Source organism: Macrosteles quadrilineatus, unplaced genomic scaffold (genome assembly GCF_028750875.1).
Source record: "Macrosteles quadrilineatus isolate MER2022 unplaced genomic scaffold, UCM_ALF_1.0 Scaffold_4__1_contigs__length_99947679, whole genome shotgun sequence".
NCBI classification, from domain to species: Eukaryota; Metazoa; Arthropoda; class Insecta; order Hemiptera; family Cicadellidae; genus Macrosteles; species Macrosteles quadrilineatus.
Genome location: NW_026542597.1, coordinates 35,026,987 through 35,171,165, shown reverse-complemented (window position 1 = coordinate 35,171,165; position 144,179 = coordinate 35,026,987). Strand labels below are relative to the sequence as shown.

The 144,179-nt window shown below is 36.7% G+C and overlaps 4 protein-coding genes across 7 annotated transcripts in view; 2 read left to right on the top strand and 2 right to left on the bottom strand.

The window, feature by feature from the left end:
- The window catches only part of LOC128993367 (uncharacterized), a 52,989-nt gene extending 6,903 nt beyond the window's left edge, over positions 1-46,086 (bottom strand). The window contains exons 1-9 of one of the 2 annotated variants that reach the window (XM_054417224.1): positions 45,997-46,086; positions 10,656-10,737; positions 4,613-4,745; positions 3,658-3,794; positions 3,142-3,263; positions 2,431-2,575; positions 2,067-2,179; positions 1,506-1,731; positions 1,091-1,207 (exon numbers count right to left, since the gene is read on the bottom strand). In XM_054417224.1, coding sequence (XP_054273199.1) covers positions 1,091-1,207; positions 1,506-1,731; positions 2,067-2,179; positions 2,431-2,575; positions 3,142-3,263; positions 3,658-3,794; positions 4,613-4,745; positions 10,656-10,737 — 1,075 coding nt within the window. In that variant the 5' untranslated portion in view covers positions 45,997-46,086. Of the gene's footprint in view, positions 1-1,090; positions 1,208-1,505; positions 1,732-2,066; positions 2,180-2,430; positions 2,576-3,141; positions 3,264-3,657; positions 3,795-4,612; positions 4,746-10,655; positions 10,738-13,843; positions 13,910-45,996 lie in introns of those variants that run through there. The other variant, XM_054417225.1, reaches the window with a different exon arrangement.
- A 35,268-nt stretch (positions 46,087-81,354) lies between these two features.
- Positions 81,355-103,958, top strand: LOC128991986 (myotubularin-related protein 2). Of its 3 annotated transcripts, none has more exons than XM_054415310.1 (15): positions 81,355-81,459; positions 83,049-83,204; positions 85,131-85,229; positions 86,813-86,878; positions 88,012-88,155; positions 88,928-89,035; positions 89,582-89,734; positions 93,618-93,734; positions 94,076-94,275; positions 95,059-95,189; positions 95,392-95,567; positions 97,704-97,811; positions 98,477-98,661; positions 99,709-99,904; positions 100,602-103,958. In XM_054415310.1, exons 2-15 carry the CDS (start codon positions 83,079-83,081, stop codon positions 100,746-100,748), a joined length of 1,956 nt encoding a protein of 651 aa, XP_054271285.1. In that variant the 5' UTR covers positions 81,355-81,459; positions 83,049-83,078; the 3' UTR covers positions 100,749-103,958. The 3 variants fall into 3 exon arrangements, with proteins under 3 accessions (XP_054271285.1, XP_054271284.1, XP_054271286.1); XM_054415309.1 differs by having other exon boundaries at positions 81,367-81,454; XM_054415311.1 differs by lacking the exon at positions 85,131-85,229 and having other exon boundaries at positions 81,367-81,454.
- Positions 103,959-106,974: 3,016 nt separating this feature from the next.
- Positions 106,975-128,642, top strand: LOC128992710 (sarcosine dehydrogenase, mitochondrial). The gene is made up of 17 exons (XM_054416430.1): positions 106,975-107,070; positions 109,903-109,943; positions 112,417-112,561; positions 114,487-114,740; positions 115,720-115,809; positions 118,120-118,242; positions 119,189-119,315; positions 120,489-120,694; positions 121,531-121,693; positions 121,974-122,118; positions 122,242-122,383; positions 122,655-123,101; positions 124,738-124,886; positions 125,858-126,114; positions 126,798-126,960; positions 127,479-127,586; positions 128,406-128,642. The coding sequence occupies exons 2-17, from the start codon at positions 109,920-109,922 to the stop codon at positions 128,581-128,583; spliced, it is 2,721 nt and encodes a 906-aa protein (XP_054272405.1). The 5' UTR covers positions 106,975-107,070; positions 109,903-109,919; the 3' UTR covers positions 128,584-128,642.
- A 746-nt stretch (positions 128,643-129,388) lies between these two features.
- On the bottom strand, positions 129,389-143,786 carry LOC128993474 (peptidyl-prolyl cis-trans isomerase-like 3). Its single transcript, XM_054417386.1, has 5 exons — positions 143,589-143,786; positions 142,273-142,347; positions 135,081-135,242; positions 131,597-131,715; positions 129,389-129,718 (listed from the first exon to the last, which is right to left on the bottom strand). Exons 1-5 carry the CDS (start codon positions 143,589-143,591, stop codon positions 129,592-129,594), a joined length of 486 nt encoding a protein of 161 aa, XP_054273361.1. The 5' UTR covers positions 143,592-143,786; the 3' UTR covers positions 129,389-129,591.
- Positions 143,787-144,179: the final 393 nt, after the last annotated feature.

Genomic DNA, 144,179 nt, shown 5'->3' with positions numbered 1-144,179 from the left:
TTTTAAACAAGAACACAGAGGAAGGATTTTCATCCTGCTGCCATAAAGGAAAAGTGAATCTACCACCATACCGAGAAGGCTATTATATACAGAGCCTACTTAATGGAGCAAATAATTTGAGCAGAAACTACAAAGAGGACATTAGATCGTACAACTCTGCGCTCACAATGGTCAGCACTCGAGCTAAAATTTAAGAACATAACGGTGGAGGGCCTTTCATGTATAAGGTGCACGACACAATTTATCACTCAATTGGCACCTTTCAACCGTCAAAAGGGTAGCATCCCACATATGCCCAAATTTATATCTATGACGTCGAAACTGATGTTCAAGAAAGAATGCTAAACAAAGCTGATGGCTCTTGCAGCACTGAACTCATTCACATTTTGACTCAACATTTGGTTGATATTAATCCATACGTGCAAGTTTTCAGCATGATCAGCTCCGTCCTGAAAAATACTCCTACTGAACAGCAAAAAGAACTTAGAATGCATATAGCCAACTATCGAGCTCAAGACCAACGTCGATACAACGACGCAACTTCTAACGACGCTGCTATAATATCCTAATTTATTATTCGTGCGAATTCGCACGGGTTCACCTAGTTGTTGTTAAACTGGGTACATATCAAAGTACAAAAGTCATACACATAGTGTAGCAAGGAAAAACGTGATAGAAATGTCCATGACATATCATTTAGTCCTTGCATAGAAGAAGCAGTGTGTATAAAAGTTGTGTGATATGTGGGTTATGTAGATGGCCGTTCGAACATTCCAGAGTCTGAACTAAACAGATCTAAATGAGATTATGTCTACTTAATAAACTCTTCAGGCTAGAAAATGTTCTACAGTAGAACCTTGATGGTAGGTTTCTTATGATGATTATCAATGAAACTTGTCATCAAGGTGGACTTCTTAATGAGGTTTGGAATAACATGGAGATAAAGGTAATACAAAATCCAGGGTATTTGAAAATGTCACTGGTTATCGAAAGTGACATGCTATTGAGGATCTTCTCATTGAAGTTTCACTGTATACATGAACGAATCTTATTAGAAGTAACTTAAACCAAATATAAATATTTTGTTTACCATCATAGCAAGTTCCAGTCTTGTCACAGTTGATATCAGTCCGGGTCAGGTTGCTGATGTTGTTGTCATCCGTTGTTTCAAACACCACTGGGAGCTGCTCGTGAGTGTTGAGTGACTCTAAAAAATCAGATGATAACTTTAATCATCAAAGAATGTTTAGCTGTTTAAAGTGTTTATTTTTATTACATTGCATATGGGTGATAATTGTATTGAAATATTTGTGTTTTTGACAGTGATCTAGCCTGAATATAGTTTCAGCGGAGACTCATCACCAAGAATTTGGGAGTTGTAGGCAGTCAGAAGTGTTGGTGCCCTTATAAAAAAAGTTTTAAAATTCCAAAACACAGCTTGTCCATATAAATAGAATTTGTACTTCACTTCAGTACCCAAATATCAGCGGTATAACCCAACTCACTTTCACAGTAGTTCTCGTAGTAGGTGCCGACACGCTGTCCGTCGTCGATCAACGGCCGTTCAGCGTTTAGGTACGTGCTGGGTCCATCAGGCAGTGTCTTGTGGTCCAGATGGAACAGCTGACAGTTGTAAGACGAGCCTACCGGAGGCCCCTTGTACAGGAACGAACGGCACAAGAACTCGTTCTCAATCTCACAAGCAAGTCGGCACGCTGACTCAGTTTTCACCTAGAATTTGCAAGAGTTGAATGTCATGAATCTGTTTAAACTCGTGTTTCTCTTATATTCATCTCGTATGTTACCACATGTGTGATGTTCTCTCAATGAAGTTATTGAATTAGCACTGAAGTATTGAAACAGTTCTCATCAATCTACTCTCCTTATAATTCCTTTATTGGGACAAAACTTGTGATTTGTCGCTAGTTTAGATCATATATCAAATTAAGTTGAAACCCCATATCGTTTGTATTAATCTCTTTTAAACTACAGTACTGTCCAAATACATGACTTTATTTTTTTCAACTTTTAACTTAACCTTAAGTTTCAGATTCAAAATTATTTACCTGCAACTCTTTATCCACGTAGTAGTGAAGACTTGCATACTGCGCAACTTTGTCGTCTGCAACTCCTATTCTTGGAATTTGATAGACTCGGTTGCCTTTACAAGCCTGGTTGCCTGCAAATATAACAACATTTTCATGATTCAATAGTTGCCAAGATGAATAATCATATTGTAAACTACTTATCTTCAACTACTTTTACCATAGAGTTAGTTTTTAACCATAGATACACTACCAGAATGTAGATACGAGTTATAGAATTCAAAATTTCCATTGAATGTGCTTGTTTCTTAACTTTCTTATATTATGGACACACTTCTCCCTTGTACTTAACTAATCGTTCTCTAGTAAACATTGATCACCTTACCTTTAAGACAGAGGTTCTCGAAGTAATCGACTCCCTGGGCGTCCACAAACTGTACATACTGCCCCGTCGTGCGGCGGTCCGAGTCACTTAGATGGCATTGCAGAGTCACGTAGTTGTACTCGACGGAACGACAAGTGAAGCGATACTAGAACATGTGATGTTATAACTATGGAGACTACTTCATACTGCATTTTAATTATTTAAACTAAAGAGATGATGGGGAAATGAAAATGAAAATAAACATAAAATACGTTTGATGTAAATATTACTGTTATACATTTATTTGGGTTCTAATTTTTAATATTTCAAGTTCAAGGGTTTTTTCTTTTTTTTTTATGAAATAATGGTCCTAATCTGGTATTATTACCATCCAACATCTACATTTTTATAAGACAGCATCATTAAGTGACAGCCCAATATCAATAAATGTCATCCAAATCCATAATTGACCACGCTTGGAATAAAAATCCAACGGACTTTACATAAGGCAAACATTCTAGGTAATTGGGTATGACAATAATCATGAGAAATTGTTGTACATTTTATGATGTTCCCCATGTGGAATTTTACCAGTAAAATTCAAAATTAAACCATATAGTGTGTAAGGTAACAGTTATAAGCTTTAAAAATCATTATAAAAATAGTGAAAATACACAGTTTTTATTTTTTTACAATCTATGAAAGTAATTTCCAACCCAAAGACTAGCTTACCTCATTTAGACACGCAGCGAGGCAGGCTTCTTTGGTTGAAGTGTAGATCAAAGCGTTGTCTAATCCTCGAATCATCTTGTTAGGAACTCTCTCGAAAGACCAAGGTCGCAAACATACATTGTCTGTAAAGAACCAAAAGGTTTACTCGTGCAAGATGTTTTTTTTTTTTTTTTTGTATTTTTAATAACTTAATCATTCAATTTCTTGGTGTTCTCAAGACATTTATAATTATCGATTCTAAGAGATAAATGAAAACAATGAAGACCCAATTGAAGGAGATCTTTATTGTTAAGGTTCGTTAATTAAAGGTGAAGAATATAGTTTTTTTTGCTCAATGTTTTATCATTCCTTTTCAAATAATATATTTGAAAATTGCTGATTAGAAGTTCATCAACTAAACCTTCTAACAAAGACTTTTAGAAGCACTTACAGTAACTTTACCTCGTGTGTGCAGGTTAAAGTTATAATAAAATGATCCAATCTAATTTGAAGTGTAACAATCAATTGGAAGTATACCTGATCTAATCTGCAGTTTGACCATGTAGTAGAGATTGACTGATCGCTGAGGGACCGCAGCTGGATTGTTGGCTGAAGTTTCGTTTTGCAGCTGGCACAATGTCTCTTGGACTGGCGTCAGCGGATTTAATACAAAACTGTAAATCATAATGCGCTTTTAATAATTAATTTCAGAGTCTAATATGTTTTAACTAGGTTAATAGATAAACCTACTGTCCAACAAACCTTTCCATTGAATATCAAATTTGTTGTCAAAACAGCTTAGTTGAATTGCGCAAAAACAAAGTGTGTTGTGGGAAAGATACAACTTGTTTGTTTTGTACGCCAGGACATTGATTGCAAACTTTAGCAATTTTTATGTTTATGTCAAACATTCAAAGTATTTTACAAACTGAAAGAGAAATTACTTTTCAACGAAAGCCCACTCCACGAGTCTAACTCAAGTATGGTCTTTTTGAGTACAAAAACTGGTTAGCTGGTCTATGTAGATGAGAAAGTGTGCTTCAGTATTCAAAAGTCAATTGTACACGTAAATATTACTAGTACCTACTAAATGGCATCATTATCTGTGCAATCGCTGTTTTAAAATCATAGACACATGTGACTATAGAGTGAATCCACGGAACAACTAAAATAGCATTTCAATCTATCTAATTTACTTAATTACTTTGCCTGTAGCAATCTGAAATTTTTGGATCTCAAATGGAAATTTCATCATTTTTGTACAGTGCATTAAGTGAGTTTGCAATATATTGCATTTGTCTGTGAAATCATTGTTTCAGACAGAACATTAGGAAACTCTAAAAATCAATTGAATAACTTCTACCATAGATAACAAAAAAAAATAGAGCAAACTTTTGATCAGCTAATATTTTTTCGTATTTTTTTGCAAGAACGCCAAATCTTTTTGCACAATATACTTGGATCATCGTCTTTAAATAGGCAAAGGTGTTACCTAAAACAGGCCGCTTGACAGTCTGGCTCCTCCCGACACCATCCCTGGCACTCATAGAGAGAAAGGTTCTTTACTGTGTAGTAAGTGTTGCCTCTGTAATCCAGCTCTGTCAGCTTTTCAAATGCTACACGACCTGCAACCAAAAACAAGTTGAAGTTAAATTATGTGGAAGATGAGAATTGTCATTATTGTAATTTTGTTTAAAGATTCGATAATGGAAACATATGCCTAATTAGTTAGATTAGTGGAGCTGAGTTACTCCACTGCTGTAGGAAAATGAATAATTTTAGCTCAGCTAAAAATAGATTTTTAGCTGATTTTTTCAGCTTAGCTAAAGAGATTTTTAGGTAAAAATCACCCAACAGCTCAAGACATCCTGAAATTGCTCAGTTCTTAACTTTTGCAGCAAAGAATAACGTCAGATAAGCAACACAAACGTAAATTCCACTTTTGTTTCAACGGTAAATTCATTCCACAGCTCAAAACAAGCCACAACTAGTTGAGCCATAGCGTTATCTTTACTTCATCTTCAAATGCAAGCCAACCTAATGACGCTGCATCCCGCAGTTCTACACGTTCTTCACTTGACGTGCATAGTGCACATAACCCGGTAATCGGCATTGCACTTGCCAGGAACACCTTTACCATTCCAGTTGCTCACGACACCACTCCATAACTCTTCCACAAGTGGGAAGTAATGAATATCAAGATCTCGTACGCACGACTGCAATCCAATCCTCATCCGCAGTATCAGTTGCGAAGTGTTGTTACAGGTTGGACGTTGCTGGCTTGTTGCTCGTCTAGACGCAATAAACAACAATATGCAGCATTCCGCCGTCGAGCCATGCATATTCAGCGGTATGTATTGTGCTTGGTGTACGGTACCGTACAGCCACATCAGACGACGTGCCGCGCCGTAACTGGCCATGTCGGCTCGCTAAATTTGAAAAAGATACGTTGAGTGAAAGTGGTTGGAGGAATAAAAAAAACTTGGTGCTGTTGTTAGTGTTGTTTTGAATTGATCATCTACATATAAAGGTGGATGGGTTGCAAATTATATGTGAGGAAATCACAATCAGTATGCCTAAACAAAGCCTTAAAATTTAAATTCATCCATTTTGATGTCTAAAAATGCCACAGTGGACAGAATTATTAATAAAATTTATGTTCACTGATTTTCAGCCAACTCTGCAGCAAGAGCCTTCATTGTAACGGCCACGGTGATACCCTCCTTGTTACTGTCGCCACTGTACTTACAAACCTAATTTCTTTATGAGACAAAATTTAATATTTATATGATGAGTTGAACTAGTTAAAAAGCGTTTCTAACTAACTATCCAGTTACGGTTAGCAAGGAAATCCAATCGTTCGAAAAGCCAGTTGATCGACATCGCCAAATCTAACTGCATTGTTGTGAATGTGTCGACCAATAAGGTGTCCGAGTGTAGGCGGCGATGTAGGCGATAAGGAGAACTACAAGCAAGTAGTCCGCCACAACCGCGGTAGCCTATATAGCTCGGGCGTCTCCGGAGTCTGGACTCGCTCTCTTGCCTCCTGGGTGATGAGTCATTACCTCACAAAGCCTCGTCCTCGTCGTGGTCAATAGGTCAAACGCATCTCAGTCCTGTAGCCTCTAGCATCAAGCTCAAGGTCAAGCTTGAACAATAGCAGGTCAACGAGTGTAATCGAAACACACCCTTTCAGACTTGAGGCGGTTAACTAATTTGGAACTACGATAGTTGGGTGCCTCGTTAGTATAGGTATAAACAGATGCGAAAAGAAAGAATTAGCATTTGTTCTGCCATTGTGGATGCGCATTCCTCTCTTGCAGGTGTTAGAAAGGTTTAGCTAAATTTTACCATTGTAAATATCCATCCAGCTTTTGAGGGAGAAATTTATGCAAAAGTGTCACTGAACTTGCAAATTGGAAACATGACTTAAAAACCTCATACAATGACCTTAAAATAAAACATTAAAATCAAGCGATCGAACACAAATAGTCGTAACTTTTTTCATTACTTATTTGCCATTTCCAAATCGTCTGTTAAATAATTCTACGTCTGTTAATTGAAGAACGCTACAAACGTTCGCGCTGTACGTTAAAAACAGCTACAATATCCTCGACACTTTTCCTCCACGCTTAAACCATTTATCTCCTACTCGTTTAAAGCAATTTCTCAACGATTATCACTATGAGTGATGAGAATCAATTCCACCAGTCGCCGCGTGATTGCTCTATTCTCTCAAGTGGGTTAGTGGCAGAACAATGCCGTACTGGCACTCCGTTATACTTCCTGTGGTTTAGGCTGAGGCTGTCTACACTTATAAGTAGACAGCCTCATTTTAAAATGGTGTACCGCTAGTTGTTTTACTTTTCAAAAAGGTTTCGTAATACAAATTTTAATTAATTAGGCACAAATTTCTTCCTGATTCGCATAGGCACTTTGAGAGTGATAAAAGTACTGTAGTTGAAAATCACTGAGGCCTCCCGGTAACGTCCAGGACTGTTGGAATCACTTAAGGTTCCAAATTAATCTCCATGCTATGGAAATCACCCCAACATCCCGATAAACCTCCTCACTCTTGAAAATCACTGAAGCCTTCCGAAAACCACCAGACTCTTGAAAATCAATTAAAATTTCCAGGACTGTTTAAAATCACTGAAGACTCCCGATAAACCAATCAGGGCTCTTGAAAATCAGTTAAGACTCCCGATAAACCTCCGGGACTCTTGATAATCACTAAAGCCGGAGTAGACCTCCGTAATCTTTTTTTTAAACCTTCTCTAGAAAATTAGATTCCACATTCCATCTCAATATTCGATAATTGAATCAAGATATTGTAAAGTGTTCACCATTGGATCTCAAACTCAAAGCGAAAAACTAAAAAAGAGGAACACATTAAAGACAATAAGTAGTTAAATATTGTTTACTTATTTTATTTGAAAATAGCTGCGGGATATAATTTACCAGTCAGACTATAATTTTGTAATTCTGATGCCTTGTTTCCTAGAATGACGTTGAATAAAGAGTATATAAAGTGCCGCGCTCAAGTATAAAACAAAAACCTCTGATTGGATAATTGTACGTTAGTGACACGGTCTACCTGTTCTGTCTACTAACTTGTGCAAGCTCATCTATCAAAAACATTTTTTTAGCTACACAGAATTCAAAAACACTAATATATTATTAATGTTCAGTTTCGAGGACAGCCATTAGTTTAATTCATTAACTAAACGTAGGTTATTAGCAGTAATCCTTAATCAATATTAATTTAGGCATTTAAAGACGGTTCTATGGCTACATCAGGTAATGGAGCACTTTATTTTATTCAACTTATAACGTGTGTATGTTGTGTTTTTTTTAATTTGAACTTATATTTGTACTCTCTGTTGTTATTTCTGTAGGTTTATTTTGTTAATTTATTTTGTTGGAGTAATAAATGTAACAAAAAAATTTCGCACTAGTTTGCCAACTAAAGACACGGTCAAGGTCACCTATCTATGTATCAAGTGTCAGGGACTCAACTCTGAAATTTAATTTGTAAGTTGAATTTTTTTGCCTAGTTGCTTGAATTATTTTGGTTTTGTAAACAAATTATTTAGAAAATATAATGTCAGTAGTTTTTCCCTCCAAGTGAAACCCGGATTCACAAAATTAACTTCACAGTACAACAATACGTTTTATCCTTACGCAGGCAAAACCTTTAGTTAAAATTTCGATCTACTGTATTTAATATTCCTCACATTTTCCTCGTTTGCAAATGTTTACCCTAGCACAGCCAAGCCTCCGCCGAGAGAATTGGTTGGATCATTGGACTGATAACCAGCTCAATATTAAATTGTTCTATCATAGGATGGCAACAAATTCGTTTTCTCTTTGCGGTAGGCAAACCTTTAGCCTTGATCCAATACTCTGAACCTTTTTATTCCTCACATTTTCCTCGTTTGCACATGTTTACCCTAGCACAGCCAAGCCTCGGCCTAGCCTGGCCCCATTCCTCTGTTCCTCGTCACCGTCCAGCGAACGCCGGTCCCGTTATCACCATTCGACCACGGCCGGTCCACGTCCCATCGTACCGCCGCGCCGCGCCACAGCCGACACCATCAACATGTGATTTGCCGTAATGTCACAGCCCGAATTAATGTCCGTTTCCTCTGTTTCACGACGATCTTCTATTGCCAGACGGAACAAAGGTACACTTTCCTCACAGTCTCCTTCCGCTTCTCGAAAGTGACGAGCCCGCTGGAGATTAAGCCGTTGATTTTATATGTATTTTAGTAATAGGATTGCGGGATTATGTTTTTAACCTCGAGTCAACTATCAACCATATAGAATACTGTACAACAGTTTGATGGTAGCCTTGCTTGGCTGACGAGATTCTTGGTGTATTGGGCGTTTTCTCTGTGGCGTTCCTGGTTCGGGATCTATCTTTTCAGTAACCACATATTTACCCATGCGACTAGGACAGTTCCATTGGAATACCGGTAATTTGTGGTCTACTTGATCATTACAAAGATCATTGATCTATAGTGATAAAAAATTGAGATAAAGAAATATTAAAAACGGTATAACGGTAACAACTTTCTTAAAGAAGAAGGGGTTGGGTACCTGTTACCACAGATTAAACATACTCCTGTGTTGGTTTGTTTATGCAACTACCTATACGACATTCTTCTAGTTTGCTATGATATTGGTATATTGATGGTACAGCCCAATACGACAGAGTACGCAGTATAAGGAGAAAACTAATGAGGAATATATTTACAAAAGAAATGCTTGAAAGCTTATAGTTACTGAATATGATCAACCGATCTTTGGCGTAGCATGTCACATAACACCATTTACCAGCCAAACGATCAAGGATAACTGGTTAAATTTCAGAAGGAAAACATCATCGAACCACCAATCAATACTTTACAAAGCGGCATTTTCCCAGTTTCACTATCGTACATCTGTAGAGTGTAATCACAAAACTAGCTTGCCATCCTAAGTTAAAATTCCATCAACTTGTTCAGTGTCCATAAGTCTCCAGAGTGTCCCAGAACTCTGAAAAAAAACTCTTCCATAATGTCTTCCTCAACGACACGTCTCGCCAAAGGTGGGCTACAACGACATTAGTAGTAGGTTAAAGACGAGTCAATTGTGAAAACGTGAGTGGTCGGCGTGAGACAGCGAGGTGGACCTGATACTATAATTGTGTGAAACTGATGTCCCAGGGCACTCAGGGCTGCGATGTGGGCCAAGCTACAAACACAACCATCATCTGGTGACAGTGCTCTTGACTTACTTGGCCAAACACTAGAACTTCCGGCCCTCCCACAATCACAGGGTGCTCTGTAATCGGAGCAATTCAGCACTTCCGGCGGATTTGTAGGGATGTGTGAAAGTTTGTCTTTGAAATCATGGGTGTAGAGCGCCAGCTGAGGTTATAATGATGATGGCCGCTTAACAGTGAAACGTTTGAAGTGCTTTGTCAAGGTATGGAACTGGTCTAAGGTGTTGTTGATGGTTTGGATTTGCAGTTTGTAGTTGAAGAACATGGAAGCCAGCTGTCATATCATCTTCACGATACTCCCAATTCTTTCATCTGAGCTTGGTCTTATAGGCAGCAAGAAATATATTACCATCTCATACATTATAGCGCTGACTTTGGAAACTTCGGGCGCTATTTATGCATTTGAATATGAAATTTTAAAGATTCTATTCTGGCATAATTTTGATTTTATCATTCTTTATACTCAGTTGGACAGCTGAAATCTTGTTTTCTCTTTTCTCTTCCTTTCAGTCATCTTCGATTTAGACTACACATCATGATGACAATGTGGAGGTAAACTTGACGTTGTTTTCAAGAATGTGCATGTTATTTGGGATGTCACTCTGCATCCATACACAGTCCATCCCAAAACAAAAAGAAACAGCTTCCTAAAAAATAGCTTTTCTAATACAAGATAATTACGGTATTTAATCAAGCTCAAAGACCAAGGACAATTGCATAGGTATCATATCTAAAATCAAGCACATCCAGTGATGATTCTTCTTACCTAAACTGAGCGCGGAGTTGATGAGGACTAGAACTAAGGACCACCTCCACCTCGCCGCCATCGTCCGTGTCCTGTGCTCCATCTGAAACATACAATAGAATAAGTTGCATTGCAGAGTGAATACGAAAACAGTGACTCATAATTAAACATAGTATCCTGTACAGTTTAAACACCCTAGATTGAACTATTTGGCCATTTTCAATACAAAGATCATTTGGCGCAACAGTTTATCACAGTAGTCTACATACTGGCAGCATCTTTGGGTCTTTGGGGCGTGACATCCTTTGAACTGAAAACAGTGTTTGATACTGCTCTTGGAAAATTGATGTTTTTCCTAATGATTATATGCCGGGCCAACACAAGCTTTACAATGCTTTAAAAATAGAAGCTTGATAACTTCGCGGATGGAAATCTTTTCCTTGGGCACGAAGGCCAGATTCTCTTTCAAAGTTAGCTTGAGCGTCTTGGGGAACTTTTAACAAAATCGTCGGAAAATGTACCTCCACAACAAGATGGCTTTAAGTGTTCGGTCAACTGCAGCGTAGAAAATTAACCTTGCGATCCAGACAATAGAATTGTTTCAATTCTGACACCCGGAGACAGTGCAGTTCCCATTGATTCATTTACCAGCTGGTGAATACATTACAAACAATTACGGTAATTACACAAGAGTATCCGGTCCTGGCGGTGGCGGCGACTTCCGGCGCCCTAGGTACCGTTAGCAGTTCTACCAACAACACCGCCAGGACACGGTCAGGCTGGCCACCTTTAAGGCACTAATTGCATTCATTCGCGCATTACGACTGTGATTATCTGTAATGATACCGACAATCAAATGATTACCAAGTGCCATTACGTCTGTAAACAAATAAACACCGCGGTCGAGCGTGCACTACGCTCTTGGAATACGTGTGCTAATTCAATCTTATAATGACCACTATTGGTGATTCATTCCTCAAATTAAATGAGGATGTTAATAGAGTGTGGCCAGAGCATTCCATATTTTTGTTGGGTGACACAACGTACACGCAAAAGGGCTGTTAGACGTGTCTCTGATAAAACGTAGGCAAAGGAAGTTATACTGCTGCACTTGAACATCTTTATGCTAACCACCGTTAAAACAATGCAATAAAAAGGGACTTCCTAGCGTGGTTGACTTTTCACAAATAAAAATATCAGCCCAATCGATGACCATTTCAATGACAGTTGTGAGTTGAGGGACTAAAGGGTCGGAGGTTAAAGAGGATCATTGTAGTCAGATCTGATAATATCTCTCCCCTTTTACTAAACTGACTGAGAGTAATTTTGTAATTTTTAAGTAAATTTGTAACCCCAATCTCGGTAATGGTAAATAACAGTTTTTATTGCTTGAGCGTAGGCTACTAAATCAATCCTCACAACCTGTTCCTAGGATCTGGTTCTTAGTTTATCCGTCCGGATCTTGGGATTGCATTCCTCCTCGTATACAGAACCCATCCAGTTACTCCGATCCATGAATCCAGGGACTTAGACCCACCTGTTTCTACACTTAACACTTGTACATATTAACAAGATGAAGCTTAATTTTTAAAACTGTTTGCTGAGTTAAAAAAAATTGTTATTTGAATTTTTATGAGAGGGGGGTTATTAATTAACAGAGGTAAATTTCGTTTCCTACAAATCTACAGCTTTACGTGGACAAATAATCATCGGGTCTCAACATTATCACTTAGCTTAAAACTTATTGGCGTTTGACGGAATTTGAACCTAGCCAGTAATATTGCTCTCCAATGACTGTGTAGAGCAGCTGAGTTTTCCGAATAATCCCTGAAGTACGCAGAAACACACTCAATTTCCACGTACAAAAACCGACATGCTTTAAAAACAAGCAGAATCATGTTGAACTAATAAATCAAACATGACAGACAGAATTCCGAATATGCGGATGGAAGCAACAACCGCAGCCATAGAGCATCCGAGCTGGTTTTTGCCGGGAGTCTCGTCTTCACTTCCTGAATCGTCACGCTGGTCAGATTCCCTTAGAAAAAAGTGCAACATTAATAAAAAAACGTGGCGTGGCGCAAATCGAGGAGTGGAGAGCTTTGTATTGGACAATGGCTGGGTTCAGTGGCAGATAACATGGTGTGGAGTTCTCACATCCCACCGAGCGTCTTCATTACGCCATTCCGTTCGCGGCATTGCTGCCAACCTTGACGACAGAGACTTTCTTTGTTTGTACTATAAAAAGTGTTTGTTCTTATCACGCCCACTATATACACAGATTAATCACCATTCATCAATACAGTCATTGTGATTTGGAGTGAGGACAGTTTACTAAACAATTCCGTTCGTGACACTGCTGCCAACCTTTGGTGAAAGTAATACGTTTTTGTTTATACAGTACTGTAAAAAGTGTTTGTTCTTCATACTTAAAAAACGATTTCAAAGATACTATCACAGTCGCATATATCCTAATTTGGTTTTAGGAAGAGTCCAAATTAAGTCACTACGCTCGAAACTTTAGCAAAAGAGGTACTTCTTTTTTATATATAAAAAAAATTATTCTTCACGTTTTAGCGATTTCCAAAGATTCATGTGCATACATATTGGATTGTTCCAGTTCTTGGTTTTGATCCTCAATTCGCGAAGTAAAATCTTTCCACCGGTTAGACCTCACAAAATGAGAGGGGCTCAGAAACTTTCCGAAAAGTTCGAGTCTCTCCCCAAATAGAAAGTATGCCTTTGTAGTTCATGTCAAGGGCTCTGTAAAAATCTGGTGTAGAAGTTGAAGAATGCATATTATGCACTTGGGAGGGTCAATGCGCCTTACTCGTGATCATCAGCTGTGGGGGGCGACATTCTGCTGGGTAATCACTGCATATGCTAATAGTCACGAGTTCTCTAGAGGTAAACAGTGCAATTACAAAGATGTGTTGGTTTTTGTAACAACTTCTTCTTGAGTGATGCTCTTGCATTGTTATGTAAGCTGGCATTGTCGAGGAATTTTGATTGTGGACTCGAGTTGGCGTTTAAATCAATTATGAGAGTGAAGAAAGAATAATTAAGATGTTTTGGGGTAATATGGGGGCTTAGTTGTGTTTTCTTGCTTGAAATGTTTATCTTCTTGAAATTACATGAACTGTTTAAACGTGTAAATAATAACAATAACATAGATAACTAAGTATTATATAAACAATTAATTTATTTACCTTAGTAAGTTGTCTTACAAAATGTCCACTGTTTTACATTCCCAAAAACTAATGTTTATGTGTACCCTCTTTTGTTTAATTTCAGCTGATTGTAGTGGAAATGTGTAGCAGAAATACGTATCAAAGGAAAACAAAGAGTAAAACACACATTGTACTATTAGACAGGCAAAAATTAGCCTATATAAATAGATTAATCAATTATTTAGAGTATTGGTTATGTTGCTGTTAATATTATTTCATTTATGACAATGATTGTTGCCGTCGTAGGAGTAAATTTAGTTTTCAAATTTCTTCAGAAATATTCAAGATACAATCAAAGAAGGTGACTAACAACTACATAGAAAGTCTTGTGCGCGACCCGAAGACTTGTGGGAACTTGATAAATATTTGAATCGATGTTCTCCAATGGGGCGGGACGTCATGCACGGGCCTCCGATTTCCCGATTTGGGAGAAATCCCCCCAAAACAGGCCACGATCTCAACGATCCCATGAGCTGACATCCCGGAACATAGAAAGGAACAGGTGCTGGCAAACAATGGGTAAAACAAAGTAAGGATAAACTGATTCATAATTTTTTATACGTTTGACGGTGAAAAATGATGTCAAGGTTTGGGGACATTGGGATTTTTGTGATTGGTGCAAACTTTTTTTTCTCTTTGTTTAAAGTTTGCTGTTAGTAAGGGTAGGTTTGTAATGATGTAGTTAGGTGGTTTGAGTCTAGTATGAATATAAAATTAGTGTATGATGTGTATGATGAGTTCTATAGATATGTTACTGAGGCTCAAGACAGGCTGATTATTTTAGCAAATGCAATTTGTTAGACTCATTACGATCAAAGACATCTGGGCCCAGTATAAAACCATCAATGAGATGCAAAATATCTTTAGAATAGAACCGTGTCGAGTGATTAGTATTAGGGCTATAACCACTTGGTTACCCATAAACGCCTCAGATAATATTTAGTGTCAAAGAAAAAAAAAACGATTATCATGAAAGGTGTATTTAGTGACACAGCATTTAGTGATAACACTTTCATTTTTTCTAGGAGGGAGCTAGTCCTCCACCACATGGAACATTGTGCTCTTTTAAGAAACTTATTATTTTCTGTTCCTAAAAAGGTTGAACTCTTGGTGGGCTCAGAACCACAGCGTTTGAAATATAAAACGTAGCCCAGAAGTCATCTGTGACTGGTGGCGATTTGAACACCACTTCTAGGACAGAATGCCCACAATATAAACACTAGACCAGACGCACTCTTTTAAAAACTACTATATACCTTGGGTACCCTGAAAAGGCATTTGCAAAATCAAGGAGTTGAAGGGCCTAAAGTTTAACGTTTATATATATCAGTACAGTATAAGCTTTGACTATAGTCAATGGTATAAGACAAAAGAGAAGAGACCTGACGTTATCGCGAGGATCATGAAAGTAAAAGGTTTTCGGACACGTATCGTGGGCTAGGCTACAAGAGTACCTAACCTAACCTTAGCAATCAAATCAGCTAACCTCCTTATCAGCATGAAGGTTTCTCACACTCCACAATATCATTTCTTGAGGGACTATAACCCTTGAATAAGTTAAGATCCAAAACCCTCCCTAGCAACAAACCCTTGTAAAAACTATCGTCCACGTCCCAATAACTATGTACTCCATACACCGTTGGCCCAGTCACCTCCCGCCGGACATATGGCATGTGGCATGTGCTGTACCGCTGCGGTTATACAACAGATAATGGACTGTGCCAAGATGTGTGCCAGCAGAACGATGATTATGGACCAAAGCTATTGTCTTTACTCGAGTATAAGAGTCACGATTGTGGTCATATCGCAAATCGTAGTCACGGCCCGGGTACCGTTCCGTCGCACACCACACAGCATACGACAGAAACATCTGTGATATGTAGTTGGTGGAGCGTCGTAAATAATACGCTTTCATATTTATGAGAAGGTTTTGTATTCCCTTAAATAATGTTGGCATAGTTTTACACGTGCGAGCAGGAATTTTACGATTTGCAAATTTGCCTTGTCGACAAAGTTGTAAAATAGCTTTTATAGTATTTTTTTATGAAAAACAAAGTACATGCTTTTTTAGCATGGGTCGGTTATCCAAACAAATATCCAAAGAATTTTAAATATTATTAGAATAAAATACTATGGTGAAGAAGCAATAACGATTTAGCTCAGAGAAGGTTCAGAGTGAAAAACATAAAGAAAGGAGCCAATTTTCCGACTGCGATATTTTATTTGGCGCATCATTCTGTCCTTCAAGCTTTCATTTAATTTTCCCACATGGTTGTTTTCTAGGTAAACCGTATTTTGACAACTACTTTAGACACTTATGATACATTCATATTTGATAAACTAACACATAAAACATAAGCAAGTTTAAGAAAAACATAATCAATGAATCAGTATTTATGAACTAAATGTCTTTCTCGGAATGTAAGGAGTCACGTGGGTCAAGTCTCTCTAAAGCTCTTCGCAAAATTAAAGTGTTTTTTTTTTTATAGAAATTTTAACAATAACAAATAGAAAATTCCGTCAGCACATCGTATAGTGGATAAACGTTTCTGTAAATATTGAAAACAGCATGGGATCCATTCATGAAGTTTGAAGCACTCAAAATACAGTGTGTTTCCAAATTGTATGCATATATTTTGTGTAATGTTTTTTGGGCTCAGATAAACATAAAATGCCATATAAGTATGGTATGAGTCTAAAATGCCTAGATGTGTCTGTCATTATGTTTGTGATTTTTAAAATTTATTTTATATCTTGGCCATTTTTCAAGAAAGAGATTTAAAATTGGCATAAACGTGTAGTTTTTAAGGTAAAAAGAGCTTATAACATATCGTTCCAATATCTCAAACCGTTTCAGTATGGCGGCCAATTAAAATATTTAATTCCCAATTTAATGAAACCCGCCAATGTTAAGAAAATTGCTATTAAAAAGATAGAGAATTTAAATACATATAAAATGAGACCTTGTTTGTTCAAATCGGATCATGAACAACCTAGTTGTTTTTTATCCTACATTCGGTTACGAAATTTAATAAGACTACCATATACTGATCTTGTTACGATTATTCTTTGGAATGTAGAACAACTGATATCTCGGTTGTTTGTCATCCGAGTTCACAAACAAGGGCTCATTTTATTTTGATTTAAATTGTATATAATTTTACTAATGAAAACAGTTGTCTTAATATTTAAGACTTTAATGAAAGTTGGCATTACAGATTTTAAATTACCGCCATTGAAACAGCTTGAGATATTAGAACGAATGTTTTTTTAAAACTAATTTTACCTTCTAAACTACACTTTTATACAAATTTTCTAGTTTCTATCTAAAAAAAAGTTGCCAAGACATAAAATTATTTTTTTTTTTTATAAAAACAACTACAGACAGGAATCTAGGCATTTTAGACCCATACTTACATGGCATTTTATGTTTGTCCCAAGGAACAAGTCCACAAAATGTGTCCAGACAATTTTGAAAATACCCTGTAGACAGTGTTTGATTTAAAATACAATACTGTCATTGGAATTGTCATATGGTGTTCTTGTTCAATTCTTCAATTGTGCAAATCCTTGTTCAAAGTAAAGAAAGTATGCAACCCAAATTTACCAATGATATATTTTTGGTTTTCCCCACATATTGTACATTGTAGCCTAATGAACCCTTAGACTAGGCAACTGTTGACACAAGATTAAACTGTTTTTTTGTTGTTTTTTTTTACGAGAAACATATAACATCATCACGCAATACATCACATATAACGTAAACAGATTTTGGAATCGCACCATACCGAATATGTCCATAAACTTTTTGGTTAATTATAAAGTTCATTTTGGGTGATGAGTTTACGTTATCTGAGAAATCATTCCAAAACGTACGTAAACGTGCGTAATAATATCGTTAGACGTTAATAACGAATTAACGAAAATATTTAATGATAACTATTTTCATACACTAATATTCTTATGTTAGGGTCCTCTTGATTGTATATTTTATTCGTTATTGTATATTCTAACGAGAGTGGAATATTTTAACTCCTAACTCAAGCATTTTGCAGATATGTACCATGGCTTACCGTTTAAAAAACACTTGTCAAATTGCTGTTTATCGAATTCAGAATGAAAAACCAATTAGATGGCGCAAATTACACCAATTACACTACAACCTCGTTAATTTTAGACATAGTTGACATGCAAAATGGTGTAATAATTAAACATTAAACCTACTTTTACACCTTTGTAAAAACCGTTTCAATATCAGTACGATCGTTGCCAGTGTTTCAGTTTCAAACTTATGTTAGCCGCAAGTAAGTTTTCAGTTGTTTTCGGACCTTTTTATTAATTTTATTATGGAAAAATACAGTTCCATGCTGAGCGTCCTCCTGTTAGCAATCGTGGTTCCGACGGTCACCGCAGTTGTAATTGAATCGGAGGCGCCAAAACTGAAACCTTTCCTGGACGTGAAATACTACTACTCAGGGCTCGTCAAGGAATACGAAACTGTCATGTCGATGAACGGATTCTACGAAAGGTGGAGCCTGCAGAAATACATGACGAGGACGAAGATATTATGGCTGTCAAACAGGGATGGAAATCTCTGGATCAACTTTTACTACTGCGTCACAGGACCTTTTTGCAGATTTTTGAAGACTTCAACTGACAAAACCCGTCTGCCTCCCCTAGGCACAAAAGAGCTGCCTCTTGAAATAACTACTCATCTTGAAGTAAACGAAAACGTGCTGGTCTCTCGTTTGAAGTTTCCGAGTGGGTCGAAATGGGAGGCAAGATTCGATTTTGGAGAGAATGAGCTAACGCTCACATTGATAGTTGGCAAAAACGACAAAGTTCTGAAATTCAAAAAGGTCACCAAAGAAGGGTACTGAGGTTAGTGTTGTATTAGGTTTTCCTTCATGAAATAAATTATTTTGTTAAAAACCCTGCAGTAGTAATCTTTACCATCCAACTAATTTAACTAAGTTGTCTATTTTAAAACGTTTTTATTAGCTCGCTTTCTTGACTGTACGGTACAAATTTGGCAATCGATTTTAAACTAACTTCCCGATGAGCTAGAGACTTTAAACTTGAAACATAACTCAAAAATGGATGACAAGGCAACATTAAATAATTTCATCTTCATATTTCCCTTGGGCTACGCCCTATGGGCTTCTAAAATTTTAATGTTTACATCTTGGAAGAATGTAAATATATCAATTAATCAATTGAAGTTAAGTTTTAAAAACAATCGTAACTGCTGTTGTTGGGAGCAGTGTTCTAAACCTATTAAGCACTTTTAATTTTCCAACAACACGTTTGCTTGTATGTTTTACATGGCTAGAGAAATTGTCACACCAAGAATGTAATGTTCTTAATGCTTTTGGAAGTTAAAAGCTCTGAGTTATTAACTGTGACTTTGATGCTATTTTTCCAGCTGCTCATAGATTGCTGTATTGGCAAAATGTATGGCGGACCTTTTTTCAGGATTTAGCTTTAATCCATGATCCTTAGACCATTCACAAACCTTTGAAAGGTCACTATTCATAAGCAAGGAGCATAGCATACGAGGTTGTATAAAAAGTGTACCTTTAATATTTTCAGAGACGAATGTGAAAATAAAGGCATAAATTATTTTAGTAAATTCAAAAACATTTAACACTACCGTATCACAATTCTTCTGGATACAACACTGTTCTGGCATTCTCCTCCGCAAAAACGTGTAGATACCTAGATTACATAAGCCTCATCTAGCTAACTAGCACTTTAATGACTATTCCGCTAATTTTTCCGAGAGTAAACCATTCTAGTTATAAAAGTGGACAATTTCCGGTCCTGCAACTCACTGCAACTGTCCAAGCACCGTTGCCTTACCGTTCACGCGACAGATGTTCTACAGACAAGTTTCTGAACCGCAGCCACTCCACAGCTCTTTACATGACTTGCACTCTCTTTATAGGCTAATCCACCTTCCAAATTCAATTTGGTTCTTCCGCGGTACTTGCTGACGCAGCATCTCTTGACATATTTGCGGATTAAATTGGAGCGTTCAGTACACTTATGCCAGGTTTACCCACATACGCCACCGCAAAATTAAATTGGTTCTCGTCCTGATGCGCGGAAGATTGCGAGCATAACGGTGTTAATGATTGACCTACGGTAAAACGTGTATTAGTGTTGAGCATTTGGTAGACAGCATGAAGTTGTTTTTACGTGGCTGGGGAACATAGTTTGTAGGATGTTGATTGATTTGTATTTCTAGGGTGGTTCGATTGGCTATCGATCCCTTTCATGGTAGTTCACTAGAATCATATTATACATAGTATAGCTATAGTATAACCTTTGACTATCAATACAACAAGACATTCCATCCCCATGTTAAATTTGTAGCCAGATTTTTAATCAATAGCTTCAGTATCCAATAGTCAATGGTATAACTAGCATCTACAGATAATTCGTGTTAAAAGAACTACAGTAGGCCTACAATAATATACTTGCATTAATTTGTCCTTGAAACAAAAATAAGACATCTCTCTGTTAGATCCGAAAAGCTAAGCCATTCTAGTTTAGATTCACTCACACGGTACTTTATACTTTCACTTGATATGGTGAACATACGAAGGTAGGTATTTTAAACCAAGTATGAATTGAGATAGGTGTAGGGTGAGTGGCGCGATTTTATAGTCTTGTTACTAAGGCCGACATGTTCCCTAGACTTTATAATTCCTAAGGTAATATAATCACTGGGAAAAGCTATAAAATGATATTCTTGAAGTGTCCTTTCTTGAAGTGTCCTTTCTTGAAATGTGTTTCTTGAACTGTGTGTTCTGGCACACTTCATACCACAGAAATACTAGCCGGATTGGCTGTCACTGTCACTGATTGTTATTGAACTATTATTTAACATAAGGACATCGTAGTAAAACCACAATTTTTCACATTTTAACTATAGTACAGTATTACATTATCTAGACCGAAGGGAAATCTATAGGTATATGAAACCTAATCATACGATTGTTTTGTTTACTAATTGTATAGTTTTGACTAATTTCTCATGCAAGCTGAAGCATCAAACGAGTAATTAAGTTGAAGGACACTCATGAAGAATAGGATGTTTGCTTATTCTATTTACCTGTTCTGTGATATTTCAGTTGTATTAGTTATATGAAATATGTTCATACATTAGGACTTCGAGAGCACACCGATTTCTTATATTCCTTTGTTTAAATAAATCGCCTACGTTGAATGTAAAATTATCTAAAAAATACTGGATGTTCAAATTTTGTTTGAGGAAATCATAAACCACAACGACACTGCTGTCTAAATCACCCCATCAAAGTAACATGCCATTCTTCTTCTCCACTAACGAGTAAATGCGATTCTGATGGCAAAACCCGTTGTGTGCTTAATTTCATTGCACACAATGAGTCAATTTGTTGTCAGGTTTTGTGGGTGGGCGAGACTCAAAGTAGGTGAAATTATGTAGTAATTTGCAAGCGTCCATTGTTGATTGTTTTGTATGTTCGTTGCAAGATAGTTTGACTTAGTGGGATGCAGTTAAGGAGGCATTTTTTTAAATCTGGCAAACCAACCACTTATGCCGGTGACTTTGTATAGAGAATTAGCCATCGCATCTATTTGAACCAGCAGTACCCAGTTTTGAAAGCTCCCAGAGAGTCTAATTAAAGTAACCACTCGTAAAGTTTGTGTAATCAAATAGTGCATGGAATATGGAAGGTTAATTCCACCTCCACCTTCTCCCGATGATGAGTTCGGAGTTAGTTTATCCGACGCTGGTAAGGCTTCCAGGAAAGATCGATCATCTTTAAACGGAAACTTAGTATCTCTTAGCCTGAAAGGCCATTCATAATGGCGGTTTTCACGACATCAAGCTACCAAACTAAGAATACTGCGAGTTGAGGTTTCATATTAGCTTTTATAATGGGATTTTGATGTTTCACTTTCTAGCTAGGTTTTGGAGCTTAACTACCCACTTCTACCCACTAGTACTATCTACCTATATTACTTGATACTAGCATAGTTAGTTAGACCCCCTACATTACTACATGTACAGTACTCGTGTTCGTATGTAGGTTGTCCCGCATCAAGTATGAGGTGTAACACACAGATTTAATGAGTAAACCTGGTGCCATCCCGGTCCCAGTCGCAGCGGGACGGAAGTGTGTTAACAGCGGCCTGGAATGTCCTGGAGTGGAAGGGAACGCGGGAATCCAGGCCAGGATAACGGCACGGGGCGATGTGGAAACAGCAAAACTATACCGCCAACGCCGCACCTGCTATACGTTACCCAGCTTGGGTATTTAACTATGAAGCCTTGTCGCCCCTTGCTCTGTGATGGGTAGAGTACTTGAACATGAAGCCCCACTGCTAACGGCTGGTAACTACATAAAACAAGAGATGTGCAATAAACTGAAGCAGCCTAAACTGTGCAGCCTTGATGAACTAAGTACTGTGTGCTATTATTCTGAGTTCATATAAGTAGAGTTTATTATTTCAGTATTTGAAGGCTCGGTTACGTTAACACGAAGCCTATCGAACTATAACATAACCACCGCACCTGCATCTGCTGAAGTTTTCCTGTCAGTTATTCTCAGGGAATGTCTAAAGAAGTTCTAGCCTCAGTGGCACTTCTGAATACACCATCACCAGACAACCTAAGCCTTTGAGAACCTCCTATTGGTTATTCTCTAATTAAATCCAAGCCTCAGGGGCAGTTCATAATCCACCATCACCGGACAACCTATAAGTTTTAGAGAAAATCCTATTGGTTATTCTAAGGGAATGTCTAATGAAGTCCTAGCCTCAGTGACAGTTCTTAATCCAACATCACCATACTTAATCCAACCTACTGTATAAGTTTTAGAGAACCTCCTACTGGCTATTCTCTAATGAAGTCCAAGCCTCAGGGGCAGTTCATAATCCACCATCACCAGACAACCTAATCCTGTGAGAACCTCGTATTGGTTATTCTTATGGAATGTCTAATGAAGCCCTAGCCACAGTGGCAGGGCGGTGCTGCCGTGACGACCTCGGCCACGCTGCATTGTTGACAATGACTCTTACTTTGTTCTTCCTCTGTGGAAATAATCGGACAACTCCAGGAGCAGGAACTGTCTACCACCGTCCTCTTGACTAACTCCTTTGTATCGGTTGGACTATTTACTTTCAAGACTTATCCCCTATCATGTATTACTGGGATTTTAAGCATCCTAACTGTTTTGACAAACTTTAAATGTACTGTATTTGATTAAAACAAAGTTTGTGTACACAAACTATCTCAGAAGATAAAAAAAAACGAATATAAAAAGTTAAAAAGTTCACTGGCAAAAAATTAAACCATATAATTTCCTAGCTATAGTTAGTTCTCAAATAACATATTTTTAGAAATTCAATGCACCCATGTATGATGTGTTGCAAATATTACCACAGATGATGTAAGACTTATCCATTTCACTAAGACAGTGATGGCTTTTTTTGTGTAAGAATTTCAAGTTCAATATGGATGCAGAATGCGTGAAGAATTGAGTGAATGATCTGTGTAGCTTGATTAATGACTAAGATCATGACTTTTCAGTCAAGAACATTCATTAAAAGCCCAGTGGTAACCCATAAAAACACTGATTATTCTCAGGAACTTTCCAAATGTATTGTGATACAACCTCTGAGTTTCCCAGCTATATGCATTAGCAAGCCCTTTAAGAGATTTTCAATGGGCTTTGAAACGTCGCAATTATCGAGGAGTTCAAACGGCTGCGCAACAGTTCCAGCGCTAAATTTAAACGCGGAAGAGTTAACGAGATGCATGCACCCGTTAGTAGGCCAAGCAGCAAGGTCGATGAGTGGGCGAGTGGTCGCGCCGACCCGGGAGTCGCTTGTTGGGTGTTGGCGTTACGGGATCCGATGATCTCACTCAATCAATTACGTCTGCATTCATCTACTTTGGCGGACTCGGCTCTGGCCAAGTCTGATAACGGTTTAGCCACCAGTTTGGCTAGAGTGAGCAGTGGGCGAACAGGCTGCATCGGCCTTGTGGCACACTTCTACTTTGACAGTTGTGTAGCAGGTGAGAAAAGATGTCAGGTTTTTGGAGACGATGTCCCCTAAACGATCTTATTGCCTTATTGGAGAGGGCATAAAAGACAAGGAAATGTCCTAGTAGTCTCAGTTTGCTCTGCTTAGTAACACTTCCAGAAGGAGAACTCTGATCTGTAGTTTTGGTTTTTGATAACCTGTGACACACATTTACTTAGACAGTTGTGTGGTGAAGAAGTTGTCAACAATTTTGTGTATGGAGAACAATCCACCAGCATCCTCCAAGCTCTGCTCTGCGGAAAATCACAAATAGCTTCGAATCTTTTGGAAAACTTCAACGTATGCAGCTGGTCAACAGGTGAATGAAAAGTGTCGTCAGGTTCTTGCAGATGAGGAAGATCCGTAAACTCAGTTTCCTTTCATAAACACAATGTCCAATATAGCATCAGTGTGCTCTGGCCAGTGGAATGAAGAACTAGTTTCCGACTTTTGGGCTTAAAAACGTCTAGCACACAGACAGATAAGTGCAGGTGAAAAGAGTTGTGAGGTTCTTAAAAATGAGGAGGATCCGTACACGATGTTTCCTTTTATTAAGGCCAATGCTCAAAGCAGCGTGAGTAGGATCTGTACAGTGAAGAATCATGACGAAGAACAGCAATGTCTAGTTTTAAGAACTTCTAGCACACACAGCTGTGTTGTAAGTGAACTCATTTGTCAGATTCTTGGAGGTAAGAAGAATCCGTAAACGATGTTTTCTTTTATGAAGGCCAATGCCCTAGCTGCCTCAGTGAGCTCTGCTCAATGGAACATCACGAAGAACAGCGACGTCTAATTTTGAAAACGTGGTACTGTTTTGTGTATACTAAATATAGTTAGTTCTTGAAGCCGAACAAATTAAGCGAATTTGAAGAATTTATTAGTTTATCCTAGAATTCGTCTGTTTTTATTATACAATCAAATATGCCAACAAAATTTGCATAGTCCTCGAACTCCAACACTAAATGGATACTACAAAATGCTATTTAAATCTTTCCTTACAAAATATTAAATTATATTAACTACTACACCAGGGTGCGCGTAGTAGGAAAGTGAAGGTCTGAAGGATGAGTTGGGTGAACCCGTGCTATTTATTAAAAGCCCAATGATAGAAACAGCGGATCCAGTTTAAAGTAATGAAAAACTACTGACTTTTCTTTGGGTCCAGCACACTTTTTATCATAAAGGAAGCACTATAACTACTAAGGTATACAGCTACATAATAAAGTTATTTTACCATTGGGTTATTTAAAAAAAAGCAAGGCTAGACTTGTAAGTATAATATTAAGATAACTTGAAAATAAGGACATGCTACCAAGTATAATGTACATAACATAAATAAAGCAAATGTCAATACATAAAAATCTTATTTTCATCCCATGACAATAAAAAACACCGGTATAAAATTAAAGATCAAGCAACGGCATCATCTTAATAAGTAGTTAACGGGTTGAAATATCACATTGAATAAGCATGAAATCAAAGTACCAATAACAGTTTAATTTCACAGTTGACAACCATCCTCGAATCAGCGCTTAACGGACGATTATGTTTCCAGCACTTAACGGTGGGTCAGGTAAGTGCAATGGCATTTCCGTGTGTTTTAGTAGTCCGCGAAACCAAGCAGAACGCACGTCGGTGTGGTCAGCCCGTTATAACCACTGACCACAACTTTTTATTCCACTTTTTAAAATAATTTTCATGGTCTGCTGACTTCTTTCGCTCATATAATATTCATCTCATGCTTAAACCGCTCCACTTTGCTGTATGATAATGAGGTATGTAAAGGATGAAAAAGTATGTAATAAGTCATGTCGGAATCCCTGTTATAGACAATAAACGCGTTTTTTCACAATATCACCTGGATGTGATGATAAAACTCATTTAAAACAAGTTCCTCAATGTATTTTAACAAGCTTATCCAACTACATGCACACTAAACCTATCGTAGAAAATAGTTTAATTTAGTTTGAAAACTAATACAAATTTAAATATATACACAACCAATCTACGAACTACCACTCTCCGTTACTTTAACACGCGTTTTGCGTGCATCAAACTTACAATTTAGTTCCATTGCACTCTATTTACATAAATTCCCACACAAAATATATCTGCCAGAGAATGTTGGAATGGTAAAAGAATATCAAACCGAATGCAGATTAATCAATGTGGGAAAGAAGACCGTGCAGACTGTAACGGTTGCAGAAGACGTCAGATATGTATCGAAGTTGACGAGTCCGTTAGTGCACCAAGTCATTTGCACTTTTGCTTATTCCCATCACGGTCTGTCTAATGAGCCAATTGCTTCTGTGTCTTCTGCTTGACCTCGACAAGTAATTGGTGAGAAAAGATTACAGTTATCTGGCAGACGGATCCGTAGGCTTGTTAGGGAAGCGTTTAGATTATTCATTACAGTGGTCTTTGGAATTTGTTATGTCTGAAGAATATGTACTAACTATTGACTAACAAGACCATGATTCTTGAACTGATAGACTCTGTGGCTGCTCCTTCAAATTTGATTTTTTAAGCTTTGGATGATAAAGAACATTTCTTTGGCTTTGATACTAGAGGACAATCAAAAGTTAACTAAATTACAAGAAATAAATTATATACAACAAAACACCCTTTGCATGAATAAACCAGACCAAAACATACATTCAAACTGTCTCAAAATGAGCCCTTCCACTAATACCCCTACCCTGAATCACTCTTACGCTCTAGGGAATCAAACGGCATTCCAGGCCTACATGATGGCTTTGCCAGTTTATGGCCCCCGCGGCAAAGAATAGAACGGCACTCGCTCCGTTTCCCTTCAACATAATCCATATGGATGATAAGGCTATGAGATAGGATGTTTGTTTAATCCTGGTCTTAGGTTCAAAACTTGAACAAAAATACAAACACAAATCTGTTGCACTACTTGGATAACGGATAGTTACTCTGTTAATCTAGTGATTCCACTTCAAATCGCATACCTTCTAGAACATGTGACGGACTAATCACCTTTTGACATGCGCCAGACACACAATTGGCAATACGAATGTAACGGCATCCTGATCAAATTTCACACCAATAATTCGCGGGACTCGCGTGAAGACAGTTATGTAAATGTAGGGAGACGTTGGCCCATTTATCGCTAACGGAGGTGACTGTCTCACGGTCAGAATAGTCTGGGGTTGACTGAGTACGTGAGGTCATATGGGGACCTTGGAATAGGTTACGGTGTCAATATGTGAAGTTTGGATAAAAACCTTTACATTCAGTATGTGCAAATTCAGTATGTGTTGTGATCGGCATTATGTCCTACATTTGTGAATGATTTTAGCCGAGCCACTTCAGTGAAATATACACATATACAAAACCAAATATTTAGCTGAAAGTTCGATAGGAAGTCCATGCACTGCTGTGTAAACAGTAAACACCACAATAATAGTCAATAATAGAATGAGAAATGTACTTGCATCAAATAATTTTACTTGGCAGTACAAACTTTCAATTTTACAGTAGGTACATCTCTTAAATTGTGCGACTTCGGTGTCTACCGCCGTTAAAGTCTCTGCGCTCTTTTAATGAAAAATCCCTTGTTGACCAGAGACCAGGTTAATCTTCCGTTTAGGTTAGAAACTTAATTTCTTTCTGAATGCACATGTATATTAGATACCTTGTAGCCTCAAGGAATAACTCATAATTGAGGAAGAAATCCTCTGAAATCGATGTAGGAAATGGAAAAGAATCATCGAAGTTTATTGGAGATCCCGGAAGTGTGTAAATAGGGTAGAAATTTAATCTTAGTGCAAGTATGCGATGCATCTAGGTTACAAGATTACATTGGATCTCTGGTAATTCTACCTCTGCAACTCGAGTGGGCTCCAGCCCAATAGGAGTCCTCGGATGGATGAGTCTGACGCTGTAATTTATACGGTGCAATCTAGCTCTGGCCTATCTTACCGGCCCCTATAAAGATCCAGTTTTCCTAGAACACTCACCGAACCTGTCGTGGACAATGTCCGGCAAACCTTGCAAACTGCAAGCCCTGGGTCTAGGAACAGCGTTACAAAGTTAATGCATGGCCTTTGGTTAATAAAAGTGGTTCTCAAACTGCAAAGCTGACTTCTTGAGCTTAAGCAAATTGAGAGTTGATACGTAATTCCAAACTTGTTTTGTTCACTTTGATAACACATATTCTATCCAACAACATCTGCTTCACCACAAGTAGCTCTTATTTGAAATACTTGTTTTCATTCATCTATATCTGTAAAATCACAAAAGGGAATACATTTGAAGAGTCAATGACTTTTAAAGAGTTTTAAAATTATCGTACAGTTTTCCAATCGAATGAATCTTCTGCGTCCCGAATAGTTTCACAAATTTTACTCAAAACACAGTTAATAAAAGTGCAAGTTCTTGATTATGTTCTCTCTGGTTTACAGCTGTTGTGTGCTTGCATTAAAGAGTTTCACTTGTCTATCGGAGATAACAAATTTAATTCATCTAGTTTCTTGGAATTTTCAGAGTTACAGCAAAAGCATAATTTTTGGGGGTGTAGGCACATGACCGAGGCTGTAATCCTCTTAATCCCGGTCGGTTGACCTGTCAGTTTTAGTTTGGTGTCGAACGATTCCGCATCATACCGCGCATAGCCGAACCTGTCAAAACGTATCGTTTGTAGGTTAGATTTAAATTTAATTTAACTGTCATAACCTAGCCAAACTAACCAAACTTGCTGATAATGAAAAATCGAATGAAAGTTTAATAATATAGTTATTTGTGCAACTAGTGAGAAAAGTGAGCAATTGACTCACTCGAGAGAAATCCTTACTCACGAGCCGTAGGCGAGTGAGGAATGGTTTCTCGAGTGAGGCAATTGTACTTTGAACTCGAGTTGCACATTATACTTTTCCTACAGTTACAAAAACACAGTTATAAAACAAATAAATTGGTGAAGAAACATAACCTATTTTTCACAGAAGTGAACTTTTAATATAACATTTAATGTGAAGTGACAAATACAACAGTACAACAGCTGACCAGCTGATTTACAGCCAGTGCTGCCAACGTATTTCGCGCGCATACGACGTTGCCTGCATGTTACGCGCTCACTATTTCGTGCCTTCACGTTGCAAATCTGGAGTGAGACAAAGTAATTAGAGTGAGACAATGTTAACATTTAATTTTATAATTTTTTTAATTATAAAATCAAACTATCATAACCTAACCAAACCAACCAAACTTGCTGATAATAAAAAATCTAATAATGGTTAATAATCGAAAATAGTTTTGGTCATAAAGTTATAAATTATGACAAAAGATGTACAGTTAAGAAGTAATCGCATTCTAAGCGAACTCTTTGACAAAAAGTTAACGCCTCCGGTAGGATTCAGAATTCTCGATTCCCCACCCCTCTACTGGTGACCACTACCCTCAGGCCATAAATCAGGGGATTAACCCAAACAAAGATCTGGGACGCTGTCCGTCTCCCAATTTTTGGTGACTGGGCTATATGGTTATATGTCGGTTCTAAACAAAATGAAGGCTTGCAGAGTATTGCACAATGAAGGAAGGTGCTTTACAAAATTGCAAAAAATGGTTCGTACAATCCTCGCAATCAGGGGTCAGTTTTTCTTTGTTGCCTGGTCAACGGCCACGGACGCGCGCAATGACTTTCTTCGACGTCCTTCTCTGAAATTTATCGTGCTTTGTTGCCGCAAATGATGATAGAAGGGTCTCCACTAGTAACTCTAGAACCAGTAAATTGCCAGCTGCACTTCCTCTTCACAAGCATTTCTAGACTTTGTAGGAAATAGTTCCTGGAAAATCTCTTCAAAGATACTTTTGTGTACAGTTTTATCGTCTGTGTGTTTTGTTTATTCTAAATTATTGACATATACTTATTCGGACTATTCGTTGATTATAGTTGATAGGCTTATCAGTTCGTATAAAATATTCGACTTATACGACGTTAGGTTATACAGTATTAGACTTTGCATCGGTTTTGACGGCAAAATACATTGTCAGATCAATTTCTTTAATAATGACTAGATATTTATGCTTTTTTATTAAAACACATCATTTATAGGTTTTTTTAAATCGTGTACATCTAGACCTTTTTCATAGGAAAAATGTACAAATTATTTTGGTTTGTCTTTATTAGATAACTTATCATATCATGATATTTCAAGAGAGCTAGACGAACATTTAGATTCCAAACATTTTCTATTTACACAACTATCAAAGTAAGTATTGTAATCTTACATAAAATTATGAGACTATCAAAGAGGCTTTAGATATTTTTCATCGCCGTTACTACCATCAAGGTTTGACACCATTAGACACGTCCATTCAGTATATCCATTCAGTATATGTTTTGTCGTTCATAAACAATCGCAGTAAAATTTATGACGATTCCATTCTCTATGCATAAATGATTCCAAGATGGCGTCCTTGGATGGGTCGACGGCCGTTGGCGACCATTGGCGACCATCTTTAACCAATTACTTGGAAAACAAGCAACAGTTAGTGACCACGAGATTGCACTGGGACTGGGGACTAGCAGTCCCCAACCGCGGGCATTGGTTGACATCAGCTGACATGCTGTTCCTGGGTCGGATATATCAAGTAGAATTTGACAACTTAGTTGATAAAGAATCCTCAATAAGTATATTTTTGCGTAGGCTACAGTTTTAGCTGAATCACTGCGGCAAAATGTATTTACCTATTATTTTCTCAATGGGGGAAAATCTCTTTGTCAACATACTGAAAGGGGTGGTGAAAAAAGTGGTAAAACACAGGACTACCGCTCTAGAAGATATCACTGATAAGTTTTAGCCATATACATTTCAAGCCAAATAAGAAAAGTCTAGTTTAGGACAAAGAACTACACACAATGGAACTCTTCAATGGGTATCTACACCTAAAAAACGCAAACGTTTAAACATTTTAAATACTAAATCCGTCTTTAAAAAATACCATCGCTGCCGAAGGTGAAGGTGTTACTTTCATTTAAGAAGACAATGTTTTCAAGCCACCACTCTTATCTACATTATTCAATCAAAAGATATTATCCTGATCTGGGAAATGCAGGTAAATACGAAAACAACACTGACCTAAGAATGGTTGCTGATTGGAATGATTACAAGCGCAGTCGTAAAATTGAAAGTGTCTTTAATTTTCTTAGGCTTTACGGGCGTTTATTTTGGGAATATGCCCAAGAGCTTCTCACAAATTTACATGACAAATACTTAAAAGTAACCTGTTCAACTGATCTGTCTATGGATCAAGAGTTTCTGAATTCTAAACAATCCTAAGATCATGAGAATATGCGGGACCATAGTAATAAATCCTACTCAATTGTAAATTACAGTCAAGGCAAACAGAGATCAATTTCAGTCGAATTAGGGGTTAAAAATAAAGGAACCCATCCGAAGTAGGCCAATCTTGTTGCCTAACTGGCAATCGAACCCACATGAAGGAACAATACAGCTATTTGATGGCCAGTCATTTCCAATTCTATGACCTTGATCCCAGAATGTTGCCTCAAGTTAGGAAGAGCTCGAAGATGACCTACAGGTTATAGACCCGTTAGTCCCATATGATGTTTGATGGGCCTCCGTTAGAAAAGCCAAAATATACATCGTGGACTGGCAAGGTTGAAACGCACTGAATCATTGGTGAGGAAGAGATCAGTTCTGTTGGAAACCAACATTCTGAAACAGTAAATTTTTTTGAGAAGTGTGATTTTACCTCTAATATGTATTTTTGGTCCCTAAAACTCATTCATCTGGGATTATGTTTTGTCACTGTAGCATGTTTCGAAATTCCCACTCTATCTTGTAGATATTATAGGGATGTGTCATGGATATTAAATCATCAATTTAAGACCAAGAGCCATGATACTGTAGTTTGACAAATATTTCATCAAATGAAAAGTTTAGTGGAAATAGGAGTTCTTAATAAGAGCTGAGAATAAGAGCTCTTAAAGAAACATAATATTAATAAAAGATTTAAACATATTGAAATGTGACGGTTGTATCATAGACTTTTGTCTATGGTTATGTGGAAGAACGGATGGACTATGGAGGTGATGCTGACATATAATTTCAGTTTGGCCGGTTTAAACTGAAGAAAAAAGTTTCAACTATATTCTACTTTACAAACTCTCACTACCGAAACAGTTTTGAAGTAGTTTTCTGTCAGTGTCCTTTGAAATCCCTTTGTTCCAAGCGGTCGAAGGTGATAAGTATGATAACATATGTCAATCATGATCGTGGGTGATCACGTGAGTCGCCCTGTGTCCCGCAGATACTATCGACAATATGACCGGTAACAATAGCTTGGGAAGAGTTGCGGTGGACCTTCCCATCGACGACCCTCCATTATGCTGACCACACGGTGTTTACACGCGCTGACCACGGACTGCTGATTAGAGATGATCGAGATCTAATCAGCTCTTCACGGCGTCATGTCTACGACACTGTGTGGTGTAAAGTAGATGATTTCCGACCATGTTCAGATATCTGCAGTTACTTTCTAGATCGCTTTAGGCACTTTCTATTTCTCTTTACAGACGTTTTCTTGATATCTTTAAAGACGGTGTACAAACTATTACCTTAAAATGGTTTCTCTTTAATTTTAAGACAGCTTCTATACATATTTTTGGATTCTTAACACACATATTTTGAGATATTTGATGTATTTTGTGTATTAGAAGTTGGTATGAGGTGTGAATAGATGAGGATTGACAACATTTCACCGTTATTTGATTTTGTTAAGGATCCCGGAAATGAAAATATTGAAATCGTCAAAAATTTAAAACTCTAAAGATTTAACAGCTCCAAAGTATAGACTTGAGAATACATAATGGTTCTGACATTGAGCAGCCTCGATTTGGCCAAAACGTACAAATTTTCTTGATAACATACAATTTCATAGGTTTCAAAAACAATTTTCCGATTGTGTATGTGTTTTGACTTAGGGTTTTGAGTGCTTATTAATGTAATGAGTTTTCTTGGGTTTATGTCCAAGAAACTTTGTTTCACAACATCAAATAAATTCTTGGTATTTTGGGCTTTATAAAAACCTAATACATTTACATTGAAATACGATTTAAAAAGGTGCCTGACTAAGCCATTGTCCGTAAAGCTGAGAAAATCTTCAAAACTTTCCAATATAAAAAATATATGTAATCACTCGAACCCCCAAAATCTTAGAACCTGAAACTTAGTAGCATTTATTTTTTATTAAAAAAGCATTAAAGAATTGTTTTCAATGCGCGGATTTAGTTCCTAGGACTTAATTTATAGGTCAGTGTATAAAACTGGACCCAAAGTCAGCCGTTATAAACAGGTTTTTGGACCGTCATATCGTCAGATCGTGAAGAATCTCCGCCCACCACCTCACAAGCGCCGCTATCCAATTTTGAAAATGGTCAGACTCATCAGACACTGCCTCCACGGTGGACAAATGGCTAGAGTAAATAACAGAGATTAAGTACTTAATTTGGAGAACAGTTCCTAGTTTTTACCACGATCTAGAACAATAATTAATTGTGCATTGACTCGCATTTACCTAATCAATTGTTTGTCATCGATCAAGAATATCATAAAGAACTACACATAATAGTTGTCATTAGAAAATCTCTTATATTAATCTATTTTCATGGTACCATTATACGTGTTCTCACAACTTTTGTATACCCAAGTCTGATCAAAACTCAAATCAAGATATGCTATGGTTTAGTCTATCCACGATTTGATCTCCCCAGTATTCACATCACATATTTGCGTCTCATGTTTTAGTATGCAGGTGTGTGTGGAAGTAAGAATGCGCACACACGTGCGTACGTCTGTGCGTGTGCGTGTTTCTACGCAGGGTCAGCTTCAGTCACGGATCGCGTTTTCGTGACCTACGCACCCACCGCCTATTGTTTGTTTCTGATTTGTTTTCAATTGTACTGTTACCCAGAGTGGCCAATTGTAGACCGCTGCGTGGCGAATCTTTACAACATGCAATTAAAGCGGGCTATTTCCCCGGAACTAATTAATGTTGAGGAGAACACCGATTTTATTACTGGAACAATTGACTGTCGGCAACTTGGTACGTTCCTTACTGTGATTGTTTGTTAAGGTATATGCTGCTAGTTGGTTTTGTGATTTTAAAGTGGGGACTCAAAACTACTGAATAAATAGCAAGAAAATCCCATAAACATAAACCCCAATTACTTCTCAAGGTAACTACTGTATTAATTGTTTGACTGAAAGACAATTAGATAACGTAAACTCTTACCTTAGCAATACTTATTATGGTTGTCCGATATTAATTTCGAACCCGTAGGTCCATCTTCAGTCGGAAGTTTAGGTAGACCAAATGCTTATTATAAGATCCACCCAATGGGCTTCGTAGAAATGTTGACATTTAACACGATACACATTACAGTTGACATAAATAATTTACAGAGTTTAGGGATAAAACCCATGGTTTTATAAACAGCGGGATAACCTCACTTCAGTCAGGGAACACGCTGCCGGCAGAACTGTTCGAAGTCACCAGTCGTCGTTCACCAGTCGACTGAAGATGGACCTACGGGTTCGAAATTAATATCGGACAACCATAATAAGGATTGCTAAGGTAAGAGTTTACGTTATCTATTTGATTATATATGCAATCCAGAGGCTGAAATGATTGAAAGACAATTCCTACAAATTTTAAGTTTAATGTATCAAATGATGATAACACTTTTAAGACTACTGAGCTGTAGGTTAAGCTGAAGACTATAAATACTTTTGATTTGATACTAGAAGGAAGGCCTCCCAGGGCTAAGTAGACAATTAAATCTTGATCTTCAGGATATGACTCTCCGTAAAGATGGCGAAAACGGCCGCCGTTACGTAAATCCCTCTTTGGGGCAAACTACAATTCCACCAATTCGGCACATTAAACATGCTACTATAACCAAATATTATTAGTATGTTTTCTGTGATCTCGGCCAGTATTTTCACCAGTTCAAAGACTCGGCCATCTGCCGAAGACGAAGCTTCGGCCTTTTATTGATTGTTCCTAAACTGTTTGACTTCGCTTCAACAAACATCAAATATAATTGCTAAACCGACAAAGGCACGCAGCGAAAGTGACTTGTCTAAGGTTCTATCAATTTTACTCAACTTAACCTGCAGACATTTAAAGTAATTTTGGTCAGCTATGATTTGAATCTCCTGAAAAATATTCACGTGCGTAGTTCATGAGATCGCAGGGCCAGTTTTCAAGAAACGTCCAACAATCTTGGAGAGGATTTTTTAAATACAACATATGACATCCCACTGTACCTCTAATGTGAGTCCGAGTGGATCTTGTCAATGGGGCAAATTATTGGGTCGTACTACGGCTAATTCTTTACAATGGTTAATACTGTTGAATCAAGATATTGGGCACTGGTTAAATAGAGTTTTCTAGTTTAATCCAACTTTAAAAGCAATCTATTCTACATTGAGATCCCAAGGTTACTCTAGGAGTTAATCTAGGTCTACTTAAAACTCCATGTCATTCATCATCAAAACTTGCCTCGAGTGTCAAGAGAGAGCACGACGAATCAAGTCATAACGAATGTAGGCCGAACAGTACAGCGAGCAGTGAACTCAGCGATGCGGGTAATACATCAGTCACTAGTGTTAATTGCGGTCGATTGGCCGGCTCTCTTCACCGTTATACATACACAACTATGGACAATCCCTTTAATACCCTGACCAAGAGATGTCGACTCTAAAATCTGCTCTCTGGCTCAAGCAAGGACGACATTCCATGGTGAAGGTCTCGTTTAGAAGAGTTGTGGAGTGGATCAGGCGTGGTTGGTAAGGTGATTTAAGAGGCTAGGAGGATCCAACAAAATTGCTTTTAGACTGGTTGTAAATAATTTGTTACATGCTGCTTTTTAATGGTTAGCTCGGTTAAGGAATGCTCTTCTTTCTTGAACTTTTAGCGGGTGGAGGTCTCACTTGGGGTTTTTTTTTTGTTAGTTTGTTTTGCTGAAAACCTGAGGAACAAAGTTGCTTGAGTTTGAATTGAGCTGGAACGTGAGTTGAAATTATTTAAATGCAACTAAAACTCAACTTAGCATGAACTAACAGGTACTCTTACAAATACCGCATCGTTATTGAGTGGCTGAATGCAATTTTAATGGCGGTTATGAATCAATCATTGAGATGGGGACGCCAACTACGTAGTTTAACCCGATCAAAGGACCAGTAGAATAGTGTGAGATGATCCGTGTAGCTTTTTTAGTAACTAAGATCAGCTGTTTCATAAGTCAGGATAATTTATTTAAATCCCGATGATCAGAAACAGCTGGATCCAGTTTCGAACCATCAAAAAGCTACTATATTCTCAGGATCGATATGGCAACTTTTTTATTGCTAGGCGAGCACTATAACCACTCAGCTACCCAGCCTATTTGATGTTTTTGTCAACACTGTCGATCAACCTTTGTCAGTGATTTAGGAAAAATACTATTTCTGCAGATTCAGAGTAGTCAATTAAGTTGGAGTAACAACAAACACGGATCGCTTCACGAATATTGAACTATGCTACGCGTTTTGATCAAGTCTTGCCAGAGATTCAGGTCAAGAAAGAACTGTATGTTCTGCAGATTTAGGACAATCAAAACCGTTGGGGTGGAATTAAATGCGTGAAGCTCTTAACATGTAAACATATGGCTAAACGTTAAACCAACTCCTGCCAAGTCGAGGGCAAGAAAACAGTTTTCTGCAGATTCAGAACAGTTGCATCTGTTGGGGAGTAGGATGCATTTTCGAATTAATTCCAAACTTTGGTTTAACATTTGCGAACTACTGCTAAACCTTAGATAAATTCCTGTTCGTGATTTAGGACAAGAACGCCGTTTTCTGCAGACTCAAAACAGTCGGGACAGTGGCGAAGTGGTAAGTGGCGATGTTGTCTGTGAACCTGTGAAGCGTATCTGTCACTGACCGATACCTACCGTTAGTCGGCATACGGGCTCTACTTGCAAACTGCACTCTTCCATGTTGGCCATCTGGGCCTTGGGGACGTCCTTTAAACGAACGACCTTTAAAGGATTAAATCTTTGATGGCTGATGAACTAGCGGGTGATAAAATAAACTTTTACTTTTGGGTTCCAGGATACTCTCTACTGTACTGCTCATCATGGCCTTAGTGAAGGTCGTTTAATCAAACCCTAGACGAATTAAAGTTATTTATTGACTGATCGATTTGACTTTTTGTAAATAAATCTCTTGGGTTTGAGGATACCATATTGACCGGCAAAGGACGCTATTCAATCATAATGTCTTTAAAGTGTTAATGCTTGTGTAAATGCTTTACGGAATGATATTGTAAGGGGTGTGTTAAAGAACTCTTGGGTCCAAGGATACTAACCATCCGGTCCTTGGCGGACACCCTTTGATATAACGGCCCTTAAAGGATCTTTACCGGCTGGTTAAGCTACCATTTTGTGAGGAATATCTCTTTGTAAGTAGGATTGTAAGTCTATTGTTCATATCAGCCTTTAAGGAGGAATTTCAAAGGATTGAAGTGCCTTTATGGACTAATCAAGTTAGGGGTTTGTAAAAAAATCGTGGAATCTGGGTTTTATCAAGGGATCATGTGAAAATATACATTTGGAGGAATACGCCATTTATTGTCAGGTACGTTAGTTCAAATCTGACGTTTTTTCTCAGAATTTTTGACTATATATTCAAACATCTCTGTCACTTTTAATGTTTACATTATACCTCAAATTAACGTCAATATTGGATTTGGTATTGCAGTTAGCCCAGTGTAAGTATTGACTACAGCCGTGACCCTGTCAATTTGTAGTGCGAAAGACCATGTATTTTTCGACTGGTACCGAATTAGCACTGATAGTCAAGCATTAGATTTTTAACTAGCACTTCTCTAGAACCACGGTATAAAGAGTTTGTCACAAAACATATAAAGTATTTAATCACTCTGAAATGTTAAATGAAAATGTTTATTCACTCCCTACTGTCACAGGTTACACGCATGTTAACAAGCCTATAAACCTCGTTCGACCGCAGCTTTTAGGGTTACAACCGAGCTACTCGCAGTAAAGAAAGTAATAATGGGAAAATAACTGGGAGTCAAGTAGTTAAACGTTGGACCAGGACCAGGAACTGAGGAATTGAACCACATCCGACTGCCACCCATGGCCTACATTCCTCCTTTCCGCGATTCCCCGTCTACATTTTCTTTTGTCCCTCAGTTTCACTGGGTGAATCTCCCAGATCTTTACTGCTGCATGGCTATTAGCTTAGCCTACAGTGCAATAAAACTACATGGGAGGTCTATGCGGGTTATTGTGGTCTACAGCTCTTTACGAAAGACGAGATAACACAAGTAACAGTTGAATTATCAATACAGTTGCTAACAGTTGAGGCCTGCCAGTTGGAAACAGCTAGTCTATTGGTTTAGAGCGAAATGGTTTCAGCAGGACCAGATTCAAATCTCGCCGATATATAGCCCATGTTGGCTATGTTAATGTTTCGCATCGATGGTACTGAGCCTACCTAAAGTGTAGGTTTATAATTTATCCAGGAACCTAAAAGTTTATAGTGTATCATCCTGTAAATGACTATATTAGACTCAAACAAACCATTACCATTAAACTTGTATCAACATTTGCATAAACATTTGGATTAAAATCCGATAAGAGATCAAAGGAAATTTTCTAAGTATGAATACTCAGGTTTGCTGCTACGGGTGTGTTTCTAAATGAATTAGGTTTCCATTTCGAGATGATACGTACTTGTGTCACTGTCACATTTTTTGTAAGTAAATTACTAGTTTAAATTTACTTGTTGTCTCAAACTGTAATATTCTTGTAATAACAACGTTTAGCTTATAAACATTTAAAAACATCAAAAACACGTACTGCCATATTACCTTCCACACCAGGAAATGTAGTTGCAACGTAAATTGCAAATAAATTACTAATTTGACGATCTATCAATTTGTACGGAAGCTGGGACCAATTTCCCTCATTGATGAATACTCTATGCAAATCTGCGCCATTGGCGATCTTTGATGAGGCTAGTTTTCCGTACCGTTATTAGTGTAATGAAAGATCACTCTAGGAGCGGCCATAGGGGTCACCAACCGCGTGTCATTTACATAGAGTAAGAAGCTGAGTCAGAAGAACGTCAGCGCATTCATCATACGCGTTTTTTACTCTTTGGGATGTGCTCAGCACGGGTAGGTCGACAATTTGGCATTCTTTCACGTTAAATCACCACAATGAATCCTCAACTCTTAGCAATGGGATGTGTACAAAATAGTTAGTTTGGCAAAGATTGCAATATTGAAATATAAATTAACATAAACTATCCTTAAATAACAATAAGAGTCCTCTTATTACATCCCCATGTAATCAAGATGTTTTGTAAAAGTAAAAATGTATTCTCTGACAATTACCCTAAATCTACAAGTTGTTCATTTACAAAGGCCTGGATGTATTGGAAAACAACTGCCCGATTCTTGCAAAGATGGTTACACTGTAACTATTTTTTATACAATGTCGCTTTAAGTAGTGAATTTTCCCATTCCGTAGTTATATTCCGTTCAAAACCAGGGTACAGCTACTAGTCTTTTGATCAAACATATCGCTAGCATCCATATCCAGGAAACACCTGAACACCTGAAGGCAGGTATTTAATCGTAGTAGGTTTTTTACATGTACAGTTAGGTTTAGAAATTATACCACTATGAATATCTTCTTCAAATCTCTGAATTCTTTAGAACCGAACTGAGCTACTTAGTCCATCTCACATTCTAGACTCAAATTATACGATACTCGTACATAGAGTAAACCCAACACAAGTTCAACACATTATTATGTTACAGAATAATGAGCTTAGCCTCAGGTATAACAATTTTCATTTGAAACACCACATAATCTTCGGGTACTACAAGAGTATTAATGATTTGAATAGACCTGCTTCACCACCAGGACGAGGTACACGGGCAGTAGTCGCAGAAGAGTACTTAGTAGAAGATTACATGATCTGTGGACTGGTTTCAAACGTGAGGCAAATTAGGGGCTGCTCAAACAGATGGATCACAAGGCGGACCACCGGCGCTGGGGGCGACCGTGGCACGGTAGCGGCGCCGGCACGACACCGGCAATAAACCGGCACGGCAATGGTCCGACATACGGCACCCGCTTGGACGAAGCTCTAAGTCAAGATTAAAAAAATAAGTAATTTCTACATTGTTAGCAAAACGGGAGTGCCGATGGAGACCAGGTCAAGTCCCTTCACACGCACGCACCCCACAGGTCTCCATCGGCACTCCTGTTTTGCTAACACTGTAAAAACATGACCTCTGAAAGATACGTCTTCGAAAAGTATGACTTCTACAAAAATGCGTATGGAAATCCTAGGAGGAAACATTTTAAAAGAGTGTTAATAAAATATGTCTTCCACAAAACAAAATTTGAAAAAAAACTTTAAAATCCAGACTTCTTTCCAGCAAATATAAATAATATACTTTCTAACGGAAACTCGGAAAGTCAATACTTCTACAAGAAGTTAATTTATACAAACGTGATGCCAACAACAAGATGTAAATTCGAAAAATCACGACCTATACAAAACACAGTTATGTAAAGGCTCCAAAGGTAAATCCAAAAAGTGTTACTTCTAAATAGAATTAAAAAATATATATTAGGAATTTAAGAAGATTTAATAAAAAAAACACCACTTCTACAAGCATTGTTTGTAAAAGGCAATGCAATAAATCATTACAGCTATACGGTATATTTTCAAGAGGAAAAACAACTCGTTAATAATCAACTAAAATATCCTAACAAGTAAGAGTATTCTTGGGAGCGAACACGCCAATAACATTTTATAAAGACAATTAAAAGAAATTTAATAGTTCGATATTTTTCATACACAGACATATACATTTTATTGAAGAAATTAAACGGAATTCACAAAAAAATTGTTTTCCTACAGTTACCTAACAATGTACATGTTCTCTCACTGATTTGAGAAAGCAAAGTGGCCAATTCGCTCATCAGTGAGACAATGTTAACATTGTCTCACTCTAATTACTTTGTCTCACTCCAGATTTGCAACGTGAAGGCACGAAATAGTGAGCACGTAACATGCAGGCAACGTCGTATGCGCGCGAAATACGTTGGCAGCACTGGCTGTAAATCAGCTGGTCAGCTGTTGTACTGTTGTATTTGTCACTTCACATTAAATGTTATATTAAAAGTTCACTGTGCAAAAATAGGTTATGTTTCTTCATAAATTATGGTAACTGTAGGAAAAGTATAATGTGCAACTCGAGTTCAAAGTACAATTGCCTCACTCGAGAAACCATTCCTCACTCGCCTACGGCTCGTGAGTAACGATTTCTCTCGAGTGAGTCAATTGCTCACTTTTCTCACTAGTTGCACAAATAACTATTCTTTCTTAGGATTCGAAACATTTCAATCTAACTGTATTTTACGAAATTAAAAATATATTGTTACAGATATTTCAGTAAACACATTATTGAAGTGTCCTGAAAAACATATAGAACCTTAAATTTACGACATGTTATCTTTTGGTTCATAAACACATAAATATTTTACTAAATAGCCCTAACTTGCAGGGGAATTCGTGTACATAGGATTGCCGATTGCTTATCGATTTACTAGAGAATCACCGTGACTTCCTTCTTACACAATCATTGTTAAATTTGTGGTCTTCACTAAATCCAACAAAGGACGCATTAGAGGACTCTAGATCCCTGTGGCGAAGGTGCAAAAAGAAACTCCAAACACGGGACAAAAACGAGAATCCTACCTGGGACCGTGGAGATAACTAGATTGGGTGACAATCTGTAACACACCTACAATCGACGACAAACATTTTCTAAAATATTGCTTTGAGTTTACAAAACAACTAGAATTACAATCTGGTGGACGTTACCAGGAGGGACCGTTGAGATCCTCGATTTGCACATTCTGCCGGACAATAATTCGTCAGTGCCTTGAGCAAAAATGCTTTAAGGCTGTATGTTAATGAGCTGCATCTAAACATTTCTTAAAGCGTGACAACATTAAACTACCAATCAGCGATCATAATCTCATTCTGGACTAAAAGGGATGCCGCGAAATCTTGAGATTCGCCCAATAGCATTCTAGTTCCTTACAAAAAGCATCAGGATCAAAGACATCCTTCTGCAAACCACCCCACCTCCATTTTATTTCACATTGAAACTCAACACGAGGTAATTTACGAAACTATTCCTTTAAAATAGCATAATCTTAGATTCCGTGTCTCGTCTCAAAGCTCAAGGACCCTGACCTTCTGCGGTCTCCACACAGGAAGTAGACAACTGACCCGGCTAGGTGTTGGAAGGAAGGAAGTTTGCCCAGAGATGCCCGATGTTCACTGCCCAAGACCGGTCCAGCAACCTGTCTGCCCGGTCTGTTACATTTCACCGGACAGACTATAAATAGCCGGGCATCGGACAGCGAGTCTGCCATCACGTGAGTATCGAGTACTGACAGAGGGAAGTTGATAAACGAGGTCAAAAATGATGTGATTTACTCGTTTTCGTTTGATATAAGTTTGATACGTAAGTTGGACCAAGCTGCCTTTGAACGTGGAATCTTTCATTAATAGCCTTCGTAGACATAATAAAGCTCATAACATTGAGCCGGGACAATCACAAGAGTTCAAGACTTCAGTCCCCGTTTTCGGGCGTTAAAGTCTCCCTGTTCTCCGTTATAAAATGTGTTTCAATTCACTTACTTATATATTTTTTTGTTAGACCAACTTACAGTATGGTTAGTAAAGATAATCAGTTGTTTTATGCTGTGTAAATTCAATACGGTAGCTTCAATAAAAGGCTGAATCCGATTAAATTTCAGTTTTATATACATTATAAAATCGTAAACAATCACATCTGATAGACAATATGTATTTTCTTATACATAAATGTATAAAAGCAATGTATAAAACATTATATATATTGTTTTCGCCACACAGTAATTACGAACTCGTACTTCTGATCATACCAAGAGTGGATATATCGAAAGCGTTTAATAAGAGTCAAATTGCACTCCAAGTAACTAACTATTCGCGGTCTGGTGGACATTTATTCCCGGAAGGTGAATATAGATGAATATAATACGTATGTATGGAAGGATGTGGAGGCGTTGTGATATTTGATACTAGGTCGTTGACCCCTGTTGCTGCATGGTCGCCCTTACCATGCACTTGGCGGGCCTCTCGGGTGCAATGCTTTGTTATAGGTATATAATTGTTAAATCTCTAAAAAAAAAGTGTTCAGGAGTTAATGCAAGACTCGATCAAAGCTGATAAGTACAATCTAAAGCCAAGGAGGTTCAAAAATATTTTAAGGACCTATTTATCTACATCCTTCCTTTTGAAGAAGATTTAGATTACCTCAGATCTGATTTTCCCAGAAATATACTAATACATGTAAAAGTATAAAATGTCTTATATAATTTGACTAAAAATACCTTTAGACTTCAGTAATTTTGCTAAATACTAAACTATGCGTAATTTTTTACAGAGAAATAAGGAATAAATAACAATATTTTTTGCTTGAGTTGTTTTGTTTGGTAATAGTAGACTTTGTAGATCGGTGACAACCATTCGCTGTTGAAAATTGATATAAAACTCAACAAACACCTAAAGAATGCCACAACAGTTAAAAAAAGTCAAACATTTGAATGTGTTGGCAAACAACCTTCACGATTAGGTGTAGGCCTAACAGGTTGTATTGGCTGTTACAACACCAAACTTGCAACTTGCTAGGACTAGAGAAGAAACATACCATTCTCTATCATACTAACACAAACAGAAACACTCTAGAGAAAAATCAGAATCCATGTTTTTTAAAGAGTTATTAATAAGTTTTCAATACCCTAAACTGTGGGATAGTATCCGGGACATATACTATATTCACAAAAAAACTATTTTTTAACAATTAATAGGTATTGATTGCTCTGGCGTACTTTACTTTCAATAGCGAATTGCATAAAAACAAAAGCAAAACGAATTGTAAAATTGCATAGACCATATACATTACATATGCCTGGTTGAATTTACAAAACTGTCAGCGATCACATCAAAATCTGTGTGCTAGGTGCTAGACAATCGGACGGCTTCTTGGATTCGACGGGTTTAATCCCCGGCATATCCCAAAACTTTGAGAGATTTCCTTAAACGCGTTCAGCATTGTCCCCTACAAAACACCACTATCACTATCAATACAAAATCACGATTTACCTAACACGCCGGTTTGCACGGAAGCATCCTTGCTCATGCACGTCTATGCTGCGCCATGCTGATGCTGATCCGATACGAGATCACGGCTTGTACCTTGTATGGACGTCGCCAGTCACGCGGCGAAAGGTCGTGTCCATGACCATGAGCTTGTCTTGTAAGGCTTGTCGCGGTCATTGACTTGTATTGCTACCGAGCGATGCTTGTAAACACCTGGACGTTACCGTTGTTTGGTATCTTGTAGTTATGGACTTGTAGATAAGCTCGAGAAAGCGTTAGAGTTAACAAACTGGGTTTTTTATATTCAGGATTGTAGATTTGTTAGATGTGATTGATTGGACTATTTTACACGTTTATTCGAGATTTAGTGTTAATTGTGGTTCAATTCTTGGTGTTTATATGTAAAATAAGCCTTTGCAGTGTATATTTCAGGATTAGGTTGAGATACAGACCATTTAGGGGGAGTTGTAGATTTGTTGGAAAGGTTTGGTAGACAACATTTTGACATCATGCACCTATTCGGGTTTTGTGTTTTTATTGGGCACAGAATAAAGAGTAGGGACAGCTAGTAGATGTAGGCCTATACTTTTATGATAGGGCGTTTAAAACCTGTAGCAATGTTCGATTTTCTTAATTCATTTTAATTTATAAACCCGTTTGGCCTTTTATACATGAACAATTTAATTGACTAATGTCCAAATAAAGATGTGATGTCCTTTAGTCTATAAGAAGGAAATTCAGTTAACATTTTGTTATATACAGTATCCCGAAATATTTTTTTTTCTCAGTAGGAGTGTAATGTTTTAATTGATTTTTTTTCTAAGTTTCACCTGCTATATTTTAAAGGATTTGTGATCAACATTTTGAGCTATAATACGTAGAAAGAGTTACGATGAAAAATACAGAATCCTTTTTACTCCTCCATATTAAAACTGGTATAGTTTCTCATTAAATAAGTGATTAAATGGCCTTCTAAATGATTAATATATGGTTTTATTAGCTTTTAATAATTTAGTTTATTCAGGGCTTTATGATAGGAAATATCTTAACTAAGGAAAATTGTACTTAAATCTCTTTCTTCCAAAAACATAGTAATATTTCGACTTTTTAAATTCAGTTTTCAGTTGATTCTTACATCGACGAGTACATCTACCTACAATATGGTTTCGCGAAAACGTGGGTTAGGGGATTTTGTTATTCCAAAAGGTTACTTCAAATAGCTTCCTATAGCCTTGACGAATATTATATGGATTTTAAAAACACAATTTCCATCACACAATAATCCACTGATTCGAAATAATTACAAAAATAATCATATCTTCTACACGACGCCCAAAATTAATTTTGATAATCATGTTTATTTGAATATCATTCACAAAATTCTAAAAATGTATACTAATTAACTATCAAAAATCTACACATTATTCATAAGCACGCCTAACTTAGATTATAAATTATAAAGGATAGTTTATATTACTTATAAATGTAAACCAGAAAATCAGAAGATGGCATGTTTGTAACGAAACAAAAAAATATTTTTAATACTAAATAGTTGTAAGGTATTCAAAAATTTCAATATTTTTAAAAGTTTATCCTCAATAAATTTAAAGATAATTAGTTATCAAGAAATTTAAAAAGTATAGACCTATCTTCCAATTTTTTTAAAATGATATTTTGTATTAAAAACGATATTTAAATCCATTACTTAAACAACTAGAAAACACTTACTCTATGGAGAATATCACAAAAACTCACTTTGGCAATAGAAGAACTGATGCTTGAGACGGCAGGAACGACGGAACACTGACCGGAACGCTGGGATGGAACGCGGAACGCACGACACTCGCGACGTCTAGCGAGCGACTGACTGTGGCGGGGGCATCTCCAGGAGTTTTGTTTGGGAAAGATGTGCCCTCATTGGTCGAGCAGGACTCAGCGACTCAGCGTACAGACAGCCGGAGTTGGTTGAGTAGTCAGCGTGAAATATAGTTGAAAATTAGTTAAAGCAGAGATTAAACCATCCATTTTTGGGTACCAAAGTAGGGATATGTGGACCAGTTATAGCAAATTTTCTATTACAAAATTGCTTAGTTGAATTCGCCAAACACTAATGACATATCTCAATAGTCAATGAGTATGCTACAATATAAAATTATATTTATGCCTCAGGTTAATTATTATTTTCCATGATACACTATTGTGTTTTGACGCTGCATTCACTTAAACTTAATACTAGAACACACTTAAAAAGATACACGGTATATTTAAACTTTCTTTGAGAGACTTTAATGCTTGGTTTGACAGAATCGCAAAACGTAATTTTCCTGCCAGTGATTTTTCTTTTCATTCGTGTTTAGCTTGACAAAGTAAACGAACTCAACCACAATTAAATTTAACTCGTAATGAAATTAGTGTGCGGATAACATATTTCTTTACCGATCAATCATGTGAAGTAGCTGATATTCTTGGGACCGCCTAAATATATAGTTTCTTCTATTGCCACTCTGAAGACGGTGTGAAGGGCCTTGGGCTACGGGAATAGTTTACGCATATTAATTAAAAAGTAAAATGTATGAACGTATGGATTTAGTAATGAGTACATATCTAAACTATAACTTTATTAATGCACTTTAAAACATTTACTATAGTACTAAAAAAATTGGTTCTCTTAGCATCTAAGAATATTCCTAATTTGGTAAACCATATTTTCCTCAAAAGAATACTCGGGGTGGGGATCCATTTATCCATTCAATGTAGTACCGTGGCACAATATTTACTTACGCTAAAACAAAATTGTATCTTATGTGTAATCTTTCCTTTTTGCTTAAGATATAGTATTCCTTAGTCTAATTGAGGAGAAACATTTCATTCACATACCTTGTCTAAAGGTAGCGTATAAAAACTGTTGGGCTAATCAAATTTCGCTCGAAGTTCACTCTTTAAACCCAAACTTTCTTAATTTCATTTTAGGAGTTATCTTCCTATCTTCTTTCCACCATTCTAGCCTCCGCTCTTTTTAAGCTTTCATTCCCCGCCTTACTCTTCACCATCGTTGTCACCCATCGCCATATATCCTCTCTCAGCCTTTTTTTTTTAGTAAATTTATTCTTATAGTCCTGCCAAGTAGTGTGTCCTGACCTGAGATATCCAAGGTGTTTCTGCCTTTACACTTTTTACGTATTGCATTGTTTAGGCTAGTCTTGTTGAAGTTTTTTGATGAAGCATAATTTATGCCTTTTTTTCTACATTTGCCATGTTGTCTGTGGTCTTATCGATTGTAGTTTGTGTCCATCTTAGTGGTGATCCTATAATTTCCCTCGTGATATCGCATTTTAGAATACTTTTAAGTCACCCTTTCCGTAGGGTGGAATCGTTCCAAGTGTAAACATTCCGTATAAAATAAAACTTGTAATATATAACATTCTAGTTTCCTCTCAACTACGTAAAACTAAGTTACCCGTATGTCCCAAATAAATAAATCCAAGCCAGTATTTCAACGACCTCAAAATAAAGCTACCAACACTTTTAAGCGGGAAACATTCTCCCTTTTTGAAAGTAATACGACGATTTGCCAAATGCATGTAAACAAGGATGGGAGATTCGTGGTCAATGATAATCGGACTGCATCATAACTGAGGAAGTAGAAGTAGGCAAATAGGCGGGAAGCGCGTGCAATAGGAAGGTACGTGCTTACGCGGTGCCTTACTGTACTTTTATAACCTGCTGATCTACTTTCCTACCACCATACATAAACTGCACCCGACAGATGTTTTGCTCTTTCCTGGTAAAGTAGTGAATATGGAGGTACCATTAAAACTCTAAACTACTGTCTGCAACCGTTTAGTGAATAAGTGGGTGAATAGTAGAGCAGGAAAGAACAAGGGCGTATTTTTTACATACGTTGATGCGTGGATGGACAATCAATTTTTTTAGATTGACTTAAGAGTAAAATATATTTTGAAGAAGCGTTAAATTTTTTAATACTCGGGATAGAGTGTAATTTTAAAATACAGCCAAACTTAATTAATAAACAAGTGAACTCGATGATGATAAATCCCTGACAAAAAACAAACCTCAACATAGCTAAATGGATGTATTGCTCGACATAATCAGTAGTTTTCCTTTTCGACCATTAAGGAGCTTTTGGATCGCTCTAAACTAAACCCAGCTGTCATTGATCATTGCTGTGATTATCAGCTTAAAAGCCCTTAACAAGAAACCAGGTCATGTCAGTCAATAGCAAAGCTATTATTATCTTATTAATTCACACTCATCTTTTACTCATTTAGCCTTAAAATACAAACCCTAGAATGATTGTAATCTAATATCTATCAATGTCAACCTTTACTACAAAACCATAAATGATGAAGATCAGGACGAAAATCAGCAATTTGCTATTAGCTATGACAAATATTTCACCTCTAACACCAATAAGGCATATAATTAGTCCTCACCTCCAACCAAACGTCGAATGCCTTGCAGATGACTTATCAGTTACATCTGCAGAAGACGTTTGATTACGGTTTGGTAATTAAAACCACTCAACACTCACCAGCTACAAGACCAGAAGCTGAAGGTCGAGATTGCAGATGCTCCTCAGTAACCTCCGCTAATTAACCGGTTATGCAGATGAACTACACCAAGTCCCGCGTTGTTCCAGGTTTGACACTGGCCTCTTCTGCCAAACAAACCCAGCATTAGACAGCACGATAGGCGTCAGTGATTCTCCTAATGCGGGGTCTAGGAGGCGAAGATGACGGTAATCGAAAGGCCGCTGCTCTCCACGTGTCTGAGAAATGCCAACTTTCTAGAAAAGAGTAAGCAAACTTGAAGACGAGTTCTACAGATGACGATGATCTTCAATTTTTTTTTGAAAATGTAAGACAGGGTAACATGTCTCATGAGTATAACGATTGCTGTAATACTGTTTAAGCTCTGGTGTAAAGTCTTTGATGCTTGGATCCTTTTAAGAAGACTGAGTAAAGGCGGAGGGTGGAAAGATTTTTATAGTGATTGTGTTTAGGAATCCATTTTTTTTAAGGTTTGGTGCCACATATCTCAAACTAATGCAAATTGCTAAATAAACCATTGTAACCCTTATATTATCGTCCAATTTTGAGCCCAAATGGTAGACTCTATGGAAGAAGTGCTACAATTGATGAAAATCATTAAGTACTTCAATCACATATTTCTCTAGTCAAAAAGAAGAAAATACAATTTGGCACACTGATTTAATTCATCAACGTCACCGATTGATTTTGAACCTTTAATATTACGGTCTTTAACTCTGGTTCTTTTAGGGTAGTAAGAAGGAAGTATAAAAATAAACTGTAGGAAGTTCATTACAACCCCTTTACAAACATCTGCCTCTAGTAAATGATACCAATATGTGCAAATATCAATAAGTCCTTATGGAATCAACTCAATGCCCCAAGGAACTGAATCCTTAGATGTTAAAGTCATTTGACACCTACAAGCATGAATGAGTCCACCTAAAGTTATATCGGGTATAGTTTTTTCCCACTTTAGTTCACGAAATTCAATATTCATGTTCATCGAAGTTGTATGTGACTCTGTTGTATAGGACTTAAGGGATACAATTAAATTATATTACGCTATTTGAATGGTTTCAAAAAAGCTAATATGGTATTTTCCGATAAGTTTACGCTATAACTTTTTACGAGAAAATCCAAAAGCAAGAGATCAATAACCTCGGGACTAGATATTAATGTATTTAATTGGTCCGATTTACTATAGTTCTTAGGTAGGTTCTTACGTAGGTACTGGTTCTTTTCCTTAGAACCGGTAGTTTACAAATTTGATATCGTTGGTGTTGCACCTTATTTATTAGAGCCGTCCGTATTCAATTTAAGTGATGTCTTAAATCTGTATAAGTTTTGATTTTTCTGGCTGGATTCCAAATCTTAGCTTACCCGGTATGCTAAGAAAATGATAACCTATTTGAGTAAAACATTTGTTGGGCAAACCATCATGAATTGTTTACGCCTTTATATTGTTTATGTATCAATAGTTCGTGGCCTTTGTTGGATTGTTGTATTGTGTTGTTTTGTTGTATGTTGGTAACGCATTAATGTCCTTATTTCTCAGTGTTTCACGGAATGGACAAGAGCACCTTTGATACTGAAAATGTCAACCGGAATAAAGTGTTAAATGGTGAGGTTGAGGTAGTACTTTAAATGCGTTTAAGTTAACCGATGTGGAAAGTAACTTTCAATTATAGGCCTACTTTAGGGCTACGCTTCATGGATCTATAAAAGACTAGCTGTAACCCGCGGGCTTTGCCCCGTTTAACTTCTTACTTTTCAAGATTATCTCGTTTGCATGGCTCAATCACGCCCTGGTTGAAGTTTGTTCGCTACGCTCACTCACCTTTAGGTTGGAGCTCGTTCGCTGCGCTCACTTGCCTTCAGGTTAGCTCGTTCGCTACGCTAACTCGCCTACAGGTTGAAGTTCGTTCGCTACGCTCACTCACCTTTTGGTTGCAAATTAGCCGTTGTCATAAATGTAAAAGAAATAATAGTGCTGCACCCTGTTGGTAATCCTTGTAACTTTAATGCTATTGAACATCATAGAACAGGACCAACTTGTTTAATTGAAACAGCTGTTAAGATTCAATAATTCCATTTCTCATAAGGCTAACATGGGAAACTCCAGAGCCACTGGGGCGGAGCCCGAAAGGATTTTTGAAATAATAATATGCCTATATGTTAATCGGGAATGTTAGCTATCATCATGCCAAATTTCAGCCCGATCCGACCAGTATTTTTCGCGTTCACTTGTCACAAACATACATCCATACATCCATACATCCATACATCTAAACTTTCTCATTTATAATATTATTAGTAGGATAGGATTTTTTAGTTTAATCATTGGACATATGGACCAACACGATCCGGGTGACATTTAATTGCGAAGCATTTATTTTGGCTTGAACTGTCAGATACTGTATTTGCGAAGGTTTATATATAATAGTTTTGCCAGCATATCTGCAAATATGCAAACTAATTGCTGTTCTTAATCTTAATATAAGAAGGTTTCAACTGACTACTATAAGATCCCCGTGCGTAGAACGGGCACACAGCTAGTATTAACTAATCATGAAGTTGGTGATTTAAAATTGATTGAAAATAGTGTTAAAAATATGTAAATAAATTAAACCAATAGAAAAATGCAACATACAGTTCATTATTTTAGGCTAAGTCATCAAATGTATGCTACCTTGAGGGACCCCACAGGAGCATGTCCTTACATCACAATGTCAACCAACTTGTCCGTCGCGGCTCGCCACAGCCGCTGTACCTTAACGGCATCTTCTCAATTAGATTGTGCTTCATATTAAATTAATCAGTAGGTCGGGACGGCACCGCTGCGACAGATTCATATCGTTGATACGGCATTGTGTACGACGCACGACACGTCACATAACGGCACGACGCCGGGCCGGTACCGTTCAAGGTTGAGCCGGTGTGCGACTCGGTCAAGGATTTGATAACACGCACATGCAACACTGGTTGCTTTGATGTCTGGTGCAATAGAATGTTCATTGGAACTTGTTGTACTAATTTGCTGAGGTCTATTTAGTTTTTTTAAAGTGTAGGTTAATTTTGTAACCGTGGGCGTGTAGTCATATTCCGCCCGAGTTTCATTTCGCCCGTAACCTAATTAGTTTCAATTCGCCCACGGGTGGGGATTGCTTTAGGTATGTTCTAAAGGCCTAACGTACTTGGCAAATGGCAACTCAAAAGGTCCATGTTAATTTATTAAAATTAAATTTGTTGTGTTTTTTTGGCCCATTTTAATTAATAAACGGATTTTTCACATCTACGGAAAAATATCTTTTCAACAGTATGCGTAGATTTACCCTGCGATGCACACGAGCTGAGAAAAAAGGTTTTCAAGAAACATGCTTGCATATTAATATATAGATGTTAGCTTGGAGTTGGATGGACCGAATTTATTTTCTCTTAGAGATAGTTGTAACTAATAGGATATTTCATCACTAGGGCCTAAAGTGACTCTTTTTGACCGTGCGGTGAACTATATTTTTCGTGAAAGGAAGTCTTCGGGTTATGAAAGAAGCAGTCATAGGAGTTATTCTTTGAGTTGCTACCTGGAAAAATGTCTTCTTCTTGATGCTACCAGGTAAACTTATCACTTATTTAAGTAAACTTATCACTTACAATGTCGGTCTTGTTGGTATTAGGAGAAGTAATTCACAGATCTTCTAGTTGCTATCAGAAAGAGATATCAAATTTTCTACGTGGTACTACAATAAGAACCTGTCAATATTGAGTTTTTTCCTTGCCGCTGTCAAACCCGTAGCAGTTTTTAGGGTCGGGTTTGGTCTTCGATCAATGGAGTTTGATCAATTTAATTATATCCTATGGCATTATTCTTATTTTGACTATCGAAATGAGTAGTTTTTAGGTGGGGGGGGGGAGTTGGTCTTCTAACTGCTACCAGAAGTCCACGCTGGATTATGGAGTCTACGCTTCATAATTATTATCATTTATACATGTACACTAGGGGTTTTCCTGTTTTACTTGCAGACAATCGGAAGGCCAGTTGAGGAGTTACTATTCTGTAGGCATACTTAAATCTGTCCATGATCTTTGGACTCTAATGAAATGTTCTTGCAAAAGAATCAGATTTACAGTGATGACAATACTCCATCCCTTACTTAATTTACATTGTATTTCGTGTTCAAACAAACGTTTTCCAGGGAAGCGGTTTCAATATCTCGCCAAGCGAGTAGTTAAAAGAACTTGATTCGTTGAACCACTCTATTAAACGGCAATTAGAGATTAACGCAAACCGGTTTAGTTGGTGGCGCATCTATAATTTTCTCATTATTCCCGAATTGAAATCCACAACTTGTAATAAAATTGTTCCTTTCCCTCGCCACTTATCTAACAAAACATATTTCACGGTGTCCTTTTGCAAATTGCATTTTGCACACAAGAAAATTAATCAAAGTTGTTTTTCCTCCATTGGTTTCATGAACATATCTTCGCGGTTTTAAGCTTTGTTTTCCACCTCTGGCTTAAAGTAGAAATACTTCTTAAATTTCACAAACTTCTCCGCAAGTTCTATTTCACACAACTCATAATTTTACATTTTAAAGACAGTTATATAAGAGATATAGATCGTGCCTCGATAGTGGTCTGGCGTTTAATAATCTAGTGAAACCGACGTTATGACAAGGGCAAACCAGTGATTATCAAACAGAATGATCATCGTTCTCGCGAACTGGTTTTCGCAGTTTGGTTGATCAGATTGATGACGCCAGTGACTCAGCGATTCAGGCATTCTAAAGGTACTGCAATCTATCCTCTTGGAAGATTAGGCTTATTCTATGCTATTTCGCTAAACATAAATGGCCCAAGCGAAAAAAATCGTATAGAAATATATCGTATAGAAACACTTCATTTTGAGCTCACCCTGCATTCAGCTTGTAATACACACCTAAGAGTTCGTCACCGTCTGTAAAATTGATTAAGGAAATCATTGATAGTCTTTGCGGTGCTTAAAATTAATGGTGCAACCTAACTGCAAACACTTAATTACCAACTATATTCTAAACTACGTTAACGGTTGTGTCGCACTCTATCACAGCCATCTCCAAATTTCCGGAGGACGAGCGACGACCCAATGTAAATGTTCCGTTGTCGTCGGTCGCCACGGTGATGAGCCTGCCTAACGATGTCACGGTCACACCAACATGTGCTTCACGCCTACTCCACCACCGCGCATCAATTGATTACCCTAGACCGCTACCGGGGCAAGAACAAACCCGCGCCGCTAACTCTTCACACCGCGCTTGTTAGCTCATCTCCATATCAGTGTAGGGATGCTGGAATGGAATACTGTTGAAAAGCTTGAAGATAAAACTCTGCTATCTCCGTAGAAAGCCAGTTTTGATTAGTATTCCTTATACTTTAGACTTAGACTTCTAAATTAGACTTTTGGATCAAACGCTTCAGTATGGAAATTCTGGAATGGAATATTTTTGAACAGCTTGAAGATCAAGCTCTGCTATCCCATTAGGAGATCAGTCTTGATAAGTATTCCACATACTGATATAGGCAAGTGTTGCTTTTGAAGACTTTTGGATCAAACGCTTCAGTATAGAGATGATGGAATGGAATATTGTTGAACAGCTTGAAGATCAAGCTCTGCTATCCCATTAGAAGAACAGTCTTGATTAGTATTCCATATACTGATATAGGCAAGTTGCTTTTGAAGACTTTTGGATCAAACGCTTCAGTATAGAGATGATGGAATGGAATATTGTTTAAAGATTTGAAGATCAAACTATACTCTCTGTAGAAAGCCAGTTTTGATTACAAATCCTCACAGACAAAGTGTTTTTAAGACGTAATAATCGGGAACTTCATCATCAGCAATTAAAAACTACACAAACCACACTTAATATCTCATTTTCATCTAACTCATATTCGTTTAGACCGGAGATGCTCTGATTGAAGACTTGATTATAAAGAGATCTTTTTCTTGAAGATGTCAAAATAACCACAATCAGCTCGGCACACCCCACTTGGTAACTCATCTTAATCCTCGTTATCCTCACATGGAGAAGGTTAAATGAAATAGCCCTACTAAGAGCTTAAATATTATGCACTGCTTTAGATTTTAAACCAGCCTTTCGTATTATTCTTGATCCTCTTCATACGGTGGGGAAAACCTTGCCTCTTGTCTTTGAAGACCTTGAGCTTCAACATCTGTTATCAATAAGTCAACACAGCACGCTTGATATCTCTTTATGTTAGCTATGTCACCAGCTTCTTATTAGTTTAAGCTGGAGATGCTGAATGTTCAAGTGATGGGTAAATGTCCAAATTAGTTCGTTTAACAACCTAAAATAACTATATATCTGGACAATGAACTTTAAATAAGATATACCTTTTGTTCTTGTAAAGTGAGTGAAAGTTCACTGCTAGTCTAACAGTGCACTACATTTGCTGAATCAATTTTCAAATGGACAATAAAAAAATATTTTGATAGCCTATTTCCTAACTTAAAGTACCGTAGGCCTATGTCCAAACTATATGCATTACCAAAAAGTGTTTGTAGGCCTATTTGTAATATTTAGCTGACATTAACTTAGTTTTGTCTATGATATTTGATAGCTTTAATTATACCAATAACGTAAACTAAACATGACCAGTTGGAGATGTTACAAAGTTAGAAGAACAAGCGACAGTTAAAGCAATTTGCAATAATGGTAGAACTACTCTTCCAGGAATTCTGCCATGCAAGCTCAGCCGTGCCGAGTCTGTTTAGATACAAGCAGTAGCTCACTCACTTTCCTGTGTAACTCACTCGTTATAATATTCGATTCGTCTGTCAAGTTCTTGCACTAACTCATCACTAATCATTGACCTTGGAGGTATAAGACTTCTCATATGGAGTAGTCCTGATATTGTTGAGCAATGGATATTAAATATACGGGTGGAAACTATTTGATCAACTGTCAAGTCCTACAGATTCCCTAGTTTTAAGTATTCTTTATGTAGCCAAAATTTAAATGAAGCCACTCATAATCTTTTAGCTGACCCACAAAAGCTCAAAAGAGATAAATCGCTCATAAAATAGATTACTTGCTGAGTGTCTTTACTTTCAATCAAACTTTGCTACATCAATTCTTTCTTTTGGATAGTTGACCTTGAGCTTAAGGAGGGCTAGGAAAATCCGGATCGTTGATAGGGAACGACAAACCATTTGTGATTGGTAAGTTTCGAACCTGTGTCTGTGTCTTCTTTGTAGACGTGTGCTGTTCTAACCACCACACCAACGATGTAATATGATCAGGATAAGAATTAAAACAAATCCACGTCAGTTGAGACAGATCTACCAGCAATCTCCATGCAGATGTGAATTGGAAGATTTTCTGCAATCAATTAGGATTCAAAGTACTAAGGACGGGGGATTCCACCGATAATGTGGTAAGATCAATGTGGTAAGATAATGTGGTTCTGTGTTAATGTGTGTAAGGTTTTTGCTAATTATCAAACTATTCTTGGATTAGAAATTATAATTGTTATTTTGGTGTTCTTTCTACGCCAACGGCATTTCTTACGTTTTTTCAAGGGAACTATTTTTATACCCAGAGAAATTTCGTTACAGTCTTCTTCTCTTACAGACACACTAACAAAACAGTAATTAACAATCAAATTCAATAATCGTTATACATTTTAAAGCTCACAACGTTTAGCAAAAACATAATGAGTTTCAACATTAAAATCATTAATTTTCCGACTCAGCAATCCATTACAAGATGAAATCAATTCACCATTAAACGCGAAACCAAGCAATTTTGCATGAATAAACAGCAAAAAACCAGCTGGCGATTGGAACTGGAGCAGCGGGACTCGCTCGGTTAACATCTTCATAACTCCCAGCAGGACTTCTTGCACGTAGAGGCGCCTCTGCATTACCATTTAAATGAGCTCACTTCGCTAACGGTTCGCTTGCGCTGTAATGTGTTAATTGTGACGGAATGTCACTCGAGTATCGTACCTCGTTCCCACCAAATAAAATCCTCCACTTGAAATAGTCACCAGACCGGTAAGAAACGTTAGGTCGTTGTTTGCGCGCTCTTCACTCTTCATGTCTTTCTCGGGAACGGGAAGTGGATAGAGACGCAGTCGTTGGTTTTAATCGTTCGATCTTCGAAGAAGATACCTTGTAGAGTTTGAAAATCTGCTTCAATGGGGGAAAGGACTAGTGTTACAACGGATTGGCATTACATTTGTTATACGTTTTTTTCGAGATTACCCTTGATTATGGATTTAAATTTTTGATAAATACCAAGACACTCTGAGTCAAACTCCAGATGGAAACAAAATTAACAACATTCCTAAATGTTTAAGCTCTTTGACAACGTTCTCAGGTAGGTTTTAGGGAAGGTTGCATGAAGAAATTATAAAAACCTTTGTGGCAAAACAAAATAGCTCTGCCATAACTTTACCACACCAAAAGCTGTCCCGCCGGTATCTCAAACCTTTTTTCCAAAATTCTTCATCAATATGTTTTCTACGACGAAGGTATCACCGAGTATGCCGGAAAATGTCACCTGCAATTTTGTATGGAAAGATAAAATGTATCAATTGTTTGAGGTTCATAGCGGGTTATCTCAATTTGTTTTACTAAACGTTTTGTTCATTGAAAAGATAAAAGTAAGAAGGTGAACCTACAATGTTTTCCCTGAATCTGTTCTTCTAAAATTGACAATACGTGAAAAAGATTGTGGATTTTTGACAACATTGAAGCGTTAAAGATACTCTCAACAATGTAACGAACCCATGTGATCTTTGACATGAGCAGTAGTAATACAGTACTGCAACTACCGCAGTCGTGATGGACCAGAGCTGCTAAAACACTATCTTAACACCACCCTTGAGGCATTTGCTTGTGCGTGTGGCTGTGTGTGCGTGAACGAGTGTGTGAGTGCGTGCATCAGTGGCCTTGCGAGGCCGCGGTCGGACGTTGCCCCTCGTCCGACGAGTGTTGCATTGCACCGACACTCAACTTCGACAATGCATAGCTCCGAAGAGATCTATCAAAATTAAAAGAAACACACACGAAATATAAGGCGACACTATTAAATGAAGAAAGAGCCTAAAGTGTAATTATGTAGCTTAGTGATTTCAGTGCCTACCTAGTAATAACCAAAAAGTCGTTGGTTCCACCCTGAGAAAATTGTATAGCTGGTTCGAAACTGGACCCAGCTGGCCTTGATCATTGGACTTTTAATAAATGGTCCTGACTAATAAAACAGCTGGTCTAATATAGATTCGGATGATCCATAACGAAGAAAAAATCTATTAGGGAGGGACTATGTTTACTGTAGGTAATACCAAAAAGGCTATATTTTTGACAAATTTGGCTTCTATTACTCACACTCTACAAAAGAAAAACATTGTCCAAACTAGCTGTGCAACCTGATACTTGTATTAGTGGCTCTTCTTGAACCATCTTTCGTTTATGAGTTCTGAGTTCCATGTATTGAAATATAAATTTTGTGCTTATAGTTCTATTGCAATAGCCAAAGTTATATAAACAACAAAAACACACCTTGGAAATGCCCTCAACTGATCTACAAACATCGCCTCCAAGGGAGTTTGTTCAAGGTATGAGCCACGCCGTGATCACACTGTCAGCTGCTAGCATACGTCCTCCTGCTATAACTTATCTACCGTCACAGCTGCTTTGCATTCAGCTGAATCACAGGTGATAAGTGACCTATGCAGATGCCACTACGTCATTTGCTGATCTAACGGGTCCTAAGAGCACTCTTCACTTGTTGTCTTTGCTTCTTGTCTGATTATCATCTGATAAATTATGCTTCCTCGTTTAAAAGATACCATCTGCAAAAGAGTTCACTTTGTGTATTCTTCTCACGAGATCGATTGGCTTTTGTTGCGAAGATAGCCGTGACGAATATATATCTATTCTACTATTCTAGTCTTTATAGATTGTAGCCAAACTGTATACCAAAAACATTGTTCTTTAATGTAGTTTATTGCAATATTCTGCAATACATCATCATGAATATGTTTCAGTTCCTAATTTAGTCAGAAAGTTTTGTAGAAGACAAGATTATGTGGCAGGCAAAAGAGGCAGGGGAATAAGATAGTTTACTTTTGTACGAATAGGGGGGGGGGGGGGGGTGTGTAATCAAGAGTGGAGAGAGGCCAATTGGGCCAATTTGGACTTACTCAAGGAAAGTTCAAAGTTAACATGCAATGACTAAGGGTTTGAAACGTGAAATGGCTAGAAGAGGTTGACATGACGAAGGGAAGGAAAGGCCAAAACTGCGACTTGAGAGAAATAGTTGTGTGTAATCGGTTGTTTAATAATTTTGTACCACGGATCATTGTGTTTTGTTAATAAAACTGAATGGAAACTGTATAATGAGCTATGAGTGAGCATCCTTTTTCCCCAGTATATTTAAAAACCATATTATATTTTTCTGCGTCCTCTCGAGGCAGTAGTTACATTATAAAGAAAAGGTGATTTTTACATGTGTTTTTGTTCTTGGAAAAAGCGAACTTGTGAATCCGACTATTTTGACAATCTATAAAAGGTATATCAGTACAATCCCAGCCAACATAATAAAGGTCTAAGCTTAACCTCCTTCAAAATATGCATCATAGGCGTCCAAAGTTTTGAGTTAGGTAAAGCTTTGGGAAGTGAATATTGTTTGCCATTTAGGTCAATAATAAACAGTTTCCTACAGTTACCTAAAAATGTACATGTTCTCTCGCTGATTTGAGAAAACAAAGTGGCCAATTCGCTCATCTAATAGTAATTCTTTAGTGGAGTAATCTCACTCTAATTACTTTGTCTCACTCCAGATTTGCAACGTGAAGGCACGAAAGTGGCCAATTCGCTCATCAGTGAGACAATGCTAACATTGTCTCACTCTAATTACTTTGTCTCACTTCAGATTTGCAACGTGAAGGCACGTTTCTTAACCAATTTATTTGTTTTATGAAAATTGTAGGAAAAATATAATGTGCAGATCAAATGCAAAGTGCAATCGCCTCACTCGAGACTTTGCTCACTAGTTGCACAAATAACTATTGTTCTGGTATACCAATCAATTGGTATTTAATCAGCTGTTTAAACAGCTGATTAAACATGGCCAAAAAGAATGATAATCTGTTGTACGGATGAGTTTTGTTTCTAGGCTCAATATTGGGGTTTCTAGAGTGGATTTAAAGAACCATATTATTCTCTAATAAAACCCGTTCCGAAACATGCAAATTAACTAGTCATTGATAGATTACCAAACTCATTCTATATGACATTCTTGATGGCCTTGCTGGTATTTTAACCACTAAGTCAAGTTCATTAGAAGGATATTGTGGCCTGTGCAGCCGTGGACAGGTGAAAGCCCTAACAATGTAAATTCTTCGCAACAGCAACTACAACATAAATTACTTAACTCTATTACCACCCGATGGTAAATAGTCAATAAATTTACTGTTAGAAGATGTATTCCATTACACCTATCGCCTGGGAAACGGTCTTATTAAAACTCTCTTCAGATTACATTTCTATAGGAAGGTATGAAGTTCGCCGATCATGCAATCCCAATTATACATTTTGCAAAGAAGGCTCTCACTGTCTAATGTTCTGTAATATTATATGTTATCTAAAGTATTTTGAGAGTTAATTAATTCGTCAAGAATATATCAAGAAAATGAACTGTCGCTTTATAACGATAATTCAGCTTGATAACATCCAGACACCTTGACTACGTTTGTATGTAACTATATATGTATGTATGTATGTAACGTTTGTATATAACTACGTACATATATGTAAAGTATACATTTCGTCCCTAAAAGTTGTATTAACTTTGAATAGTTCAAGTAGACTTTTCATCCCATTGCAACATCTGAGGCATATTTGATATAGCCTATTTTATTTGATGGTGACATTTGAGTTCGACTAAATGCTTCGCTTTCAAAATCCTACTATTATAGCGTATACTGTATAGAAAAAGCAATTACTGTAGGTATCCTGGAAAACCCTGGTCCCGGAATCGATTTACTTGGTCGTTTTGGTGTCTCTAGAGACCAAAAACGCTATCCATTCAAATTTGTCACCAAACATTAAATTTTGTCATATACTGTAATATGAAGTCTAATTAGTTGAAAAATATTCAAAGTAGTATCTTGACATTTAACTTTAACGATTATAATAGGCTCTCAAATTATAATAGATTGATGATACTCAATATCAGACATTTTCCAAATCGAGTGATGCTTATTATATCTTATTGATTAATCATTCCAAAGAACTGATATATTTTTAATATTCATACATACAATGTGAATACTTTAGTACGGAATCCTTTGATATGCAATGTTATCATGAATAACCCCTCAAAGTTTCCTAAACTTTAAAACTCGATTTCGTATTTCAATTGTTTTTCACTCACCCCGTAACCTTGAGGCAGTGTGTCATCCCCAGTTCTGCGCCACTCCTGAAGGACTCTGTGATATTCTCCAAGTGATTTACCGTCATCCTGCGGTCAGCAATACGTTTAAACTAGTTTACAATCCCAGTAACGGTAAAACCGCTCGCGTCGGCGTCGCTGCCGCTCCACAACCGTCTCCGCCGGCAACCAATTAATGCGAATGTCATTCATTAGTTACTGGCGTGTAATCGTCTGCAATTATGTTTTCCGTTATGGTATTTCAAAGTTGTGTGTTTTCAGGCAATGTAAATGCAGGATTTTAATTTGGTTGGCAATCCAGAGTACGCTCAGAAGCGGTTTAATTCCAAGCTAATTTGTAACGTGTATGCTAACGACGCATGTACTTTTGCAATGGTTTGTAAGTAGATATTCGTTTTTTCTATAGTGTATACATAGATGAAACATCCTCACTTGAGATCTTATCCTATATCATAGATTTGTTATCCGTATAAGTTTAGTTGAAGACATTATTTTAGGTAAGGTGTGTCCGGTTTATTAATAGAGCATTTAGTTGCTGTTTATTATTTTATTATTGTTAATGTGTTATTTTCTCATCTATAATAGGCCTACTACCCTACTTAAAAGTAACAATATAGTTTCAAACTATTGCATGTCTTATCTAGTATAATCAAAAAAGAAACAATAAGCTGTCATCAGTATACTCTAATATCAATAACTAGCTGTGTGCCCGTTCTACGCACGGGGATCTTATTGTAGTCAGTTATTGAAACCTTTTTATTAAGAACAGAATTTGGTTTGCATATTTTCAGATATGCTGGCAAAACTATTATACAGTATATAAACCTTCGCAAATACAGTATCTGTCAGTTTCAAGCCAAAACAAATGCTTCGAAATTAAATGTAACCTGGGTCGTGTTGGTCCATATGTTAAATCCAATGATTAAACTAAAAAATGCTTTATAGATCTATGAGGCATAGCCCTAATGTAGGCCTATAATTGAAAGTTACCTTCCACAATGGTTAAAAGTATTTAAGGTACTACTTCAACCTCCCAATTTAACACTTTATTCGTGTTGACATTTTCATTAGATTTCACCATAGGGCGAGAAGTTTACATGCTCGATTCAACTTAATGGTCTATGGGGTAAAATTTTCAAAATTGGCTCCATAAATGTAAGTGATAACCAATTAAGTACATTTCAGCACTCCTAAATGTCATTAGCTCTTATGGTTATTATTTTGTGAATTATGAGCTTTGTTTTGGAGAGTGTTCCGTATTTCGTGTCACATCGAGTGTGCAGATGTCAACTTTATGTTAACTCTTAGTTTAGTTTAGGTGTTACAGTACTTACAATGCGTCTTAAAACTTTTTAGCGAGCTGGGAAGTGAACTGGGTGGTAAAGCACAAGCTTCGGTTCTGGAGGTCTCGGGTTCAAACCCCGACAAACGTAAGTCACTTCTCTTGATGCAATATAGAAAACTGGTAGAGTCAAAAGCTTAACTCAAGGAAAAGTAAACATACAAACTAAAACAAAAACAAATCCAACAGCTGATGTATCTTCAATATTTTGAATATGATTAGATACAGCCCTTTAGTTGAGGTTCCTGCATAGGCAAGGCCCCACTCCCTCAGGAGAGGGTTTATCGTAAAACTGATATTATTCGGGGAGGTTTTACATCAAGACCTTTCATTTAAGTATGCGGTTGATAGGTGTGCGGCCAAATGCGGCTGTATGGTTTTCTCAAAAGTTCAGATCCTTGCTAGCTAAAGAAGATACAGCTACTTTCATCTATGTCAATGATCAAAACAAATGGTATTAAAAATGAATATTGTTTCTACAGTATTAACTTGACATGATTCTTCATTTGAAGTTCGATGTTAGTAATAGCGATTTTGTATAGACCGATTTTTAGAAACTTCCTCCCTTAAAGACGGAATAGCTTCAAGGCCATGAAAACTTAAACTTTTTACAACATACTACTATGTTTTTACAACCATCCTCAACCAACACCATCGATTCGTGACTCCTTTGTCATGCTATTCTTGCAAACCATCACGTCTACATAGAGTACTTGACATGAGATCAGAGTAAACTGAGCATAATGAGGCTCAAGCTCACACAATTAATTGGGCCTACATAGAGCACCGTATGAGCTCGTAGACTGCCATTAGCATTGTTTGACAGCATGCATCTTGTGGGTACAAGGATTATAATGCAGGAAGTTATGATTAAGTATCCTCTGCCGCTTCTGAGCGATACTTCTGCTGCTCCAGGCGATGGTTTACTGCCCGGCTGTGTTGTAAAGTGTGAATTTTTTGTCGTCCTATCTAGCAGATTCAGTAATTTATGGGGTGGATGCCCCAGCATGACCTTACGTGAGTGAAGGTCTGCTAAGTTCTGCTTCTGGAACACTTTCTAGGATGTCTCCAGTGTCACGTTGACAACGTTGTTCAAAGGTAAAATGGTTTGGTCTAAGTGTTTTGTGTTGAATATGGGTAGGATACGTTCTATTCCAATTATCAATTATCAATTATCAATTATCAATTATTTAAGATGGGGACGCCACTATGTGCGTATTTTAACCCAAATATGAGTGAAGGATGAGTGTAGGATGAGTGGCGCGATCTTGTAGTCTTGTTAGTGACTAAGGCCGACATGTTCCTTAGACACAGCTGTTAATTAATAGCCCATACAGCTAATGGCAACTAAGGGACCTACAGTTTATTGTGGAATCCGAACCACATTTTTCCTCGTAATTAACGAATTGGTCTAATTATTTAGGATAGTACTGCGGATAGTCGTAGTACTCACTAGTGCGGACGTTAATCCACACCAGGTAGCACCGCATCCACAGTGCATCCCTATAATTATCCACAATTCGTGACCTCCTAGTAGCTGGATTACAGGACGACGCCACCCGTCCCAGTCTTTGCCGGTTTTATAATAATGACGTACTTGGTTCAGCTTTTGACAGAGCTGATGTAAATTGTAAACTGAACGGACTAAGTGTAGTAAACATATATTTTTGTTCTTAACTAAGTAATAAAATTGGCAGTTGCTTTGCCACAATCTGTCAACCCAAGTATTTTCTTGAAAAAAATAACTTACGCTGGTCCTTGTATGTCCATCGTTTATCTAAAGGTAAATGGTTCAAATAATCGTTTGTTCACTTATGTTTGTTCACTATTTCTGATTCAAAGGGTGAAGTTCTTTTTAAATCCCCAATAATAATGGGATTTGAAACTACAATAGTCAGGGTTTTCCTTCCGGCAGTTTGTTTTTACCAAAATGCTGCCTCCGAAGGATGATATCCTAAAAACTGTATCTTGATACGTCTTGATCTGTTCACTACAGGTTGTCTGACCTTTTTTGTAATTTCCTACAGTAAGTCAGCGCATGCTGACGCATTTCGTGTAGGTATAAAAAGCTGAATGTGGATGTAGGGGAGGGTGTGGAATGGAGTGGATGATCGTTGTAGCTGTTTTCTCAGCATAGCTATTGGAAAATAATCTCCGTGAACAGGAGAAGAGGAAGAGTTGACTTTCAACATTGTTTCGTTAGTTAGTTTGTGGAAAATATTATTCTTGGATGCGTTTATAAAACGTCCAACACGCAGTCGATAAGGCCCCTTCTGCTTATGACCTAGATATGCTGAACTTCTACATCAGTATTTATAGTAATCTGCTGTGCATCTAAACTGCGTTTACCGTTTACAGTGGCATTTCTATCAGTTGCTGGCTTAAAATAGCCTTGCTCTTGAGACCACTTACTTCTTGAAAAGAAAACCATTTCTTACTGAGCATTATCCAATGACCCAAACATAGCCTTAATTGTATCAAAACTCTGTTCTGTTAGAGACTTTTCTTTCAAAACCATTTTTTGAAAGCTACAAAATTCTGTAACGTATAAAAACAGGGAAAATCATACTGCCTGAGGTTATATTACTCATATTCTGATGGAAATTCCAGCTTTGATGGAGACCAATGAAGTAAAGAAGTCTAGAAGAACCATATGTTTACATCGCCGTATCTTCTCAGTGACAATCCTCCATCCAATTCCGTGACTCCATTGGAATTCCAAGAGTTGTGGATTTGCGGAAGTGAAGACTCAGGTGGCGCCTCAGCATCGATTCTATTGTTCCACAACCGCGGAGTCAGCAAATCACTACAATAAGCGCGTGGCTTCAGCATTCAGCGACTATTGTCAACACGTTCGTCATAACGGTCCTCATTTCCCTCGTTCATCGTCAATCTGACCAATATACTTTGTGTGCTTACGGTATTGCAGTTGTACAAGTAGATTGTACTACTTTATTGTGTCTAACCTAAGAGAATATTCATTACTTAACTGACATAAGTTGAAAAATATACTCAAAAGTGGATAAACTCAAACCTAACCTCAAATTCAACTGAATTATGGCATAGTTAATATTGATGTTTTACCTTCTTGCGTGTCATTTGTGAACATGTATCTTCATCTATCGTTTTGGTTTTAGTCCTGCCAACTGAACGATCCACGCCAGTAGGTGTAAGACATGTTAGTAGATGGGAACCACTTGCTAATGATAAGTTTGTCGTGAACTACCGAGTTGCACAGTGACCAAACAGCGAAAGCTGGTCATTTGTGAACTTTTATTTACATATATCGTTGTAGTCCAGCCAACTGAACGATCCACTTACAGTAGTCTGCGAGGTGTAGTCCTGTTAGCAGATGGGAACCACTTGCTAATGATGCGCTTGTCGTGAGCTACCGAGTTGCACAGTGACCAAACAACTACAGCTGATCATTATTGTGAACATTTATTTCACATTTAGCTTGACATCTTGTCACTTTGTACAATATTGTTCGTGATTGCTGTCCTCGTTAACCGATAATTCAAACGCAACCTTTCCGTGGAAGCTGAAACTCCTTACCTTCCCTAAGCTAACTCACTTAGTCTGGACAGACATTCAGACGTTGAGGTGGTCCATTCTTGCAGGCCACTGAACTACGATTAAAGAAGGACTGGAGCATTGAAAAAGTTCAAGGATAAGGGCTAGGGAATTATTTTCTAAACCAATAAGTTATATTAAGAAAGTTAAAATATCCAAACAAGTTGATAAGTTAAATAATTGCCGTTCAGTAGTGCTAGTATACTTATCTTCTTTTTGTGTGCCCGTTTTATGTGTGTTTATGTTGGTTGCATGTGTGTGCGACTATTTCAATAAGTTGATTTTTGTCTGGTTTTCGAATATATTACATTTTTTCGGACAAAGTTTCTTAAGGAAAGCAATAGTGTGTAAATGAATCTTTGATTGTGTTAGCATAGTGTTTAACATGTTACCACTATAGTGGTTTACGGAGCAGAAAACCAATAGTCATGATCGAAATGCACTATAGACGCACTATAGATGCACTATGACTATATTTTGAACAGAAATATACTCGTAACTTCAAATCGTCTTCATCTGATCCATTAGGATGACAAATCTACAAGATAGTCGGTTCAATATTTGGTTGGATGATTTTTTAAACGATCTGCAACAGCTGCAAATGCAGGGTTAGGGCAATAGAGAAAGTCTTCTTTGGATCCAAATATTTTTACAAAATGTAGTTTAGTGATCATTACTTCGCCGTAATACTTTCAGGTGGATTTATATCGCAGGATTTGACATTTATAACGCACTGAAAATGATACCGTTTTCATTTTCTAAATTCATACCCAAAATGAGTATAGATTGGCCTATCCATTTCAATTGACCACCTTTTCTTCATCTTATTTTGAGTCTCTATAAATATATATTCCATAGCAATCACATAGTTCATGATTGAATTCATTATGCTTCCTCTTCCCGGAAAATAAATTGCTATTGGTATAGGACTCGTTTGTTTCCGGATCTCACTTTTTACTTAATTAACTTCCAAGAGATGTGGGCTCCGTGACATACGGGTGAATCTAATTTGATAATGTTGTAGGTCTTCAGGATGAATGTGGAACAGTGAAATCGTGACCTAATAATTACACTTTTACACTTCAGTGATAAGGCTAAAAGATTAAAAATTTGAAATTTGGAATTATAGAAACTTCCCAACTTGTCTTTCTGTGTTGAAAAAAATGGACTATTGTGCCGTTAGGGAAGTAAACAGGAAACATAATTATGAATGAGAAGTATACCAATATAAGACTTGATATTTTCTGGTCTAATGTTGGGTTTTTATTGAGTATACAATTTAAATGCTTTAGACGTTGAGAAAAAATACATTGAAAAGGGAATTTTCATCCTACCGAAAGATGAAACGTAGTGTACGACCAGGTACGGTAATCCGGGATAAGTGGGGTATTTTACTGCATTGTACTGAGGTCAACGATACTAGGGCATTTCACGGCTTGTGATTGGCAACACTTCTCGGCATTCCAAACATTCAAAAACACTGAACACTTACACCCATCTCATCGACACTTCGGCAGAAACAGAAATTGCTTCTTCTTTTCTTCTACTAAATCAGATGAAGATAATGCACCTTAGGTTCTACCTTTGACTATTAATACAACAATTGATGAAGATAATGCACCTTAGGTTCTACCTTTGACTATTAATACAACAATGGTTCTTCTCAGACTTACACTTTTAACCTCCAAAAGCTAATGCATTGGATGCAGAAACAACATTGCCAAACGTCCAGACGTCCACTTCTACTGTTTAACTATTACAAATAATACAGTACTGATATTACACAACTATTTCCCCTAGTTGTGCAATGTAAATTGTTTTTTTATGTCGTATTAATATTTATCCAAAATATGGACTTTAAAAGTTAATTAGCTAGGTTAGGTTAAGTTAGGTTAGCTTAGGTTAGGATAGGTTAGGATGACACGTAAACAAGGGCAATTCTTCTGCTGGCAACTCACCTGGCCTGGGCTTGGCACAAGCATAGTGGTTTGTATTCATTGGCACAAGGCACAGCTAAGAAACATTTTTTCGGACCTTTTGAGGGCTTGGCGCAATTAATGCACGACCGCTAGAAATACACCTGGAGGCAGCACTGACGTATCTGCAAGAAAATCGAAACGCTGTAAAATGTTGTTATGCTAAAACTAACAATACAATTACAATACAATACAAATACAAGGGGAATCAGCTCATTGGCTCGTGGCTTTATGTATGTACAATCCCAAAATCCCCTATTCCCTATAGTCCGTGAGGTAGGCGAAGGACTCTGAGGGATTAACGTCCTTTCCACCAACGCACGCGCACTCGCCAATAGGGCCCTACCTCAGGGCTACCACCCTACTACCATACGGTGCGTGACCCATGTGTGTGTGTCTCTATGTGTGTGAGGGCTGTAATCCAGAGTCCTTCGCCTGCCTCACGGACTGTAGTTCAAATGTACAAAGTAAAATGTACCATACCTCTAGTACAAATTGGAGGCCAACGTCTCTCAATTATCTCATTCAGTGCTACCTCCAGAACTCTGGACTTTATTCAATTTTCGAAATCAAACTCAGCTGGCCTTATTCGGTGGGCATTGAATAAATAACTACTGCTCATAGAACCCGTTGATCTTGAGCACCAGCTTTCATCTTATCCAGTCAACACTCATCTTTCAGCCATATTTACTTGAAAAAGGGGAACCCTGGTGTTTTAGCGTAATCAAATCCATCCAATCTAAAAATCTAAAAGTTTTTGATCACGTGTATGAATTACTGACCAAGTCAATCAATATAGTTGACCACATCAAGTACCATTGTTGATCAAATATTGATTATGTCTATGTCTATTGTTTACAACGTCTATCGTTGACAAGTAAGCTAGAGTACTGACCAGCCTAGGACTTCCTAGTCGCCAAATGTGGGCTAATCCCAGCAAGTGGACCACGGAAGGGTCACGGGCCAAGGCGTTCCAATGACCACGATCGCCACAGCTCTCGCTGTCTCGATAACTCTCATGTCAATAATACTTTCGAATCAGATCTAGAAACAAAGATTATATGCTCTATGAGACTCAGCTGTTGTCCACCAGTCAATGGCAACCCCCGCAATCCGGGTGGAAGACATTTGCACGTAATGATTTTCAACACTACTTTGTTGGATATTTCTTGAATTGATTTAATTTCAATACAAAAAATGAGAAAGTCCCTTTTATTTGTGCTGCTTTAAGTCTTACTGCAAAATTACTTTGAGTATATTTTTTACCTCATTTCTACTCAATTGATAGCGCCACATGAAGGATAAGTTAAATGGGGGTGCTTGGGTGCTGCTAACCTACTACTAAAATGTGACTTCAGTGATGGGCTTTCAGGGACGCGTTCAATTTCCACAAACAATTAAGAAGTCCGAACCACTTTCCCTTAAAATCAATTGTGATCCTTCATTCAATATGCCTGTGGTCTAGACGTTGCCAAAAAAGCTTGAAATAGTTGGTCCTATGGCTTAGTTATCAACGTATAAATTCATCAGGTATCTTGTGAAAGAGGTGAAAATATCTTTGCACACACCCTTAAAGTTTAGATGACAAAACATTGAAGTTACAAGATCCGATCGTGAAGATTATCTACTAAACTTCTTGATTCACTCGATCGCGTCCCTTCCACTCATCTAGCAATCTCACAAAGCTATTTCAATTTTACTTATCGGTATTCGACCTAATGCAACTCTCTACGAGACATTTTGATAAGGTATTACGAGGGCCGATGAGTCGGTGGCATAATCGATGTGCAACGTATTAAAGGTAATGATGACATCAACTAGAGCAGAATGGCCGTCACGAAGTGGCGATCACGAGGTAAGATAAGTCCGTCGTGACATCAGCTGATCAACCGGTCATCCACCTTGGACAGCGTGGAGCTTACTTGGTGGACTTTGGGTGAGCAAAGACTGTTGAGATGTCTTTGGTACTAGACACTCATCCAATCCACGGACCAGATGTAGCTAAACCACTGAGAAGCAAGATACAGAGGATACAAAATTTCTCCGTGGCCAAATTTCAATTAATAGGTTGAAAGAACTCTCACATGATTTTGGCTTGTACTTACTGTTCTTCTCCAACTGTTTGAACTGGGGCTGCTTGAGATATATCGTGCCTAGTTCGTAATTCTCAATATTTAACAGCAGATGCTTGATGGAACTTGTACATGAGTGTTAATCCTTACCCAATCCAAGCTCAGATTGGGTATATTTGATTTGACTGATCTGTAGTTGATTTCCCCCGATTAGTCTTTTTGACACCTGAAAACAGTTCAGAACGTATAAGCCCCCTGCCTTCCATCAAACTGGATAAAAATTAGTCTGATGGATACCCTAACTACCAAATCTGTCAGGGGACGGAATTAGCATTTTTCAGAAGTCTTAAATTTATTGAGGGTAAACGAGAAAGAATGTCAGAGATTCCGATTTATATAGGATTTTGCACGTCTATGATTAAAAACGGCTGTAGCATACCACAATGGCTTTTGCCCCTTTATCTCATTTTAGGATTACATCATTGGAACCTTAGTATCTAAAAATACCTCAAAAATGTTTTGACGTCACATATTGCCTTGATAGTGAATGACAAGAAATTAAATTACTAACAAAGTGGATTAATTCTCCACCCCTGGAGTCAATTTCCTTCCTAGGCAATTCCTTTAGAGGTTAATTATTGCACTAACTTTTTTGTACCTGAACTATCTGGTGGCTGAAATAAGATGCAATATACTTGTATATCACACCAAAAGGACTTAGGTACTATCTTTTTAAGGATCCCGTGGTATCATTGGAATACATCTAGAATATAGAGTAAGAAGTTTGGATGACGACTGTCTTGCACCTGTGGGAGCCAAGGGATCGCCATCAAGGTGCAATTGATTCTGTTCCGCCCTTAGAGCGAGCGGCCGTGCGAAAACAAGAGTCGTTCTATTGTCTCAACCTCATTGTCGGTCTTGTACCACAGAAACGCTCACTTGGAGGAAAAAGAAGCTAAATTGAAAACACTGGAGGTTTTGTCTTCCTTGTGCAATATTGTCGTACCTTCACCTCGGAGTTTCGGCTGGCCGTCAGTTTAAATTAGTTTTTTTTTTCAACACACATCATTCAGCGTCGATATATCTAATTTATTCACAATATCTTTAGTTAGATTGGTGGGGCAATTGCTGAGTAAGATTTTATGGAGACGGACCTCGCACAGGAGGTATAATTTTATAGATTTAATAAACTAACATCTGCAAATTGGTGGGTAATTGACTATGTTAAGTGTAGAATTTGAATCTAAGGATGATCTAAGATTCAAAATTTAAACAAAAACATTAGATTTATTAATTCTTTATGTGCTTTATGGCTTATAAAGTTTCATTTTATGATTTTATCGAAGAGTCAAAGGAAAAATATTTGGAATAGTTTAGTTATAAATTTCAACGATGGAATATTCTCTGCAACTCCATAATCCAATCAAATTAATCTTTTGTGGTGTGGCATATCCTAAAGTCCTCAAGCAAGACCTCAAATCACTATTAAATCAATCATTTAGGTAGACATTTTTGCTCCTTGGAGACCCCGATGAGACGAGGAAAACAAAACAAAAATACAATTTTAGATCCTTTAACTCCTTACGGTATAAATCGAAGAATATTTACTATCTTTCTCAGTAGCTAACCGGCTACTTTCTTTTCATGTGAGCATTTTAGAACTACCAACATAATAAACATAATTTATTTTAGGTACTCTACAACTCCATTTGCTCAAAAGTAATTCAGTAACCAAATTATGGTCTTGGTGGATGCAATTACCATATGAAAATCTGTTTGCTCGATTCTGACAGAAATTTGCGGGTACGATCCCGATCCTAAGAAGAGTCTGAAGCTTTTTAATGGCTCGAAGGTTGACCCAGCTGTCATAGGAATGAACTTTAGTGAATAAGTTAACACGGTTATAAAACAGTTGATCTTAGTCAGTAACAGGCTGTCATATCACCTATTCAACATTCCTTGTTCACTCACTTTTACTAATACGCACCCTTTTATCAGCGCTTTATACTGTAGTTCTAACCTGTCCAACCGTTACACTGCGTGCAAGTTGGGTCGCACAGGCCAATCATTGATTCTGATTTATTTTATACCTCGGGTTCGGGGGATGATCAATTAATGTCGGTTGTGGGAATGGACCGGTGGCACGACGGCGTAGCACGACCACGACATCCGCGTGACGCCTCTGGTACCATCCGGACTCCGCAGATATCTTTTAATTAGTAGGTGACTGTGTCACATAAAATAATGGCACTGTTTGGAACCCACGAGTCTTGAATTGTAATGTTATCAATAGTTTTTACACCAGACTGTCTGTCACCATAGGTTATATTTAGCTACACGGATATTAGATCGGAAACGGTGTGGATCATAAACGTAAACAAATGACGTCACTTGCCCGAAAGTAGACTTGTCTGTATTATTATTTTATAGTTCGGCCGCTTAGAAAGCGACCTCCTCCAGCATTGGTTTAGCATTAGCGCGCAGGTCGTTTTCTAAGCGGCTGAACTATAATTGAACCTTAAAATAGTCAATGATTGAACTGTCAAAAACGACCAAAACAGATGTTACGGTTATCAGTATAAGATTTGAGCCAGTGACGTCATTTGTTTATGTTTATACCAAGTGACAAAGGTAAGCCAGTGGAAATGCGGTGATAGAATCGTATCAGCTACCGTTAAAGTTAAAGTTCTGATTTTTTATTTCGTCTTCTGATATAGAATGTGTAGAATTTTTGTGTTTTTCTACATTTTTCAATGCCATTTGCACGTTCTAACTTAAACGAAACGCTATTCCGAACTCTGTCTACTTGTCTCTTCTTAAATCTTGTTTTGTTACTTCTACCAAGTGTTGGAGGGTATTTGGGTCCAAAACCTAATCAAACTTGGGAACGACCCAGAAGCACCATAATCTAAACGTTTAGATCGAAAAACGTCGAATTAAATAATCTTACACCGATGAGCAATTTGAAGGGGGTAAGAGCAGTAAATTAAAATATTATCAATTATCAATTATAGAGATGGGAACCACCTAGGTACGTATTTTAACCCAAATGTGAGTGAAGTAAAATGAGTAAAAATACCAAAATAAACACATATTACACAACATTTTTATACCTGTTAACAAAATGTGATTCAAAACTGTTATTCTAATGAACTACTTTTCGCGTTTGTACATGGCTAACCAAACGTGGAACTACAACAGGGCTAACAAGGGAGCCAGGAAGCTAGGAGAGGCTCTAACAGTATTCTGACACATCATTATGATGCCGCGTGTAACACGATCTCAATAGCTTGCCTGTCATGAGGGCTCCATATCGTCATATTTCTCACCAATATCTATCAGTGGCAAATTCTTTGTTGGCCTCTTTTCAATTCCACCTGGAATCTTTCCGGGAATATTTGGCGGGGATGAAAGAGATGTTGATGTTGGGATCCTGATTGGTGTTTCAGATGGGAATTTGATGTTTAAAGTGTATGGTGATTAAAGTTTAACAAGTACTTATGAAGGAAGGATTAGCAAGAATAGGTATTTGGTAGGTTTACATTCGTGGTAAGGATTAACTCTAGAGGTTACAACTCTATCAAAATATTTTATATATTACAGTTCCGGGGCTACAACAATGAATTCTATTTATCAATTTTTCGTTGCTACCAAAGTTTTATTCGTCTATTAAAATTACTAAGCTTATTATTTACAGGGTTAATATTTAATGTGTTTTGTATTCATTTTACATTATTGTCTGGGTAGCCGAGTGGTTACAGTGCTTGTCTTCAAAATCTGAAGGTCGCTGGTTCGATTCCAAGCTAGACCTTATCAGACCCAGATGTCATTTGTCAATTAGTGATGCTATCTTACGTTAGATAGTTTGAACGTTCCGTTAAAAACGTTATGAAATGCCACTGGCGAATATAAACAAAAAACAATCCTACCATAATCTTTACCCTATACAACCATCGGTATTTCGATAGGTGAAGAGATCTTGTCCTCGGTTCTGGTCTTGGAAACCTAATCTTTGTCTGTGAAGGTTTCAGTTTATTCCTAGTTTGAATAGCCTTTGAGGTTCTTTCTTATGGCCTTCAAAATTTAAAAGTCTGAAGCAGAGCTTTCGAAGTAAAATTTTCGTAAAAGTTTATTATCAATGGTAGCTGTTTTTGCTCCAGTTATGAATGAATTACTAATTCTACGCATGCCCCGTTGCATGGTAAGCCAAAGAGTGTGCATCGTAAGTTCAAAAACTCAACCCTCCTTTGTTTCACAAACTTGACCGGATGTACCAACTAAAAACCACGGACAGCTGTCACAAGGAGGCGCATGCCTGAACGTGCAGCCTCCGTCACGTTGGCGGGAAAAGTGACGTCCGATGTGTGACCGCCACAGCCACAGCAATCGCTGGTTATTGTGTTATACAGATCGTTGACTTCCACCATTGTTGGTTCATTCCTCTTGTACGGCCGCGTCTGACGATTCTTTCCCCCGTTCCCTCCACACATGAGGAGATCGGAGACCGAATCAACAAAAGGCTTGCGGTGATTATTTAGACGACGTGATATGTACCACCGTGGAGTTGATATTGATTTCGGTTATAGTCCCAATAGAATTGTGTTCTGTGATGCCTCGCACATTTCTCAAGAAGATGAAAATAAATATTTTAGAATACAGACTATACACGAATAGGCTACGATATATTCGAGTTATACAAGTCTCAAGGAATTGAACGAGTGAAATGCCATTGTAGATTGTGTGAAATAGTCCGAAGAGAGTTAATTTAATGTTGCCGGATTTGTATGAAATGTACATATTACTATTACAGTATTATATTGTCTGTGGTATTACCAACAATAAATGGCAGCTACAATTTAAAATTGACAATTTTCGCGTAGTCCACTCGATCGTGGTAGTCGTAGTGATTTTGTAAACTTTAGTTTAGATAATTACAATTACCATAATAACAGAGACTTCAGAAATACATTGCCTTTCTAGATCATTAAATACCAATACTAAGACATGCTTTAATATAATTTTCAGTGTATATTTGTGATCAAGTGAGAAGTTATCATGAAAATACATGATTTGCTTGAAACGATTGCCTGCTGTGTTTAATAATAAAGCAGTTACGATATTTGGACCAAAAGGGGTACACCTCGGACAAGCAACGATATATGTAATGGAGATCTCCCTCCACCAGAACGAATGGGGTTTTGAGATACAAGTCAAATCCTGTCACCAACTAAAAGATTTCTCGTCGTAATGGATCAGCTGAAGAACATACCCTACAGTAACAGAAAAAAAACATTTGCTTGACATCAGTTCACTCTTTCTACTCTACAGGAATCCTACCACATGAACACAAGAAACAAGTGACCAATCTTACCAATCTTATCCAATCCAATCCAATCTTATCTTGGGTATTGGGCACGAGAATAAATTTCTAACTGTAATATTGATATAAACATATTAAAAACTGCGTACATGTAATGAAAACCTGGTTCCCATATACGGAGCAATCTTTTGCTTGTCATCTTCAGAATAGAGGGAGAGTGTGAGTGTGGAGGGATGTTTCTGTCTATCTCGTAATAACCTCCCTATCCCAGTTGATTCAAACTTAACTGACCAAAACCAATCAACCCCCCCCCCCACCCAAATTTCATATCAAAATCCCAGTCTTCAAGAAAACTTGGGTTTTGTCAGATTCTCCAATATTTACCCTCACACTCTTCCCGCGATTCTCCTTCAGCTTCCCGCCAAAACCTTTGACTTCCCCCACTCTGGACGCTGACTGTACAGTATTGTCCTGTATTGTGTTGACACCGTGTCTTGCAGTCGGACAGCAGCTTCCGGCAATGTTTCGTCCCTGATGACTCCTGCTTTGCCCAGGGCATCGACCAGTTAACGAGCTGTTGACAGACGTCCTCCCCCACGATCTTGGATTTCATCTCGGTTTTCAATTTGCATCTGAGATTCCCCCTCTTATAGCTTGGAGCTGAGTTGCAAATTTAGAAGTCAATCATTACTCCTTGAGATATGATTAGGATAGCTTTTAGAATATATTATGGGCGTCCCAATCCTCAACCAAAGTCAATGGTTTAATCCGGTTTAATCTATGCTAACATAGAGATCGATTATGCTAACATGTTTCCTAGTTTGCCTTGATTATCGGGCTTTTGAAAATAATTCTTGCTAAAAAAACAGCTGATGTTTAGTAAGTAATAGCTGGGTTATTTACTCTGCGCATACACTACATTCCTATTCAGCAATACCATAGATAAAACATACTCCTTAGACAATACGCATAAGTGTGAACTGTCTTAATTATAAGTGGTTAGTAAATACGTAAGACTTGAGAGTAAACAACAAAGTCTGAAGAGTGAAGGCCGATCACAAAAACGAAACTACTCGCCCGTGACTCCGGTCACCAACCTCGGACTCACTTTTTCCTTTACTTAATTAGAAAATATTTACTGAAACGAACAACAAAAACCGTATTGTCTTTGGTAAGCTTGGGTAGTTGAGGCCATCCACCTAAACCCCGCCATTACCATACTAGGGGTCTCAGTGTCAACTCCTCGGACCTGTGATGTGCGATATCGGCTGTATAGAGTATCGTTGGAAAATAATCGGAACGATAGATGAATATTTTCAAATAAACTACAATGCTTTCATGTTTGCCAATTGTCAATTGAATATTACCGGAAATAATAATGCTGGCCATGGCCAAAGGCCAGCCAGACTGGTAAATAATGCCAACCCTACTAGCCCCACAATGTTTTACATGTTTTAATAATTTCCTAGTCCAATAATATTATATATTTTACTATGATGCTGTTATTTTATAAAATGCTATTGACTCTTTAAGAATTATTTCCTTTTGGTTAGGCGAGTTCACCAGTGGATTACCACCTATAAATTACTGTTTCGTATAAAACATCATAGGTACCAGCAAGCTTTTTGGTTTGCCTAGTCTATCAATAACTGTCTTAAAAGTTACTTAAGGGCCTGTTTAGAATATACTCTACCCTGTCAATGGTAAAAAAGTGTCAATCAAGTCGTCCTTTTATAACACAAGCAAAATTAAGTGTTCCAACTAATTCATCTTCATCCTATCTACCTCTCCACCTTCAAGCTATAGCGTCTCTTACAAACACGGTTACTTAATTTGTCATGGTATTTGGTAGTTTCTTAACCAGTAACAGGGTAGATTCCAGTCAGACTCCAAAGATACTTTTAAGACCGTTTGAGGTAGAGTCGGCAGAACAAAAATCGTAATAATGGTTTTTTATACTTTACTAGGTGAAACCCGTCGAAATCGACGGTTAAGGGCCTCCTCGTTTATATGGTCGTGTGGCTTCATTGGCAAAAAATAATGCAAATGAAATAGGAATGTGGCATTCCAAAGAGAAAAAAATATACTGTAAATTGGCTAATACGTAATTATTGACGTTTACATGCATTGTTAATCAACGTATCTTATAAAGGATAATGTGATCTAGTTTAAAAGGAATATGACCTTTCTGTCATGACAGTAGCTGCTTAAATAGTATTTACTCTTACAGCCAAAATATAGTGTTACTTTCAATAATGTTACCAACCCAGTGGGCCACGGTCCGTAATATAGGCCACTGCAAATAATTTGTCAAGATCGGTACCATTTTAGGCAAGGTTTTTGTGTTTGGATGTTATTAGACACGATAAGAGCACAATGAACTTCTTCTGCAGATGAATGACTGTTGGAGAAATATAAGCCGATTCATAAATGTCACAATGCGAGTTTGAGCATTTTGTAACTATATGAGGAAGTTACATAGTATTTTTTAGCTGCTGCTCAGTGCACTTTAAGAATATATTTTTTGGAGATAAATTAAATTGTTTTTGTTGCTGAATAGCGCTAGTATGTGCACAACCCTTTTTCGTTAGCCTAATACCAGGCTCGCTAAGAGTTCATGAAAATAACATTGCAAATACTGCCTTTGGACAGTTCAGTAACTCTCAATACATGTGTTGTTTAAAATACAATTTAAAAATTAACAGCTGTTTCATTAAAAAGTATTATCCACATTACCAAAATGTAAACAAATCTGTGGAGGTATCTTCTGGGGCAGAGCCCTAAGGGAATTTACTTTGTTTTTCTTTTGATAACTCATCTACAGACCAAGACCTTTCTTTGGACACCTCTACCAAGTTTATACGCCCAGTCGTTCTCTTAAATTAGTCGAGACAAAGTTTCCAATTAAATATTTAGGTTCCACCATGTTAATCTTATGGGAGAAAACCCAACTTTGATGGAAGATCCAGCCCGAACTAATAAAGATTTCAAAAAAATAAAAACACTTTGCAAAACTACAGATCAGGGCCATTCTTTTGAAACTTTAATCATCAAAATCGGTCCAAAAATGAGGGAGGAGTTCTGTTTACAAAAATCGGCTTAGCGTATTATCTATCTATCTATATATTAATAGGCAAGCATGTTTCTTTAAAACCTTTTTTCTCAGCTCGTGTGCATCGTAGGGAAAATCTACGCATACCGTTGGAAAGCTATTTTCCTGTAGGTGTGCAGAATCCCTTTATAAATTTAAATAGGCTCAAAGATAAGCACAAAAAATAAGTTTAAAAGTTGTAAAAAATTAACATGGATCTTATGCGTTGCTATGCTGGTTACGAAATAACAACGAAATATAAACAGAAAATCAAAACAAATGGAGGAAACTCCAATCACATGTTTTATTTACAGTGTGGGGTGAAAATAGTTAAGTGAGTACATTACATATTTTTGGTCGAGTTTCGACCACTGGACGACCTCTCGTATATATAGATAGATGGTCATTTTACTGGTGAACTCCATGGTGGAAGGTGAACTCACCCTAGCTAATATTTTGTATACTTCATGGAGAGAAAAGGTGCATTTATATAAGCAGTAGTTGTTGTTGGTCGTTGGGAGTTGGGAGAAAAGCACGAAGGAAGAGGAAGGTCCAGCGTGGGCTCAAAAACTGACGAGAAATGTCCACAAAAAGTGTCACATTTTATCCTGTTATCCTCCAGATTTTCCCTCATCCAAGGCAACACTCCTCAACGAAAAAACAAACCAAGGTAACCTGACAAACCAATGCCCATCATATTATAGTAAAACTACGAGAAGAACTCATACAAAAACAAGCTTCAATTTGTGTTTTTAATGTTGACAATGCTGACTGAGTGAGCTAATGTCGAGTAAATTGTTTTCTTTTATTGTGCGGTAGCTTTTAGGTTTTGCACAGATACTCTTTTTATTATTAAAACGTTTTTATTAGGTCGCTTTCTTGTCCGCTACAAATTTTGCAACCGATTTTATACTAACTTCCCGATGAGCTAGGGACTTGAAGCTTGAAACATATCTCACAAATGGAAGACAATGCAATATTATACAATTTAATTTTCATATTTCCCTTGGGCTACGCCCCATGGGCTTGTTTTTATTAAATCGATTTCTTGCAAATTTTGATACTTCCCGATGAGCTAGAGACTTGAAATTTGAAACATAGCTCACAAATGGATGACATTGCAATATTATATCATTTAATTTTCATATTTCCTTTCGGGCTACGCCCCATGGGCTTGTTTTTATTAGCTCGGTTTCCTACAAATTTTGATATCAATTTTAAACGATGTTCCCGATAAGCTAGAGACTTGAAATTTGAAACATAGCTCACAAATGCATGACAATGCAATATTATATCATTTAACTTTCATATTTCCCTTGGGCTACGCCCCATGGGCTTCCAAATTTTTCATGTTTACATTTTGAAAGGATGTAAATATATCAACTAATTTAAGTCAGCTGTAAATACTTAAATTTGACAGTTCGAAGAGCAGAGGTTAAGAGGTACAGGTTATGCTCCCAAGAGATTCTTTATACAATACAAACAAACATTTCAAAATAAAGATAAACAATCTGGCAGGTATCAAGGTGTTTGTAAATAATGTCAATTTTTGTTTATTTAGTATTCTATTAAGTAAACAATAAATATTTCGAGTGAATGCATTGCAGAGAAATTCCATAACAAACTATGGTTAAATTATTATATATTGTGAGTTTTCGGATTAACGAACTGTAAACATGTAATAATATCAATTATTTGTGAATATTGCATGATAACTCATATTATGGTCAAGGAGACAGTCACCCAACGCAAGCGACGCCTAGAGAAGGAAAAGAAAAAAAACTAGTTAAGCTTCAACAGGAATCGGAGGTTTGTAAATCGGCAAGACTATGTCAGCGTCAGGCCTATGCTCAATCCACGGCTTATTGGAAGGAGACAGCCTCCCAACGCAAGCTACGGCTAGAGAAGGAGAAGAAGAAAAGACAAGTTAAGCTTCAACATGAATCGAAGACTTGTAAATCGGCAAGATTAGCCAAATGGGGTAAGCGAGCTACGCAAGTTTGTAAATCGGCAAGACTACTACGTCAGCGTCAGGCCTATGCTCAACGGGAAGGTGATTTCCATCTAACCAAAACACTTTTTGTGACAAGTGTTGTGATATCTGGAAGAAAAAATGCTACCCTAATCAGGTTATGAAACAATGTTCTATTTCACCGGAGCGATACATTTCCCACATGCCTCTGTCTTAATCTGATATAGATGCTTGAAATAGATTTAACATGCACACACAATAAAACTAAAAAGTATAAAATTATTTATAAATAAAAAACTTTTTTAAACAAAACGTTTTTAAATGCCCTAAGTTAAAAAGAGTACATGAAATATGGCAAACAGCTTACTTTTATAGGATTAAAATCGCTTTGAAGTCGGCCTTACAATAAGAAGCACATATGGGAAACAACAAAAAGTCTTCCACGCCTAAAGTATTATTATCTTAACTATGAGTACTGAGTAGGATGTAATCTTTGGTAGGATAAATCTTTATACTAGTGCGTTCAATCCATTCCCATAGCGTGTTAAATAAAAAATAATAGCCTACATTAGAGTGATTCACTTATCATGTTAAAAAAATTAATATTTTGACAATAATATGCATATAAGTTAATATACAAACATAAACAACAACCCACAATTACTTAGTGGTAGTATTCCTTCGTCTTGGTGCCTGCCTTTTCTGTCAAACAAGCTGTCAGTTGTTTTCTTTTCTTCACTTCACTATCTCATCTGCTCCTCTCACCTACTACAGGATGTAATGATTCTGCTAGTTTATTGATAAAATTGGAAATATTTTAATTGTGCATATAAAGTTAAACATTGTTTTGTTAGTACGGTAAATAAAACTAACTACATTTTATATTGTTAAGCGTTTTAATGGTAGAATTAATTCACTACTAACCTTTATGTATGAAGTTAGTTTTCTAACCTACATACTTTCATTTTTAGCTTTCCTAGTGTCAAAGTATGATTATTATATGTATAGCCTAATACAATAATAACACAAACATAATACATATATAATTTTAGGTAGGCCTATGGGTCTTAATTTAGTTAGGCTCACTGGGGCAATCAACGTTTGTAAAATGAAAATCTACTGCTAGCCTAAGTGGATTGTATAGAAAACAGTCCGATAAGATAGTAAGTTAATCCTAACTTACTTCATAGGCCTACTGGAACAAAAATAATATTTGACAAATCTAAATAACTTAGGCCTAGTCTATGTTGATAGGCACTTTTGTAGTGACAGCTAAGTAAGCAATAAATTAAGTTATCTGATTACTCCCAATGCATTTAGATTAGATTAAGTTAGGGTACAGTTTCTTAACTGGGCTATGCTAATATCGATTGAAACTATCAAATTGAAAATACTGATTAATAATCGATATTTTTAAATATATCTATTATAAAATTAAACTATCATAACCTAACCTAACCAACCAAACTTGCTGATAGTGAAAAAATCGCATGAAGGTTTACTAATCGAATCTATAGTTTCAATCGATATTAGCATAGCCCAGTTAAGAAACTGTACCCTTAAGTTAGGCCTTTTCTATTCTCACTTGGTCAATGTTTCCTCCTGCTCTTGGTAGAGTCAGCTTTAAGTTAACTTACCGTAAATTAAATCAGTATCAGTACGGTAATTTCATACGCAAGTTATTGAGACTAACTTACCGAGTAAGAAAATGTTAAGTTATGCTTTGTATTAAAACGGGATTTTGGGCTGCCCATCCTGTTTTTCTTTCCAGTTAAATACTAACCGCAATTGATTAAGTTATTTGTTTGCAATAATATCTAACGTTTATGGAAATGTTAAATAATAGGCTACTTATAGGCCTACCTAAGTTTAAAAAATGTCTCTTGATGGATGTGGAACATTCATGCGGAATGATACACTTGCCAGATTTTTCATTATGTTAAAGCAAGTAAAATAGGATTGTCTCGACCTGTTGAGCAGGATCTTTGTTGTGGTCGCGTGGAAACACAGTTCCAGTATTCCCACTCCCTTTTGTAAGGTTCCTTAAGCTTTCTCTCAGTTTCACAAGTTGAGCTATTGAGTTAAGATTTTACCACTTTACAGCTTGGTTTCGACCCAGTAGCCTACAAATATTTGGTGGGTACAGTTTATGGTTTGATTGGTTTTCACCCCATGAAATAAACAAAATGTGTTGTTTAAAGGAACGAAGGTGTGTAAATAATACCTTTTTTCAATTCTAATAAATTGTTTGATAAAAAGAACTACAGATAATCATTTATTAAGTCTAAACACTTAGTGATCCAGATCAGTTCTCTGATAGATGTCCAGCCCTTGTTCGTTAGAGTGTTTAGAGCCTTGAGTGTTTACGAGTAATTAGGCCTAAGAAATCTATTTCTAAACAAGTTACAAAGTTAGTTCTACTTCTAATCATAATCTGTATTTTTCAGCTACCCTAACCAGTTCATTTGGTTAAAAAAATGGACAGAAAGTCAAGTTCTGAGCTACTAAATCTAGAACCACTCTATATGAAAAATGCCAGCTCTGATTCATTAGCCTCAGACTCTAAATCCAGCTCTTTAAACTCCAAGCTTGGACAAGATTCGGTAAGAAACCATAAACCCCTCTAAACGGTCTACGTTTGTTTTGAATACCAAATTAGTGAGTTTTTTGTGAATCCCCAAGGCAGAACTACGGGCAACAGTGGAGAAAAAACAAGAAAGACGAGGAGGGCTGCCGAAAGCCCATTCTGTCCAACTAATTGTTTTGTAATTTTTTTTTTTCATTTTAAAATTAATTTTACAGGCAATGTTAGGGCCATATGCCTTTTTCTCACACTTAACCTAGGCCTATATAAGTATTTAGAAAATGCTACATAGGTACCAAGTTTATAAAATTGTTTTCTTGCAGAGAGTTATTCTGTAATAAATCAGCAACTTTATTTTCCACGGAAAAATTCTCCGATCTGCAAACAGTAACGTTACAAAATGTCATGCATTGCATAAACAAGAGCTGCGATTTCTTTGGTGCATCCATCGTGAGGAAGAACGCATAGAATAACCAAATCGCCAAAAACGATTCAATGTAATAGCAGTAGATGTTTTCAAACCGATATGAGTGTTTAAAAACGTATTTATTTCCAAAATATTCATTAAAACTATCACACACCCGGTTCATTTACACGGAACTTTGGGCCACGTATGCCCGCAGAAAATCTTTGGTATTTTTCCAAGCCTAAGATTTTAATGCAGAAGTTGAGTCGGTGGCTCAGTTGGTAGCGTCACAGACTTTGGGCCCAAGGCAGCGATGTCGTAGGTTCGGATCCTGGTCACTGCCGCTTAAACATTTTATCAGTACAGTTCACCTTCGTACTGTACCGGCTTACCCCTTCCTTTGCTGGATACGTTCCATGCACAGATCTGTAGTCTATGTGGATATAGGCAAATGGAAGGTTAAAAGAAGCCGCCAAACTCAAAAAAAAAAGTTGAAAACGTTCTGCTTTGGGGTACATGAATTTTCAGCCCAATTAAGGATTTAACAAATCACTGTAGAATATAGGTAGGCTGTAACTTTATTTAAAGTAGCCTTAAGTGGCTAATGTACTTACAGAAGTTGTTTAGGCTAGGACACTAGGACACATTATTATAAGCCTTACTATTGGAAAAATAAATAAATCATCTAAATCTTAAGTAGCCTATGTATCTATCTTAAGTTAGTTTGAAACAGTTATATGTCACATTCAAATGTAACTAAACATAGGGATCTATCTTTTCTTGGCGGTTGTGGGTGGTGGGGGGGGGGGGGGCACCGTACAATCTGGGGCTATGGTACATAAATTTGCTTTTTTAGTGTTAACTTTTATGTTTTTACTACACAAGCTGAAAAATGAAGTTAACATGGGATCTCATATTGGGGGGGGGGGGGGGGGGGCATGTACGAGCTAGAACAATGAAAATTTGAGGGAAGGTATTCAAAACAGGTTTGTTGTGTGGTTATGCTAAGCCCTTGAAATATTATGATTTCTAATACTATTAAAATCTACTTACTGTATATGTAAACTCTAAATCTATAATCCTACTAGTTTCATTTTAGGCGGTTGGCCTTCAACTTTTGGTGATGTTAATTATTTTCGACAGAATTTTTCAAAGGTGTCCATCTGACCCTGAAACGAGAGATTTTTTTATTTTGTCCCTACCGGTATCTCAATATCTTATGGTCTATTTTTTCCGCTAGTACTCTTATTACACATTTTGTCTTAGTAAGGAAATCACAATGGGGATTGTTTTTCAAGGGATATGATCATAATATCTTCTTCAGATTAAGATTACTGCAGGTAAGATTCCATACATTTTTTTCCCTTGAATGTCTGACCAAAATTTATTGTTGAAATACACGACAAGGGAAATAAATCTTTGCCTTTCTTTCAATAACTCACTTTTTCTTGCTAATAAAAGACAAAAGTAGGATCTTAACACAAAATGTTAGTTATAATGTAGGCAACACAGTGAATCCATCACATTCTCCTGCTTCAGGTAAGTTCGAAAGCTTCTCCCTCCAAAAGCTATGGTTCGTCAAGCTCGGCGTCGTCTGGCAATATCGTGTCAGCTCTTGAGGCTAAGTTGAATCTAAAAGTAAGTTGGTGGTGGGCTATAACCTGTCAATGTACTATGCTTGTCCAGCCTACACTAATATCAAATTAATTAACATTTGAACGTTTTAAAGCTTACAGTTTAACTTTCACATTTTTTATTGCAGTTATATCACCGTGTAGTTATTTACACTAGTTTTGAGACATAACTTTTCATTTGTAACTTTTTTTCATTGCATGTTTTCATATTAGTTTTTAATTGAAATTCACATGGCCTCACATCAATCACCAAGCACTTAACAATATCAGATTAAAAAAAAAGGTTCCAGTTACTTTAAATAAACTAATTTCAAGATTCGCTTCTACAGCACCAACACATCCTTAAATGAAAGCCTCAAGGTTAATGAATGCATGTGTTTATGCACACTTAACCAGTTATGCTGGCAGGCACTTGTCCTGTATTGTAATACTTTTAATATATAAACATTACCGGTATTTTAAAAAGAGGTGTCTGTTTTTCCATATTGCAAAAGCCACTGGACCTTAGGTTAGACAAAGGATGAGAAATAATGTTTCCTCATTGCATAACGCTCACTCACACTATTTGGAAAAAAAACACTTGAGAACTTTTCAACGATGGGTTATGTTTATATTTACTATATTGATATGAAACAACCAATGACTGTGTATATTCTTAGCTAAGTGAACATTCCAATTTGGATACATCAATGAAAACAGAATTTCTTCTAGTGATGAAATTATTATTACAACCAATCTGTAGCTGCTATATTATCAATAGATCCATTAATAAAAAAGAAAAAGTTTATGTGGTAAAAATAAAAATATTACGATTATGCACACTCATCCATAGACCTTAACCTTAACACCCTACCCTGGTAAACATATAGATTGTCGAAAGTATGAAATATTACGATTTTCCAAGCTTTATGTACCCATTTCATCATTAATTTTGAACATGACAAATTAATTTGTAGATTTTGAAGAATATATTTTTTGCCTAAAATATTGTTTTGAAGTACATTTCAATGCATGACAACATTATACGTAACGTAGTCAGCAAAAGTCATGGTCCCTCATCAACTTTAAGTGGTAAGTGTAGGATTTATGTTATATCTACTTTTTAATTACCAGTAATCAGTTTCTAAGTCTGTTTTTTCTAATTTCAGTAAACCCTCTTTAATTCAAACTAATCAGGTTTCCGAGTCACCTGAAAGTCCGGATTGAGTCGAATAGTAATTTTTAATAATGTTGTTATTTGTATTACAATAATTTGTATAGTAAACAATATACGCTTGAATCAGACTTATCTGTCTTCAGCCGATCCATCATGAGTATTTTAGAGAGTATGCTTATGCTGAAATTAATTTTACTTTTTTCTTAAAGAACGATTTAGTTTAGTACCAAGAAATAAATTACATACGCTGTATAAATGCTACTGTAGCTGAATACTACTGTATTTACCCTTGATTATTTTTCATACAATAACCAAAACCAAAATAGACTTATTTGATTTATTTTTTAAATTTGTTTCGATTTTAAACATAAAGCAGGCCTAAATATTAAAACATAATTTTAAAATAACATCAGACAATACGTGTGTTCCAGTCTAGTGTGGGAGAAGCAACGACTCCTTCACGACCAGATGATTTGCCGCTTCTTCCTGGAGAAAAGGTACCTAACCTATCTGTTTAGCTTCTGTGCATATGCAAATTAAAATGCCAATATTTTAACTTTAACATACAATGCGGTTTCACTTGCATTGTTCTCGCTTATTTAGGCATTTAAACCTTCTCTGAAGTTATTGTACAGAATTTACTAACTATATACTTATACTATATACTTATTGGAATGTATAACAATATTATCATAATTACCCCATTTAGTAAATAAATAATACTTATTTAGCTACTAATGTCAGTATAGGAAGTTCTTACAGTAGGCCTACTGTATTATTTTATTTTTCTGACCTAGTTGTACACAAACTGTATTAAGAAATTTGCAGCTTTAATTGCGGTCACTAATTTCTAGGAAAATTACTTTGTTGTTCAAAGGTTTATTGCGGACATTTTCCATCACAATGGTAAAAAACAATACACAACGTTTCGGGATCTGGAATCTGATCCCGTCCTCAGGTGAAAAAACCTAACTAACACATTACAACTAACAATACACAAACGCCCAACCTAAGTTTGAATACACTACAGAGCGTAGCAGTCAAAAAATAATAAAATATGCACTGTATAGCAGTCAAGTCATGATACAACATGCAAATAATAACCAATCACAAAACCCTATAGTCTATAAAAGGTGTAGTGTGAACAGCTCACACAATGGAACACTATATAATAGCACCGTTCGCAATGACAACCACCAATGAGACTAAACCATGGAGTAAAAAAAAAAAAAAAATAAAAATTGTGGTTAAAAAGTTATTGCAACTTTTGTGATTTTCCCTGTAAAATATCATAATTTCGATATAAATATCACCCGTGATAAAGGTTGTTGCCCAGCTAATGGGAGAAAGTATGAGTCAGATTACTGATAATGTTTATTTTTATAATTATTAAAGCTACTGTATACTAATAAAATGAATTTAAAGAATCATTGAACAAGGTAATTCAAATAAAATAAACCCAAAGTCAGGAAATATCAATTACTAAGGATTCCTTGCTATCTTGATTTAACAGCCATTGAACATCGGTACATCGGTAATTCCGATTTATCGACCAATCTTATTGCAGTCGTGAACCTGATTATGTTATCACTAGGCCTACTGATGTAATGCCCCAGTTGTTGTTTCCTAGGTGCAAGGTGTTGCCAAAGAAGTGACATACCTTTGCCCCTACAGTGGCCCTTCGCGAGGTATTCTGTCCGTCACCAACTACAAGCTACATTTCCGCAGCGTGGACCGTGACCCCCCGTACTACGTTGAAGTGCCTCTTGGAGTTGTGAGTGACAAAATTTAATTCAAATCATCTTTACTCATTCTATAGGGTCATGAGTTAATGAATATCAGGGGATTCTTACTTAGAATGAACTAGGCTATATCAAATAAACATAACATTTACACCTCTCTGGGTATTTAAAATAATTTTTGGAATTAGTTTTTAGGAAAATTTTTGTTTACTGCCCAAAAAGAGTATTTGCTGGTAACCTCAAATTTTAAAATCTTACGGTATCATTGACGCCTTCAGCATTTTTTAATAAGAATATGAAGAGCAAAATTCAAAAATCAGTTTTTTTAAACTAGTGCAAAATGTTGCCATTTTAAATTAAGGTGAAATAATGGCCATTCGTTGTGCACCATGACTAAGGCAATGTATTTATACACTCTTATAAATCGTCAATTGGTATTTCTAGTAGACCAAAACCTAGTCAAACGCAAAGGCAATGTTGTAAAGGCTGTCAGATTTGTTGTTTGCATCTTGGACTGTTAGACTGCTAAAAATGAGTTACTTATTGGCAATTTAAATATTTCAGACACTAAATTCCTTTGAGTAACTACTCATTTTGAAGAGTTTTAACAATAAAAAATTTCTGTAAATACCTGCTCTGGTGTAATCCGGAGGAAGTGTTTTGTGTTGTGATCTCCTATTCTGTATTTATTAGTCCGCGCTGGACTCGTTAATTTTTTTCAAGTAAGCTAGCTAAACTCTAACCCTTAAAATATTTTTTCTTCAGTGCTCATTGAACTATACTGTAAGCCAATTTTGTCTACAGGTTAGCAGAGTTGAAAAAGTCGGTGGTCAATCAAGCCGAGGAGAAAACTCCTACGGAATTGAACTGTTTTGTAAAGATATGAGAAACCTTCGCTTCGGACATAAGCAGGTGAGTTACATTAAATGGTTCGAACATACAAATCCCCTACCATTTAACAACATCCAAGCCTCTAGTGAATGATCACATGATACTTGTGGTGACCTTCAAATAAAAAAAATACATGGAAGAAATTTCTGTTAAAATTAAAAAATTAAATAATAATAAATAAATAAGAAAAAAAGATTAGTACTTTGGGTTCTATTTATAAAAAAAAACTCACCAATAAAATCTTGATACCAAAACTCTTTCAAATTTCTTGTGGTTTTGATATTTAAATTTATTTTTGACACATAAGTTAACTAAATACGCACACAGTAGGGCAAGATTAAAGTTGCAAAAAAAAAACTGATTATTACAGAACCTGTTGAATTTGTATTCAAACAGAGCGATGAATGGTGTCTTAAATGTGCAGTTTTACTGACATCTCTTCTATTATTACTTTGAATCCAATATGGTTTTGGAATTGAAAACTTCAACCCTCAACTGTGAGGGTTGGCTTCCAAGCGTATGAGTTCTTTTTACATAAAAACATAAAAAAATTATATTGTGTTTTAGGAAAACCATTCTCGACGTAACGTGTTTGAGAAGCTGCAGCAGTATGCTTTCCCTTTGTCACACAAGTTACCTCTGTTCGCCTTCGAATACACGGAAACCTTCGCTGAGAATGGTTGGAACGTCCACGAACCGATTGCGGAACTGAAGAGAATGGTGAGTTAATTTTTTTTAATACAAAAAGTACTGGTAGTACGCTTATTCTGCGCGTAACAGGATGAGTGAACATGAGCGCAATAATGAAAGAGTCCACCCACACCTAGCACACTTACCGGTGTCACTGGTGTACACAATAATGTTATTTGTATGGGCAAATCAACCCATGAGTCGGGGCAAATAATGGTGAGTCGGTGACTCAAGTCGGTAGCGTCACGCGAACTTCGGGCCCAAGGCAGCGATGTCGTGAGTTCGGATCCTGGTCACTGCCACTAAATTTTATCAGTATAGTTCACCTTTGTACTGTACCGGCTCACCAATTGCTTTGCTGTAAACGATCCACGCACGGGCGAGGTTAAAAGAGGCTGGACCAACCTCTTAAAAAAAACCAAATCTCAGTCAACAACAATCCTAACTTCACGTCCATTAATTAACCAAAGTCATTGGTAATATACGTAATGTATTTCCTGTTTCCCTCTCTTCTCATAGCATTTTATTATTGCAGATACGTTAATCTAACTGTCACAAAGAGTTCCCACACTCTGGACTGTTCACCTTGACTACTTTCTTTACCACTTCCTACGTCGTGGACCTGTTTCCCTCTCTTCTCATAGCATTTTATTATTGCAGATACATTAATCTAACTGTCACAAAAGGTTCCCACACTCCGGACTCCTCACCTCGACTTCTCCCTTCACCACTTCCTACGTCGTGGACCTGTTTCCCTCCCTTCCCATAGCATTTTTAGAATTGTAGATACTGTACATTATTCTAATTATCACAAAGGGTTTCTACACTCCGGAATGCTCGCCTCGACTATTTCCTTCACCACTTCCTACGTCGTAGACCTGTTTCCCTCCCTTCCTATAGCATTTTAGTATTGCAGGTATATTAATCTAACTGTCAAAAGGGTTTCTACACTCCGGACTGCTCGCCTCGACTACTTCCATTACCACTTCCTACATCGTGGACCTGTTTCCCTCCCTTCCGATAGCATTTTAGAATTGCAGTTACACTAATCTAACTTTCACAAAGGGTTTCTACACTAGAGAATGCTCACCTCGACTACTTCCATTACCACTTCCTACGTCGTGGACCTGTTTCCCTCCCTTCCTATAGTATTTTAGTATTGCAGGTATATTAATCTAACTGTCACAAAGGGTTTCTACACTCCGGACTGCTCGCCTCGACTACTTCCATTACCACTTCCTACGTCGTGGACCTGTTTTCCTCCCTTCCTATAGCATTTTAGAATTGCAGTTACACTAATCTAACTGTCACAAAGGGTTTCTACACTTCAGAATGCTCGCCTCGACTACTTCCATTACCACTTCCTACGTCGTGGACCTGTTTCCCTCCTTTCCTATATTATTTTAATATTGCAGTTACATTAATCTAACTGTCACAAAGAGTTCCCACACTCCGGACTGCTCGCCTTGAATACTTCCATCACGGCTTCCTACGTCGTAAACCTTTTCCCCTCCCTTCCCATAGCATTTTAGAATTGCAGTTACACTAATCTAACTGTCACAAAGGGTTTCTACACTCCTGAATGCTCGCCTCGACTACTTCCATTACCACTTCCTACGTCGTGGACCTGTTTCCCTCCCTTCCTATAGCATTTTAGTATTGCAGGTATATTAATCTAACTGTCACAAAAGGTTTCTACACTCCGGACCGCTCGCCTTGACTACTTCCATCACCGCTTCCTTCGTCGTGAACCTGTTTCCTTCCCTTCCTATAGCATTTTAGTATTGCAGGTATATTAATCTAACTGCCACAAAGGGTTTCTACACTCCGGACTGCTCACCTTGACTACTTCCTTTACCACTTCCTACGTCGTGGACCTGTTTCCCTCCCTTCCTATAGCATTTCATTATGGCAGATACATTAATCTAACTGCCACAAAGGGTTCCCACACTCCGGAATGCTCGCCTTGACTACTTCCATCACCGCTTCATTCGTCGTGGACCTGTTTCCCTCCCTTCCCATAGCATTTTCGAATTGCAGTTACACTAATCTAACTGTCACAAAGGGTTACTACACTCCAGAATGCTCACCTCGACTACTTCCATTACCACTTCCTACGTCGTGGACCTGTTTCCCTCCCTTCCTATAACATTTTAGTATTGCAGGTATATTAATCTAACTGTCACAAAGGGTTTCTACACTCCGGACTGCTCGCCTTGACTACTTCCATCACCGCTTCCTACGTCATGGACCTGTTTCCCTCCCTTCCCATAGCATTTTAGAATTGCAGTTACACTAATCTAACTGCCACAAAGGGTTTCTACACTCCAGAATGCTCGTCTCGACTACTTCCATTACCACTTCCTACGTCGTGGACCTCTTTCCCTCCCTTCCTATAGCATTTTAGTATTGCAGGTATATTAATCTAACTGTCACAAAGGGTTTCTACACTCCGGACTGCTCGCCTTGACTTCTTCCATCACCGCTTCCGACGTCGTGGACCTGTTTCCCTCCCTTCCTATAGCATTTTATTATGGCAGATACATCAATCTAACTGCCACAAAGGGTTCCCACACTCCGGAATGCTCGCCTTGACTACTTCCTTCACCACTTCCTAAGTGTCGTGAACCTGTTTCCCTCCCTTCCCATAGCATTTTTAGAATTGCAGATACATTATTCTAATTATCACAAAGGCTTCCTACATCGTGGACCTGTTTCTCTCCCTTCCCATAGCATTTTTAGAATTGCAGATACATTATTCTAATTATCACAAAGGCTTCCCACACTCCGGACTGCTCACTTTGACTACTTCCTTCACCACTTCCTACATCGTGGACCTGTTTCTCTCCCTTCCCATAGCATTTTTAGAATTGCAGATACATTATTCTAACTGTCATAAAGGCCCCCCACACTCCGCAGCGCTCGCCTTGACTACTTCCTTCACTATTTCTTTCACTACTTCCTACATCGTAGACCTGTTTCCCTATCTTTCCATAGCATTTAAGTATTACAGATACGTTAATTTAACAGTCAAAAAGGGTTTCCGTACTCCTTTCTTTTCACTGCTCACCTTTCCGCTTTCTTTACTACTCTCTACGTCGGGGACCTGTCCCCCCCCCCTTCGCATAGCATTTTAGTATAAAAATATACCAACATTTTTGAATATTTAATATTCAATGCAAACATTAAATTGAATAATGTAAAAAGCTGCTTTGTTCTAAATACATACATACCTATATACTTTTAATTAAAAGGCGAAATTTTAATACTGAACATAAACGGTATATAACTGCCTACTAATATTGTTAAGTTCAATTTATTATTATGAAAGCTGTGAAATTTAATTAGCTTAAATAACATTATTCTGAAAGCTGTGAAATTATGATGATATATATTCATAGACGCCAAACTGTTTACTCCATGAATGAAAGAGCTTAGAGTAAAAGTCGTTCTCTCTTTCTTAAGTAGACAACAAAATTGTTGGTCGCAAAACGTAAACAAATAAAAAGAAGAAGAAGGTAGTTCCTAATGTTATTCTTATGGGACAAATTTAAAAATGTTTTTTAAGTATTTTATAATTACTACTGAGCGGAATCGTCTAGAATTTTAATGGTGTCTTTGCACTGGTGTCATAACTATTTGTGCAAAATTTGAACGCTATAAGTGCAACGGTTCTTGAGTTTTAGGTGCGAACACACACACACACACACACACATACTCCAGCGGACAACTTTTCTCCGACTCCGCTATACACGATACATAGATTCGTTCACTTCGTTCACTCATCTATTAAGGTTGTTTATAACATCGTGCTTGGATTTAGTTATTTCATTAAACAAATCATCAAGTACACTTTTTTCTGATTTGACCCTTTTAACGTGTGCTACATTAGTGAACTGTTCAATTGTTACAGGGAGTGCCCAATGAGATGTGGAAGATCTCGCGTATCAATGAGGCGTACGAGGTGTGTGACAGTTACCCGACTGTGTGGGTAGTTCCGGCACAGGCTACTGACGAGGACTTACGACAGGTATGTAGGGCAAGTGCGTGTAGAGACGAGATTAGGTGGTGAGGTATTTCAAAAGATGTGGGCGTTGCTTGAAATATTATGTGACATCTGTAGCCTGATAAAAACTGGAAAGGGACTGGGGTTTATGTATCCGCCAGCCGTTTGAACTTTTTGTAGAACCTTTTCCACTTTCATCAAAACTAGGCATATGGGAATTAATATAACTTTTTGAAATATTGTACGTGAAATCCCATTAGATAAGTGGAAAGTAGTTTATTAACACATTTTGTGCGGTGTGGTTATTTTGTTTAATTTTAATTTTTTCAAACAGTGAATTACAAGTTACAACGTGTCTGTTGCAGGTGGCCATGTTCCGCAGCAGAGGCCGAGTACCAGTGTTGTCCTGGATACACCCAGAGAGTCAAGCGACCCTGTGTCGCTGCTCTCAACCACTGGTGGGAGTTAGTGGCAAACGTAGTCGAGAGGATGAACGGTACATACAGCTAATCATGGACGCCAATGCCCAATCTCACAAACTTTTCATCATGGATGCAAGACCAAGGTGAGTGTAAAATTATTTGATAATTTTCTCACACTTTATTTGGAAATGTCCCTGACCTCTAGGCTTAGAAACACAGAGTTATCAATAGGAATCAATAAACTGGATTTCATATCAGTTTAAACCTTTGTTGAGCAATTTCTGATAGCAAAAGTATTTCTGATACAAATACAATATCATGATCATTTTTAGCAGTATGGACAACATCGTGATCATCTCCTACGATCGAAAAATAATATTACGAGATTCCCAACTGGAAACAAATTTCTCAAAATTATTCACAACCCACTGAAATAAAACTTCTAAAATTGTTGGAACCCAAACATTCTTCGCTGTTTTACATTAACTGCCCTGAACAAAGACTTGGGTTGTAGTAGCACAGGCAAGTGGTTGGTGTGGCTAGATATGAGATTTGAGGTTCAATTCTCAAACCCAATCTCCAACCAACAAATTCTGAACTTGCAGTGAAGTACTGAACTTGAATCTTTTCATTCAGTGAAATTAAAATTTTACTTCGACACATACACTCTTCTTATCTAAAATGTTGCAATTAATTCAAGAAATGTTTACGATATTGTGGTATTTCATTATGAATCCATAATGTAGTTTATCAAAGGATTAAGGATATATAAAGGTTTTATCCTTGTGTCAGAGTGGACCACTCAGAAACAACATTGTGTCATTGTGTTGTCTCCCATTACCACTCAGAAGCCTCCCATCCTTCCAAATTCCATATTTGTTTAGGTTTGCATGATCTTAACATTATACCTTGCTTATGCATTTCAGTGCAAACGCAATCGCAAACAAAGCCAAAGGAGGAGGTTATGAGTCTGAAGATGCTTATCAGAACGCAGAACTTGTGTTTCTAGATATCCACAACATCCACGTCATGCGCGAGTCTTTACGCAAGCTGAAAGGTAAGATATTTTCTCAACTACCTGCATAAATTTATTTTCATTATTCTACCTTAATAGATCTTGGTGGAGCAAAGCCACCAAAGAACAAAAGGTTGTGCCTTGTAGAACAAAAGTTTACAAAATGTCAGGATGAAGACATCAGGATTCAATTTTAAAGTCAAATTTTGTTACAAGTAAAGAAACTTGTCTGTGCTGTTGACAGAGTTGTGCTATCCCAACATTGATGAGTCCCGATGGCTGTCTGGAGTGGAGTCGACATACTGGCTCAAGCACATCAAGTGCATCTTGGCTGGTGCTTGTCGCATTGTGGACAAAGTGGAAAACAACAAGACTTCTGTGCTGGTACACTGTTCAGACGGCTGGGACCGTACAGCACAGGTACAGTCATGTGATATTAAAATATATAAAGGTACTCGAGATTGTCAAAGATGATTTGAAACATCGAAGAACCAGGAAGATATTAAGTAAACACTGTTGTCAGCGGACAATAAAAAATGTCTCGCATCCGTAAACACATGTTTATATAACACTCAGAACAAGAGTTTGTTCAACAATATATACTTACAGGTTGGCCAACTCTTTTAAAATTTATGTTTTTTTTTCAAGGAATAGAAGGGGAAATGGTTTTACACACACAGAACTGTAGTGTGAGACTCCTGCACTGATCAGACTACTAACTTAAAAAATCTTTACTCTGTAGGACAAAAATCGGGGATTGTTTGTCATTGTCACATTACCTTGGTTAACATATGACCTAAAGCAGGAAACCCACTAGTCCGACGCTCTCCCATCCGACAAGTCTCAGACACCTTCCAACGCCTTCAGCACTTTAATAAACCCATTGGTCCGACAGGCTCCGTTAGTAACCAACGAGAATTAAGATGTTTCAGGCTTTTTTTTGTTAATTTTGGCTGCTGGAGTTGTAAAAGTCATTATTTTTTCATCCGATAGTTCTTTATTTGCATCTTCTTTTTTCTATATAGTTCATCCACAATTTAAGAACCAATCACCACTTGAATCCATAGAACTTGCATCACTAAAAGCATCATAATATTTTCAGTCTGCTTTTATCCCTTACTGCATACTGTGAAAGGGATACTCTCAAACCGCTTCAATCGTTCAATAAGTTTGTCTACATGTCACACTCAAAGCTAGACAGTGACTAATCTAGGCCTGGTGCATGCAGACTGGAGGAAAATCGGATCTGAAGTCTGACAACAATGCCCCAGAGAGCAATGTCGTCGGAATGTGTTGGATCGGAGAGGGTTGGACTAGTGGGTTACAGTCAATTTAAAGCCATACAAAGTAATTTTGTCGGAATATTTGGGATCGGAGAGCGTCGAACTAGTTGGTTTCCTGTTTAACCCTAGATAGGTATCGCACGTAAATTTGACGTAGGGCGAGTTATTCTTAGAGTCCCACCCCGCACCCCCTCAACCAACGCTACCCTCCTTCCAGCAGTGCTCTCAGCTATCATTTGCCTAGTGATGGCTGCCTTGGTTGGGTCGTAGTGTGTTTCTTTATGTCCTTGCTAGTTGGTTTCTTGGAACGCATACGTCAAACTTACGTGTCAATACCCTATGTGTATAGTAAAATGGCCGGTTTGTGTACAGTAAAACAGCCGGCAGTACATCAAATTTATGTATCGATACCTTTTTTTCTGTCCTATGACACTAGGCACGAGCCCGGAATTGTTTTTCACATTACTTTAGGCTAGACCTAGGGGTTACGGCAATATCACTTAGATAAAATCCATTTGTGATTTGGCGGGGTTTGAACCCGGGACCCCAGGAACCGGAGTCCCACGCTCTAACCACTAGACCAGCTCGCTCCCCAAAGGAGCAAGGGACGCTAAGGGTATCGATACCCTTAGCGTCACACTGTATGACGATACTTTACTATGCAATTCTTATGTACGTGAAATTTACGTATTGATACCCTTAGCCTCATGCTGTATGACTATACCTTTATAGGGTTAAGTCCTCATAGTTTGCACCGTGTCTGTCAATCAGCTCTTTTATGACTAAGACACCATCCTGATCTGCTTCTTGGCCCAGAGAATACCCTGAACAAACAAATATAATATCTTCCTCACCCTCCGTCATCATCAGTATGAACAGTATCCACTAAAAGCAGTCCTGCATGGTGTTGAGCCTCCAGAAAGGGTCCTGTCCCAACTTGGGCAGCGAGATTAAGTGTGTTCCGCGTTGTTGGGAGTGCCCGTATGACATTCATTAGAAGACTATTATGTCATGTCCTAAGATAGTAACTTAATCTTTTCATAAAAAAATACCCAAAACTTGTAAATCGCGTTTTAGAGATGGCTCTTTAATACTCCTTAATGTATTCTAAAGATGATTTTAGAACAGAAAAAATAGGTAAAGTAAGTTTAATTTTAATCTATGTTAGCTATATTTTATGAGTCACATTCTCATTCCTGTGTGGTCAAGATAATACTCTTTGATATTTCAGAAGATCTACGATATTTTGTTTTTAACATTTTATTGTTTCCAGCTAACTGCATTAGCCATGTTGTTGCTGGATCCATACTACCGCACGATCAAAGGATTTGAAGTTCTCATTGAAAAAGAATGGTTAAGCTTTGGCCATAAGTTCCAGCAGGTATGTTTGTTAACAACAAGTAGTTTTAACTGCCATGATGTTGTGCTTTAATTGTGGCATCTGTTATTATAAACCCCAATTTTGTTTTGTTTTGTGGTATTTGTAGTATTTTGTGTCCAAGGACTCAAGGGACCCAGAGGGTTACGTTAACCTCACACACGCAGCCAAGTCCATCTGCCGCCACTGTTGTTTTAATAACTTACTAGATTTTAGTCTGCAAAATTGAAATCGCAATTTTTTCAATTTAGTTTTTTGGAGAAAAAAAGCACTTGGCTTAGGAATAAATTGAGGAAGTAATGGATACACTACAACTAACTCACCTAAGAGAATCACGTCGGGGTACTTGAGTCCTTGGACAGAATATAGTTTTTATAGGTTGGTCAGCACTCAGCAGTCAATATAAGCTTATTGTTTTGCTTTATTTTTCACTCAAATGCATAAAGCGTTGATTAAGAATCCAGTACTCCAGTAAGCACTACACTGTAAGATACCACATAAAAAAACTAAACTTGATTCCTAAAAACCGTTGCTAAATCTTGGTTCTAAAGAATCAGTAGTACTAGAACATTTAAATTCCAAATAGTGATGAGTAAAATAATATTCAACCTAGGGAATTGGCTTATGTAGATTTAAGCAATTGTTACTACAGACAACTGTTATTCTAGAGGATCGGACACGGAGATGACAAACACTCAGACGCAGATCGCTCTCCGGTATTCCTGCAGTTCATCGACTGCGTGTGGCAAGTCACCTGTCTTTACCCCAACGCCTTCGAGTTCAACGAGAACTTCCTTATCACCATCCTAGACCACCTGTACTCTTGTAGATTTGGCACATTTTTGTTCAATAGGTGAGTCAGTTGGCATAATGTTCACGTTCAGTGTGGCAGGCATTCCAACAGGCACTCGCCAATGGCGGCGAGGCCCGGGCGAAGCCCCGACACGGCACCGTAACAGCGAAAGCAATTGGCATTCAAATATTTCAATCTGACGAATAACAAAAGAACAGTGGTGATTGTTCTACGTTACCCCGAGATTGGACTTAGTTCCCTAAAACACCCAAAGGTAGCAGCACTGCCTGGATCAGTAGTCAGTGGCTTTGTAATGAGGCTTGAAGAGAGAAAATCCCCAAAACCAGGATAAAAGCATTGTCAAACGGGATTTTACGGGAAATTTTAGTACCAACCTACACCAAAATAAAGCTCACATTCTAAGCTAAAGGCTAGCAACGATTTTAACGTTCCCCGGCATTGTCATCAACCCATTGACAACCAATTACGTGCATAGCCCATCATGCATTTTTCCGCGATATAGTCGTACTATTAATCTACTGGTCCTCTAGTAGTATGTCAAATCCATCCTACAAGGGCTTGTGACATCGTAAGCTTATGGTGGCAATCAAATTGTTCGGCCGACTGTGGCGTGGTAGCTCAGTTGGCTAAGGTGTTCCACTGATAAGTGTAGTGTTGAAGTCTTTCTACATGCGCGGGATGGAATTTTATAGATGTACAATCGATATTAAGCTTATTAATGTGTGGCTTCGCGAGTGGGTAGGCCCGCCTTAAAGAAATGGTGTCTGGCTTAGATGGAAGTTGACGGCATTAGTGAGTTAAATGGGGATTGCACACAACTCCTGTTTTGATTTTTTTTTACGTCAGCAGAGCAGTAGGACAGGGATTATTCTTTTATGACTTTAATCTTAGTTAAATATGGCATACCCTGTAAATATACATATACTGTACGATTAAAAATATAAATCAACATAACCTATTAAAACCAATTAATAAAGAAATTAAAAATCATAGGTTGAATTAAATGGTATCAGTAATAGTAACAATTATTACATCATGCACCAACCTTACTTTCTTCAAAATCATGGGTCAATCATTGTGTTTCAGTGACAGAGAGAGAATGGCAGAGAAAGTGAAGGAGAGGACAGTGTCTCTGTGGTCCTACATGAACAGCAGTCTGGACCTGTATCAGAACCCTCTCTACTACGCACAACAACAAGTGCTTCAGCCTATTGCCAGCATGAGGCACATCCGGTTGTGGCGTCGTCTCTACTGCCGCTGGAACCCTAGCATGCGTCCTCAGGTATGTTTTATGTTTTTTTTTTTTACTTGTCCATTGTTTGTCTGTTGTTATGTTGTGAGTTAAGGAAGGTTATGAAAGTCCAAACTACTAGTGGTTTACAACGCCTCTTCCACCAGGAGACAACATAGTAAGCCTAGATTGAGGTTTTGAATCTCAACTTGGTCAGGTCTAGTGTTCAGTTCACAGGAGTTAACCTTGTCTGTGGCAGACCTTGGTAGGAGAAGTGTATTTAAAATAATTGGTGGACAGATTGGGTGTAAGTTGACAGAATGGGTTTGAATACAATAATACCAATTTATTTCTTAAATAAAAATATTACATGAATATGTAGACTAAAAAATACTCTGAAATTAGATCCCTGCAAAGCAAAGCTAATACGTAAGATATTTTAAAACCAAATTTGGTTACTGAAGCCAAATACAGCTACAGCAACGTATAAAATTAGTGCCATTGCAAACGACAACAGAAAGTATGACGCTCTCATGTACACACATATACTATGGAAAGACTCGCACACACACATAAGTAATTTTGATCAGCGCAATCTGTCAGTGGTACAATTCAACTATGTCTTCATTATTATTCCATAAACTACCGACAATTTTAACATGGGGATGGAATGTCTAGTATTATCAATAGTCTAAGGTACTATACAACTAAGGTGTATGACACTTAATAGTCCTGATCTTGTATGCAGGACCCCGTCTACCAGAGAACCAGAGAACTTCTAGTGTTGAAGGAACAGCTGGAGAGACAAGCTGAAGAAGGACGTAGAGAACAGCTGATGAGGATAGCCAGGAATGTAACAACTCTAAACCGTCTCACCTCTCCTGTACACTCGTAATTCCTTCCCACCTCTCCATTCTTGTAAATATCTTTTTCAATGCTGTACAGTTAAGATGTATCAATTTACTTTACAATAAACACTAAAGATTTCTTCTTTGGACCCTTTGAAGCATGGTTTTACTGATATGAAAATTTGATTTGCTACAGCTACTAAGTGAAAGCGATTTTAACCACTTGCAGAATAGCTCCCACGCTCGTTTTACTTTGCCACACAAAAAACACACAAATTAAGATTGTAACGGTATTCCATGTGTTATACGTTAAACTATACTAGGGACTACGAGAGTCTGCAGTTGGCGGCAGCCAATAGCAAGACTGGACTAGCGCGACGTTGCAACATCACCCGTTCACTAATTCTCGACAGTAATTAAAATATACTAAACAATATTTTCAAATCAGCTGGTATTATTAGATTTGGTAACACCACACTGTCCTCATTGGCTCATTCGAAGTCACGTGGTAAATAGGATCCTCCCTCAACTGCAGACTCTCGTGGACCGTATTGTAAGTTAGCAACACATTTTACAGATGGGTCGCCGGAATTTTATCCCCATGGAATTTTACCCCCTGGGCAAAGCTGACGTCACTATGACGTAGTAACCTGAGCGGCCAAAAGTTTGTTCGCGGCCGGAATTTTACCCCCGCGGATTTGGAGGTCTAATGAAAATAGTCAGAACGTGATTAATTAGATTAGCGATGAAAACCGGAATTTTACCCCCTGTCCATATAACTAGCGTTTAGACAACTGAAGATGTGCGGGCCGGATTTTCACCCCCGGATTTTTACCCCCGGAATTTTACCCCCGGAATTTTACCCCCGGATTTTTACCCAGCGGAATTTTACCCCTGGCCGATTTTATAAATTGAATGATTGATTTTCTTATTTTTGTTTTTAATTAATTGGAAACATTTCATTATTTAGTAGCCTATCTTTATTTATTTTGTAATCTCAACTAAGTAAACAGAATTCGCTGTTTTATTTTGATCATATTAACCAACAGTTGGCTTCAAAGATCGAATCCTGATACTCGAATCTCAAAATTAAAATTAAAAAGCTGTTCGATTAGTTAATGTTACAAATAAATTAAGATAGGCTACTTAATAATAAAATGTTTACTATTAAATTAAAACTGAATGAAGATAATTAATCATTCTCACTAATTTATATATCTGACCAGGGGGTAAAATTCCGGGGGTAAAAATGCGGGGGGTAAAATTCCGGGGGTAAAAATCCGGGCCGTACATTCTAGGTTTTTATAATTTGATGTGTTCTGATTAAATTCAAAACCGTGAAAATATATGTTTAATTCCGCGTTTAATCCATCAAGCTGATGTCGCGAAACTCAAAAGTTCGCGGCCGGAATTTTACCCCCTGGTTTGTGATGTCACGTTTGCCCAGGGGGTAAAATTCCAGGGGGATAAAAATCTGCTACGCCTTACAGATCAGCCGATACACAATTAAAATGTTAACGTTTTTGAATTCAACTTGTGAAATTAACTTTTGTCAGCATAACCTATACATTTTGGGTGGTTAAAAGGAATATTTATGTTATAATCAAATTTAAACAAAAATCACAAGATTTGTAAGAATTGTTTGTATGAAAAAGCTACTACTCAAAGGAACAAATGCACCAATGAAATCTACAGAGGTTCAAAACCATTTTATTTACAACAAAAGCTTGCTTCAAAGGTGTCTTTTTTGACAGTGAAGTTTTTTGTAAGTTAAGATATTTATCAATTTGTTACCCAAAGAGATATATTTTGAAGGGTATCAATTGTACAGTATGAAGGAGTGGACATTGTTAATTCTTGATAGGTTAATGGATCAATTTTTGAACAGGAATCTACTGAATTTAAAATATTTAAGGGTCAGTTACAGAGCGTGAGACAGGGTACTAGCTGGTGAGTAAAAACACAGGCTTGTCGGCAAGTACAACATACAACATCCGCTATTAACCAACTCAAAATCGTCGAGACCAATCCTACTTCTCGATTATATACAAGCAGCTTTGAGTACTCTTTGATAGTTAACGATCAAAGTAGTGTGTAAATTTGCCAACAAAGTCAACCTTTTTCACAGTTTAATTTATTCATTTATTTTATTATTTTTGTTAAAGCTGTACGATGAGTAACACTGGGCTAGTTTACAAACTATAAAAAAGCCGGCTAGTACAGTAGAGTCCCGCGAACTCGGCACTCGATAACCCGGCAGTCTGGATAACTCGGCCATCACCTGGCTCAGAAAATTAGTGATTATTTGAGTCCTAGTTCAACATGGACTCAAGCCAGCTCAAGTTAAATCACTCACAACTCGTACCAAGGATTTGTTGTACTATATCTGATGACTTAACACTGACTTGTAGTATAAATATATATAAAAAAGGCAGGTAAAAGGCTTAAAAATTGTATTGTTTTTATTTTGAACCCTAGTTCCTGATAACCCGGCATTTCACAAACTCGGCACCCTTCCAGTCCACATTACGACGAGTTTGCGGAACTCTACTGTAACTTGTTTTAACTTGCTCTTAGTGATCCGAACCTTAACCAAACAATATCCAATTGTGTTTTGCTTTGGATTAGCAGACCGGTATGCATAAATTATAATTTTATTAGTCATTATTCACTATATTATAAACGATGATTGTCTATGTTGTTGTTAGATTTTATTTCTTGCCATTCTGATGAGTTGTCGGCATTGACTAATTTTTTGCAACAGGGTTCAAATAATTCACAATTCACTCTTCTTGGAGGTAAAACCAGTGAAATTATTAAAATTTTACCAGCGTCAAACTTATTTAAAATTTGTTTAATTCTTCTTAAGATAATTACAATTGTATTAAGCTCTCTAAATAAAAGACAAACGTCTTATCAACTTTGTACTTGAAGTTGGTACAAAATATTTTCATGCTAATATTTTTCCATTATAGTTTCATAGATTTGGTTTTATAGGCTTATGGGACCATAATACAAATGTTATGTACTTGGACATTTTTCCGTCTCTTCTAAAACAGCCAATTGAATGGAATTGATTTTCAGAAACCAAATATTTTTTTAACTTTAAGCGTGTTTTAATTGTAGTTGTAGGATGTAGCTTTGTTCCCAACCTTTTGTAATCATCATGTTTGTTTTATTATTTATATTTTTTACATAATCTTGTTATCTATTACTTATTATTATTAAATTAACTTGTACAGTTAACGCTTAGGAAACAATGGATTATTTATCTAAAAATGATGAAATGTAAATAAAATATAAGTTAATTACATATTATTTTAGTATGAATTGTTTTATTTATATCCTAAATGTTTTTATTGGTTGAGGTCTTAAAATTTTACTTCCTGATTAAATGTTTACTGTGGTTTTTTTCATAGGAAACAAACAGGTATACTTAAAACTCGGGAAATGGAACTAGTACTTTTTAATGATGAAAAAATGTTGTCAAAGCAAATTTTGATCAAATCATATTATCTTTTTACATGGGCTGCATATGAATTTAGGTCTCGGTCAAGCTCCCGCTGCGGCAAGGTGAACTAGTTGAATTCCTAAAGAGCACCGTGTCCGTATTATTTACTTGATCCATTCCATCCCTAGCTAGTTCCCACCCTTATGCTAGTTGATAACCTCCTTATAATGATGATTAGTTTCATCGTACTTGCCGAAAACCATGTGAATGAAAAACTACGTTTCGTCAAGTACAAACTGTGTACTATACTTCTGAGGTTCAAGACATTCTAGCCTTTCTAATACAATTTACTAGCACGTCAGCTTCTACTGAAATCTACCTTTTGATAAATGTGGATCGAGTGTTTGGGCCTGGAAAATTTTCAAAGAGTGTAAAGGGAGAGATCAGAGGTGGACCTAAACATTTGCACAATATGTTTAAGATTTTAGTGGCCTAAAATAAAAGGCGAGAGTCGATAAAACTAGGTGTACAATGCAGTTGTCTGCTTGCAATATTGAGCGGAGCTAGCACATTAATCCAATAATTTTCTAAAGTCAATGCCACATCTGTTTCTCGTAAATGAGATACATACTTGCAGTATCCAATGTCAATGGTATACTCGGTTCACATAAATGAAATGCCTATTTGCAGTATTCAAAATCAGTTATAAGTCTGGTTCACATAAATTAATTGTCTACTTGCAGGAACCAAAGACTGTTTCATCTAGTTTTCAGTCTACTTGCTGTATCCAAAGTCAATGGTACGCCTGGTTCACTTAAATGGAATGTCTATTTACGGGTTCTAAAGTGAATAGTACGTCTGGTTCACGTAAATGTACTTGCAGAAATCAATGGTACACCTGCTTATCATAAATGAGAAATCTACTTGCAGTATCCAAAGTCACTGGTCACATAAATAAGATGCCTATTTGCTGTACCCAAAGTCAGTGATAGGCTTACTTCTGGTTCACTTAATCGGTATGTCTATTTGCAGTGCAGTATAAAGTCAATGATACGTCGGGCTCACGTTCCTAACTCGTTGCAATAACTTTTAGACCGTTATTTTTACAGCAATGGAGGTTGTACCATTTTGTAAAGAGTTAAAAGGCCTATAACATACTAATTTACAAATCAGTATGTAATCTGCATTATTGAAAATTCAGTTTTTCTGTTATTTTATTGGGTTTAATGGGAAAATCAACATTAAAAATCAATATTTAAAAAAAAATTAAAAGTTGCTAGATGTGATTTGTAGCTCTTTAAACGTCCACAGACACACAAACACACACAGACATAATTTTGAAAACCAATTTTTTTGTTCAGTTGGACCCAAAATGGATACAGTACACCCAAACTCAGAAATTCCAACCAAAACAATACTTTCTCCATATACTCTTGCAGTGGGAAAAGTAAAAGGACAATAAGAAAGATTAAGGTACAGAAAGAAAACATGGTCTGACCAGAAGTACAGCACTGGGAGCAACAAAATCAGAAAATAAGAAAAAAGAAGAACTCTTCCCATAAAAATTACTTGAGCGGTCCAACTAAATACTTGCGCTGCATCATTGATCATGCTTGTATCATATTATCTTTTTTTACACAACACAAGGTAACAGAGCCATTGACCAATAGTCTAACCATAGATAAAACATACTCCCTTAGAGTGTATTGCTTAGTCAATGGTCTAACTTTTAGATTTTAACCTAAGTAGGAAATGAATCTGAAAATTTTTAGGGAATATTTTAGTAGAAATCCAGCCAGGTAAATAGAAATTCGCCTAGTCTGCAGGTTTGCTGCGGTGAGGGGATTTTATATAAGTGACTGTTACTTTTTAAATTTGAATTATAAATATTATTTAGTTGTCTCTATATTTGAAATTGCTTTCTTCATAACAAAATTAATAGTTTTCCTCTTAAGCTGATTTGCAGTCCTGAACAAGGAAATGTTTCCTTTAACTATCACAACCCCACTCAGTGAATTATTTATAATCTTCAAAACTTCATCAATAGGGTAAAGTCTTTCCAAGTCAAATTTGTTGTTTGTAAGCAGTTTACTGGACAGATCAGTAAATAAGTTTATCAATATCTTATTTGACTTGTCTTGCTACTAATATGTCCATCAACAGAACATGTTGACATATATAAAGAGTGTTCACAGAAGTGTTGTTTTTATAAAACCATTTCGTATTTGAGTGATATTTTTTAATTGTTTATACTAGTAGCTACTAAAGTTATTTACCTTCTAGAGCCCATAGTCATAAGTTCTACATAACGGTGTACCCACTTAGGACACAACCCCCCCCCTCCCCCCTTAGAACCGCCTTTGGTTACATAGGTAGATATAAAAAATAGGCTGCTGTAGCATAATTTACTCATAACACATTAAGTATTCCAATTATATCGTATGTTTCCAAAAGTTCTCTGATGTTTAAAGGCAGGAGCTGTAGACATCCAAATACATAAACTGCTTGTCAATACACTGTTAATACGTATATTATTATTTCTGTATGTTGAGAACGTTTAAATTTATTTGTTTGAATATTGTAAGTGCCTCGCAGCTAACTGATTTTTAAACTAGTTCTTAACTTATAAGTGTTTAAATGTATTATTTTGTCCCTTTTCCTGCCAAGTTGTAGCTATTCTTTATATTTCATTTGATAGCTTGATACTTTTGACAAACTTTCCTACGTCAATAAATCTAAAAACTGTCTTCTGATAAACCGGTCGGTGTTTTGGTGGATGTTTGCGAGTCATATCTCAGTTGACGTGTTAATTGATAAGACTGACCATTGAACTACAAGCAGAGCTCTCTGGTGGCTGGAGCAACAACCAGATGCCATAGTTCACATCATCAATTCATTGCCGGATATGCTTTTATAGGGTAAGTTGGCTCAATAGTTTATTCATCAAGCGTTAGTTTATCTTTCATACTGCATAGAAAAGTGTGTAATTTTTTTCTAAGAATGTGCATAGACTGAAGTTTAAATTAGAATCTTTGTACGATAAAATTATGGCTTTTATTGTAGATAATTGTGGTTTGAATTTTTGAATAACTCTGGTTTACATTCCTAAAAATTTTGTACCATTTACCCATTTTTGGGGCGTTAATGCTTGTACTTAATGTTGTAATATTCGAATACATACAAATCAATTCATAAAATTATTTACTTAAATCTAAAAATATTCATAATCATTTAAAACACATTATGTTGAAAAATATTTTTTAAAGGATAGTTTTTGAAATTTAATATTACAGATCCAAGCCTTAATATATTTTTAACGTTAACAGATTAAAATCAATGTAGATGAGATATTGGATCTTTAGTATATATCGTAATATCATGTATATATAGACCTATATAATATATCACAGTATATGTGTCATATAGATGTGAATAATAGATTTGTTCATTTGATTTGTTTGTCATACTAATGCTTTACTTGTTCTAATTCACTACATTACTTGGTTTGCCGAAATATAATTGTGGTTATTAAACAATTTGGTTAAACTTCAATGAATTAACTGAACAGTTTAATTAAACAGATCATAGGTTAAGTTTTACAAGATTTTAAATTTATTTTCTGCCAAAAATTACATTTTTTGTTTTCCCCTTTAAAGGATTAAAAAGAAGATTTTCCCTTTGACGTTTCAGTGACAAACTATTAAAAATCTCATGGGGAAATACAGTGAAATTAGTATATAAATTAATTTTGTGTACAATATAAAGTTATGTCTTCCACTCACAAAACCAAAGTACTGTAAGAAAAGCTGTTGAAAACATGATTGTCAAGTTTAAAGAGCTTTTTCCTTGGTAAAACTTGTTTTAAAAACCCCTTTGGTTCCCAAAATATAGACTTGTTTGTGCATAGGGTACATTGTGCGAATATTATCACTTGATCAATGTCAAAGATAACATATATGATTGAGTTTCATCCATCATAAAAATTCTAATAACATGAACTTAACTTCATTTTAGGACAAAAAGGATTAATTATTTTTTAAACCCTTGAGGTACTTGTTTTTACCTAAACATTTAAAAAAAATGTATTAGATTCTGGATATGTAAAAACGGTATCTTCAACTTGGTAAGTAAAAAACCATGAACAAATAATAAGGACATTGATTATGAACAGAAATAATTTGTAGCTAATAAAGTACAAAAACATGATAAATGGTAGTAGTAATAAAGCATAATAATAAATAACAAAATAATTAAGTGCATGTATGAATGAAATTATTGTAAATCAATTAACTAACAGATGACATTTTAATTGTTTCGTTCAGTTATCCAACAATTTGTCTCACGAGCTGATAATTAACGATGTAACTATCTTTTAGCTAATTTTTGAATTTGCAATCCACAAGTACCTAATTAATTAACTGTGACAAATTAATTATTAACTAAACAAGCTCATCAAACAAATCTCTGATTGTGCTCAAGCGAATAATTGCAACAATTAATTTGTATCTTGACTAATTGTTTTATGATAGCAATAATTTATATTGATTAATTTGTTTTCACACCTTGCATGAAACTTTATGAAAAAGGTCAATTATATGTTGCAAATGTAACCTTTGGACTTGACCTTTTGATAAGAGATAAGGGAAGGGTTTGATAGTGTTATTTATGAAAAGAAATTACTGACCTTTGACAGCTATTTCCACACTTTAATGACTTTATAACTAAGTTTTTTTTTATTTGTAACTTATTCTTGGAAATTTATAGATAACTGTTTAACTATTCGGAGGAGTTAAAAATACAAAGACACTTTAAAAAAATTCAAGTTTTATATGAGCTAAACGAAATATTACTTTTTTAAAGTTTCTAGCTCACCATTAAAAGTTCAATTAGAAGAACCCTATTAACAAGAGGCAATTTACAAAAAGTAGAGGACCTGTGCTGCTCCGTTGAAATAAATATAACAATTCAAACGTAAGCCTTTAGGAGTATTTTTAGCCCAAAAACATTAGTCATGGCAAAAAACATTTTAATTTGTTTTCTTACATGATTGGACTTGTAAAAAAATTGTTAAAATGCTACAGACGTTGATAGAAACATTTTTAACACGGGATACAAACTTACACATTGTTAATCAAACAAAAGCACATTATACATTGTATTTTGAAGATTTTGAAATAGTGTGTCTTTTAGAACATGAGAGTGAACAAACTTTTAAAACAGTAAAAGGAACAGGTTACTGTAAACAATAGTTTCTATCTATAAGAAACCAGAAAGAAAACAAGATTAGTAATTTGTTCTCACAAAACCTAATGAGTTAGTGTCTGTCTAGCCATGTGATAGAGTTTTAACTAAAAAATAATTGAATATTAATTCCAACCAAAAAACAACCAAGGGAGTAAAATCTTGCAAAGTTTTTACCTCCCACCCAAAATATTTAACAAACAGTATTTGTTTACTTTTTCATTGAAAATACAACTAATTACACCAAAAAACAATTAAAGAATCTTTTCCTACTCCATTAGCAATGTCGATGACCCAGACCAAACTAGTTTCTATTTTTAACTTAGGATGGAACCGGTTGTGGGTGTGGCAATGTTTATGAAATTTGAAGATCAGTCTAGTATATCTCAGCCTTGAACTGTTAATGTATTCTGTGGAGGCTGTAGGCATAGCAGCCTAGGCTCAGAGCCAAATTGTCAACTATAGCTGCGTCTGTGGTGCATCCACTCATGCAAGGCATTCTGTTCCAGGATTGAGGGGTGCCATCATGTTACGCTTCATAACAAGACAGGTATTTCATTTTATATTTGTTTCACATTTAGCTTTTTCAAGTTTCGTAAATTTCAAAAAATGTTTTTGGTTGTGAGTTTTTGCGGTGTAAAAGTTTTGAAACTGAATAGTACAACTAGACTTCTCATTTTATTGTTGAATTTGTAGCCTGTTTTTCTGTATTTGAGTGAGCTGATGTCGACTAAATGTATTCCTCATAATAGATCTTACAAAATTTTGTTGCAAATTACATAATCTAAATAGAAAACAATTAAACATTCTGTAAATTTAACATTTATGTTGTGAAATTTGTAAATTTACCAGTCATTAATATTTAATTTTAGATATTTGTTTATTCTCATTTTTATCTATGTTACACTGCTGCATTATTATTTCAAGTCATTCTCAGGCTGTATTTGGACTTAAATGTTTGTCATCTACTGAAGATTGTCATATTAAATTCTGAAAAAGTAAATAAATGTATACACACATACAACAAATACTCGGGTAGTAAACAATGATCAGCTGATTTCGCAAGGCTCAAAATATGGTGACAGTAATTTACCTAGCAGGTATTCACATCTTTTATTTCCAATGTTTATCGCTATTTCTGTGGCTAAACCTAATAACATTCGAAAAAATCCAATTGGATCAAGTTTAATATTGTTATATGCAACATATTTGATCACATTTAGTCTATTTTGGATACAATTTCACTTAATAACAAACAAATAATACTGTACCAAACCATGGATGAAACTAACCCATCTTATTTTTTTTCTTTTTGTTGCCTTTTGATTAGAAGAAAAACGTTTAAATAAATATTATCTTGATTTGAATCAAGTCAGAACAGGCTACAGATTTTACAATGGGTGAGAAATATACTTGCAGTATCCAAAGTCAATGATTGGTCATAGGCATTTTCTGACAAAAAAAAAACAAAAACATCAAAGAGTTATTTTAAAACTACCGGTACTGATATCCCAGGGACCTTAAAAATTTTTGGAACTTCACACATCCTAAATAACTATACTATTTTGTAAAACCAGTTAAATGAAAAGAAAAAGGGATACATGTCTCTGTTGTTATTAATTATTTCTCTTGTTATTAGATTAAACTCATATTAATCCTTAATGGAAATGTATTTCTTATAGCTACAGAACTTTTATTGCTATTATAGCTAATTTTAACTAGAAGGAAAATATATTTTATTGAAAGTGATCATTCCGAATTAAGTTTATCTAGCTTGGGTTGGGTAATGTTGCATTGTCTGTTTCAAAGAAATTTACTTTTAAAATACTTGAAATTAAACATTGTGAATCTCTTGAACTTTTTCTCTCGTGTTTTGCTAAAATAAATCTATTGTATGAAAAACTGTTAAAGACTCAAGCATAATATATTTTCCAGTTTTTTTAATGTCACAGCACCAATAATCACTAATTTCCTAGCGAGATAATTGTACTGTTTATCATTGATTATGAAATGAACCAGAGTAACCTTGATAGCTGTTTAACAGTTTGAGATGCATAGAATGCAGCTCGCTTCTCTCTCAACCTTCAACACAGAACCTGTTTTGTCTGTTCTGGCTGAGTCGTGCTTACAGTGGTACAAAAATAATTTACCAAAAGAAGTTCAATGACTTTTAAATCCTATCATTGAGTATACACGTGTTTCTTTAATTTAAAATTTTTTTATTGATTTGTTCTTATGTTCAAGTGAAACAGTCTTACAATGAACCCTCCAATAATTGAAATATTGGAATTGAAAAAAGTGACAGGTTTCTAACTTGTCAGGTTATTGAATCACATTCCAAATAATGCAAGTCACCCGTTTTACTGTGATTTGTAGTTCAACCATGTTCATTGTTTATTCATACAAAATATAGTCTAATTATTGTAGAACAAAAAAGTTAAACATGGAGAGAACAAGTTTTACTAAAAAGTTAACTACTAATTAAACTTTGTTTTTAACATTCTAAATTTCGTCCACAGTTTCCTCATGAATCATGAGAAGTAGGTGGTACTAAAAACAACCAACATTAAAACAATATTGTGATCTTGGAAAAGTATAAAAAAATAACTGACTTTTCCACAACGAAAGTTAATAATTTATTTTATTTTATTTTGTTAGCAATGTTACCCACAATACATTTCCTCAGCAATGTTATACTCACTTATCTTTATGAGCTTTAAACCAGTGCTGGATGAACCACTAGCAATTTGTACAAAAATAATGTTTTTAGAACAAAAGCTGAATTTTTATTTGACTAAATTAATTCACCATAATCTCGAGTGAAGATGATGATGTCCCTGAGATCAGGGTCATGAGCAAACAATAGCCTTACATACTACCATGGCAAAGTAGTATGTAAGAGGCAGGGTGCTGCTCGGTTTAATTTGGCACATTGCCTCAGTCTTGTACAAGCTAGACGATGAATGGATTATAAAGTAACATTATTCAGTTCAATTAAATCTCACGTCAAGTGTGTGTGGCAGTGCAGAGTCCAGCCTCTCAGTTTCCGAGACCAGCTGGTGGAGCAGACGAGTCGAGACTTGCGATGGACATCGTCCGCTCGGGGGCTCGCCACTGACACAAGCTCATTACCTCAAGTCCCTGCAGAGGCTGATGTGGTCATCATAGGTATCTGTCAAACTGATAATGCTGTTAAAACTGAATCACCAACAACATTAATGCTTTAATATTTTATTTTTGATATATCTGTGATAGCGTTATTACTTACAGTTTAATAAGAACATGCTCCTTAAAACCTTTACCTACAACAGTTTATTCAGATAACTTAAACCTGAACTTAAACCTTATAACTTAAACAGAAAAGAGTTAAAACCTGTACCTGGTAAATTTTTTAACCTAGAAGCCATGATAAGTACTATGGTGTTTAAGAGTACTGTTATCACAGTATGTTGTTAGTTTAGACCGATGGCTGATTAAAGTGTACATCATTGTTTTTCTGGCCAGGATCCCCGAAGTTCGAGGGTTTAAATTCCATATAGGTCAGGTCTGGTGTGCAAATCATGAAATATCTATGGTAGAGCTTAGTATGAAAGGGCTACATGAAATAAATATATAGTACTTGCTCGTTCGTAAATTGACATAATGGATGAATACTTTGTGATCATTCATACCTCAACAACATTTAGACATTTTTTTACTCATTCTTTCTTTGTGTGTGTCCAAAATATTTGTTTATGTGTACAGTTTTTGTGTTCATAACACAAAGAACAAAACATGCTATGAACATTTTATGTTTATATCAATAAATAACACCTGGGGCTCATGAGTCAAACTTGACACACAATATACTTGTAAAAGTATGTACCCGAGTTTAGCAACTTGGGGGGGGGGGGGTGGGGGGGAACGCAGAATATACAAATGCAGCCCTTGAATATACAAAAGCTGTGGTAGTGACAGATGATTAGAGATAATAACCCATCAACAACTGTCTACTATCTTTTAAAATATGTATATATAGGCAAGCATGTTTCTTGAAAACCTTTTTCTCAGCTTGTGTGCATTACAGGGAAAATCTACGCATACTGTTAGAAAATTTTTTTCCTGTAGATGTGCAGAATCCATTTATAAATTAAAATGGGCTAAAAAATAATCACAAAATATGAATTTTAAAATGTTTAAAAATTAACATCAGCTTTATACTGGTGATGAAATAACAACGAAATATATACAGAAAATTAAAACTAATGGAAGAAACTCCTATCACATTTTGTATTTACCGCGTGGGGTGAAAATAGAGAAGTCTGTATTTTTGGTTGAGTTTTCGACCACTGTATGACCTCTAGTATCTATTAAATAGCTTAATCACACTTTTAAAATCTATTCAAACAAAAATTAAACCCTCTCAATTTATTTTATTCGTCACAAATTATTTCTTGTCGGCTGTGAAAGAAACTTTCTCTGAATTGAATTGGTGAATTGAGGATAACTAAGGGACCAAACATGAAAGCAACTTGAACTGGTCAGAATTTGTTCAGGTCAACCTCTTGATTGGATGAATAAACATTTAGTGAGAGGAAGCAATGATTGACCCCATCTGCCTGCTAGCATGCATCCTTCTCTCAAAACAAGCCACACACATCACATTTTGATTCAATATTTAATCATATTAAAGGTTTCAAATGCTATATATAATTTGCAAATTTAGTATAGTTGGCTGGTTCAGGTCTATAGACACTATAAGATTTACTAATCTTTTTTAAATAAAGGTGGAGAATCATTTTTTTTTACAAATTATATGAATGAAAAGCTTTGAATTTTGAAAAATAAAAGGTAAATATGTTTGATATTCATTTGCATTGTAACACTAAATAGCTATTAATTAAGTTTTACGACTTAACACTCGTACATACAAACTTTAATGTGAAGGAAATATAAAATTAAATGTCCACTTATTAATTTGTGATAAAAGATTGGCTTTAAAAAATTGCTTATGAGAGGAAATCATCACCCCCTTAACCCTTTTATTTATTTGGATGTAACAATTTATGTACTCAAATACCTGCAACAACTTATTCTTTAAAATTGTGATATAGGGGGAGGCAGCGCAGGATGTAACACGTTATACCAACTAGCACGACACGGCGTCAAGGCAGTTCTGCTTGAACGCGCTAAGCTGACAGCCGGCGCAACATGGCACAATACTGGTATCATCTGGAGCATCATGCCACGCGACGTAGAGACGCAGCTACTCAACGCCTCACGAGACCTGGTGTTGCGAATACAACAGGAGACAGGGGTCGACCCGCAGTGGGAAAACAACGGCGGCATCTACGTTGCTCGGACAAAGGTAATTTTTTTTTACATTTGTGTCAAGTATGATTATGTTGTATTATATTTATTTTTCAAGTTAGATTGGCATCTGAATTGTCAGAATTTAAAAAGGGTTAAGTTATCTGTGTTAATAACCTTATGTTAGATAGCATCATTAATGGCCTGATGATGGTTTAGACTCAATCTTGTATGGATGGAATTAGACCAGTGACCTTCAGATTACAACCAGATTACTGTATCCTCTTGGCTAACCAGACAATCATTGACTTGTTTAAGAGAGTGTTTTTTTATGTAATGCAAATAAACCATCATAATCCCCATCACCAGCATGCTGGTGAACACATGCTGGAAACACCTGCAGGCGTTTCATTTTAATTCTTTAACCAATGAACCTTCCAATAGACTTGACACTTGCATTGCTTGGTACTTGTATTGCAATACTTACTACATACAGTACCTATAATCGGTTTCTCAAGTTGTGATTATAAAGATAGGATTTTTTCTCATTTCTTTTTATTAATTTTTTTAACCTTTAAATTGGTGAAACAAAATTTGGTCAAGAGAAAAATAAGACGGTAGTTTCTTGCTTTCAAAGTGTCCCCTTTTCCTGAATATCGGGACATCATTTGTCCTGCTTTTCCGATCTTCAACGGAAACACCTACTCTTAAAAAAGAAGCTATGGCTGCTTTGTAAAAGGGCGCAAGAGATGCTCAGACAGTTGCTTGAGAAGTCATACCAGACATGTTATCAACATTAAAAAAAAAACTGTTTATTACACCTTAAAATTGCTCCTCTGTTACAGGGAAACCCCCAATGGGTATAAAAAACTATTAACTAACAATGGCTACAGACTTCTTATACAAGTCACATTTTATGCCCATACAAATTAAGATAAATATTCGTTGTGGTAGTTTGTGCAGGTTCTGTAGCCAGCTTGCTGTTTATTCTTATGCTGTTTTTTAGTTAGGATTGTTGAATGAACGATTGTTTACAGGAACGGCTGGAAGAGTTGAAGCGTTTAGCAACTATTGCCAAGAGCTTTGGAATCCCTGCAACCTTACTGTCTCCAGCTGAAACTAAACAGGTATACTTTGTAAAATACCCAACTATAGGTCGGCCGCTTAGAAAGCGTCCTCCTCGTAGCATTGGTGCGAGAGAGAGATACCGAGCCGTGGGAGTAAGACAGAATATGGCTCTTCCCCCACTCCGCTACCACCCCACCATCACCCATTATTTTATTTTAACAAATCATATGGTTTCTTGTAATTTTCCAAAGACTTTCGAATGACAATCATTAGGAATCAGCATTGAATATATAACACTATTTAGTTTTATATATCCAATGTAGCGTTGTATTCAACATTGAATGAATATACTGTAGTAGTGTTATACAATATAACACTACTACAGTTAGTTATATTGTACAGTTATATGGTACCATTTAACCGAAAAACAGTAAAGCAGTAAATACTTGATTGGCTGATTGGAGGGGTGGGGGATGTGCGTGCACACACTTTCTTTTATACGCCTAGCCATCCCGGGTCCAGAGGTATTACCATGAGTACTGCGGTAATAGCTTATACCCTTTATAGGAAATTCACTAAAAGGCCGTCACTAAGATGTGTGATCGTTACTTGCGTTGGTGGCAACGCCATTATAATTGCAATCACGTTATATGCGTCTTACACAATCGTGGCAACATCAGCGGTTATCTCAGCTTTCATGACTCTTTGTGATTGCGGCCATATCTTAATCGCGGCGAGATTCGTGATGATTGTCCCTATCGTGGCAACAGCCATTGCGGTGGGTCCTGCATTCGTGATTGTTTGCTGTGGTCATGATTTTCCACTTCTTAAAACGAGAGAGGCCATTCGGTAAGCGTCTAGTAAATCTTTGAAGTTATTAAGAAAAACCATAGTCCGAGGGGATCCAACGGGTTTAGTAGTTTAGTGCTTGAGTTTAGTGTATATCATTTTAGTGTAAAAAACCTCGACAACTTACACTATATGTCGTTTTGTGCTGTTTTTGTTAAATATATGTAAAAAGAATCTTGTCAATTTATTTGTAACTATTTATTTTCCACTTAGGCTACTTAAATGAGAGATTTTCAATTATATAAAACATAAGTAGGAGTTGCAAAAAAGGTTCCGTTGTGATTATCTGTATGGATAACACCATTAAACAGATTATTATTCTAACTAATCTGTAGGGATGAAAATTAACCTTAAAATTCGTGTAACTGAGCAGTCAGACATTTTCGGCAAGCCTCTTGTTTTCGGGTGGGCCTGCGAGGGACTGTTTTCCACAGCAGTACGAACTCTGTCGAATGTTCATTGTCTGGCATCCGATCTGACTTTGGTCGGCCTTTCAGCTTCCTTTTCAACGCAGAAGCCGTTGTTCTAAAGTTAGTAACCCACCGCATTATTGTTATACGCAACGGAACTTCTCCATGTCGCCTTACGTTCTCTACCAACCGTCACACTACTCTGTTACTGAGGGATGAGTATAGTTGGTAGCCTAAGTGTTAATTGAAAGAACGCACGAAACTGCTTATGCTGCTGAGTTGCAATAAATGAATTCAATACTTTTTAAAAACAACTCCATAACAACCTCACGTAGCTCAGGCGACCACTGCTCTGTGAATAGAAAAAATGGCATTGTGTAGACTTTCCAACGAGCTTACTCCCACCACTTTCAGACAACCTGTCGCTGAACAGTGCTCTGCAGAAAATGGATCGGTTTTTTGCCACATCCTGTACTTTATAACACTATGACTATATTCAATATTGAATACAACACTATATTGGATATAAAACGCTAAATAGTGTTATATATTCAATGCTAATTCATAATGATTTTCATTCGAAAGTCTTTGGGAAACTACAAGAAAACATATGATTTGATAAAATAAAACACGTTCAGCTAGCACGTGACGTCACTATGCACACATTTTGTGAAAACAGCAATTGGCGGAGAGGGGGAACTTACCCTCCCTCGCCGTTACCTCCCCTACATGCGCTAAAAATTTCGCGCAGGTCGTTTTCTAAACGGCCGACCTATACTATGAAACTAAAGCTAAAATCCACGGCCAGGTACAAATTGTCAGTGGATTCAAGAACTAAGTATAAACCATATGGTCTGTGTATTACCTACACTCTATGAAACATAATGCTCTGATATGAAAAGGTAGTGTATGTGACATCTTAATGCCTGCATATAATGGACAATAACATGGCATGTTACAATTTTTTAGGACTATACAAAAAAGAATATGAAATAAATATATTATTCCAAAAAGAATATAGACATAATTTTTCATTTCCTGAACCAGGATATGCTTGATTTTTGGCAATTGATAATACAAAATAATAGATAATTGATATTTTTGCTGTAGGTATTTCCCTTGATTAACCAGGAGGTCATCCTTGGAGCTCTTCACTCTCCCAATGACGGCACAGCTGATCCGTCTGCTTTGTGTAGCGGACTTACGACAGGGGCTTTGGCTATGGGGGCTCAGGTGAGTTGCTATTGTAATATTTTGAATGTATATATATATTCTGGGCCCAGAATTGGCTGAAAACAGTTGCAAAAATGGTCAGATTCGATTGACACACCTGGATGTTTATTTAAGGCAAATACGAATGGAAAATAAGAGTTGAATGTTTGAAATGATAGTTTTGTTGGTCAGACATTTTCTTATTCATTAGGCCTACTTTATTCTATTCTTATGGTTCATATAACAATTCTAGTATGCCACTAGGAATATGTTCAATCTTGATATTTCTAGATGCAGGCTGTAAAAGTCTTTTAACTGTTATGTGGTGATCAGTTTTGATGTTCAACCTACCAGTAAACCCTTAACACACTTCCAGTAAGAATTTCTCAGCAGAAAAACAAGACAATGTAGGAGTAACACACTTGTATAGAAGTCTATGTTCTGTGCAATTGTAAGACTTTCACTTTTGTACCACTTTTCTGTGACTTGGTCACCTCTTGTGCTCAACAGCTCAATTTCTTTCATGAAAAAAAAAAAAAAACAAGAGGAAAAGAGCCCAAGTTTTTGGTCACATAATTAGGTTTCCCGAACACTGTGAGGATTAAAAAAGTGTAAAATTCAATGCATCATAGCTTACAAACATGTTTGCTTAAGCACTAGTGTTTTATTTTGATTCAGAACAAAGCCGGTTCGATCCTGAGAAAAGTCAGTAGCTTTTTGATGGTTCGAAACTGGACCAGCTGTTTCTGATCATTGGGCTTTAAATGATCCTGGCTAATGAAACAGCTGATCTTAGTCAGTAACAAAGCTACACAGATCATCTCACACCATTCTACACTCATCCTTCACTCCTATTTGGGTTAAAATACGCACCTCAATGATTGATAATTGAATTGATTGAACATTTCTATATCAAACACAAAACGTTATCAAAATATCTGTGGTAATAAAACCCTTGTATTTTCAGGTGGTAGAGAACTGTCCTGTAAACAAGATAGTGACTGGACCCAGCAGCGTTGGTGGCCACCCACAAGTACGCGGAGTCATTACTCCCTACGGCACCATCAAAACCAGCTGTGTCGTCAACTGCTCAGGTTAGATAACTTCCATCAATTATTAACAACTCAATATTAATATTAATAGTTCAACGAAGTAAGTGAAAGTAATATAAATTATTTTTATTTTAGTAATCCTATAGTTTAGTTAGTTAAGAATATTTTCAAACCAAATAAAAAGTACGTAACGGCCTACAGGTTTACAAAAATTTGGATGCAGTTTTAAGCTATTTAAGCACGTTAGGTAGAGTCAGAAGTGATCAGCATATGTTTAGCGAAGTTAGTAGAAATTGTTATTGTACCAAGGCCCCACTAGAAAAACAGGCCATGCTGCAGGATCCATGACGTCACACTAGTGGATAGATTTCATTGATAAATTCATTGCCATCGCTATTCCCATATGTTTTAGGTAAATAAACAAGCTGGTTGTTTGTACAAGATTTTAATGGTAAGAGTTTAAGTACAACTATCCACCACTGTGACGTAGTGTTGCGCTGCCCATGCTGCAGCATGGCCTGTTTTTCTAGTGGGGCCTTGATTGTACTGTCCTCAGTGAGTTTTTAAGATACAAGCTGGATTCAAAACAACAAAAGTATAACAAAATGACATTATCCTACTAATATTATAAATGAGAAAGTTTGGATGTATGGATGTATGTTTGTGACAAGTGAACGCGAAAAATACTGGTCGGATTGGGCTGAAATTTGGCATGATGATAGCTCACATTCCCGATTAACATATAGGCATATTCTTATTTCAAAAATCCAACGCAACTGCAACGTCAGGCCCACGGTTGTATGTGACTGGTTTCAAACTTTTTTTGAAATCGCATACAACCAGTTGCATCGTGTGCGTCTCCCCACTACAATACATTGCCGAGGTCTCAAAACAGTTGCACGCGCAATTGGTTTGCAACAAAAGTTGTAAAACAGTCACATCGTGTGCGCTGGGCCTTAATGGTCCAATGATGTATTGTCCAATTACCTGGTGAATTTCCCAGTCAACTGGAATTTAAAGGCTTAGCTTTGTAAAGGGGAGATTTTTTTCATTTTAGATTCTACTTTAAGATAAATTAATACAAGTGACCAACACTGTGCCAAACGATTTTTTAGTCAATTTTTTGTTAACTCTATGAGAAACCATTAGGAACCATAAAATAAACTTGTTTGTTTTATAATGTTTATTATCTTATCAAAGCAATGATCTTTGCAGGAGCATGGGCGGCTGAGACAGCAAGGCTGGCTGGATTGACGCTGCCATTGTGTGCGTTGAAACATTCGTACGTCGTAAGTGAGAGTCTACCAGCCATACAGGGACTGCCAAACATACGAGACGGAGACTCGTCAATCTATATAAGGATATACAAGGATAACATGTTTGTCGGAGGGTTTGAGAAAAATCCAGTCATCTTGGAAGAGGTAATGAACTTGTAGAATGTTTAGACTATCTGTTTAGCCAGTCTGCAAAATCAGAAAAACATATTAAACTGGAAAACCTATCAGTAAGTGATAAAAAATAGACCTAACCTTCTTCTTCAGTACCGTACACATTTATATTTAAAAAGTAAATAATCAAGATAAACAATTGTATAGAACAAAACAAAAACAAAACAGAAATCAAAACTTACAAATATTGCTGTATCATACCGAGTGGTCCCAATGGTGATGGTAGACTGTAATTAATTGGAGTCACCCCCATCTTTACTTTGTTATCATTACTATCAATAAAACGTTTGGATGTTTTTTACATGAAGAATATGTAAAAGAGAGACTAGGAAATCATGTCACAGTTCCATTCAGTTTCGGACATGGAAAGAAAAAAACCCCTAGTTAAAATATTACATGTTAACTATAACTATGATTGTATTACATCTTTATACACTTTCAAAAGGTAAACTTTAAGATCATTAACATAGAAAATAAACTTCTGCAACTATCTAATCATAACTCAAAAAGACAACTGAAAACTTTACGTCACATGTTCTGTAATCTCGCAAGCATTGGGTTACCAATATTGGGAATTGTTTTCCTGGCTAGCAGATAGCACCTGACAGTACTGGTGACTGTTTGCAAGTTTCATCTTTGATCAGTGATATTGAGCTTTTTATTTATACATCCATACTGTGCTTTTATCCACCAACAATGTTTAAAGAAGTTTTTGTTGTCTTATGGGGAAAAGATTAGAAGAAGAAACAATTAGGATTCTAAAGGTTGAATTGAAAACTTTACCATCAAGATGTGATTTTTGTTCACAGATGCCTAAAGACTTTGCCTTTGACCTGTTCGAGCTAGACTGGGAAATGTTCCAATCCCACCAGAACAAAGCCGCGGAGCTGGTGCCAGCGTTTGAGACTGCGGGAGTCAAGACATCCGTGTGCGGCCCTCACTGCTTCACTCCTGACCTCATGCCTCTAGTGGGTCGGTAATATACTTGTAATTACTTTAATTTTTTTTTTTATTTAAGAGGTTGGTAGTCTCTTTTAAATTTGAGTTTGCCCATCCATATTGGCCCCAGGCCTATGTGTGGAAAGTAGTGAAGCAAGATGAGCCGATTCACTAGAATGAAGTGTACTAGTAAAGATTTGTCTGTACTGGGATTGTTACAGATACTGTCCATAACATTGCTGTCTTAGATTCATAATCCTTCACGCTGTCGACTGAGCCACTGTCTCAAAACGTTTTCATGTGTTATGTATAGGAGAAGACCCCAGACTGCTAGGGATGTACCACAACGTAGGGTTCAACTCTGCAGGGTTCATGTTGAGCGGAGGCTGTGGAGAACAGCTGGCCAAGTGGATCATCAACGGACGACCAGACCTTCACATGTACAGCTGCGACGTCAGGTACGTGTCTTATAAAACATATAGCCTAAGTTGTGTATACGTTTCTTCCCCCCAAATGTATTCTTAAGCAAAGTACTTAAACTTTAAAAAAAGCCGATAGAAAATTACTTATTTTTGCTTCAGACGGTTTACAAAGGAACAGATGAGCAACCCTGTATGGACCAAGCAGCGATGCCACGAGTGTTACGTCAAGAAGTACGGCATTGTCTACCCCAATGACCAACCACTCGCGGGTCGCAACCTCAAGAAAGACCCATTCCATGAGGTATTCTGTTCTGTACATTGTTGAAATAAAATAATGTTGATGATATGAAATATGTAAAATAATGTGCCTTAAGCTGAAAACTCCATGAAAATAACTTTTACTTGGGTTTAATGGTAAAATAGTCTCAATATTTTTGTTGATTTCAAATCACATGCTATTTTTATTTTCCATTTGGTATGGCTACTCTGTAAGTTGTTACTTAGAATCTCAGTACATTTTCAGTTAGAAAAAAATACCTTGATTATTTATTCACTTCAATTTAATTTCACAGGAACTTTTAGTCGCCGGTGCATTTTATGAGGAGATGCAAGCGTACGAGCGCCCCGGCTGGTTCACGCCCCAAGGTCATGCTCCGGTCCCTCCGTACGACTGGTACGGCTCATACGGAACTCCTAAGAACAAGGACACAAGATACGCGGATCTACTGAAGGGCGACCACACGTTCAAGTTCTCTAAACATCACCACGTCATCGGAGCTGAGTGTCTGGCTTGTCGGGAACATGTTGTGATGTTTGACATGTCATACTTCAGCAAGATCTATCTGACGGGACCGGATGCCCAGGAGGCTGCTGATTGGCTGTTCACGGCCGACACTAACGGACCAATCGGCAACATTGTGTACTCATGTATACTTAACAAGCAGGGTGGAATTGAGGGTGATTGTTTGGTCACGGCTATCAACACAGGCTGTGGAACCCAGTCGGACCCTATTTTTAAGGTATGCTTGTAATTTTTTCTACTTTGATGATAATAAGAGTCGACGTATAAGAGCTTCGCTTAATTATTTGTCATACTTATGGGTTTTTCTTGTTTTATTTAAGAAACAGTGTTTATTTATTCTGCAAAAAAGAAAATTATGGTTTATAACTCAAGTAAAGCATTTTATAAAACATAAAATCTATGAAAAAAATGATGGGAAAATTAAGTGTAAATGGGTTTTTGTGAACCGATATTAAAGGGGTTAAAAGAAGTTAATTTGTGATGAAATTGGCTTTACTACATTTAGCTCTTTTCTCCAATGTACTTAGGTAGATATGGTAGGCCCTATTGTATTTGCACTTAAATATTTTGAATGCTCCTTTTTAACTATATTTTATTCATTCAAAAAATGTTTTTTCCTATAAAGGCCATTCTACTAGGGTGTTAAATATATTTGTTGCAAAGACAGTTATAAAATATAGAGCAATACTATCAGTCATAGTTTTGGTTTAGCTCGTTGACATTTTGTAACAAGCAACGGTAACAAAAAGTTTGATTTTCCAGTACAAGAGCTAATTACTGCAATAACTACATAAAATTTAGTATGAACTATAGGAACTAACTTAAGATACAATAAAACTGTCAAATGTGGTATTAGAAGGCTTCCACTGTCACACTAATCCACTAATTTTGTTCATCTTATCAAAACACTAATCTTATTGTGGTTAAAATCACTTAGGGGTAAAATGGCACATGACATTGGTGTGCTGAAGCTTCAGCCCCAATAACATGCTTTGAATCTTAAAGCAGGAATTATAATTCCCAATGCAAAGTAGGCCTACAGGGTGGCGCAGATGGATCGGGTGGTTTTAAAATACTTGTCAAACTGTCAATTTTAAAGGTATTGGATTGAAATAAAGTGCAAAACGTGTAGTTACAATGGAAGTTTATTGACAACATTAGTTAAGTTAGTTTTCAAAAATTACATCCATTAAATGCCTCTCTTCTCGAGCGACGCATTCTTGGAGTCGGTCCTTGAGGTTCCACATTGCTTGCTCAAGCACATCACCAGGAATTGATGTGATTTCGTTGTGAATTGCAGCCTTCAACTCCTGAAGCAAGGGTCTACATGAACAAACCCCGGACCATTCGGAATTGAAGGCTGCAATTTACAACGAAATCACATCAATTCCTGGTGATGTGCTTGAGCGAGCAATGTGGAACCTCAAGGACCGACTCCAAGAATGCGTCGCTCGAGAAGGAAGGCATTTGATGGATGTAATTTTTAAAAACTAACTTAACAATTTTTTTGTCAATAAACTTCCATTGTAACTACACGTTTTGCACTTTATTTCAATCCAATACCTTTAAAATTGACAGTTTGACAAGTATTTTAAAACCACCCGATCCATCTGCGCCACCCTGTATTTGACCTGCTGCAAACTCCACCTCCACAGTGCAATGTAGTATTTATGTGACCCAACATATTTGTAATGTAATCAGCTCTAAAGATGAATGTCCACACAGGCGGAAACTTCAGCAAACCATGTTAGGGATGATTTGTACCCTCAACACAACGGTCAACCTATTTTTGTCTGATTGACATTTGTATAATGCAAATGATTTCAATTGCACCGACATTTTTTATATTGCAGGGTCGAGGGTTCTACATTGTTGCAGCTGGTGCCTCTGCCTCACAGTCCTGGGCTCACATGAACACAGCGATCCAACAGAAAGGTTTCAAGGTCTCGCTCAGTAACCTGTCTGAAGACATCGGACTGCTGGCTATCCAGGGTCCCAAGAGGTGAGTGAACATTCTTCCCTACAGCTCTTGAATATTCCTAGCCTTTCAATTAAAGGAGAATATGATAAAGAGCTGCTAACTGGTTTGCGGTTTAGGATATTATATCTGGCTCCACTACTTTCTTTTTTCTAGCATCAATCTCCAGCTTCTCAGTTCTAGCTTGAGGAGGTCAACTCATATTTTTCTTGGCCTTCTTCTTTTTACTCCTGATCCCTCAGTAAATACATTTTTAAATTGTATATAAAAACTTGTAATTCTTACACGTATGCCTATCCGACTATTGCGTGATTCACCTATAGCTACGAATATGTTAAAAAAGCTGTGATTGTAGTATTTCTATTCCACAAGACAATCAGTACACTCCACTACACTTTTTCTTTCAAGATCTGTTATAAAAATTCAACTGTTAAAAATACATGTATGGATGTATGTATCAAAGTATTTTACTCTGCTTTTTAGTATTAGGATAAAACCAGATTGCCGGCTGGTCTGCTGTTGTTATTGTTAAAATGGATCTCTTAAAACCTTTCATAAGGCACATTTCCAAGAATTTGAAATGTGTTTGAGGCTCCTAGTATATTTAAAGCCAGTGGCAGTCCTGGAGATTGCAGGGCCCAAGGCGAAGCTCAATAGCAGGCCTCTCTTAATACCTGAAATACGGCTGGCCCTTGAAAATCGTGGGGCCCCAGACACCTTCTTGTTCGCCTGTATGTAGGGCCACCTCTGTTTAAAGCATTTATGGTTTAGACTCAATTTTCACTGGATCAGTGACTTCCAATATCTACAAGACGTCTGTCCACGTACATCCTGAAGACGGCACCAATTTGGTGCAAATTAGTTGCCATGTACAAATGGTAGATTACTGTAAGGAGTTATACACCATTTTCAATATTATCAGTAATACGGAGACTATACCAACATGAAGCATATAAATTGATGTAATTATGCTCTACATTCCCAATGCTTTTCAGTCGGGAAATGCTACAGAGTCTAATAGACGTAGACCTGAGCAACGAGACGTTCCCGTTCCGCTCAGCTCGTATCATCAACGTCGCCGGACACACCGTGCGTGCGCTGCGTACCAGCTTTGTTGGCGAGCTCGGCTGGGAGCTGCACATTCCTACACAGTCCTGCCTGGCAGTGTACAATGCATTGTGGGAGACAGGGGTCAAGTATGGCCTACGTCAGGCTGGCTACAGAGCTCTGTACTCACTCAGCTCTGAGAAAGGTGATACATTTTTACTATTCTGGTTGAAAGAAAAACTAATTGCTGTTCTTTACTTTGTAATGCATGAGCCTAAAATTATTAAAAATCCTTTTGGGTTGCTACAAAAACAGTTTTAATGATCATAGAACATGTGTGTAATTTCTATCAATATCATCAGTAAGGTATAATGAACGTAACACATAGATTACCACATATTGATGTAACAAAGGGCACAATGACCTGTATAAGGATTTTTGTTGGACAGCTAGTTTACATACTGACAAAAGAGACACAAAGGCTTTAAAGTATACATTTAAATTTATTTATTTATTTTATTTAAAATAATAAAATAAAATAAAAATTAGAATATTTCACTGACTCTGACAGAGTTTTCAACCAAGAATAGAGAATATTCTATTTTTTATGTACTATGTAAAGTCTTTGTTTTTTGTGCAAGGATGCTAGACTGTTCCTATTTCAGATTAGCGTGATAAATCAAAAAAGATTCTTACAGACATACATGAATCGTTTTGTTATCTGTCTGCTAACCTAATTCATCCTGGTCATTTTATGCTTTTGATTCTGTCCTAGTGGTTTTTTAAAACATCAAATATTACGTTTAACTACAAATAGGCATATTGAAACCTTGCCATTGATGCTCCATACTACACTTGAGATCTGACCCCTGTTGCTTCGGTTGACAGGTATAAGACTGTGGAATGCGGACCTGAGGATAAATGACAATCCTCTTGAGGCCGGACTAACTCAGACCCTCAAGTCTGAGGGAGATTACCTCGGCAGGGATGCAGTCGAGCAGAGTAGAAAAGACGGGATCAAAAAGCGACACGTTTTCTTAACAATTGATGAGTAAGTAGTAAACAACCAGTACCATAAAATAAATTTATTGGCTGAACCTCTCTACAGCTAGGTGTTGGTAATGTAGTTAATGTTTTATAGTACATTCAACTGTTATGGGAGATGTCCTTAAATCAAAGTATCCTTTGAGCACGCAAGCAAGCAAGCTAGAACAAATCTGCGACCAATGTCGTTTCCTTTACTTCATCCTTTACCAATCTAGCCAATTCTCACACCTGCACGACAATTAGTCTTGCCATAGTATTCGGAAACATTAAGAAAGAAAATTTACGCTACCACCAAGAATCTAATGAAACAATATGCGAGCATTTAGTAAATAGCTACTTGAGTAGCCTGCTTCTCTCATTTGTACAAAACTTGTTCCAACAAGAGGGAAGTAGGGGGAATGATGAGGAATTTAGTTTGTTCTGTCTACTTGATCAAGTATGTTACAACTCATAAAATAATCTTTTCTTTTAGCAAAGCTTGACCACCAGGTTATGGTACAGTTTGACTTTGCAATGTTTCAGACAAGTGCCTCTATGGGGTTCAGAGCCAGTGTTCAGAGATGACACGGTGGTTGGCTTCCTAAGGAGGGGAGAATACGGCTACGCTCTCGGCAAAAGCATCGGACAGGGGTAAATGAGATCTCCTTTTACACTTAGGCCTGTAATGTACTTCAAACTAGTTCCTTATGGCTGCATTATCAACTTCTCATAATTGTCCAATTGGTTTAGTTTTTGTATTTATAAGCCAATTTTATTATTGGCATACTGTGCTTTGAAAGGAAAGGGCACAAAAATAAATTGGTTCCTTCTAAATTATCTTAGCAAACGATTTATAAGTTAAGATTTTGAAATAATAATAATAATAATAATAATCGTTATTGTTTCAGACAATACAATGATTTCATAGCATGCATCAAAATATACAAAATAAAAGAAAAGGGCACAATAGAACAAAATAAAGCATGAAAATACAACATGACAAAAAGATACAGCTAGAGTGTTATTTATTTTGTGTTGTCATGGTGAAACCAACTTCAAGCAAATGCAAGTTTATCCCCTATGGTCCATGAGCTCATCCACCGAGTAAAACACGTTCGACATTAAGAAGCGTCTTAATTTTTTTTTTAATTTAGTTTTGCTGTTTTCATCTCTGATACCTTTCGGGTAAATAATCGAACATTTAGTTATTTGAATATTGCTGCCTTAATTTTCATGTATATTCACAAACAGTCAACATTTCAGTTTGAAGCTAGTATAAACAGCTGGTCTTAGTAAGTAACAAAGCTACACAAGGCATATCACTTAATTCTACACTCATACTTCATCCATTTTTTGGTTAAAATGTGCACCTAAGTGGTGTTCCCATCTTACATAGTAATAAATAATATAACAGAACAATCTTTAGAATAGCTTGTATTTCACATCAGCTTTTAAAACTCTATTCCTCAGTTATGTGCAAGACCCGAGCGGTGCGCCGGTGACGCCAGAGTACTTACAGAGCGGCCAGTACCAGCTGGAGGTGATGGGCAAGCGGCACAACGCCACTCTCACACTCAAGAGTCCGCTCGACCCAGACAACAAGAGGGTCAAAGGTATCTACGATGAGCCACTGCCGATACGCCAGTGAGCAGCGTTTTGTAATTGTTGTATATTTTGTACTTAATAAATATTTCTATTTTCAGTAAATGAGAAGTTTTAATACATTAGTACGTTGAATTAGCTTAGACTATTGAGAGAACTGGAATGCCAAGCAATTCACCAGCACCACACACTATCTGTCGTACACATCAATTTTTTAATGAGGTCGCAATTTGTTATTCAATTTCAGGGTCTATTACCTGCACCGGGATCGTGTAATAAGCATATCAGTATGCTTGTTTGTATGTTTGTTTTTTTTTTATTTGTGTGTGTGTGTGACAGTATGTCAGTAGTGTTATTACAACCCTGCCCTATTAGTGGCGAAACATGTACATCTGATCTCTACAAACAATTGTATTACCTTTAACGGAGGTAAATGAGTAGCCTACCATTATATTGGGCAAATAAAGATTTCTATTCTACAGGGTGAGGCAATGAGAACGCCACAATTTATTTTAGCTGTCACATGTTCATTGTTGCAACAACGAATGATCAGCTGTGCTTATAACATCATCAATTAAACTATGCCATTTTAGTAAATATTGTTTCTGTGGCAGGATTTTTTCCTCAAGAAACGGAAAAATGACTTTGTTAAGTTAAAATGGCAATAGATAAGCTGTGTTTTGATGTGCTATTTATATCCATAGGGTGAATACTATTGAGTATGTTCTACTTACAAATTGGTCTACCCCTGTCACATAGATTGGTCTACTTCAGTATTAAGAAATCAATTATACAAGACGGAAAGGGACATACCTCAATCAAAATGTGATGTAGAAATTAAGTAAAGCAAATTTGTATTTAAAAATATAAAAATGTAATAATCTTTACCTTAAGAAAATTATTTACATCAGGTATATGCTAAAGTTACAAGTAAGACTTACAACATGTACTTCTGAAACTTCTTAAAAAAGGAGTGTTCTACTCTTCCTAACCGTAGTTGTATTGGTTTACCAATCAAAGGGTCAAAACAGAATAGTTATCTAGCAGACGATGCTTAACCAGCCAATGGGTTGGCATGAATGGTCACACCGTTGATGCGGGTGTCTGTTAGAGGCTTGTAGTTTTTTGGATTCACAGGTAGTTTTTCCAGGTCATCTAGTGTGTCAAAACCGTCAATTACTCTGGAACAAAATTTAAAAAAATATCAATTGGAATCAATTTATTAACATGTTAATTCACTGTAAATCGCTTAAATTTTAGTATCCAATAAAGCCAAACAATTGTGATATAGAATCTAAATTTTTATAATGATAGTTAAAAATTAACTCGGTGCAATCTTCCTTGAATGATATACACGTTGATATATTCGTTTTAGCGAATTTCCCTATAGGGAAGTAGCTATTACCGTAGGTGGCACGGTAAGACCTAGACCCGGGACCGATTTACTTTTTCATTTTGATGTCCCCAGAGGCCAAAAACACTATTCGTTCAAATTTTTATATATGTATATATATATATATATATATAACGCGATAACTTGAGTAATTTTTGTCCGATTTTGATGAAATTTGGTTTAAAGGTGTAAAGCGGGATAAACTTGAATGAGTTCGCGAACCAGCACGATCGGACCATGGGAACGGGGCTTTACGGGGGGTTTTATGGGGTAAAAATTGGTTTTTCTCACTTTTGACCCTCAAAACACAAAATTTCCCAATTTCTCTTTAGACCTTTTTAAAGAGCTTAAAAAAACAAATAATTTAATTAGTATATAAAAGTATTTTTGTTCGATTATTAGTAACGGAGAACATTAAAAAAATTGTAAATTTAAAATTCCCATGTTATTCTTATGGAGAATATTGTCAAATGTTGTAGTTTGCTTGTTTATGAATATATTTTGATCAAACTTGGCAAATTTATTTATTTTGTACTAAGCTATCAATATTTTACTCAAAAACACACTTTATTAGTTTCCTTGTAGCAGCAAACCTAGGTACTCGCTAAACCTAATGTTATTAAAATATATTTAACTGAAAATCAATTCAGACAAATGGAAATTCGCTTAGTCGGCAGGTTTGCTGCAGCGGGGGTATTTAATACATATAATACTTGTTTGTTAACGACTGCTTTACTTTAGTACAAAATAGGGTATAGGCTGGGATTAAATATTTTTTAGCAAAAATGCTACAAACTCGGACAACTGTAGCAAAAATATTATTCTTTAAAAAGCATTTTTAACAAATTGCCAAAGTAATATTACAGTTGAACATTACATCTTCAATTTTATCCTTAGCAAATTTGCTATAGGTCAATTTGTCAATTTGAAGCTATTAACTGTGTTTAGTTTGTACGTACTGGAATGTATCGTACATGTAAAAAATAACCAGGAAAAATTTTAAACACATTGTGAAACCCATCAATAGAACACTAGAAACAAAAATAATATAGTTCTTCCGAAACACAACTTAGAAATGTATAAAAATAAGCCCTCATATGCCGGTGTAAAGTTTTTAAAGATAATACCTTGAAATAAAAGATATTAAGGATTAAACAATTTTTAGACAAAAACTTAAAGAATTTTTGATAGAAAAACCCATCTACTCAATAGATGAACTTTTTATGAATGCATACAGCTATAGAAAGTTTTATTTCCTGTATTTTTTTTAGGTTAAGTATTTGTACATAGTAATTATAAGCTTGACACTATTTATTGTACGTTTTGTACATAGGGCCTACTATAAATAAAGATAGGTAATTTGAATTTGAATAGCCTGCAAAACAATGTAGTATTTTTATGTTGTGTATAGCAAATTGCTATAAATGCTACCTCAGTTTAAACCCTGGAACAAAGGGTTAGTCAAATTAAAATAATTAAATAAGATAAAAGTGAAACTTAACAGTCCACATTGAAAAATCAAGGGTTGCTGTATGTAAAAAAAATTTCAAAATAGACTTCAAATTTACAAAGAGTGAGAAGGCTACTTCCATAATCTAAAGTCGATAAGTTTTTTTACTTAGATAAAGTAATATTTTTGATTTATTACATTCTTGAAGATACTTACTTGCCAAATAGAGTATACTTGAGGTCTAGATGGGGCTGTGACGCGTAGGTAATGAAAAACTGGCTCGCGTTGGTATTGGGTCCGTTATTAGCCATGGATACCATACCTCGCTCAGTGTGCTAAAAAACAGATGTACAGTTTTGTAACAACAACTATGTAGACAAATGACGTATACAAGAACCTTTTCCCCACCACCGTTGCTTTTTTTATTTTTTACTACAATCTCAACTTTGGGGTGCGAGCTTGTCTAGTGGTAGAGCGCAGGGCTTTGGTGCTCAAGGTCCCGGGTTCAAATCCCGCCAATCACCAATTGATTTTATCTATGTTATAATGCCGTGATCCTCTAGGACTAGCCTGAAGTAGCGGGCTAGAACTAGCGTCCTAAGATGTGAAGGTGGAACATAATCTCTACTATCAATTGATGTTGTATTAATTTGACATACCACAAGTGGTGTGACTTTCAGTGTTGTTGGAAGCTCTCATCCCATTCCTCCAAAATACTATCTTAGCCTAGTTGATTTATCATTGACTAGCTGTACCCGCGGTCTTTGCCCCGTTTAACTTCATAAGTGAGCTCGTTCGCATAGCTCAATCACGTCCTGGTCGAAGTTTGTTCGCTACGCTCACTCACCTTTAGGTTGGAGCTCGTTCGCTGCGCTCACTTGCCTTCAGGTTAGCTCGTTCGCTACGCTAACTCGCCTCTAGGTTGAAGTTCGTTCGCTACGCTCATTCACCTTTTGGTTGCAAATTAGCTGTTAGTAATAAATTTAAAAAATAATAATAGTGCTGCACCCTGTTGGTAATCCTTGTAACTTTATTGCTATTGAACATCATAGAACAGAACCAGCTTGTTTAATTGATACAGCTGTTAAGATTCATTAATTCCTTTTAGATATGAAAAATCATAAGGTTAACATGGGAAACTCCAGAGCCACTGGGGCGAAGCCTGAAAGCCCGATCAGAATAAAAACCACTTAGTTTTCCTATTTAATGCCCAAAGAATCAGTGTACCGAATTTCAGCCTCCTAGGTAAATGGGAAGTGGGAGAATTAGTGATGAGTGAGTGAGTGAGTGAGTGAGTGAGTGAGTCAGTCAGTGAGGGCTTTGCCTTTTATCTAGCCTATTTAGTTATAATTATTTTCTAAATCTAAATCAATTGATTGATAAAAATTGGACATTTGAACCTATTAATACAGTGCGGACACGCCTAACCAAAAAAAATTTTATAGATGTCAAAAACAATTCTGATTCAACTAAAGAATAATTAATTACTTGGTCAGCTTGGATGCCCATCTTGTAATCTTGTTTATAGCAGGTGCCAGTGATTAGTGTGATTTTGAGGCTAAGTTGCAAAGCTAGCAATTATATAATAGTCAATTATCAATTATCAATTATTTAAGATGGGGATGCCACTATGTGCGTATTTTAACCCAAATATGAGTGAAGGATGAGTGTAGGATGAGTGGCGTGATCTTGTAGTCTTGTTAGTAACTAAGGCCGACATGTTCCTTAGACACAGCTGTTAATTAGTAGCCCATACAGCTAATGGAAACTAAGGGACCTACAGTTAGGAGTGGAATTCGAACCACATGTTTTCCTTGGTATTTGACGAATTGGTCTAATTATCAGGATAGTACTGCAGATAGTCGAGTACTCACTCGTGTGGACGTTAATCCACACCAGGGAGCATCGCATCCACAGTGTATGCCTATAAATATCCACAATTCATGACATCCTAGTATCAATAGGACGTCGCCACCCGTCCCAGTCATAGTAATGAAACAGTAAATTTTGTTCATTTAAATAATACCATTTTTTTATGAATTTAGACTCACTCATAGTTTATAATACCTGAAATATGCTAAATTATCCAATTCATAAATACTCTCATTTTAAAAAAACTAAAGGCCTATGGGGATTTGTCTATATATAATAAGATCCACTAAAAAAAAATTCTATACGGTACACTATAAAAATTTAAAATTTGGACTAAAGCATTATTGGTGGATAAATCATATTACTCCCAGGCAAATTTCTTTAATGACTATTAATTGAAGACCTTTAGTTTATGAGAAATATGACTCAGATTGTTTTTTTATTTTTTGTTCTGACAATGCTTCAATATCTACATTTGCATTAATTGTTGTTGATTTTTTCGAATTGGTAACTTTTTCTCAATTGTACTGTTCTTGTTATTTTGTTGTAGGCCTAACTGTTTAGTTTTAGTTTTGATAACTTAACGATCGACCATGCACATGGTGTCTACCAAACCTGGTTTGAAAAATTCAAGGAGTTTTCCAGGAGAATTCAAGACAAATTCCTGAATTTTAAGAGCTACTATCGAAACCCGTTCAACTAATCGCAACCCGCTTATAATAATTTATTATTACTATTAATGATTATTTTAATTTAAAACAAAACTTTTCCAAAGAAAAATATTTTATACAACATAATAAAACAGTATAACTAGTAGGTAGAGCGACACCAGCCATCATCTCCTGCGATCGTGGGAATACCCGTGAGCATATCCTGCGGTTTCGGAAACACCGATAATCGTCTCCCGCGATCGCGGCAATACCCGTGAGCATATCCTGCGGTTTCGGAAACACCGATAATCGTCTCCCGCGATCACGGCAAAACCCGTAAGCATATCCTGCGGTTTCGGCGACACCGATAATCGTCTCCCGCGATCACGGCAAAACCCGTAAGCATATCCTGCGGTTTCGGCGACACCGATAATCGTCTCCCGCGATCGCGGCAATACCCGTGAGGATATCTTGCCGTTTCGGCGACACCGATAATCGTCTCCCGCGATTTTGGCAACAAAAGCGGTAGTGTTTGGTTAGCCGACGATTCCGATGACCAGGCTGTGGATTCCCGGAGGTTTGGTTGGATTCCTGGAGTTTTCCAGGACATTTCAAGGTAAGATAAAATTCCCGGAGTTTTCCCGGTTTTCCCGAATTTCCCGGAGAGTAGACACCATGATGCATCTGTTCACCATTGCCTTTGTAATGAAGAATGTTTTATGCAATACAATACTTATAACTTGTAATTAGTAAGTGGGAACCAAAGGTCTGTTGGTCCAAGAATGCTTAGTGATTTCTCTCGATTGGTCCACAGTGTGAGATAAGTTATATTGGTAAAACGTAAAAGGCAGCATAACATTTCAAGGTATTATATTAGAAGACCCTGGTATTTAACCAGACATTGTCTACTCAAATCTTGGCATTATTTGCAAACATTTTTCTTCCCTAGTAGGCCTATGCTTCACCAGTAATAACACAACCATTTTCTTGAGATGTTAAATATGGTTAAATAATTTGATTCAAAAATGTTGACCCTCACCAATTCTTTAGATAGGTAAAAGCCATCTTCCAACTATGGTTTACTTTAGGCACACACACATGTGTTTACTTTAGTTTATTGTCGTATTCTTGTAGAAATTTAAAATCCAAAAGAGTAAATTGTCACCATAAAGACTTACTTTAAGATTTTCCTTGAACTCATCTTCAAATTTTCTGCCCCAAATTGAATTTCCACCTTTGCCAGTGTTTGTGGGATCGCCAGTTTGTACAATAAATCCTTTGATGTTTCTGTGGAACATGCTGCCGTTGTAGTAATCACTCGCACACAATGCCAAAAAGTTCTGGAAAATTTAAACTTACTTTAAGTACCTACGAATAGTTTCATAAAATATGTTATTCAAGAAATTATTATCGATATGGTTGCATTAATTCTTCATGTGTAAGTTATGTCCCATGTTCATCCTGACATGTTACAGCATTCACAGGGTCTTCTTATAGTCGATTGCAATGTCAGATCAATCAAATTAAGTTAATCCAACAAAAAGGTTGTGCGTTTATTTATTTATTTATTTATGTGCAAAGAATACAAATTAGAAAGAAACAATTTTAAGAATTAAAAGAGAAACTCCCACTACATATTGCATATCATACTATTCCCCTAAAGTATCAATTGCATAAAAACAAAAATAGAAAACACCCATTACCCATTCCTTAGTTTTAAATAAATTATCTGTTTGTAGTAGGCTTAATTAAATTATCGTCAATGAACTCAAAATCACTTAAGTATTTACAGTTGTGAAGTAATTCAGCCCACTTTGAATTGAAGTACAGTATAGTGGAATTCTTATTGTTTCAATGAATTTTGACCGTACCACATTCAGACAATCAAACATTCAAACAAACGGATATTTACTAACATTTGGAGTATTGGGTACTTTATTTTTTTTAGCATCTGTGAAAATTTCCCATTGTAAAATTCATGCTTTTGCCACACTCATGAATGACAATGATGACTTCTCTGAGAACAAAGGAGATGATGATGGTGTCTACAGGATTACCATGGATGTTCAAGATTTTTCCACAATCGCGGAAAACGAAGATGATGCCTACCCGAAAGCAGTAGATTTTCAACAATTTGCCATGACCACGGAAGGCAATGTTTCCGTGACAGGGGGAGACAATAATGCTGTCAACATGACGGCAGGACATTTTCAGCATTTTGCTTGATCAAGTCCTTCACCGGAAACGATTATTATTAAAAACTGTTTAAAAGTCTTTCTGTAAGCGATTTGCACAGTCGGCAATTTGTATAGTAAGAGTTCTACTGTACCGTACCAGTAGATCATTATAAATAATAGATAAATGTTATAAGAAATACATTTTCATCAAGACCAAAAGAGATTAAATGTTGATTTATTTGAAGAGATTTAGTTGGTATGTTTTCATTTTAACGACGGTAGACTTAATCCCCACAACTACCCCTGAGAACAAAGGTGACATTGTCAGTCGACTATGAGATCCAGGTTAGAAACATCGGTACTTTCCTGTTAAAGGGAACATTCAATATTATCGATGTTTTTGTAGATCTATCAATATTATTGTTTTCTTTTACGATCCATATTCCTTCAGTTTTAATATCTTCAAACGCATAAATTACAAATCTATATAAATAAAATTAGATTTTTGTCTGTACATAGCTCAGAATTATATATTTTTTGGTTATTGGTTTTATTTTTGTGATTGGTCTTATCACAATTTCTGTCTGCCTGTCACGGCCTAGAAGGCATTTTACACGGCCTTCTCCTGAAAAACGAGAGCATCGATCGGGATTCAAATAGTCTTTTTGTAATCACTGGATTGGCGAGTGTCTTTAGCCATTAAAATATGACCTCACTACATTTGAAATAAAATAACGGACTGTCAAGTTTTCTCTTAATCTTTACCTTTTACGTAATTTATGAAAGACTCATCTGTTTGAAAAATACAAAGTAAAGAACAGCTGTTCGGATACAGATTATTTTTCCACGCCACCCTAACTTGAGGCAGCCCAAGGCCGCACTAGATATACGGCGTGTGGCCTTGGGCTGCCTCAAGTTAGGGTGGCGAGGACTTTAGCTGTCACTGGATATTATGTTTACATTAAAATGTTGTTTAAAATACTGCAACTATTTCCAATCACGTTTTGTAAGAAAATCCAAAACCAAGTGAGATTAAAAACGTTGTGCCTTACATAACAGATTTTATTAATCGCAAAAGTGCAATATTGTGTAATTGTAAATTAAATTAAATTTCTAGGCACCCTGAAACAGTGCTGTATACGGAGTTTTGCCTGCATATCTGGAAAAATGCACACTAAATATGCAAACCAACTGCTGTTCTGATTATAAGAAGATTTCAACTGACTACATGATCCCATCCGTAGAACGGCTACACAGCTAGTTAACAACTAAAACTTCTTTAGGCAAACATTAGGCCTATGTATATGTGGATTCAGAAATGAAACTGTTCTAACTAAACTAACCTAACATAACTAACCAAAATTGATGTACCATTTTAAAATTCCGTCTGATAACATAAGAGGCATGTGGGGAATATCAAACGGAATTTTGAAATTGTACAGCAAGTTTGGTTAGTTAAGGTTAGTTTAGAACAGTTTTATCTCAATATAGTATTTTTTTAAATTGTTTGTTAATATTGAGCAATACCGGTATTTATTTATCGTAGTTGTCAGCTGATGTTTCAATTCAATAATAACGATATATTGGATTCACAAAAAAAACATCGATATATAAAAAAATCATCAGTAATAATGAATGTTCCCTTTAATCAAGAATCAAGAATCAAGAATTTATTGACCATTCAACAACTACATGCTATCAGTCTCGTCACAAAAAATAATTACAAAACGTTGCAAAAACGCACACATCAATAAAAGTCAAGTAGCATACAAGAAATAAATAAATTAATAAATTAGGTCTGCATCATGCATCACATACATGCATAAATTACAAGGTACATTTACATAGAATGGCTACACAGTCAGCAATGGTCTACAATAATGAATAGTCCAGATCAAAAAATTCACAAGTGTTATAAATAGGGCTGTTAACCAAAAAGTGTTTAATCCTGTCTTTAAACTTGTTTAGTGGCAGGTCTTTGATTGCAGTAGGAAGAACATTGTACAGCTTAAGTGCAGTTACCTCAAAACTTTTTAAGGTCCTGGAATAATAATTGTACTTAATAAATATGTGATTCTTTTGCCTAGTAGAGTAATTATGTAGATTTTCACATAACAATAAATTGTGGACATTCTTTTTCACATAAATTAAGCAATCCAAAACATAAATAGCTGGAAGAGTGAGTAGTTTTAACTGAACAAACAAAGGCTTGCAGTGTGCTCTAGGCCTAGTTCCACACATTATACGTACAGCTCTCTTTTGCAGGATTAGTAATTTAATAACGGAGGAGTGGTTACCCCAGAGAATAGTGCCATAGGATAAATGACTAAATATGTGAGCATGGTAAACAGTTACAAGTGCATCAATGGAAACAATCATACTCAAAACTCTAAGCAGAAAAATACCTCTACATATTCTGTTTACAACAGTGTCAATGTGAGTTTCCCATCCCAACCCAGGCTCAAGATGAATTCCCAAAAACTTAACAGGGTTTGCTTTAGCAGCATTGAGACGGCTAGAAGTAAAAAGAATTTCAAGAGTCTTTTGATCATTGAGACATAGACTATTAGCACAGCACCAGTCGTTTATGGTATTAGAGGTGTCATCTAGTCTACCTCTCAAGGATTCAGCACTTTTTTCAATAACAGAGAGGGCCAAATCATCTGCAAATAAATAAGGATGTACGAACCCATCCTGAACCTGATTGGGAAGGTCGTTAATATAAATAATAAAAAATGAAGGGCCCAAAACAGAGCCCTGCGGCACCCCGTACTCGACTAACTTAAAACTAGACATAATTCCATTAACAACTACAGCCTGATGTCTATCTCCAAGATAGGATTCAATGAGAGATAGGCTAGGGTTTTGGACACCATAGAAGGAAAGTTTACTAAGGAGTATGGAATGGGACACAGTGTCGAACGCTTTGGTGAGGTCAAACAATCTACAACCAACACTTTGTTTTTTTTCTAGACCCTCAGAACTAATCTGAACAAGTGACAGCACTGCCTCAATTGTACTATGTTTGGCTCTAAATCCAAACTGACAAGAAGAAAATATCTTATTTGATTCAAAATAGGCTACGATTTGTTTGTTGAGAACAATCTCAAAGACCTTAGATACAATACTAACAATACTAATAGGCCTATAGTTCTCATAACTGTCCTTTTTCCCTTTTTTAAATACAGGTACTACTTTCACATATTTTAATGATCTTGGGAAAACACCAGCATGCATACATAAATTAATAACATAGGCTAAGGGTTCACATATGAACTGAGCTGCCTGTTTGATGATTATTGCATTCAAACCATGTACATCTAGTGATTGGCTATTCTTAATACCCATAATAATAGAATAAAGATTCTCAACACTAATTGGTGAAAAATTGAACAGTGTGCAAGGTTTGTCAACATTTGTCAGGAAATCTAAATGACTATTTACACTAGGTGAAATACTAGAGACAACATCACTCACTTTGTCAATAAAGAAATTATTAAAACCTTCAGATGTCAAATTATTACCTAAAAATGCTTTAGGCTTAGTGTTTACAGAGGTCAATGAGCTAACAACAGACCAAGTGGCTTTTGGTTTGTTTGCAGACTGATTTACAATGTTAGAAAAATATTCACTCTTCGCTGTTCGCAGTTTAAACTTATACATGCGCCTAAGGTGATTGTATTCATTTCTTAAATGTGCACAGCCACTTAATTTGAGAGAACTGTAAATTTCAATGCATGAGCTTTTGAGATTGTGTAACTCAGTGGTATACCATTTGTTAACACGTGCATTGGCTTTACCCAACTTAACCTTATTTTGCACTAAAGGATAAGCCTTATCAACTATCGCTACAAATGATGAGAGGAAAAAATCAACAGAATCAGATGGATCACTAATTGTATACAAACTAAGCCAATTAAAAGTGCTAAGTAGATACATAAAGTAAGTAAATCCAAAACCTGTGATAGGCCTGCTTCTTTTCAGCGGAAGGGCAGGTTCATCTGTGGTGATTGGTCTAGTGTCCACAGTAGCCTTCATCGTAATCGCATCATGATCAGACACAAGGGTTGGAACAACAGCAGCGGAGAAACGATCCACATGGATATTTGTAATAAAATTGTCAATACAGGAACCGCCACGTAAATTATTACTGGGACGAGTAATATCAGTAATAGTAGGTTTGAGTGCAAACATACTTAATAAATTGAGGAATTCAGTAGTATCATAATCCTCTGCACAAAGATCCACATTAAAGTCACCAGTTAGCACAATATTACAGGTTGGGAACTTCGTAAATACATAGCCAAGAGCATCATAGAGTCGATTTATAAAAGCATCTACTGACATTTTCCTACGATCAGGGATTCGGTAAACGTTAATGATTACCAAATTGAAGCATGCAATAAACACTCCGCAAACTTCAAATTCCTTATCAACTGCCATGCCATTTATGACTTGGAGTGGCTTACCTTCAATACTGTCCTTTAGAAGAATAACAGAACCACCATGTTTAGAAGATTTTCTGCAATAGTTTACAGCAATAGAATAACCGAGAATTTTAAGTAATATTAGTTCATCAGTAGAGAGCCAGTGCTCAACCAGGCACAAAATATGAGGATTAATCTCGCTTTTTAACACGTCAAGATAGTCCAATTTAGACACAATGCCCTGCACATTCCAGTTAAACAGAATAAATTTTGTGGCAACATTTCCACAGATCAGTTCACTCGACAGGTTAGATTTAGCATCACTTGGACCTAACCTGACTTCACGGACAAAAAATTCTTGTTGGTAAGGTTGCGCTTTTTGGGTACATACTCCTTCACCAATATACCCTCATCCCAAAACAAAGGATCGAGCAGCGTTGCCTTATCTTCCTCATTGACTCCAATCTTAAAAGATTTATATGATGAGAATCTAGTCACAACATCTTCACAGGAATGACCAGATATACCATTGGCCAACAGGAAACTATCAACGTCATCTTTCTTAATGTCAGGTTTTAGTCGAGAGATAAAAATCCAGTACAGCCTATTCACACTTCCCAATTTAATCACTCCTTCACCAGCCGTTCTCTTACCAAAGACTGCAACAGATTTGGGCTTATCACTAACTTCATTACCAACAGATTTCTTCCTCACTGTAGGCCTATGTACATAGCTGTTTATAGAATTAGATTTTACACTATTGTCCTGAGTTTTTTGTAACTTCCTGTTTTTGTAGGTTACTGTTTTGTAGCCTGCCTTATTACCGGTACAGTTAACATCTAGGTCGGGGGAACTACTTTTAGTCTCTGAGAACTCCGTACTTGTAGATTTTTCTTCATGAACAGAGGTAACACTAGGCCGATTATTCATTACAGAACTCTGGGAAAGCTCTACTGAAAGCTTAGCCGTAGAAGGGATGTTGGATAGCCTAGGCCTACCTGAGTCTGGAAATTCACGTCCTTTGTCTACATTGCTTACCAGAGCATTCCTATAGCTGATTTTGCCTTGGTTCAGTACCAGATCGTCATTTTCATATTCTTTCGATAGAGCAATACCACTCAACATGTCAGTGTGAGAGTCCAACACAGTATGAAACTTAGCTTGCTGATGTACTACAGATGATACATTTTGAGATAACATTTTATAATTTTCAGACAAGTTAGACAATTCGTCTGTCAAAATTTGTATGTATCCGAAACAGTCACAACACACAGGCTTCTCAGAAGGCGCCAAACTATCATCATAAATAACCTTGTTTGTGTTTGTAGTTGTAGCAGTAGGCGATGTCTTTATGGAGTCTAACCACAAACGACAGCCTTCACAAAACCAAAGCGAGAAGTCGCTAATGTCTTTGAACTTGTTATAATCACTATCAGATATATTAATACAGGATATATGGAAAGGTTTCCCACATTTCCCGGAACATTTCAAGGCTTTTGCCCTTGTATTAACTTTTAAATTACAAGAGCCACAATGCAATATGGTATCATCACCCGCCATGATGCCGAGGAAGGTACCGAAGGCAAGATACGAATGTAGGTTAATAGGAAGGTACCGAAACATCTGTTTTGGTTTTGTCTTTATAGTAATTTTACATAGTGTCGTAGTTTTATCTTCAGTACAAAGTGCCTTAATATATGTTCACTGGGTTACAACCACAAAGATTTTAGAGCTAGGCCATAAATATTTTAACGCTGTTTTCTTACCTCACAAGTCTTAGGACAATATTCACAAAACAATTCAATCTTCAAATCTCCAAGATCTGTGTGTATTGTGACCGACTGAAACAAAATAAAAATTACTATAAGATAGGATCAATAAGTCGAACTTTTATGGACCAGTAAATACTTAAATTACTGCACATTGCATAATATGGGATACAACTTACCTAGCATGCATAAGTTAGATATTTGTGTTTACATTTACTGGAAACTCAATTCATAGACAAATTTATAATGCAAACTTTCTCTACGCAGTTGGTTAATGGCTAGAGTAGATCTATCCTAAATGTCCAGGTCCGAATCCTCCCAAAGACCAATAACGTACTGTGAGATAATCCTAGGCTATGACCAATATGGTTTAACACGTTCAGTGCGAGGTGCGGGAATTCTCGCCCTGCGGTACCGGCACCACTAGCGTGGGGCAGGAAATGTCGTCCTTCTCCAATGCCAACAACCTTGCTTCAATGTGAGCTCAGCTGTTGCCGGGGAACGTTATAATCGTTGCCAGCCTGTAGCTTAGAATAAGCTTTAGTCTGGTGTAGGTTGGTACTAAAATTTCTCGTAAAATCCCGTCTGGCAATTATTTTGTCCCGGTCCCAGCAATTTTCCCTTTTTGTGCCACTTTACAAAGACACTGGCTACGGATCCAGGCAGTGCTGCTACCTTTGGGTGTTTCAGTGAACTACCTCCACTCTCGGGCTAACGCAGCACAATCACCGCTGCTCTTTTTTTATTTGTCAGACTGAAATAAATATTTGAAAGCCAATTGCGTTCACCGATTCAGGGGCTTCACCCGGGCCTCGCCGCCATTGGCGAGCGCCCGTATGAAAGTATGCCGCACTGAACGTGTTAAAACCCACTTGTAAGACCTATATCTGTATCTAAAGAAATAAATAGGGATTGACCTTTTAGGCGAAGACAACTTTTGTTTTCTATAGACCTCCCTTTACTTAAAAGCCAAGCGGGACTTTAAAATTGGGTTAAAACATTAAAATTTAGAAGGGTTTATTTATAGCTATGAAATGGTGTATAATTTCAATGTCTTCGCAAACATTTTATTCATATGAAAATAAATATTAAAGCCTTAATAGCCTAACACAGTTTACCAATTATGACATCACACCAGCAACGTTTCATTAAAATGAAGGGTACAGTTTCTTAACTGGGCTACGCTAATATCGATTGAAACTATCGATTCGATTAAGGTAAACCTTCACAATCCCTAGTACTCCATTTAATTGTAATAGGATAAAACCATTAAACTGAAAAAATTAACCTAGCCTAATTCATTAGTTACTTACCATGATCGTTAAAAAAAATGTCCTAAGTCCCTTTAATTAATTGCTATAGGTATAAAATTTCCTAAATTAAAACTTATTCAGAATCTGTCATGAGAAACGCCCACTTATTAGATACGCAACAAAATGAGGATATTGAGATGGAATTATAATTTAAATGATTTGATTTGATTATGACATTTCATTTGAAATTTTTAGGTTATGTTATGATCACTTTTTTAGTAAATTGTAAACCAATTTGGCTGCCTGGATATTTTTCCAGGTGGCCTTACGATGATTGTTATTATTTCCTATCCTATTAGTCCTGCATTTATGGCTGAATATGTACTGAAAGAAGTGTAACGTATTTCGACCCACGGCCACGGTGGCCGTGATACTATGGTCAATAAAGTGATGTGGAAAGCACAAAGGGACCTCTTGTCGGAGATAAAAAATGTTCAGTATGGCTGATATAAGTAATTAAGGTAGAAAATATCGAATTTCGGGGTTTTATCGATTGTTATACCTCAGAACATGACAGTATTGGTTAAAATATCAAATTGAAGATGCTAAAGGTCAAAATAAATAATTTTGATAGCCTTTACATGGTCTGAG

Bases quoted from the DNA above. Each gene is read 5' to 3' on its own strand.
- LOC128991986 (XM_054415310.1), top strand. From the start codon at position 83,079: ATGGACAGAAAGTCAAGTTCTGAGCTACTAAATCTAGAACCACTCTAT. The intron at 83,205-85,130 runs GTAAGAAACCAT...CTCCTGCTTCAG, and splicing joins CCAAGCTTGGACAAGATTCG to GTAAGTTCGAAAGCTTCTCC. The intron at 93,735-94,075 runs GTATGTAGGGCA...TGTCTGTTGCAG, and splicing joins CTGACGAGGACTTACGACAG to GTGGCCATGTTCCGCAGCAG.
- LOC128992710 (XM_054416430.1), top strand. From the start codon at position 109,920: ATGTTACGCTTCATAACAAGACAG. The intron at 121,694-121,973 runs GTCGGTAATATA...TGTTATGTATAG, and splicing joins TGACCTCATGCCTCTAGTGG to GAGAAGACCCCAGACTGCTA. The intron at 123,102-124,737 runs GTATGCTTGTAA...TTTATATTGCAG, and splicing joins AGTCGGACCCTATTTTTAAG to GGTCGAGGGTTCTACATTGT.
- LOC128993474 (XM_054417386.1), bottom strand. The intron at 135,243-142,272 runs GTAAGAAAACAG...TAAATTTTCCAG, and splicing joins ATTGTCCTAAGACTTGTGAG to AACTTTTTGGCATTGTGTGC. The intron at 129,719-131,596 runs GTAAGTATCTTC...ATTTTGTTCCAG, and splicing joins AAGTATACTCTATTTGGCAA to AGTAATTGACGGTTTTGACA.